General features: G+C 37.0%; 3 protein-coding genes across 5 annotated transcripts; all 3 read right to left on the reverse strand.

Moving 5' to 3' along the window:
• Positions 1 to 19668: 19668 nt before the first annotated feature.
• LOC141518979 (membrane-spanning 4-domains subfamily A member 4A-like) lies at positions 19669 to 34882 on the reverse strand. 2 transcript variants are annotated; one of them, XM_074231402.1, is made up of 7 exons: positions 34729 to 34882; positions 31095 to 31266; positions 27986 to 28114; positions 24007 to 24063; positions 23402 to 23479; positions 21784 to 21885; positions 19669 to 20790 (listed from the first exon to the last, which is right to left on the reverse strand). In XM_074231402.1, the coding sequence occupies exons 2-7, from the start codon at positions 31248 to 31250 to the stop codon at positions 20677 to 20679; spliced, it is 636 nt and encodes a 211-aa protein (XP_074087503.1). In that variant the 5' UTR covers positions 31251 to 31266; positions 34729 to 34882; the 3' UTR covers positions 19669 to 20676. The 2 variants fall into 2 exon arrangements, with proteins under 2 accessions (XP_074087503.1, XP_074087502.1); XM_074231401.1 differs by having other exon boundaries at positions 19670 to 20790; positions 23321 to 23479; positions 34729 to 34881.
• Positions 34883 to 63657: 28775 nt separating this feature from the next.
• On the reverse strand, positions 63658 to 75133 carry LOC141518980 (membrane-spanning 4-domains subfamily A member 4A-like). 2 transcript variants are annotated; one of them, XM_074231404.1, is made up of 7 exons: positions 74997 to 75133; positions 72022 to 72193; positions 69368 to 69496; positions 66576 to 66632; positions 65910 to 66062; positions 64548 to 64649; positions 63658 to 64031 (listed from the first exon to the last, which is right to left on the reverse strand). In XM_074231404.1, exons 2-7 carry the CDS (start codon positions 72175 to 72177, stop codon positions 63891 to 63893), a joined length of 738 nt encoding a protein of 245 aa, XP_074087505.1. In that variant the 5' UTR covers positions 72178 to 72193; positions 74997 to 75133; the 3' UTR covers positions 63658 to 63890. The 2 variants fall into 2 exon arrangements, with proteins under 2 accessions (XP_074087505.1, XP_074087504.1); XM_074231403.1 differs by having other exon boundaries at positions 74974 to 75132.
• A 4000-nt stretch (positions 75134 to 79133) lies between these two features.
• Positions 79134 to 92077, reverse strand: MS4A3 (membrane spanning 4-domains A3). Its single transcript, XM_074231405.1, has 7 exons — positions 91910 to 92077; positions 90290 to 90445; positions 88676 to 88813; positions 86759 to 86815; positions 83787 to 83942; positions 82433 to 82534; positions 79134 to 80259 (listed from the first exon to the last, which is right to left on the reverse strand). The coding sequence occupies exons 2-7, from the start codon at positions 90440 to 90442 to the stop codon at positions 80143 to 80145; spliced, it is 723 nt and encodes a 240-aa protein (XP_074087506.1). The 5' UTR covers positions 90443 to 90445; positions 91910 to 92077; the 3' UTR covers positions 79134 to 80142.
• Between the last annotated feature and the right edge of the window lie 52102 nt (positions 92078 to 144179).

A 144179-nucleotide genomic window follows, 5' to 3' on the forward strand; every position in this document is an offset into this window, starting at 1 on the left:
AGGAAACTAAGTTAAGCCTGGTTTCAAGATCACACAACTAGCAACTATATGAGATTGGATTTGAATTCATGGAAATGATAGGTAGGCAATAATATAAATACATACATATGTGTGTGAGTGAGTGTGAGTGTGTAATAGGAACTGCTAACACTCCACAAAACTCTATTCCCATCCCACGAAAAATGCTTAGAGTCACCATTTCTTATGACAGGAATCACAAACTTGAGGAAAATTGCTTAAGATAAGTTTTAGCTAATCTTAAGATCTTCTCCCCTCCAAAGAAGGAGAGTATAATAAAATAGGGCACAATGTACAATCTGAACCTGCCATAGGACTGATAATTATTCTTATGCAAAAGGAATGTGACATACAGAATACTCACAAGAATACTCACTCACACACGCGCGCACACACACACACACACACACACACACACACACACATACCAAATAAATAAACAATAGGATTCAGAAATTTAACATAACTTAAAAATGTTTAATTTTTAAAAACCATTATACTATGCAATGAGGACATCCTGTTCATATATCTAACATTTTTTCTAGTGGTACCTTAACTCTCAAAAACTCCTACTACTGCCCTCAAATGCAATAACAATAAGAAGTCTAAAAAGGCAATATTATGAATAAAATATAGAGAAAATGAATCCTTAATATCTTCACTCAACATTCACTTCATCAAAGTATACAATCCAGCCCATATGCTTAAGTGCAGAAATCTATTCAGTCATCTTGCTGCTGCTGGTTTCCACTAGTTCCTCCTTTCACACTAAAATTTTGTAGCAAAAACAACAAACCTCAAAGCTCATAATAACCTGCTTTTGAAAAAGGAAGAGCTACAGAAAGGCAAGAGTGCCCTCTGCCTGAGAAAGTAGATATTAAACTTCCTAAAAGAACATATTAAAAAAAACCTCAACACCATAATGCAACAAATTACACAGAACTACTTCCAGCCAAGATAGTGGAGAGAAGACAGGCACTGTGCTAAGGTCTCCTGGCTTTCCCTCAGAGCTAATATCAATCAAGCCTCTGAACAGAAATTCGATTGACAATCGATCAACAAAATCCAGAAAAAGAAGCTAGGAGCAGAACATCTACCAACAAGGTCTGTCCCAGAGGACCATGGGTGAGCTGGGGGAAGAGAGCAGAGAGCCAATGGGGTGGGGTGAGAGCTGGACTAACCTAGGATCAGTCACGAAGGTTTTGACTATGGGAGTCACAGTCGGAAAGCCAACTAAGCTGTGAAAGCTTTGACTGTGGGAGTAGTGGTCTGGTGAGCTCCAGTGGAGCTGGAGGGCGAGTTCTGGCACAGAGAGTTGTAGAGTGAGGCTGGACATCGATCTGCTGGGCTCAGCTGGTCTGGAAGACCACGGGCTCCATACATTCTTTTCAGTGGAGTTCTCTTCACAGAACAAACACAGCAACACCCCAACACCCCTCACCCCACCCCCAGGCTCAGGTTTGGGCTGCCGAAGCCCCCTCAGCTGAATAAAGAGATTAACTACCTTGACCCAGGGCTCAGCCCATATTGTTCAAAGATAACAGTGTCCATAGCTCCCCTCCTCCCCACAGACATTCCAGAGAAAGCAGCCAGCATCCCCTACTGGCTGGACCACTTGGAGTGACTAAGCCAAGTGAACAAAGCTTCTGGGGACCTCAAAACCAAAGGTTTGGGAACTAGCCCCTTCCCCAACAAAAGATCTTAGGAAAATGAAGAAAAGTCAGTGGAAAGGGGGTCCATAGAAAATTACTTTGGAAGCAAAGACCCGAACTCAGAGAGATCTAAAATTTCTGAGGAGAATATGATTTGGTCTCCAACCCAAAAAGACTTCCTTGAAAAAAATCAGGAAGGAATTTAAAAATCAATTGGAAAATTTGGGAAAAGAAGCCCAAGAGAAAATTAACACCTTGCAACAAGAAAACAAATCTTTGGAAAATGCAATTGGACAAATGCAAAAAGAAAATAATTCTCTGAAAACCTCAAATGGTCAAAGGCAAAAAGAAAAGAATTCTCTCAAAATTTCAATTGGACAAATGTAAAACTCCTTCAAAAATAGAACTGACCAATTGGAAAAGGAAGTGCAAAAGGTAAATGAAGAAAATTCTTCTCTAAAAAAAAGAATGGAATCTATGGAAACTAATGACTTCGTGAAACAGCAATAATCTGTTAAACAAAACTAAAAAATCAAAAAAAAAATAGAGGAAAATGTAAAACACCTCATTGGCAAAACCACTGAACTCAAGAACAGACCTAAAAAAAAAAAAAGAATGCATTGATCCCCTCCAGAGAGGGATCCTAAAATGAAAATGTCAAGGAATATTGTGGCCAAATTCCAGAACCATCAGCGAAAAAAAAAAAAAAAAAGAAAATCTTGCAAGTAGCCAGAAAAGAAACAATTTAGAGTAAGGATTACATAGGACTAGGCTGCATCAAAATCAAGGGATTGAAGGGGCTAGAATGTGATATTCCAAAGAGCAAGGGAGCTTAGAATGCAGCCAAGAATTCACTATCTGGCAAAACCAAGCCTTCTCTTCCCAGGGAAAAGATGGACATTTAATGAAATAGGAGACTTCCAACTTTTCCTGATGAAAAGACCAGAGCTAAATAGAAAATTTGGATTTCAAATAGGAGACCCAAGAGATACATGAAAGGGTAAAAACGTGGAGGTGTAAAGGGAAAAAACCTGCTATCCAATAAGATGAAACTGGTTATATTCCCCACCTGGGAGAAAGACTCTCCTAACTCTTGAGAATTATAACTCTATTAGAGAAATAACCATATAGCCAGAAATAACCAAATAGCCAGAAGTAACGGGCACTCATGACTTACCTGCAACTCTGACAGAATGATTTAAAAACAATATCTCCTTAAAAATGGGGACAGTAAAGAGATGGGAGGATGGAGGAGATTGAAAGGGATAAATTACATTACATGAAAAGGTACAAAGGACCTATTACAATAGAGAAGAATAAAGGATGAGGTGAGAGCCACCTGAATCTTATTCTCATCAGATTTGGCTTAAAGTTAACATAAACATATTCAGTTAAGAGACTTATCTTACCTTTCAAGTATTAAAAGGGAAACAGGGTAGGAGGGAGGAAAAGAGGAATTAACAGAAGGAAGGGAAGGAAGAAGGGGCAAAGGGAAAGGGGAAAGATAAGGGAGGGGTGGATATAAGAGGACAAACACACTGAAGAATCTGGTATTCAGAAATAAAATACTGGGGAATATGGATAAAGTGAAAAAAGGAGGGAAATAAAAACAGCGAAAATAGTATGGAGTGCAATAAAGAGTAAGTGATTATAACTGAATGTGAATGAGATGACCTCTCCCATAGAATGTAAACAAATAGCAGAGTGGTTTTAAAACCACAATCCTACAATATGCTGCTTACAAGAAACTCATTTGAAGCAGAGATATACATACAGAGTAAAGGTAAAAAAAGGGGTGGACCAAAATATATTTTGCTTCAGCTGAAGTGAAAAAGTTAGGCGTAGCAATCCTTTTCTCCCATAAAATAGCTGTTAAATAGATATCATTAAAAGAGATAAGTTAGGAAATTGTATTCTCTTTAAAGGTACCTTAGACAATGAAGCAATTTCAATACTAAATATGTATGCAGGAAACTCATTTGAAGCAGTGAGATACATACATACATATATATATATATATATATATATATATATATATATGGTAAAAGGCTGGAGCAAAATATATTTTTCTTCAGCTAAAGTGAATAAAGCAGGGATAGCAATCTTTATCTCAGACAAAGTGGCTGCAAAAATAGATCTCATTAAAAGACATAAGGAAGGAAACTGTATCTTCCTAAAAGGTACCATAGACAATGAAGCAATTTCAATACTAAATATGTATGTACCAAGTAGCATAGCATCCAAATTCTTAGAGGAGAAGATGAATGAGTTACAGAAAGACATAGACAGCAAAATTCTACTGGTGGGAGACCTCAGATACAGATAAATCTAACCATAAAATAAACAAGAAGGAAATTAAGGAAGTAAAGAGATTGTTAGAAAACCTAGGAATGATAGACCTTTGGAGAAAATTGGAAGGGGATAGAAAGGATTATATTTTTTTCCTGCAGTTCATGGCAATTATAAAAACAACTGACCATGAAGTATGGGATAAAAACCTGATAATCAAATGCTGAAAGGCAGAAATAGAGAAATAGTAAAAGTTGCACAGAACTTCTGAAGATTGAAACAAAAATAACTACCGAAATAATCTAGACTGTCTCCAGGAAAAAACAATTCACAAGAAAACACTCCCATGACCAAAAAAAAAAAAAAAAAAAATATATATATATATATATATATATATATATATATATATATACACATATACATATATATATACATATATATATATGTTTTACAATGATTAAAATAACCAACCAAAGACAAAACTCATGTTCAATAAATACCTTTAAAGTAAATAAAATAAATAAATAAAATAAATGGGGGCAATGAGGTGACACAGTGAACAGAGCACTGGCCCTGGAATAAGGAGGATGTGAGTTCAAATCCGACCTTAGACACTTAATAATGACCTAGATGTGTGTGGCCTTGGGCAAGCCACTTAACCCTGTTTGCCTTGCAAAAACCTAAAAAAACAAACAAACAAACAAACAAAAACAATTAAGTGTTATACATCTATGACTATATGGGTATTATTGATCCTTACACATAATAAAGTACTTGATACATGTTTCTAAGAAATAACTTCATTTTTTCTCTGCTTAATAATTATAATAGTTAACTTTTCCTGACCATGGCTTCCTTATTTGTATAATTAAATATTTGATCTTAGTGACCTCTAAACCCTTTCTAGTTTTCAATTTAAGATTCTATAAATATATCCATTTCCATTTTGATGAGATCAAAAGATACCTCCTATTTAAGCATCACAACGGGCTTCCCAAGAGAAATGACTTGACTCTTTCTTTAGTTTTATAATTTTACTTTATTTTTAATACTTTTTTATCTTCATTCTAGTTTGTTGTTTTTTAAAAAAATCAAATATAAATTTATTTTTCTCTATCCCTCTATCCCTTACCCATTGAAATGTGGTCTCCAAGGTATGATACCCAACAAGTAGTCATGCAAAATAAATTTCTATATTAGCCATGCAGCAAAATATTAAAAACCTAGGAAAAAATAAGAAAAGTTTAAAAATATGTTTCAGTCTGCATCCAGAGTTCATCAGTTCTCTTTCTGGGGTGAATAGCCATTTTCATCATAAAGTTCTTTGGAATATTCTAATGATAATCAACTGTGAAAAACTTAGCTTCTTACTTACTTTACACCAATTCATCATTGAAGTTTTCCCATGTTTTCTTGAAATCATCTCTGCATTATTTCTTATAGCATAATGAAAATCCATTACAATCATACACTACAAATTGTTCACTCATTTTTCAGTTGGCATGCATTCCCTCAATTTCCAATTCTTTCCCATCACAGATAGAGTCATAACCATATATATATATGTGTGTGTGTGTGTGTGTGTGTGTATACATACATACATGTGTGTGCATGTATGTTTGTATGTATATGTATATTTTAATTCTCTGTTGGAATGGAAAAGGAACCTGTGATGATGTACTGGGAGGGCAAGAAGGGAACATTTCAGAGCTTGATTTTCTGTATTCTGTTCTCTTCACCTTCCTTTTACTCAATCAGAATCTAAACCAATAAGATATTATGACCAAAGATCCAATATTATGTGTACATAAATGTATTTCTCTCTGTGTGTATATATATATAATATAGGTCCTTTTCCTTTGTCTTTGATCTCTTTGAGATATAGACCTAAGAGTGATATGATTGGGATAAAAAGGCATGCACAATTTGATAGCTTTTTGAGTATAGTTCAAATTGTTCTCCAGAATGATCGAACCATTTCACTGCTTCATACAGAGGATCTATTTTTTTCTTCAGCTTTAACTTTTTTCTATAATATTAGACAATCTGAAAGGTGTGAGGTGCCTCAGCATTGTTTTAATTTTTATTTCTCTAATTAATGGTGCTTTAGGGCAATTTTCATGTAACCACTGATCATTTCTGTTTACTCTTATAAAAACTACTTGCTTTTGATCACTTGTATCTAAAAATTGCTCTTATTTTCTATAAATTTGATGCAGTTTACTCTTTAATTTGATAAAATAGACCTTTATTGGAAAAAAATGTTATATTTTTTCAATTTCTTTCTTTCCTTCTAATTTTGTGTGCATTGGTTTTTGTTTGTGCAAAACCTTTTTAATTTAATGTAATCAAAATTGTCCATTTTACTTCTTGTTATCTTTTGGATCTCTTGTTTGGTCATAAACTCTTCCTTTACCTATAAATATGAAAGATATTTTTTCATTGTTCCCCTAATTTTCTTGTATCACCCTTTATATCTAAGTAACTTACCCATTTGAACTCGTCTTGGTATATGATGTGAGATGTTGTTTTATGTCTAATTGTTACCATACTGCTTTCCCGTTTCCTCAGAAGTTTTTGTCAAATAGTGAGTTCTTCCCCCAATAGATTGGATCTTTGGATTTATTGCATAGTAAGTTCCTGTGGATATTTTTTTCTTTATTTAGGGTATTTAATCTGTTTCATTGATCAAACCACTTTATTTCTTATTCATTATCAAATTTTATTACCGTTTTGCAGTATAGTTTGAGATATGGTTCTAAAAATGGTTGACTCGATATGATCAGGCATATTGGGAAAAATCATCCTTTGAGCTCTATTATACACAAATAAAGAATTGTTCCTTCTCAAAGAATCCATCCACCCAAGCTTCTGAGACAGCCACTTTTCTTGAAACAATTGTAGACACTTAGACTAAATCAAGAGACGTCAGTTTGCATAAAAAGAATACTATAGAGAAAAATAACAAAGACTCATCTATCTGGAAACTCAACAAATTGGAGAAAATCCTTGTATATGTTTTCAAAAAGTTTGGGAAATAAAGAAAATTAGAAAGAGATCAGTTTGACCTAGTATTCATCATTGAGATTTAGTGGGATGAGATTCATTCAATTCAAACCACAGTGATAAATATTAATAAAGTGCCTGTCATATACCAGTTATGTAGGTGAGTTAGAGTTAAGAAGTAAAGAATGATATTGAGATATCCTTGCTCTCAAGAATCTTATGTTACCCTGGAATGAAAAAAACTACAATGGGGAAAGGAAATATTATATATACAGATAATTTTGCCTTTTCTTCCCTGAAGAATCTTGGAAAAGTCACATTAAACTCTGTGGGCCTCAGTTTTTCTAATCTACAAAATAAGATAATTCTTCTAGGTAACTATCCTGAGTCCTTAAATTATAATGACATGGGGTGGCTAGGTGGCACAGTGGATAGAGCACCGGCCCCGGATTCAGAAAGACCTGAGTTCAAATCTGACCTTAGACATTTAATAATTACCTAGCCATGTGGCCTTGGGCTTAACCCCATTGCCTTGCAAAAAAAAACCTAAAAAAATATAATTACAAAGATAGGATTCAAATAAACTTCAATTTAATTCAATAAGAATCCATTAAATACTTACGAGAACCTTAACCTTCAATAAGTTTAAAACATATAGTTAAGTAATTACTAGATATTTGAAGTTGGGAGAGAACATTGTCAGCAAGGGGTAACATGAGGTTGAGGAGAGAGGTCATTTTTAGCAAGAGGAATATTGCTTGGAGGGAGAGACATGGGAAAGAACCCATGTAAATTCAATAAAAAGTAGTGCTTTGATTTGGGTATGATACAGAATACATAAAAGATAATAATGTGACATAAAAGGTAAGTTTCTGATAAGAAATATTTGCATTGATTCAAAATTCAGAGTCATATGGCAAATAGGTGGTATAGTGGATAGAGCACTGGCCTTAGAGTTGGGAGGATGGGGCTTGGATTCAGCCTCAGACATTTGACATGTACTAGCTGTGTGACCTTAGCAATCACTTCACCCTGATTTCCTTGAAACTAAGGCCATCTCCAGTTATTCTGATCCATATCTGGTCACTGGACTCAGATGGTTCTGGGGGAGAAACTGAGGTGTGATTTAGTACAGACTCCAATTCATGTGTTTGTCATGGTATCAGCTCCATGATATCATGGTCCTCTTCAAGAATGAAAGACAAGGTGGGTGGCTAGGTGGCGTAGTGGATAAAGCACCGGCTTTGGAGTCAGGAGTACCTGGGTTCAAATCCAGCCTCAGACACTTAATAATTACCTAGTTGTGTAGCCTTGGGCAAGCCACTTAACCCCATTTGCCTTGCAAAAACCTAAATAAAAAAGAATGAAGGACAAGCTTCATCATCATATGAACAATTCTTCTCCACCCTTTGACAAAAAATATATACAAAAAGCTTGCAAGGTCAAGTTCAGGAAATCTGAAGAAAAAACCATGAGTCATTTTTTCCAGCTCATACCAGTAAAGAAGTATAGACCCATAGGCACTGAAGATGAGTTCTAATCAGGAATGGTCCCATGGATAATTCTAATTAGGAATTGAAAGAGGAGACTGTACTAGACGCCCAAATTATACAAAAGATTCAAACTTTTGAGCAGGATGAAAGAACAGGAATGAACTGAACAACTATACATCTCACTACTCATTTTCTGGATCCAGGGCAGATTGAAGAAGGGACTTGAACATGAAATAAAGGACTACAACAAGGCTTTGTGGTAGCGACTTATAAGAGGGGCAATGAATTAAAGTAGGGAACCAAAGATTAATTTGCCATTCTGTCTTGATGAAACTACAAAATGTTCCAAATGGCTGAGAGTTGCTGAATCCAGCATCCATCCAAACAGGGATAAGCTCACAGCTTGACTGAAGAACTCAGACCAAAAGGTGAGTGTTCAGACTTAATGCTGGATGAGGATTCTGAAAGTTTGAAAATCCCCAACTTAAGTTGTCCTTAAAATTCAAGTCTAATATACTCAGTAACCTGAGAAAACAACAGTAGAACCCAAGAAGATATAAAGTAAGACCAAGCATAATGATATACTATCACCAGGATGGCAATGGTCTTATACTTAATGTAAAGTAAGATTGCCAGAAAATGAGAATGAATGAATGAGCAAAAAAAGAATCTCATTATGAGCTACTGCAAAATGAACTGGAAAGAAAATTGACAGGAAACAAATTCCTAATATTAGAATGGACTAAATGAAAGTTAATGACTCTGTGAGACAAGATATATTCAAATAAAATCAAAATATGGAAAAAAAGTTTTAAAAGTAAGGTATTTCCTATCCAAAAAAACTACTTGGGAAAATTGATTGAGGAGAGATAATTTAAGAATCAATTTGCTATATGAAAGTCAAGACAAAAAGAGAAAGGGAGAAAGAGAAACAGAGAGAGATCTTTGTAATTGGAACAATACATTTGACAGTCACTATAGCCCACTAAAAAGTACTGGACTATTACATTCCAAAATTGAAAAAATATATAAGCTTGCAACCAAGAACTTACCTAGAAAACTGCTTTTTAATAATTCAGGAATAAAAAGAAATGCAAAACAAAAAATGGCTTATATGAGCAAAAATAATTATAGCAGCTCTTTTCCAGTGGCAAGGAATAGGAAATTGAGGGGATGCTCATCAGTTGGGGAATGACTGAACAAATTATGGTATGTGATTATGATGGAATGTTATTCTGCTATAAGAAATGATGCATTGGATTCAGCCTCAGACATTTGACATGTACTAGTTGTGTGACCTTGGCAATCACTTCACCCTGATTACCTTGCAACTAAGGCCATCTCCAGTTGTTCTGATCCATGTCTGATCACTGATCTGATCAGAAAAATCTGGAAAGACCTACATGAGCTGAAACAAAGTGAAATGTACAACAAAACTGTAATATGATTAGTTATGAATGACTTAGCTTTTTTTGGCAATAGTGTGGACCAAGACAATTCTGAAGGTCTTACGATAATGAATACCATCAATCCCCAGGAAAAAAAAATTAGCGAATGATAAAAAGTGCCCAGATTTCCTTTTCTCACCCACTAGACTCGGAGCCACACCATGGAAAACTGAAAGGGTATATAGATGCTAATTCCAGTGTATAGAATCAATTTCTTTTTACAACATACATTTCACAGCATTACAGAAAAAAAAAACTTTATGAAATGGAAGGGGGAAACCAAAAGCCCCTTTATTTAAGAATATCCAACTCCTAATAGTCCGAGATTATTTTTCATTTGTTGTTCTAGTGGGCATGTTACAAAACCAAATTCAAATAATACATATTGCTTTTTTGCTCTTCTGCAGCAGGATTTGGTTCACTAAATAAACCTCTAAAATTAAAAAAAATAATGCAGTATTTCTAAAAATTTGATCATTAATGAAAAAAGACAACTTTTAACATTGCTGATGAAAAGACCATACAGTCTTTTGAGTGCAAAATTTGAAATGCAAATTAAGAGTCAAAAGAAATAAAAAATGATTAGCATGAAAGAGTAATCATAAGAAATGTAAGAAGGTTGAATTTTTTAACATTCTAACAAGAAGAAATTATTCACATATCCCCTCAGAACCCTAATATCATCAGCTACCCTATGGGAAGAATCATATTCAATAAAGTACCACTGAAGAATGAATTAGAATAAATTGGAAACAAAATATTTTAATCCTAAATAATAGTAAAACAAAGAGAAAATTATAGAAATAATAATGAATTTCATTATATGTATATATGTATATATATATATATATATATGTATACTGATATCAATAAGGCAATGTGTCATATTTTAGGAGATGTAGCCAAAGAAAGTTTAACAGTAAAATTTATATCTCTGAATACTTTCATTAATAAAAGAGAAAAATAAAATAAGCTAGAAAGTTAAAAACTCTGTTAAACACCAAAATAGAAATCCTAAACATCAAAGAAACAATTAACAAAATGTAAAAGAAAAAAGTTTTTAAGCAATAAAGTGTTTGATATTAAAATAAAGAAAAATATCAAAAAAGTAAAAATAATAAATTCACAGTAAAGAAGTGAGCTTATTGGAAACTATTTTGCCCCAAAATTTGATAATAAAACTACTTGTCTAAATAAAATGGATTAATATTCATAAATATATAATATCCATATAAATAAAACAAGAAATAAAGAATTTAAATTAACATAACACTTAGGGGAAATAAATTGAAAGTAGGATATCACTATCCTGCAAATGGGAAAAAATAAAAATTTAGATTCACAAGCAAATTCTATGAAATATTTAAAGAAAACTATGATTCCAGTATAACATAAACTGTAAGAAATAAATCTGCCCCATTAAATTGTTCCTATGATATAAATATTAATGTAAAACAACATTCAGGGAGAATTAAAACAAATTATAAACCAGTTCCCCTAATGAATATTTGATGAAAGAATTTCAATGCCATCTAAGCAAGGAAACTATAACTGCAAATTACCAAGAATATACTCTTTAACCAGGTTGCATTAATAACAAAAATGCTATAAATTGATTGAAAATTAGAAAAGCTATCAAATCCTGCCACCACAGCACTAGGTTAAAGGTCATGCTAATTTGTACCTGAGAGCAAATGATCATTGTTTAATCAATTAATCAATATTAAATAACTAACCTTAATTTGGAGCATGCCAGACTTCAGCTCCATTCCTCTAGGAAACATCGACTGTTTCCTACAATCTAACCAATCCAATTGATACTACAGATTTGTTTATTTTTTACAGTATTGGCATTGTTAAGGATTGTGAAGACTTTTGGATGAAAACCTGAAAAAGTAACTTCCTCTGATTGCCTCTTTGCACCCAAGTCCTCATAAAGGCACTTACTCTTTTTTTTTGTGGCTCATTTCCTCTCCACCTGCTTTCATAATAGCAAGCAAGGATTTCACCTGAGAAGAGATGCTGTCACAAATGACCGCTTTAAATTTCTACAGTAACTCTTGTGGCTAAAAATTTCTAGTAACAGTGCAACAGTGTGCAGATGAGCTTCCACCAGTGGACAAAAGAGTTACTAAAATTCAATTGAATTTAACTAAAACATGCATTCAAAATTCAAAGCCAACATGTAATCCTTATGTGACATTCCACCTAATGCCATTGATACCACTTTCCCATGAAAGCTTATAGTGTTCCCACAGAAAGTATGTACACACTTCAAATTGCAGGGAATAAGATACACATGAAAGGACTAGATAAGGCCAGGGTAGGTTACAATAATAGGAATTGTATGTAGACTTCAATATCCTATTTCTGCTTCGAGAACTGTTCATTTTTCTCTTTTTTTAATTGTTCATTTTTCAAAAGGGGTGGAGAATCCTTCATGAGAATCCTTCTGAGTTCAAGAAATTGTCCCATTATTCATTTGAACTTATGGATATTGCACTAGACAAAAACAGTAGCAAGCATGGTAGATTCAACAAGCTGCTTCTGTGATAATCCATTTTTTGAAAGCAGCATCTCTCCTAAACTGGATTTGCTTCTCAACAACAGTTATATCTGTCACTTCTGGTTTCAGACTGGCAGATGCCTTCCACTGAAGAAAGTTTATATTCTTTTTAGGGAAAAAATCAGTGATCCTTTCCCAAGACTGACATGTCAACCTAACTTTTTTGCAAGATTCAATTTCTTTTTCTCCACTTGTCAGCAATAACAGGTACTAAAGCAAAGATGCTTTCCTGTTTCCTCCTGGTTTTTCTGTCCTTTTGTATCCAGTTCTTTTTCCTTTTCTCTCTATTCTTCTCTTCTTTTTCTTCTCAGTAACAGATAGCCATGGAAAACAAAATATATTTCTCCATCACTTCTTCTTGGAAAACTACTAAAAGAGAAGAGCATTGAATTGAATTCAATAAACATTTATTAAATACTTTTATTATCATTATCATTATTATTATTTTATGAGGATAAAATGTAAGGGGGATGCATTGAGGACGAGCAACCATTTACTTGCAAAAAGGGAGGAAGAACTATTCTGTGCCTAGGTCTGGCTTTTGAGGTCACTATGATAGTCATTAACAAACCATCTCAGAGTATTTCTCTCATAGGTGGATTCCTGGTCTAGGGCCCTATAAAAATAACCAAGTCTGGTATTCCTTATAGCCAGGGAAGGGACATTTGGACATTATTAAAATTCATCAGTATCTAGGAGTAGTTTTATTACATCGAATCCAAGCTTAGCCTCACAGCCAATGCTGAGAATGGCTAGTTAAGAAAACAAACACAATAAATAACAAAATGTCCCATTGCCTAGTCCAAGATTTCTGCTGCTTTAGCCAGAGGATCCCTCCTCCCTCCTTTTCCTTCCTCTTTCAAGGTGCAGGAAATGTATAGTAAATGCCTTCCTCTTTTTTTGAATTTCAGAGAAAAAAAACTGTCATTTGCTCAGCACTTTGTACTTCTGTTCTCTGCTCCAGTGGAAAGGGATTTCAATAGAGATAGAAGAAGAAACAAAAGAAGTTCTTGGACTCAAACATCCTGTTCTCTTCATCCTTCCCATTACCAAACCCTTCTTGCAAATTCTTGGTTTATTCAATGTTAGTAGGAAAACTCCTATGCCTCTGGTTATTGTTACTGTTGTCATTGCTGTGCTATTTCAGTCATACGTTTCTGTTTATGGCCCCATTTGGGGGGGGTTATGGGCAAAAATACTAAAATGGTTTGCTATTTCTTTATCCAATTTATTTTAAAAATGAGATGGCTAAGACAAAAAGCATTAAGTGACTTGCCCAGAATCACACTTGGGCTTTTCTGGTTCCAGGTTTTTTCTGGTACTCTGGTACACTGTGCCTCCTCGCAGCTACCTCTGTGAATTTGGGCAATAATTCCCATGAAAAGTTTCACTTGGGAAGAAATGAGAATGATTTCAAAGCAAAGAATTCTGCCTCTGAAATTAAACTGAGAAAGAAGGGATATTTTGTCGGGGCCCAGTTGGATTTCCTCTTCCTCTGACTCTTATTAAGGCTAGTTATTTGACCCAGGTAGAGCAATAGGAATACTCTAAGTTAAAACATGGAAGTTTTCATGGAAATGAGGCACTGAAATCTCATGTATTCATAATCTTCAGTATAAACTGAATGGTAAATTCAATTGATAAATAAATAACCAACTGAGTTTCAGGATTGGAGATCCATACCTACTTGGATCAATATGAAGGGCAAGGATGTTAGTAAATGCTTCTTTCCACAGCTTTGAGAAAAACTTAGGTCAAAGATACTATCATTTATTTAGAGTATTTGATCCAAATGGTGGATAAGCTAAGAGGCTGGGAATGTCTCCCTACTCACCTTTATTTGGTCTTGGGATGTCATCTCCCAGGGTTAGTACATCTCCCAGGGCTGGTACTGTCCAAGGTCAAGGTGATTAGGGCAAAAGGAAAGGTGAGTAGCTGCCAAGATGGCAAAAATTCAACTCTTCTCTCTATATCTATGGAAAACTTTATAAAGTCAGGGTCTGGACCTTGCTCCTCACTTGATTTCACTGGCCTGGAAAATCATGATCTGAACAAAGGAATGATCCAGGTAAGATAGGCTAATGATTTTAGCTTTAGATTTAACAAATCATCACTCACTTGCTCTTCCAAGGAAATCAGGTATTGGGGGAGAAGGTAGATTTCTCCTCAGAGATGGAATCTTCAGTCACTTACTCTGAACCCTCTTCATATTGCCTTGAAATTTTTTTTAAACAGTAACAAAAACTTTTTATTTCCCTCCATCCTGTCTTCCCCCATTTGTACTTTTTTTTGCCTTTCTCTTTATCCCTCTTCACCATTACCTTTTCCCTTTTCTCTTCTACTTCCCTGTATGATAGGATAAATTTCTAAACCCAATTGAGAAGGTCTATAGTATTCCCTCTTTGAGTCAAATCTGTTGAGGATAAGATTTACTCAGTATTTACATCCGTCATCTTTCCCTCTACTATAATAGGACCGCAATCATATCTATCCTCTAATGCCCCATCCCTTTATCCTACTGTAATCTTTTTAATGACTCATTTTATACCTCATCCTCCCACTCTCTGTCAAAGTATATTCCTTTCAACTATCCTAATCGAAGAACAATTCTCAAGTCATAAGTATTATCACCATCATGATGGATTTGTCCCTATACCCTCTGATTAAGTATACTCCTTCAACTTTCCCAATAGAAATATAACCCCTATGAACTAAAGTAGCATCACTTCAGGATCAGCTTATACCCATGCTGTCTAATTATGTTCATTTCAACTGCTCTAAAAGAAATATAGTCTTTAAGAGTTACACATACTTAGTCTTATTGACTAACATTTTCTTTCTGTTTACCTTTTTACATATCTCTTAAGTCTTGTATTTGAAGATCAAATTTTCCATTCTGTCCTGGTCTTTTTAGCAGAAAAATTTTGAAATTCCTCTATTTCAATGAAAACCCATCTTTTTGGGGTGGCTAGGTGGTGCAGTGGATAGAGCACCGGCCCTGGATTCAGGAGTACCTGAGTTCAAATTTGGCCTCAGACACTTAATAATTACCTAGATGTGTGGCCTTGGGCAAGCCACTTAACCCCATTTGCCTTGCAAAAACTAAAAAAAAAAATCCATCTTTTCAATTGGTGGAGTGAAGGCAAGAAATCCAGGCAGTTTTCCCCCCAAATCTTCCTGAATACCTTTAAATAACAACTCTAACCAAATTCTAAAGTGACAGAACCCACAAAATGATAGCATGAAACAAGTTTTCAACCCAATACAATCTGGAAGATTCACAGAAAAGGTCTGTTACACCAGGGTTAGTAAGGACTGCACCGGCCTCCAGAACAAATCAGCTTTAGTTATCTAGAGACAGCCTGAGGAGTGCCTGGGTCCATGGCAGCAGGGGCAGTTTCCAGACCTTTCAGTCCAGGGGTTGTCAAAGACAACTTACAAGATCAGCCAGAAAACTCTGCAGCAACAGAGAAGGCATGTAGACCAGAGAAATGCAGTCTTCAGCACAGGGAACCAGGAGCTGGTCTAGGAAGCCACCCAGCAACTGCTTCCAGATGCTCAGTCCACAGAGGGTAAGGAGGATTGGGGGGAGACTGCAGAGGTTTTTTTGCTTTTGCTGAGGCAGAACTCTATTGCTTTGCCCATACTCAAATGCAGGATGCAGTCTGAGCCCCAGTCTCAGGAAAAGGAACTTTACTACCATAGTGAAGCAGTGGTCCTCCTCATAATTCCAGGGCAGAGGGATGAGTACTGATGGCCATCCACAGACAAGAGCACAGGCCAGGAGAACAGTTAGAGTCTCTCATAAGACCTTGAAGGAACTGAGGGCCTTGGCGGGGGGTGCCTGAAAACAGTTGCAAGAACCCTCAAAAGCTTGGGAAAGTGCATCCTCCACCTTGGAAGCAGAACTTCACCTTAACAAAGAGCTTACCAAGTCATAGACTGGAGAAATAAGCATACAATGGAAGAAAAAAATTCAACCATAGACAATTACTTTGGTCTCATAGAGAATCAAAATAAATACTCAGATAACAATAAGTCAAAGCTTCTGTATTCAAAACTTCCAAGAAAATTTTGAATTGGTCTCAGACTATGGAAGAGCTCAAAAAAAGATTTTGAAATTCAAGTAAGGGAAGCAAAGGAAAAATTGGGAAGAGAAATGAGAGTGATGGAATTACCAAAAAAATCCTAAAGAAAATAACATCTTAAAAAATTTTAGGTCAAATGGAAAAAAGCAGTCCAAAAGGCTAATAAGAAAAAGAATGCCTTAAAAAACAGAATTGTCCAGAAGGAAAAGGAGATACAAAAGCTCTTTGAAGAAAATAATTCCTTAAAATTTGGAATGGAGCTAAAAGAAGTTGATAACTATGAGAAATCAAGCAACAATAAAACAAAACCAAAAGAATGAAAAACTAGAAAAAAATGAAAAATATTTCATTGGAAAAAATAAATGACCTAGAAAACAGAGCCAGCAGAGATAATTTAAAAATTATTGGGCCAACTGAAAGTCAAGAAATACTCCAGGAAAATTTCCCTGATATCCTAGAAGTATAGGGTAAAATATAAAATAAAGAAAACCACCAATCACCTCCTGAAAGAGATCCAAAATAAAAATGCCCAGAAATATTGTAGCCAAATTCCAGAACTACCAAATAAAGGAGAAAATATTACAAGTAGCCAGAAAGAAACAATTCAAATATCATGAAGCTATAGTCAGGATAACACAAGATTTAGCAGAGCCTACACTAAGGGTTTAGAATATGATATTCCAGAAGGCAAAAAGCTTGGAGTACCACTGAACATCCTCTTTTGGGGAAAAACATGGACATCCAATGATATAGGAGACTCTCAAACTTTCTTGTTGAAACAAACAGAACTGAACAGAAAGTTTAATCTTCAAATACAGGACTCAGGTGTAGCATAGAGAGAGGGTGGATGGGAAGGGTAAATTATGAGGGATTTAATAATGTTGAACTGTTTGTATTCCTCCATGGGAAGATGATATTTATAAAACTCATATGAACCTTCTCATTAGTTATGACAGCATAGGAGGGAACTGAATATGAAGGTATAATATAAAAATGGAGTTAATGAGTGAGAAAGTAACATACTGGAAGAAAGAAAAAAGAAGTAGAATGAGCTCCTATTTTACACAAGAAAGGCTAGAGAAAGCTTTTACAATGGAGAAGAAGGGAGGGAAGGTGAAAGGGGAATAAGTGAATCTTCTCACTCATCAGAAGTGGTGCAGAGAGAATAAAAATACACTCAATTAGGTATAGAAATCTCTTTTATCCTAGAGGAAAAGAGGAGAGGAAAGGTATGGGAGAAAGGGGACAGGGGAGGGGAGGGGAACTGTAGGTGATAGAAGAGAGTAAAGATTGAGGGAGAGATTAGTCAGATACAACACTTTTGAGGAGGGACAGGGTGAACAGAGATAGAGAGAGAAAATAGAATAAATGGGGGTGGGGGATAGGATGGAGGGAAATACAGCTAGTAATAGCAACTGTGGAAAAAAATATTGAATCAATTCCTCTGATGGACTTATGATAAAGAATGCTATCCGTCCCCCTCCAAAAGAAAAGAAAGAAAATCTATCTTTTTCACTAAAAAAAATGCTGAATTTTGTAGAGTAGTTGATTCTTAGTTGTAATCCAGAATTTTATATTCCAGACTCTCCAGTCTTTTAATGGTGAAGCTTATAAGTCTTGTGTAATCCTTCTGTGGCTCCCTGATATTTAAATTGCTTGTTTTTGACTGCATGCTATATTTTCTCCTTTAGTTGAGAAATCTAAAATTTGACTATAATATTCCTTGGAGTTTTTATTTTGGGATTTCTTCCTGGGGGTGGGGGGATGATAGATGAATTCTTTCAAGAATTGTATTACCTTCTTTTTTCTAGAATTTTAGGGCAATTTCCATGATAATTCCTTGCATGCTATTTTCCAGGTTCTTTTTTCTGCTTGTGGCTTTCTTGTAGACCAATAATTCATAAGTTACCTCTCTCTAATCTATTTTCCAGGTTCATCATTTTTCCTAAGAAGCACTTCTAATTTTCTTTTATTTTTTCAGTATTTTAGATTGATGGATTCTTGGAGTCTCATAGAGTCACTAGTTTCCATTTCCCAAATTCTAATTTTTAGTGTTTTGCTTCCTTTAATTAATTTTTGTCTCTTTTTCCAGTTAGTTAATTTCACTTTTAGAGGAATTGATTTCTTTTTCCATTTGGTCAATTTTATATTTAAAGTGATTCAGTCCGTTTTTCATAATACTCATTCATAATACTCCTTCCATTTTTTTTCTTCTTTCTCTCTTCTTTGGTTTTTAAAGTCATTTTGGAGCTATTCCAAGAATTTTTTTTTTAATATGAGGCCAATTCAAAAATTTCTTTGAGACTTCACAAGGAAGCATTTTGTTTTCCACTTTTGAGAGGCTGTTTTTATCATCCCTATCAGAACACTAACTTTCTACTGCTAATGATTTTTTTGGGGGGGGAGCTCATTTTGATAGTTAAGCAAAAGGGTTCCTGAGGCAAAGGAGGCACCATCCCAGGTGTTTTTGCTAGTTCCTGACTTACTGATTATCTATGTAGTCTCAAGTGCTACTGATTTGTTGTTCCTGCATTTGGGTGCTGCCTAGTATTCCAGTGTTCCCAATGTTCAAACTTTGTCTTCTGAGCTGGGTTAGGACCCTCACTGTACCATGGGCTTCCTGAGCCTGGACCTGAGCTGTGTTGAGTCCTGCTTGCTTTCCAGCTCCTCTGCCTATACTGGACTATACCTTCCCTTTTATCCACATGAAACAGACCTTTATTGAAGTTCCTCCATGAAATCTAGAGCTGAGAATTTGTTTCACTCTTTTTTGTGGGTTTCTGTTGTTTTAGGGTCTATTTAAAGTTGTTTTGGAAAAGTTTTGGGAGCTTCTTAACTTTATGCCACCATCTTGGCTCTCCCCCCCACCCCAGAATTCCCAGCCTTGAAGTTGTAATGCCTTTCTCATCTTTATAATTGGAGGTCTCCATGCACTATTCCTTACAAATTCCTGTGACTCAAAGTGTTTTCTGCTTTGGCAAGGGAAAAAACCTTTTCATGATCTGTCCTTCACACACTCTCATCTCTACCCAACTCAGTCCTCTCCATGTAGAGTTCTAATTCTTTTTCCCCCTCCCTTCTCACTGTGACCTTCTAGAACTCTCTGTTCACCACACCCCCTCCTTTCTAGAGCTCTTGTTCTCACACTGCTTCCACCTTCTAGTTTTCTCTGAGATTTGACTTTCTCTTAAAGAGAAAGCCCCCTCCTCAAAGCTGGTTGTTCTGCTCACTAACACGTCCCCCTACCTCCACAGTGCCAGGAACAGAAGTCAACATGCTTGTTTCCATTGCCTTTTTCAGACCTCCCTGGGCTCCCATCAATTGACTTCTATTTCTCATCCTCTTCAGGACTTACCACTATAGGGAAAGGAGGATTCTTCTGTTTACTCAATAAGTAATATTTAATGGAATAGGATAAGGACTTGAAATAATTGATTGATGAAAAAAAGTCATTTTATTAACAAATGAGAAAATATTCCTGAATTGTGCCAAGGCTTGACATAATGATATGAAATGTGAATAAACATATAAAAGGAGACCCAGAAGAGATTGCTGGTCAACCCTATAATTATTGCCAGGTATTCATTTTCCCTGACCTGCAATTTCAGCAGGGGATTCACTTGAAAGATCAGGGTACTAGAGGAACGACTCTTGAAGAACTAAGATGATGGACTTAGATCACTGAGGAGAAGGGGTAGAATCATAACATATCCTCAGGTGAAAAAAAGCAGAAGATTCTAAAGTTTGAAAATTCTCATTCATTGGGATAGCATGACATCCAATTTTGTGCTACTATCTCCATCTCTTCTTGCTCCCTTGTTTTATCTTCTGGGGACCTGGTCTTTCAGCATCCTCACCATCCTAATACATTTAAAGGCTAGACAGAGAAAAATCCAATTCATAGACATTTTTTCCAATACTATTACAAGTAAACACTGAGATTATTAGAAGACTGTTGTGGGAGATGGGAAAGGGGAAATTGGAAGTCTGTAAACCAATGTTGGAAGTGACTATTAACAAAAATACTAGGAAAATATAGTTGATTTGTTCGATCTTTCAGTATAGTCAAGAAAGGAATAGAAAGCAAGTTTTCCATAAGAAATGATCAGGATGACTTTATGGCATGGCAGCTATGTTAGCATCTGGGCTCTGAAATACGGTCCCTCCTTTGGAGACTTCAGCAGCAGAGTTCTCTGGCCCATAGGTATGGGGAGGCATGAAGATGGTAACCTGCAAAGTCAATAAAAACCCCATGCATGAGTCACTTAAGGGTGTAGAAATAGAACTGCAGAGAATTTGGGGGTCAGAAAAATTCTAGTGACATCACCTTCTGTGGAAGACTGGGCCTGGTTAAAGAGGCCAAGAAGGATGCCATTATGAGGACCTAGGTATATACACTTATTCTCATAAACACTCATTTTTCCAATTCACTTTCAACTTCTCCTCACTGACTTCTTTTCTTCCCATCACCTTTCTGTTTTCTGGCAACCTTGCTCTTAGGTTGTCTCAATCTTTCTCTAGATTCATTCTTAGCTATACTATTCTCTGAAATTTGTCCAGAAGGGTTAAAATATTTTTAAAAGGCTAATCCTATAATTACCTCTTTCACTTAGGCTAAACATAATGGTATCACTATAACACAGGGAAATCCAAGTCATCCCCAATTAATGAGACTTAAGGAAATACCCTCAGCTTAAATGGGATATATATTTTGTCATGCCCCAGTTGGTACCCTCGCCCCATGTAGTCCTTTTAAATGGGTTGTCAATGGATGTGTCCCCTCACACTTTCTAGAAAGACGCAATGTCACAGTTAGAGTCCTATAGCATGTCTCTATTCTGTCTCTATCCCTCCCTTTTAAAAGCCAAAACACAACAGACAAGATGTATCCCTTACTTTTCTACTTCTAGTAGAGTCTCCATATTTGTGATATGAATCAGAAGAATCTTGGTGGTTCCGGAGAGTGAAAGGATTTGCACATAGACTTGTGCCTCTTTGGGCCTGGGACTTCCTCGTATATCCTCACTGATAACCTCAGGGCCTGACATTAGATACGAGGCTTGAGTATGAAGACAAGGACACACAAGTCTTTAGGTGTCCTCTCTAAAAATTTCTTGTCCTCTCATTAGACTCTGATTTGAGCAACTTACTGATCCTCCCAGGAGAAATCCTGTGGCACAGTCTCACCAAAGTGACAGTCACAACAAAGTATCATCTACTCACCCCATTCTGTACACAGCAGATTGTCTTGCAGCTGAAGCCTGAGATCACATTGGAGATGGCAAGTTCTAAAATAGTTAGTATCAACAGGAATATATTGGATCCCTGGAAAGAAGAATCAAACAGTGAATGGCGAGAGATGAACACAAGGCCCCACTTCTAATAACTCAGGAAGAAATGAGGTGAAGAAGAGCTCTGAGTGGGGCAAGACTTGAGATGAAGGACTGTCCTAAGACAAAACATGAAACTCATTAATGCACCTGTCAACAACTAAAGTCATATGTGAATGTTAACTGCTATTAGTAATACTAAGACACAATTCAACAACATTTTAAGATCAACAAGCATTTCCCTTACAATAATTCTATGCAAAGGATATGCAAAAATGACTGTTCCCATTTTGCCCATTAGGAAATGAAGGCTAAAAAATACAAGCTGGCCTTTCACTTTCTTGTACTCCACTCCTACATGAGCCATCCCATCATTCATCTGATCCTATATCATAAATACTCAATACAGATCTGTTTCATAAAAAAGACCACAAGTTCTCTAGAAGAAGACAGAATTATGTCTCCTCTTAAAGACAATAAATGTTTATGAATTGATTGATTGATTGACTGACTTATTTGGTGACTTCTGATTTGTTCAATCACCTGCTACTCCTTGAGGCCCCACATCCCCCAAATGCACCCACAGCCACCAATCCAAAGTTCCAATCCTGGGTGTGCCCTTAAAAGTTGATATTCCAGGGAAATAAGGGAACTCATTTGTTAGAGGAGCTCATACCTGCCAGCCTGTTGTTGATCTCAAAATACAACTTTTATGATCCTCTGATCTCTGTCTTTTGCTTTGGCCATTCCTCTATTCTACTCTTCAACTAAGGGAGCCTTAGACAATCTGTCCTCCCAACATTTTCTTGCTCTCTCCTTTTTCAGTGATCACACCAATGAAAGATGAGCTAGCCTCACCTTTACTTTTTTTTCCTCACCTTTACTTTTGAAGTTCATCTCTTCCTCTAAGGTCCATCTTCATTGACATCTTAAATATTTTCTTGACTCATCACCCTCACTACTAGTTAAAAATGGAATCATTTTCCTCAATATTTCCTGAAACTCTCCTTGACATTTACCTTACCCTTTTGTATCAGAGACCTTTATCCCCCTCCTTGTTCTTTCCCCCTCACTCCCCCGCACCTCAAAAAACACATCAGTCAAGTTCCTTTACAAGAGCATCCATAGTGCATAGTATATCATTTCACATATAGTGATAACTGCAGCATGGGGTACTGGGTTTTTAATTGAATTAAATGAAAATGAACTTAACTGAATGAAAATATCAACTATTTTTTTCATCCTTCCAGATTTCTCAGAAGTCACATTTCTGACTCAGACCACAGGAAGAAGACCAGAAATATTATGGAACATGCTTCTTTTCAAAGAGATCAGACTTCTTCAGGACACTGGGGTGTCTCTGGCCTAGCCAAAATCTGCTCATTCCAGTTAGCCATTATCTTAACTGTCCCCACCATGGATGTACTTACCCATAGTATAGATTCAGCAAAATTACAAGTACTGCCAACATTTTCTTTATGACAAAAATAAATGAATGGATGAAATGTTACCATGTTGATTGAGTAAAAGATGATTCCCAGCCCAGCCACCACTGAACTGATAATATTCATTATCAGGCTGCTTAGGATCTGAAAGCAAATGAGAATCCATAAAACTGTCACCACCTTGAGACATGGTTATGGAGCTGCCATCATGCGTCCAGTCTGGTTCAAGACCCAGGGATGAATCTAACACCTACTACATGAACTACAATATTCAAGATACTGGAAGGACGAGGACCAAGTGAAAAACGACTCAGTTCTTAAACATTCTACTAAACATTGCAACATGTGAATGATGATCATTTCTTTGCCTAAAGATAATTGAGATTGAGGGAACTAAAAAGTAGAGAGAGAATTATTTTTATTTCTCCAAGTATGGCTGCAGGATTTACCTGGTAACAATTTTATTAATAGGCAAGCAGTCAATGACTCCAACCTCTTTGATTCAGGCTACAAGCTCAGTCATTTAGCATTGTCCAGTCTAGCCTTCTACAACCCTGTCTGGGATTGCTGAGACTGTCTCTTCAGGATCCTTCCATTTCTGCCTTCCCAATCCAAGAAATTGAAAACTATCTTTCTCCTGGGTTGCAGAGAAAGAGAAAAATGCCACTTACCAGAGAACGTGTGGTTCTGTTTGCAGCAGCAATAGAGAGGGAGCCGGACACAATGAACTGTGGACAAACATCAGTACCTTAAAACCTTCATTTCTTTTCCGGATGTGTTCACCTTTGCCCATCAGACACTGAAACCTGTTTCTCCCATTTCTAACAGCTGGATATCTTTGATGGATCTATCATATCCTCCAGGAGCCTTTTAAACATTTGGACAAAGAGTAAGTGGACAGGCCTGCCTTCTTCAATAATGAAAATTAGGCCAAATCACCCTGAGATCAAGTAACCCTGCTCCAAAAGATCACAAGGCTAGTCTCCAATGGTTTTTGTGATTTTACTAGGTAAAGCCACTGATTTATAATTTGAAGACCCTATTGTCTTCCTTTTTTTGATGAGCAAGATAAAAGCCATCCTTCAGTTCTAAAGCACTTCTCTTCTCCATCAGGATTACTAATAATAGGCCCATAATAAATTCTGCATATTCTTTCATGGATTTTTCAGATGGAACTTGAGCTGGGCCCAATAATGTGAAATGACCTAACTTTAATGGTCTCGTTATCTCATTACTTTTCTTGGGCAACACTTCTCATTTACCCGCTGCAATTCAAAGATTATTCTCTGGCAAAAAAAGAATAGTAACAATAGCAATAACAGTCTCCACAACGTCCAGTATAATATTCACGCCTCCACCTTGAAATGAGCCATTTCACTTTTTTGATTTTCCTATTCATAAATATCTCTTTTTTTTTGTATTTTCCACCTACCTCAGCTCATTCTGAGCTTCAGTGTTCCTGACTACTCATATTGGATTCTTCCAATAGTTTATTTTTTTTTTGACTTCAACCTTCATTATCTAGTCCTATATTCACTTGTTTGCTGCTTGTATTAAAAAATCGAAAAATTCCCAGATACCCAGTTCTTTGTACAACTTTTTCTTTTCCTTTTCTTTAGAATTCATTCTTTTTATTTCATAACGGAATTCTTTAATTTTTTTTATTCCTCCTAGTTTTAATATGGAATGTTAGGCCATAAGATATTGAATAATCCTAGGTTCCATGATTTCTTTCAAGATTTACCCTGAGACACCAATGCACTATTTTTCAGGTTGTGAGCTATAAAACATTTGATTTAGCACTATCTCACTACTAGGTCTGAATGCCAAAGAGATCATATACAAGAGAAAAGGACCAACATATACAAAAATATTTGTTGCAGCTCTTTTAGTGAGAGTAAAGAATCAGAAGTTGGGTGAAAGCTCATCAATTGGGGAATGGCTGGACAAGTTATGGTATATGAATATAATGGAATTCTATTATTCTATAAGAAATCATGAGGAAAGGATCTCAGAAAAAACTGGAAAGAATTCCATGAGCTGATGCTAAATGAAGTGAGTAGAATTAGAACAGTGTACACAATGATAACAACAACATTGTGCATTGATGAACTATAGTGGATTTAGCTTTTCTTAGCAATATGGTGATCAAAGACAATTCTGAAAAACTTGTGATGGAAAATTCCATCCAAATCCAGAGAAAGAACTATAGAGTTTGAATGCAGACCAAAGCACATCATTTTCACTTTTTCTTATTTGATTTTTGTTATTTTTTATGTGCTTTTCCTTAATTCTGATTCTTCTTTCACAGCATGAATAGTATGGAAATAAATTTAACATGATTGTAATGCTTGCTACCTTAGAAAAACATAAGGGAAGTGAGGGAGGGAGAAAATTTTACGAAAATGAATATTGAAAACTATCTCTTCGTGAAATTGGAAAAAATACTGTTGATAAAAAAAATTATTTACCCTAAGAAGTAGAGTGAATAACTACATGAAACTTTTCCTATGTCAACCAGATAGACTTGATCCCTGAAACTGCAGTGTCTTGACTATGTATCTATTATGTATTTTTTTTTTGTTCAAGGGGATGCGTACTGGTTTATTCTCTTCTTATTGTTTTAATGGAGGTGAATGAACTACGGTAAAAATTTAAAATTGCTCACTGATTGGATGAATGATGGCTTGAACTCCCCCAAATCTAGGCACCATGATAGTTATGAATATGTATATATGAAAATATATATATTTACAAGTTCCTTTTCTACTGTTTCTAGAAATCAAAATAAAGGAATAATAATACCTCACATATTCAGCAAAAATGAGACCCTTAAGGGAGTCTTCTGGTCCTTCATAGTTTTATACTTGTGAATACTATTGAATATAATACTATTGAAAATAATATATATATATATATATATACTTAATTTAAAAGATAACATAATTCAGATTTTTACTCATTTTTTCCTGAATCTTTCTCACTCTTACATAAATATGAGGGACAAAAAGACTAAATTACTTCTACTGTAGGAAGGGCACAAGGGTGGGTACATCACAGATAGATAAGAGATAGATAAATAGATAGATAGATAGATAGACAGACAGACAGATGGTTTGCCCTTTCATCCTCTAGCTTGTTTAAAAGATGAGGAACTGAAGTAGACAGGGTTAAGTGACTTTCCCAGGGCCACCCAACTAGAAAATATCTGAGGTCACTTTTGAATTCACAAAGAACATACTCTTATCAATTGTTTATAAGCATATATGTATGCTGCATACAAGTATGTATTTGTATCATGTAGATACATTTGTATAAATACATATGTGTGTAAATATTCTTAACACATTCTCAAACTATTCTGAGGTACAGAGAGAACTTCCCTCGCAGATAAATGTATGAAGAGCACTTGTTGAGAAAGATAACACAGTGCTGCATTGCAGTCTATCCATTCCATGATATGATCTGTTTTCCTTTTGAAAAATATGACCACCAAACTGGATTTGAGAATATGGAAAGATAATACAACAATTGCTGGGGAATATACCTAGCAAATGTGATTTTTTTTTTAAGTTTCACATGAAAAAAGGTAAAGTTAAGACACTAAAACCAAAAAAAAAAACCCATATTGAGGCATTAGAGCCATAGGAGAGAGGAAATGAGAAGCAAAAGCTCAACACAGGTGAAACAGATGAATAACAAAGGACAGAAGAAAGCAAATCCAATACACTGATGATAGACCATTCCCTGCCATTTTAAGATAGAACCAGAAGAAAAACTATTTCAGACATAGTCAGCTTGAAGAGCTAAGTCTACTGGGAGCTCACTGGGGGGAAAAAAGGATTGTTTTGCTGAGAGATGATTGGATCCTCTGAATCCTCTCCAATAGGTTTTTCTATTCATTAAATTGATATTTTTTCTTTTAAAAATGTATAAGAGCTTCTCATTCTTTTACCAAGGATGGCTGCAGCACAGCTGTGGTCCAAGATGAGTGAAGAAGCCAATTTGCCTAGCAGGAGAGCTATGGGGTTGAGCAGGGACACAGAGAGCAGAGTTCTTTGCCCACCAAGTACAAAATAGGCTTTCCCTGTTTGTGTGAGTATACACATACACACACACATACACACACACACACACACACACACACACACACACACACACACACACAAACGTTTAAGATTTTATATATATATATATATATATATATATATATATATATATATATATATGTCTCTATCATATATATAGCCAACCCTCAACTCTTGCAGTGGTAATATTCCTAGAAAATAGCATGAAAGTCAAAAAATGAATGTTGATTGAAACTATGGGAAATGGGGCATAAGACTCCTAGGATCACTAAAAACTAATCTTTCATTAGATGCTAAAAATACAGTTTTTTGCATAAAATTCCTCACAACAAAACATTAATTCAGATAATATACTCTTTTCCTAGTACACGCATGTATGAATGTTTGTTCCCCATACAAATGTGTGTTTGAGTGTATAACAAGCCACCCCTACATTCCCCGACTGGGAAGTGGAAAAAGGAAATTCAAGGAGACACAGATAGTCAAGGCCAGGTTCCCTCCTGTGTCCCAGAGAAAAAGAGGAAGAATACATTTAAGAAATAACTTCAATAAGTCTACTCACAAATGCTGATCCCCAGAATATGTAGCCAGTGTACCACAGAAAGAAATTAAATCTATAAGAATTCCAAGGCGTGAAACTGATAATCATTCCTAATCCCAGGTTAATCAGGGCGATCATGATCTGGACAGTCTAGAAGGAAAAGAAATTCACATATGAAAATAGGGGGAAAGACTATTCATTTCTCTTCTCTCCAGAGATGAAGTCAAAGATCCATGGAGTCTTCCCCAAGTGTTTAACTTTCCAGAATGTCTCTGAACTTGGGAAAGAACCCATAAGACCTAGAATGTAGTAGGGACTTATATATTTTATTAGTAGGTTAATTGAATGATTGCTTGGTATTTCAAGTCAGAGTAATAAGGATTAACACTCATCCTCCCCACCCCCCACCCCCAGTTCTACTCCTTATAACCTCTAAAACTTTGGGCAAGTCCCTTTGTCACTGTGGGCTCAATTTCTTCATCTGTCAAATGAAAGGACAGGACTAGAAGATCTCCAGGTTCTCTTACAGTTCTAAAATCCTCCAATCATACAAGTGTATGAGAGCCAGAGGCAATGTGATGGGATAGGTGGATAGCAATCTGAATAAAGGTTCCGGAAGGACTGATTTCAAAGTCCACTTCTTACATATACTGACTGGGTGGTGCCAGACTTAGGATTTTACTTCTGAATGTGCCTGGTAACTTTTTAAGATTTCAACTGATAAAGTTGGTGTACCTATATTTATAATAGAAAGAGTAAATTATTCACCAGAAGTTCCCTACCACAATGAAATCATAGTCCAGATGAGAAAAATCAATCAAATAATTGAAATTTTATAAACTTTATTATATTACTCAAAGCAATGCCCAAAGAATAATTAGCAAATTTTGAAGCTTTTATGAAGTGATTACTCTTAATAAGGATAAGATCAGAGGCAAAGTTATATTGTCAAAAAATAGTTGTTTAGGAGGGATAGTGATTAAAGATCTGCCTCTCACAGACATCTTGAACAAATCACTTTTCTCATCTATAAAAGGAGAGCATTGGCCTTCATTATTTCAAAGTCACTTCCACTTTTACATCCATCATCGAATAATCCTATGATTCCATCTTTTTCATATATTGGTAGTGTGACGCTAGGCGACTCATTTTATCTCATAGAACCTCCCTCCCAACCTCCTAAATTCCTCTGGAACACTATGTGACAGAACACATTCTAATTTTTCTTGATAAAGCAAATATTCTCTTTGAGAACACCTTACACCAATTAAATCATAGGTTCTATCCAAAAACCAAAGAAAAGAAATCCCCTTGGGCACTCCTGGGGCTTTCTTGGTGCATTTAGGAAATGAATGCTGCCTGAAAAACTGGTGTATCTACAAATGCTTGGGAAAGCCATCATCTATGGTCCACGGGCTATTGGCACATCCCTGAAGCCAGTTTGCCCCATTCTTCCATGTAAAGTAGGGATGGGGAGTTTTTTTTCTTCCAGGCCCCATTTGGATTTTCATAACATCATTCTCCAGTCATACAAAATTATCAACTTAAAAGTTAGACAATTCCCATGAATTTGGTCAAAGAGTTAATTCATCCCTATAAAGTTCTTAGATTTATTTAATTTTCAGTCCCACCTGTGGCTGTCTTGGCAGTACCAGACCAAATGATTTCTCAGACCTTTCAGCTAGATGTTCCCTATCCCTGTTGAAGAAGATAACTGGAAACTATACTTACTATGCTTTAAAGGGATAGTCATTTCCATTATAGCCATAGATTGATTTAAATTAATATTTTGATCTTGTGGAATTCCACATATCCACCTATTTGATGACTGCTGAAGCGAACTCTAGATGACTAATAAGTCAAGCATTAAAATTTTGGTATGTGTATTTACACTTAGGAAATTGGAACAGCTAGAAAAAACTTGACATTCTTTTTTTGATTATCTAGATTTCAAAAACTGATGGATAAAATGTTAATTATGCATATTAAATGTCTATCATGCTGATTTTTTCAACAGAAAACCATTTCTAAAATATTTTCCAGAACACTCTTACCCATGATCCAAGAAAGACGATCAAGACAAACCTATGACCTCAAAAATTATATCCATGTATGCCTCAGGCACATCAAGAAAGTATTCACCTTATTGAGATTTTGAGGGCTGAAATATTCTCTCTCTTTCTCTTCCTTTCTCCCCAAGTGCCTCTTTTCTTTATTTGCTTCCCTCTCCATCGACTCTGATGCCAACAAAGAAGAGAGAAAGGCAGCTATCTTATAGGGAAATCCTGCTCTACCCTCAGTCCCCAGAAGAAGGAGGATGATAGAAGCTTCAAGATATCATGCTGCTTCCCTTCTTCCTCACATCCATGACCAAACTGAGAATTTCACTCACCTCCTTCCCTCACCCCTGCTCTGGCTACCCCAACCAAGCTAAAAGGTGCCTAAACATGAGCCATGAGATAGTACCCTGACTCTTCCTTAGCTTCAGCTTCAGCAGTGAGTTAGAGTAGGTCATTTAGGGAACCAATGTAAGCCTCCCTCTGACAAAATAGATATTTCCTAGATACCTAATTCAGTTCTATCCATCAAGAAAGCTGCTGAGTCCTTAGGAGAACACATAGCTGAGGAAGTCTATATCTAGAATGGAAACAGTACGAAAATTTGAAATCAGAATCATGTATTGAAATTCTGAACATTGTTCCTTAAGACCTATGTCCCACCAAGTTATTAAACAGCTTTAGCTGATTCATCTGCCAAATGAGGATTTTATTTGAGTTACAGTCAATTTACTTTGCTTCAAATTGAAGATTTTCTACATCCTTGGCTAAGCTGCTAAACCCATCAGGACTTCAGTTTCTTCAGTTATATAATAAGCAAGGGTGGACTAGATGACCTTTATGGTTCATTCAATTTTCACCATATCATACTATAACTTGATGATTTTTAAGGTCAGTTAATTAGTAAATAAATATTTGTTATTCATATATTTTGCCAAAATCTATAAAGTTCTACCCATACAAAAATAAAAGCAAAACCAGTTTCTTCTGTCTCTCTCAAAGCTATAATTCTGTTAGTCACTTTCAGTTAAAAACGTGAATCTGCTCTCCCAAGGATGTTGGATCCAACTCACCCCTAGTGCTTTGGGCTCTCCTTTCAAGAATTTCTCCAGGGATGGTTTCCATTGATAAGGTTGTATAGGTATGACTGTTGAGCCCTGTGGGATGGAAATGGGGCCTGTCTGAGGAAACGATGGAAATGTTTCCCTTACAGCAATCGGGGACTGCATGAGGTCAGTTATGATACTGTAAGAAGAAAAGAGAAGTCAAATAAAACAGGGTCTCAGGGATTCCTCTCATTCAACACTTCCCCCACACACACACCCCAGAAAAATGTTGTCAAAATGGTTTTCAAAAGAAGATAATGCAATCTGAAACCACACCAAGAGAAGTATGGTGTCTGGAAGAAGTGGAGTTGAGATTGGCATAGTCCTCTTTCCTGATCAGATCACAAGTGTATGTTGTATTCATGGGAACGTATCATAGGACCGGCACTGATAAATAAGAGAAAGGTATTCCCATGCTGAATGGCTAAGAGGTCAAGCCATATGAGGATTAACTGGGAATACTTATAATGGAGGTTTAGATTATTCAAAGGATAAGTTGAAAGACCTTGAAAAATACTGAAAATCAAAGATAAAGTGCCATATCCCTAACAGGGAAAGAGAACAATACTGAGCATTTATTTTTAAAATTGTGAAAATGGATCCAAGCATCCTTTCTATTCCAGTCCTGGATGTAACCAAAGGCACAAAAGCTGGGTTGTGGTCATAAATCAAACCCTCTGTGCCATTGGAGACTGATTGGAGTTACAGGAATATCTATCCCAAAAAGAAAGGCCCACTCTGATTCAGTTCTATAGTCCCCCAAAGACCTTGAACTCCATTCTCAAGGTCAAGGAAAATGTGGGTAAGAAGTTAATCTACTCAAATTTGGCAACTCCCACCCCTTAGTTGAAGATGTGAAATGAAAGGTGAGTGAATCCTCACATCATGCCCTTGTTTCTAGATGATCCAGATGTCTAGGGCATGATACATCTTGTCCAGAAATCTACCATCTTGTCACATACAAGACACCTCATGCATACCCTCCCCATTCTCTCTCTTTCCTTATTTTCAGGGAACAATAATCAAATTGGTCCTGAAAAGAACTCAGCAACCTCTAACCCCACAACTACACTCAAAGACCCTGTGACTCCTAGACTAAAGGACTCTTCCCTTGCCTCTGCTAGATTATACATTTTGGACCTTATAGTAAAACTGAGACAGTCTCATTTTTGTATTTGCTTATTCACTTAGGATATCTAGAAAGTGGCCAAGAACCTATCAAGTATTTAATGAATTCTTATTAATTGGTATATCATTTGAGGGGTAACTTAATGAATGAACCAAACAATGGATCTTGATCTTACTTAAGAGTAAGAAGTAAGAAATCAGTTTTTACAAATATGACCATGAAATTGATCCAGTTTATAATTTAACTTCTCCTTATGCCAGAGGCAAAGATACCACAGTTTTTGAACTGTCTCCCCAAGGAGAGAGAAGACAGACTTCTCCCAGTCTGGCATGAGCTACTACAGGGACTGATTGGGTCTGGAATAGGGGAAACAAATATGGAAAAACAGGGTTTTTTCTGGAAACTCATTCCAGAAGCTCATTCTGTTATGATTACTCTACTCCCCAAACCTGTTCTGAGTTTAATAAGTATCCAGGTCAACTGAGTTATGCCATGAGAAAAGGGGAAAGAAGACAAGCCTCTCATCTCTTCAGTTTCCATCAGTAACTCATTGTCTGAAGTCTCATCACCATAGAGTTTGATCCAGTTTTGATTCATATTGATCCAGTTTTGAAACTCAACATTTTTTCAGCACCCTCAGTTGCCTCTCTCCTCTGATTGGAGTTAAGGCAAGTAAAGCAATAAACTCCTCCCAAATCCTTCCTGATATTTATAGAGTCCAGAACTTTCCAGGTAAACTCTCTATTTTCCATCAGTTGTTCTATTATGTTTTTGACTCCATGTATAACATGCCCTTTCACCAGGTACCCTCTGCAGCCTCCCCTTTTCCTCTTTTCAACTTCCTTCTGTATATTATCTTTTCCTATTAGGTTGCAAGCTTCTTGTAGACAGGGGCCATCTTTATTTTCATTAATGGTATCCCCAGAACTTAGCATACAGATGGAACACTATTGTTCTATTAGAAACCAGGAGAGATGGGAAGGATTTGCATGAACTGATGTGGAGCAAGATGAGCAGAACCAGAAGAATATTGCACACCCTTACAGCAACATAGGGGTGATGACCAACCTTGATGGACTTGCTTATTCCCTCAGTGCAACAATCAGACACAATTTTGGAATATCTGTGATGGAGAATACCATCTGTTATTCAGAGAAAGAATTGTGGAGTTTGACCAAAGACCAAAGACTATTACCTTTAATTTAAAAAAAAAGTTATCTTATTATGTAATCTTGCTATCTCTTATACTTTATCTTTTTCCTTAAGGATGTGATTTCTCCCTCATTGCATTCAACTTAGATCCATGAATACCATGGAAACAATGTAAAGCATATTGGAGAAAGATATTTTGTACCAGTACAGTGATCATATGGGTCTTGGAGGTGGTGGTAGATTGACTTGTGTGGGGGTTGGAAAGAGGGAAGAGAGATTCGGGGAAAAATTATAAAATTCAAAATAAATAAATTTTTGAAAAAGAACAGCACACAGTAAGAACTTGATGTATGTTTCTGACTGTAACTATTTCCCTCAACTTATCTGGCATGGGGGAAATAGATGCACCAACAAAGAAAACCATAAGAGAAAGTAATACTAAACTATCTCTGAAGAGGTCTAGAGGAAGGGACTGTTCTAGAAGGTCAGAAAAGAGACTTTTTCAGGCTATACTCACTGACAGCGAGACCAGAATTCGTGAAGGTAGAATAACTTGAGATGCACTTTAAAGGGTAATGAAATCATGATAGAGGACAGTAGAACATGAGTTTCTGTAAGCTTAGGCTACCAGTGTACCCTCCCCCTCTCTCTTCTGTCCATCATTCATGCTCTTGAATATTAGAAGGCTCTCATGATCTACTCTACAGTACAGAAGCTAGAATCCTAAATTTGTGTCAAAAGAGAGTCAAGGTTCTGTTGCAGGGTGAAAATGACTGTCATCAAAGAAAAGGAGAGATTCTACCACCACCTCCATGACCCATATGATCAGTGCACTGGTACAAAATATCTTTCTCCAAGTTAAGAGGTCCTGATTACCTGAGAGCCAAGCAATGAATTTGGTGCTGAGAAAGTCAGGGCAGAAGCCCCAGGAAGGTACCAATTCATTCCTTTTCTCCCCCAATAGACAGAACAGAATTGGAGACTCCTAGATGTCACTGAGGTAAAAGTATTTCTGAGGCACCGGGGGCTATTTACTGTAAGAAGATCTCAGCCTGGATCAGACCAGGTAAAAGCTTTCCAAAAAAACTACAATGCCCCAATGTCTCTGCCCACTTGCGAAAAGATCCTTTATTCTTATTAATAGTCCCTGAGACTAAACTTGCTCTGTCCTTTGATCCCAGGAAGGAGAGCTATCTGAAAAGTTCCCTCAAACACAAAACCAAAGTTCCCAGATGACTCCCCTTGGGTCCTTCCCAACCTCATCTTCTTTAAGTTTCAGTTTTGCTAGAACCAGTTATGGAAAATACCTATGATGCTTACCTGTCCTCTTCACCAGTTCTCCTAGGGTCTCATGGACTTCAAGTCTTCCTCCTTATACTTTCCAAAGATAGGAGATCAATGCACTAAAGTGGAGTCCCCCCCTGGGTTACACCCTATCCTGTCTTCCTGCTTCCCCCTGACATGGTTTCCATCTCACTGTGGTTTCCTCTGCTTTAAAGAATTTACACATGATAAAACCAAAAGGAGAATTTCTCAACAAAGTGGATTGTTACATGAAAAAATGAAGTAACCAATGCTTCATTTTTATTGCAAAAAAGTCTTTTTCATTTTTTAAAAATATTGACTATAAATTCAACAGTCATAAGCCATAAGGCATATTTCAAGTAATAAAGAGAAAAAGACTATAGGAAACTGAATGGCTAGTTCACATATTGTTTTGTTATTATTATTTTTAAAGAAATCTATATATGAATTGCCCTATTCAGAAACAAATGTGTTTATGAGTGTGTGTAATAAAAAATACACTAAAGAAAATTCAGAGACTGGGTCTAGGAAAAAGAAAGTTTTTATTTACGAGAGAGAGAGGGCCCACTAAAGTCAGAGAGCCGCACTGAAAACACATATTTGGTTTATAGAATTTCTAACTTCAGTTCCTACCCCCTTCTCCCTAACCCTCCTCTTCTTTAACTTATTGGCTGGGCTTTTGGGGGTAAATCTATTCACTGAAATTTACCCTACTCATTTAATCAAAGAAAAGATGAAATGTTTTCATTATATTTTTAGGACTTTCATAATTATCTCAGCTAAAAAATGTCTATGGTCAGAATGTTCTTCCTGTCAATAAAAATAGTCTTCTCATAAAACAGGTGGCTCTGAGCCTCCTTTGGAATACAAGATTGGTTTTTTTTGACAAAAACATTTCTTAACCCTAATTCTTGTCCATTTGGGACTTATCTTCTCAGCACACCCTGACCAAACAACTCATACCCACACACATAGATGCAAGATGGACAAAGATGAACTGATCCAATCTCTCTCCTTTTCTCCTGGAAACATTCAATTGCTTTCTGTGTCTTCAGAGTCCATTCCAAAGTTCTCTAGTTCAGGTGACTTATTGAGATCTTCTCTTCTGATAAAGGAATTTCTTAACACAATATCTTATACTTAGACTCATGTTTCATCATTAGACGATAAAATTCTAGAGCTATTATGGTTTACATTTTTACTTACTCACTGTCATATTAATATATCTACTTCACTCTAACAAACATAAAACTTCCATAATTGTTCACTGCAAAAGTGAATTTGCTGAAAATTACCAGATGAATTTGAACTTCTAACATACACATCAGATGATCATCTTAATACAAACAATGTTCAGCAAGTGGCATACAGTCTCAACCTCTTGTTAAAATAATAATTTAAGCATTCTTAACTAAAATGAATTTCTCTTCTCAAAATACTTCTAATTATATTATGGGTGATTCTTCTCCTGATATATTCAACTGACTTACATTTCCTTCCTAAAGTAAAACTTGAAACTATTAATGCACAGAATTGTATCTTCAGATGAACACTTCTTAATTTTAACTAAGAAGTTAATCACTCAAAAATCCCACAACTTAATTAGAATATCCCCTGCTCCCTCTTCAGCTAGAGTAAACCAAATAACTTCTTTTTGAGGGGAAAATCCTAAATCTTTTCTGGGGGTTCTTCTGTTCTTAAATTGTCCTGTTATTTTCTGTAATAACTAATATTATCAGAATCTGTATTAATAAACTCATGAGGCTATAATGGTACTATTGAGTAAACTTGGATTCCTTCTGTTAAATGATCTCATGCTTCAGTTTCCCTTTTTCTGGAATTTCTATATAATCAAATTATATGCTTTAAAATGGGCAAAGACTAGACTCGCTTTTCTCCTGGAATTTATTTCCTCAAAGCTTTCTCAATGTAAAATAACATTTCTTTTTATGATTTCTTTATTTAGTATACCTGGTAATACCACCTCTCACTTTCCCTTTCTAACACTTGTTTTACTAAGTCTTCATGAAACAATTCCCCCTGCCTTTTTATTAATTAATCTTTTTCCTTAATCCCTCTTTTTTACTATCTTCAAGGTCAAGAGATAAAAGCCAGGACTGCAAGCAAACAAGAGGCAGGGGGGAGGGAGGGGGGGAAGCATTCTGGCAGCACAGAATCACAGCAAAGAAGCAAGTCAACAGTTTTTAATCATTTTCTGCACTTTTCTTTGATACTTCAGAACTTCATCCCAATTACTCAGTGTGGATAGATGCTAGAGCTCTCAGTCAGCACTTCAAGGCACAACGATAGTGCCTTGTCTCTTAACTGTGAATATGACCCTCTCATCTCTCCCAAGATGTCCTCTGGATCCCCTGCGGACAAACTGTTTGGAGGTTGTCTCTGGACCCCCTCCACGGACTTTAGAGGGTTCCCCTGCCTCTATCTTCACACACTCAAGCTGCTTGGAAGAAAGGCAGAGCTGTCAGGTCACCTAGGAGCCCATTGAATCTTGTTCAAGTCCTACACTCACAGGTCTAGCTTGCCCGGGTTTGTGTGCACAAACTTACATGACCTGATGATAGCATTTCCTAGAGTCAACTCCTCCAGCTGGGCTGGTCTCCCTTGTTGTTTCTGCCTCCAGAGGCCTTTCCTCAAACTGAGTCTCTCCTCTGGATTCCTTCCCACTCCTCCAGAGGTCTACCCAGGCACTAAATCAGAAGCTACTGAAACATTCAGCTGGTACCTGCTTGTATATCAGTGTCCAAGAGAGTCTTAAAGAGGGGATTCTTCCAGGTCATTGCACCAAAACAGTGTGTGATTAAAAAAATACCCTAAAGAAAATTTTCAGAGATTGGATCTGAGCAAAAGAAAGTTTTTATTTACTTTAGAGAGAGGGCACACTCAAGTTAGAGAGCCAGATTGAAAGCACAACAAATTTGATTTATATAACTTCAAACTGCAGTTTCCTCCCTTCTCCCTAACCCTCCTTCCCTTTAGCCCATTGGCTGGGCTTTTGAGGTAAATCTATTCATGAAAATTTACCCCAGCAATAGACACACTCAAAAAAAGATGAAATGTTTTCATATTTTTCCCACAAGATGTGAGGTGATTTAGGACTTTTGCAATTATGTCAACTAAAATGAAGTAATATCTATAGTCAGAATGTCCTCCCAGTTTGCAAAAATAGTCTTATCATAAAGCAGGTGGCTCTGAATCTCCTTTGGAATGCAAGGTTTTCTTGACAAAAACATTTCTGAACCCTGAGAGGACTTCACCAGGAGCTTTCCCACACATGAGTCAAAAGTTATTCTGAATGGGAGAGACACTATGTGTCATGATTTGAAGTTAAATTGAAGATAATCTGAGAGGGTGCAGTGACACTTATTTGTCTGGTGGTGGAAGGAAGGTGCCTGGAAAAAGAGAGAAAGGATCAGAAAAAATCCTTTTGCAGAAGGTGGGATTTGAGCTAAGTCTTGAAGAAAGACAAGGAATCCCAGTGGTAGAGGAGAAAAGAGATGACGTACAGTATAAAGGGAATAGCAAGTAGAATGATGTGGCAGGATCATAGACTTCTTAGAGTGAAGCAAAATGTAAGGGACTGACAAGGTTGGACGAGGCCAAACTGTGAAGCTCTTTAATTAACTGAAAGTTTTGCATTTGATCTTGAAGGTAATAGATAGTTCAATAAAGTTTATGAGTTGGGGACAGATTGAGTTTTACTAATTTCATTTTGTCAATGGAGTTTATGGCAGAGTGGAGTCAAGAGCAGCTTGGAGCAAGAACAGCCAGAAAGCTGCTATTTCAGTAGTCTATGAGAAAAATGAAAATTGCCTTTCCTAGGGTTGTGACTGTGTGAATGGAGAGATGTGGAGAGATGTATGCATGTATGTATGTATGTATATACATATACAGAGATATATGTATGTATGTATGTATGCTAGATATTGGGAGATTAGAAACAACATTGATGACAGATTATATATGTATGATTCAGGCAAATTGGGATTCTTTTTTCCTTCTTATTTTCCATTATCATTTACTTTCTTTTGTTGCTAGTTTTCTTAGGGCCTGGACCTCACACCTGTCAAAACTCTCCTTCCAGGCTGGACATTTATTTCGCTCCCTGTCCCACATACTTTCTGGGAGAACACTAAGGGACCTTGTTGCATGCCAGCCTATTTCCCTCTGGTTTAGAAGAGTACCACGATTGCCACATGCACCCTACCCTTGGTCCCTCTGTTCCTCATTTCTCTGATGTAGCATAGGGCATTGCCCACCTTGAGCATTCATTTGCCTTTTGCTTTTGCAATATTTTTATCCTTTGGGAGGAGGAAAGAAGGGAAACTGGGTGTTGATTGCATAAAAGGAATTAAGGCTTAGCCTTCTCTATTGCTAGTTCATTATGATTTTGCCTTATTTTGATTTTTGCCACCCTAGATTATAGAGGAAGTTGAAATTGATTTTATGTCTTATACAAAACTCCTATCCTGGAGAGGTTTGAGAGGTCATAATGATTTAAATATCTTGTACTCCATCATGTTGATCAAATGATGGGAAAGGGGTAAGTGAAGAATCAAAGAAGTGGCAGTTGCTATTGTGATAATCTTGGAGAAAGATGATGAGGGCCTAGCTGAGGGTGATATTTGTGTGACTGGAGAGAGGGGTACAGAGAGGAGAGATGTGAAGTTAGAAATAACAAGGTTTGAGGACGGAATGGATATAGAGGGTAAATTACATAATAAAAGTAGCCAGCATGGGAGCTTAGAAGGATGATGATACTCTCAACAGTAATAGAGAAGTTTGGAAGAGAAGAGAAAATTGGAGGGAGAGAAAATAAATGTGTAAATAACCTTAACAGTTTGGTAACAGCTTGATCTATTTATATCTCCTTCATTATGTCCCTTCTTTTCCTTGTTTGAAGCTTTTAAAATGCTTTATTGATTTTTTTCCCTTGAATATCACAACATATTATCCACCTCCCACATCCCTACTTGGAACACATCTCCCCTTATTGCTTTATGAGTTTCAGTAATGTCAGATTTTCTTCAATAAAAAGCAACTAAATGGCACAGAGGAGAGAACACTAGACCTGGAATCAGGAAGACCTGAGTTCAGATTCAGTCTCAGGTGCTAGCTATGGACTCTGAGCAAATAAATCCTGTCTGCCTCAGTTTCCTCACCCATAAAAATGGAGATAATATTATCACCTACTTTCTAAGACTATTGTGATGCTCAAGTAAAATAATAATAATATTAGCACATAGTAGGTGCTTAATAAATGATTGCTCCATTCTTTTTCCCCTGAAGACTCCCTTCAAACCCCATTTATTATATGGGAATTGGCCCAGTCAACATTATAATAATAGAGTCTTGCAACAAAAGCCTTCCCCCTGTTCCCCAAGATAGGATAAATAGAGAAAGAAGCGCAGAACCTTTAGATTAGAATCTATGACATGGTATGCTGCCTAGCTTGAAGGATGAAGGACTACAAAATGAAAGGCAGAAATGTTTGTCAATGAAGAGGTCCTCCTTAGGGAAAAAATAATGTGCCCATCAAGTAAGTGACTGGGAATCAAACCTTATCAACACATAAAGTTGGGTTTATACCTAAAAACATGAAAATCAATAAAAGACAGAAAGGTGGGCTGCTATTCCAAAAGAATACAAGAAAGAAGGATTCCTGAGAGGGCATAGGCACCAATCATTGCTTCTGACCTCTGAGAAGTCAAGGATGCCATTGTCCACAAGAGTTGACAAAGCTTGTTACTCAAACTGTAATCTGATGGCATCTTTGTTTTGTTATCTTTGCTTCTATTCTATGTTGACTTGCCCAGAATCAGGATTAAAGAGTGTCTTCTAGTGTTCTGACATTTTCCTGACTCCATAAAACCTGAATTGAAAAAAGGTAGAAAACTGAAAAATAGTATGAGACTTCCAGGGAGTGTAAGAGCTCTGTACTTAGTATCATAGATCCAAGGCTTGACCTTTACTTCTCCCAATGTGGGTTGACCTGGGCAAGGAACTTGGGTTTTCTTTCTTCTCCCTTTGCTCTTCAACATTATGTAAACACCTGTAATGCAGGACATCTGAACCACAGTAAGGGTAAGGACAGTGAGGACAACAAATTTCATGAACTAACCAAATCCCCTCCTGCTTTGTCTCCCCAACCTATCTCATCCCCACAAAAAAAATCATGACTTCTTCCTTGGGCAAGGCAAAGACAACCAGAGTCTATTGGTGGCTTCTCTAGAATTCAAATTTGTGCCTTTGACTGTTTTTTTAAAAAAAAATGTCAATGATGCACACAAATATGTAGAAACGTGAACCAGGAAGGAGGGAAAGAAGGAAGGAAGGACATAAAGATAAGGAAAACATTGGGGCAACTCAGTGGCACAATGGATAGAGCACTCACCCTGGAGTCAGGAGGATTTGAGTTCAAATCTGGCCTCAGGCACTTGATACTTACTAAATGTATGACCTTGGACAGATCACTTAACCCCATTGCCTCAAAAAAGGGGGGGGGGACATAAAACCTCCTTGGAGGCCAGTCTATTAGATTGCACAGTTGCTCATTCTTATACAATGATATCTAAAGGAGGTCATGTAATTATCTTCTTTCCTAGATTAAAGTCTAAGGAAAGCAGGACAAGTTTTCAAGCTTTCTAATCATTTGTCTTCCTGAGATTATAATTAATATATGGAGAGATAACATTTCAGTCCTTACAATAGTAAAAAAAAAGTCAGGAATATAGGTTTGAAAATATTCAATTTTGACAACCCTCCCAATAAACTTTGAGAACAATTATATTATAATCCCCATTTTACAGCTGAAGAAATAGAGGTTGAATAGGTTTGAGAACTTATTAATCAACATTCATAACAACCTTGTAGAACAGTTATATTATATTCTCCATTTTACAGGAGAAAAAAGAGGATTGGGAGGCAGCATGAATTGCCTGGGGTTCACATAGCTAGTGAGTGTCTAAAAGCTCAATTTGAACACAAGTCTTCCAGACTCCAGGTACACCACTCTGTCCACTACACTGCTTAGCTGCCTCTACGTAAAAAAGATGAACTAAAACTAAAGTTTTGTTTTATACTCATTTCACCAGTAAAGATTTACTTCCTCAGACTTACAATGTCAGAAAACCATACTTCCTCTCCTTCTTAATTTCTTTCGATGGAAGAAGAAAAGATAACTATCCTTTGCTCAAAACAAATTTATCATTAATATCTTTACATGCATATATCTGGATGGCAGATTTATTCACAAGTACTCTTCTCGCAATGACATGATATCACTGACAAAAATTGAGTTTTAAAAGGCAATGGTCTGAGGGAGGTCAAGTATTACTTTCTTCTTTATTTGAATCAGTGGGTGTCTCTCATCCTCTGTGATATCAAATTTACAAATATGAGTAAGAGATTCCACTTTCTCATCTAAAAAATTTATTTCTTTAGAGATTGCTTCTTTTTGGAAGACCTTACCAGAAATATTCATTCCTTCTCCCAAGATTATTAAATGTATACTCTCAATATAGCCAGGTTGATGTTGAGTCCAACTCCTAATCCCTAGGGCTTACTCATCAATATATCTTCTATATTTTTTGAGGATTCTTTCTGATACTCACAATCCTAATACATTGCAGTCCCCTCTGGGGGCTCTGACTAGTGACTCACACTCTTCTATCTTATGGCTGAAATTCTACACATTTGAATCAGTCAGGTCACCTAGCAAAAATCATGAATACACACTTCTGTCCTGAGCTCTTCTGGTTCCCAATCTAGAGTTCTTTCTCCTACACTGAACCAGGAATTCCTTAAAGGAAACTTTAGGGGAAGGGGAAGCTGTGAAGGAGCTTATGAATCAACTGTGAAATAAGAAAAAGAAAGAAGAAATTTTGAGAACAAGGCAATTTCTCTACAAATGTGTCACTCACAGGGAAAACAAAGTAGAAAGGACAGATTTATTTCAAGGGCAAGAGTTACAGAAAAGCAATCAGAATAATATAAACAAAGATAATAGAAGGGGTGGCTAGGTGGCACAGTGGATAAAGCACCAGCCCTGGGGTCAGGAGTGTGGCCTTGGGCAAGCCACTTAATCCCATTTGCCTTGCAAAAACCTAAAAAAAAAAAAAAAACCACAAAGATAATAGAACTCAGACAACTGGAGGTGGAATGGGAGTCTATCCTCAGGTAAAAGTAGCAGAAAATTCCAAAGCCTGAGAATACTCATTCACTGGGGAAGGAAGGAGATCAAGCATTGTCCCACCTTCTCAATCTCTTCCTTTTCCCTTATCTTCTTTGAATTCTGCTTCCCATTAGCTATAAGAAGTCTGAAACAGACTGGGCTTATGAGTTATCAAAGAAAAACATGATTCATCCACATTTTTAAATCTGAAATTATTTGGGGACTTATTTGGAGACTAAGAAAGGGAAAAGGAGGAGTGCATGGCCAAGGTTGAAGGTGACTATTATCAAAGAATTACAGGAAAATATAGTCAATATGTTCTGAATTTTAGTGAGCAATGGCCAGATAGGGAACAAGCCTTTTCTAGGAATAGGGAAGTATATGATCTATGTGAAACTATCAGGATGGTTTCTTTACAAAGCAGTTGTATCAGCAGCTGGCTTGGGAAGTACATTTCTCCTTTCCAGGCTTTAATGGTTGGGTTTTCTGGAATATAGGGAAGAACAGACATGAAGGTGCCCTAAAATGGCAATAGAAACCCCACACATAAGTCAGGAAGAGAGGTGAAGAGACATCACCTGTATGCTAAGGCCTTGGTGAAATGAGACAGGAAGAGTGATATTATGAGTGTACTGACTGGCTAACTTCTCATGTCCTCTCAGTGTTTCTTTGTACTCTCAGACTCTCTGTTCACTTCCTCTCTTCTCTTCCATTCTCTTTTCTTCTCTTATTTTTACTCCAAGGTCACTTTTAGCTGTTGCTTTCTGAACTTACCCAAAAGAGATTTAGAGAGAAGACTGGCACTGCAACTGTCTCATTTGGTCAGTCTGAACAAAAGATGTGACCCCCCCCCCAGAAAGCTCCAGATAAGCAAACCATCCGCAATAAATGAGACACAAATGTACCTTTGGCAATCCCTAGCTTTGGGGGCCAAGGTGGCGAAAACAGGTTGAATCCCTGGCTTTTCTATTCTTTATCGAGGATACAGTGACAATCTAGTTGTGGGATGAATAGTAAAATCCAGGAAGGGTTGCAGGGGAGGAAAAAGAAGGAAATATTTGGATAGAAAGCTATGCCCTGAGGCCTTGGAATCTCATTGGTGACCCAGGAGTTGAAAATTATACTTAGACCTTTTAATAATAATAATAATGCTTGTCCTTCATTTTAGAAGAAGACCGTGACATCAGGGAGTTGTTGCCATGACAGGCACATGAACTGGATTTGAGTGAGGGGGTGTTGTGCTAAGTCATCCACCTCACTTTCTCCTCTGCAACCATCTGGGTCCAGTGGCCAGATATGAATCAGGATGACTGGAGATGACCCTGGAGGTGAGGCAGTTAGGGTGAAGTGACTTGCCCAAGGTCTCACAGCTAATAAGTGACAAGTGTCTGAGACCAAATTCGAACTCCCATCCTTCTGAATCCAAGGCTATTGCTCCCTTACTTAGAAGTATGGAGCCCAGAGATGCAGTTCCTTGGTTCTTCACCCCCCAAGAAAGCTTGCCTTCTCTATAGTCCTTAAAAGAATCCATTTGTTGATTCTCCCAAAACTGTGATATATTCACATCAGAGTGAAAATGCTACCATTTGATATCAGTTATTTCCTCTATCCTGTCTACAGAAGATTGCCTTATAGATGATGTCCAAGACCATCAGGAAAATGGCAAGTTCTAAACAGCTAAGAACAAAATCTTCCTCTTTTCTGCTTTCTATCCAGGTTAGCCTTAGACATTCTGTCACCCAGCCTTGCTCTGATCTCTCCCCTTAAAAACAGAGACCAGAAATAAACTCGAGTGCATGCTGGGTTTATCTGCTAAAGTCCTGTTCCTTGAAAGTCCATTCCAGTTGTTCATTCATTCTTTATTCTTATGACTTTCTTGACTGGCCACCCTACCTCCATCAGTTAAAACTATCTTCTCTCTTCTCAAACATTTCCTGAAGCCATCCTTCACAAATACCTTGCCCTCTTGAATCACAGATCTCTTTTGTTCCATACTTGTTCTCCCTCAAAGAATAAATGAGATAGTAAATTTTTTGATAAACTGCAGCATTTATTTTTCTCTTTGTATTCCCAATACAGAGCATGTCACCCTTTCACATAGTGATAAATGCATAACTAAATATTTACTTGTTGAGTTGAATTCAATAGCATGAAGTGAATTGAATGGAAGTATCAATTGCTTTTGACCCTATGGAGTTCTCAAAATTCACATTTTTACCAAGAATAGTAGCAGAAATATTGAGCAATTTCCTCTAATTTCCTAATCCAATCAACCTGCTTCTTCCCAACAGTTCAAACTTCTGGAGAACTATTGATATCTCTTCTCTGGCCTGTAGATTGTCCAATCTCAAGGCCCATGGTTATAATAGGTTCCAGCCAGTTACTCCCAAAAATAGACATAATGTAGCTGTCATGGACAATGTCAAGGCTAATAGTAAGAGTGGAACTGAGCAACCATTCCCAAGCTGACCAAGTAAAAGATCATCCCTAGACCTGCCACCACTGAGCTGATTGTGTTCATTACCAGGCTGCTTTGGACCTAAAAGCAAGTAAGAATTCATTAAAAAGCCAATCCATTAACCCAAGATTATGGACTGGATAGTCCTATTTAAGGCACAGAGATGACTCCAATAGTAAAAAGAGTAAGATTCACTTATTTTGAATTTTTCAACTTCGTTTTATGTGTTGCCTTCCTCCATTAGATTTTAAGCTTCATGTGGACATGAAATAAGTCCTACAAGGTAGTGACAGAAAGTAAACATTTATTTCCCTGGAACTTAGAGTGTAAATGAGTTATTTAATCAAAATCCAGTTTTATAGATATGAAAAATGAGATCTAGAGATGTTAAGTAATTTGTCAATGTTCCTACAATTATTAAAAAAAGAGATCCTACTCTTTTCTAGGTCCTATGATATATCAGCTTGATTCCAAAGACAATACTCTTTCCAGGGAAAAAACTGTTCAAATCACACCTCAGATACTTACTTCCTAGCTGCATGACTCTGGTTAAGTCATTTAACTAGTTTCCCCTCTACAACTCAGAGTTTATGTGAGGAAAAAATGAAAAAGCACTTATAAAATATTTTCCAAACCAAAAAAGTAGATGGTAGTTATTATTGCTTCTAGGTGTCATCATTGTGGTGATTATTAAAATAGATATAAAATCTACTTAAAATAATATTTGAATAGGAACTCCAGCTCCGAGTTGGAGCAAAGGAAATCTTTGGAACTAATTTACTCTGTTTCCAAAATTTTGTCAGAGCCAGGGACCAAACACCTAAGTCTACATTATGATGAGAGGGAACATGTAGCTCATTAAGATTTACAAAACACTTTAGAACCATTTCATCTGATCCCCAAAAAGACCCTGTGAGGTACTGTCTTCATTTTACAGATGATAAAATTGAGGCTGAGAATGATTAAGTGACTTGACCAAAGTCACCCAGCTGGTAAGAGTCTGAAGTCAGATGAAGATTCAGGTCTTCCTAAATTCACTTACCAAGCTACAAACAGCTCAGCCTTGCTAATGCATACTTACTTGGCTCTCCCAGGTTTACAAAACCTTTGTCCAATTGTATGCTCACAACAATCCTGTGATAGGCTCAGCTTTCCCTAATCTACTGGAAAGGGACCTGAGATTCATGAAAGGTAAAACCAAAGTTTCATCAGAGACAGGATTCGCATCCCCATCTCTTCTGACTTCCAATCCAAAGGTCTTTTTTGTTTTTTTTGCTTGTTTTTATTTTTATAGCATATTGAACCAGGAAACTTTAAAAGGCAATTTTAGTGGTAGAGAGGAGGGACTGTTCTGAAGCAAGTTCCACCTTGGGGAACAACTGTGAGGTCAGAAAAGAATAAAAAAATCATTGAGATCAAAGTAAGTTCCTCTTAAATGCCTCACTGACAGAAAAGGAAGGTAGAGAGGAACCATTTTCTTCAATGGCCAGGATGCTTGAGGAGCAATCACAGAAGTCAAAAAGCAAAGATGATGGAGACCAGACCAATGGTGATAGAATCACATATATCATCAGGCAAAAGCAGCAAAAAATTCCAAAGATCAAGAATCTTCATTCATGGAGGATGGGAGTGGATCCAGTTCTGCATTGTCATTTCCATTTCTTCTTCATCCTTTATCCTATCTTCTAGTGACCCTATTTCCCAGTTTCCATAGGCTTAGACAGACTAGCCAAAGAAAAATATGATCCACTGCCATTTTTGCTGATACTGTTGTGAGCAAATACTTAGTTAATCAGAGTTGTTGTAGGAAATGACAAAGCACATATGATTAGTCCATGACCAAGTCTGAATTCACAAAAAAATTCCAGGAAAATAGAGTCAATTTGTTCTACATTTCACTGAGAAACAGTCAACAGAAGCAGCTTTCCCTGGGAATGGAGAAGCATGTGTTTTATCTGAAACTTTCAGAATGACTTTGAGGCAGTGCATTGAGGTCAGAAACTGTACTTTGAAATCTCATCTCTCTTCAAGAGGCATCAACATGGGTTCTCTGGTACATGGGATGAAGGAGAAATGAGAAAGGTACCCTGTAAGGCAAACAGAATCCATGAGTCATCCAAAGGTGCAGAGAGGTGAAGATATTGCCAGGGCAAAAAAATTTCAAGGTATATCACATTTCTGCCACAGGTTGGCCCTGGCTAAAAGCAACCAGAAGGATGGCATTGTCATGGCACTGGGTGACCTACTTCCCAGGTACTCTAATTCATCTTATTCACTTTCAATACTGTTCTCCTATCTTCTGGCATCACCTTCCTGATGCCATGATCTTCTTGGAGAACCAAGAACAAACATCATTATCTGACTTATGGCATTTTCCCCCCTCAAGCCCTCGTGCTCTGTCTCGAACGTCACTTGAATAGGCTACTCTGAATTCTCCAAAAGAGAAAGAGAGAATGACCTGTTATTGCCTCCTTTATTTATACTGAATACAAAAAATATAACAATAAGACTACAATCCCAAGATAACCAAACCAACTAATGTGACCCTCAGTCTATGTAGAACATCTCTGGACATGCTCTAGTAGGTACATCTTAAACAGGTTGTCACCGGATGCGCCTCAGACCCTTTTAAGGTAGATGTACAATAGAAGGGTGAAATCTCTGTTTTCTCTCCCAAGTCAAGGTAGGGAAAACAAAACATTTGCTACTCTTATCTTCTTAACTGGGATACAATACTTGCCTAGTTTGGGGGTGAACGGTGAACTCTAGATTTTGTAATGTGGTAAGGGAGAGAGGGTAGAAAGATTTGCAGGCATTTTGTCTCTTAGTGCCTAAGAATTCTTGATATATGCACTGGTGCCCCCAGGGAATGATTTTGCTTCCACATACTTAGGAATATGGAAGCAAAATCATAAAACTATCCTCTCTGAAGATAGGTTGTCCTCACTAGATCTTGAAAGGGCCCACTTGCTGATCTTGCCAGGAGAAATCCTATAGCACAAGCCCAGCAAAGTAATAGAGTCACCCCATGATAAGAGCTACTCACCGAACTCTGAACAGAGCAGATGGCTTTGAAGCCAAAGACTGAAACTGCAGTGGAGATGTCAAATTCGAAAACAATTAGGATTAGCAGAATCACATTGATCGCCTGGAAAGATAGATCAAAGAGAAAATGAGGGGTGGACAAGAAGCCCTGCTTCTACCAACTCAGGAAGAAAAAAAAAGGGCAGTAAAAGTAAAAGCAAAAAAGAAAATATAAAAAGAAAAGCAAAACGAAAAAGTAAAAGTGTAAAAAGAAAAAAATTAAAAGTTAAAAAAGTAAAAAATTGGGGGCGGCTAGGTGGCGCAGTGGATAAAGTACCGGCCCTGGAGTCAGGAGTACCTGGGTTCAAATCCAGTCTCAGACACTTAATAATTACCTAGCTGTGTGACCTTGGGCAAGTCACTTAACCCCATTTGCCTTGCAAAAACCTAAAAAAAAGTAAAAAATTAAAGGTTTCAAGAAAGAAGGAAGAAGATTGGAAAGAAAACCTAAGATATGTATTAAAAGCTCTTCACAAACCTTAAAACACAATGTGAAAGCTATTGCTACTTTTGGCAACAACAATATCACATTGAAACACACTTAAGACCCACAAGACACTTCCCTCACAATAATCCCGTTATTTTTTGTTCAAGGATGATCATATATATACATACATATCACCAAACTTGGAAATGCAAATGTACCTGCCTATGGTCACACAGGTGATCTATCCCATATGCAAGAGAGGTTTTCAGGAATCTGGATATATCATGGATTTTTTACAAAAGAAAACCTAAACCCTCTAGAAAGAGACAGAGTTCTGGACAGGACTCAGTTTCTAGGTCTGTTTTCTTAGAAGATTTAATGGTTCCAAGTGTTCAGTCAATCACATCCTACAATGATACCTACAGGGTCCAATCAGAAACCCAATCCTGGGTATATATTTAAAAATGTATAACTCATTAAGAGGAAAGGAGAAGAGGGGCAGAGAAAAAAGACATCTGTTAGAGGAGAGCTTTCTTGCTAAGCATCTTCCTCACTTGTAGTTCTTGCTTTGATCATTCATTGATCTTTATCTCTTACTATCTTTATTATTTTTCTCTATTTTTCCTCTAATCTCCATCCAGGCTCACTTTTGACATTCTCTAATCACCATTCTTGTCCTGTTCTCTCCCCACCCCCATAATTTCTCTTGCCCCATACTGACTACAAGCCAAAAATAAGCTGTTCATCAGCTGGTTCTTCTGTTTCTTCAAAATTCTTCTCAGTTAGCATTCTTAAGTCCTTAAAGACTTTCTTTACACTACTTCCTCCTTCAGTTAAAAATGAGTTCCCTCTTCCAAACAATTCCTGAAGCTTTCCTTCACATTTACCTTGCCCTCTTCTATCACAGATCTCTTTTTCCTTTACTTTTCCTTCCCCAAAGAACAAACAAAACAGTAGGTTCTTTGACAGCAAGAACCGTGGCATTTAAAAAATTATTTTTGTATTACCTGTGCAGAGCAGACCATTTCACAAGTGCTGAAAACTACATTCCCAGTTTCTTACTGATTGAGTTGGATTGAGTGAGAATGAACCTGACCAAATAAAAGTTCTAATTGGTTCTTAACTTTTGAGAGTTCTCAGAATTCACATTTATAACTCAGAATGAAGGAATGACCAGAAATATTAAGGAATTTCCTCTTGATTCCCAACTGCCCTGGTTTATAAAATTGTTCATTACAAAGATCCATGGTCAGAACTGGCCCCAGCTTGAAAATACTCACCCACAATAAAATGAAAGCCAAGTAATAGGAACTCTGAAAAGCTTCCCATGAATGAAAATTATAGAGTGACTCTATCTTTGACAAGTTGATTGAGAAAATGATGATTCCCAACCCTGCTACTACAGCACTTACAATGTTCATTGCCAGGCTGCTTTGGACCTGAAAGCAGGTAAGAGTCCATTAATCATTCAACTCATTAAACATGGATATGGAACTATGACCACATGTCTAGTCCTGTTTGAGATACAAATGTGCAAACAATTGCAAGAGAAAAATACACCTACTGAACAACAGCTGTGAGTGTAATCGTATACAAGCCTCTTCAAATACAAGAACCAATTGAAAAACTGCTTAGTTTCCAAAATCTTTATAATTTAGTCTATGCAGCAATTTTTATTATTCGGTCATCTCAGTCAGGTCGGATTTTGGTGACCCTACTTCGGGTTTTATTGGCAAAGATACTTGTCAAAGATTCTTTTCCAGTTCATGTAACTGATGAGGTATTAAGACAAAGAGGCTTATAGTAACTTATAGAAATGAAGACGTAAATCTCATCCTTTCTGTTCTTTTTCTTCCTCTCTTGAAATACATAGAACTCTATGTGAAACACAACTAGTAAGTGTTTGAACTCAAGATGAGTCTTCCTCTTATTCACTTTGCCACCAAGCTGCCCCTATAGGTATTTTACATAATACAAGATAATTGAAGAGGTCAAAGGAATTGAAAAGTAAAAAGAATTATTTTTATTCCTGCTTGTATGGCTGTAGGTTTTACCAGGTAGCAATCTGAACAATGGGGGAGCAGCCAGAAGTGTTGCATACCCTCTGTGAGCCTGGTCACAAGCCCAGAAATATGGCATTGGTCAGCCAAGCCTCCTACCACCCAGCCTGGGGTTGCTAAGACTGGCTATCAATTCCCTTCCTATTTATCCCTTTCCTTTCCAGAGGGCAGTAAAGATATCAAAAATGTCTTCTTCTTGAGCCTCAGAAAAAGGCAATAGCACTCACCATAGTATCTGTGCTTCTTATCTCTGCAACAATGGAGAGAGAGCCAGAGATGACAAACTGTGGACAGAAGATGTGATCCCTGAATGCCTTAAAACCACTTTTTCAGCCCCCATTATGCTCACCCTTGCCCAGTCAGTCACCAAGATTTGCCTCTCCTATCTCTAACAACTTGATGTCCCTGATGTTTCTATTAGATGCTTCAGCTATTTCATATTTCATAAACATTTGAACAAGGAGCAACTGTCAGGTCTGCCTTCTTCCATAATAGGAATTAACGCAAGTTACTCTGAATTCAAGTAACTGTGCCAAAAGTGAAAACAAGGCTAGTTTTCTATGGTTTATACTTCATGAAAGTTTGAGAAGAAGCAAGTCTCCTCAGACACATATTTTAATTATCTATCTACCCAATCCTCCCATCTAGCTATCTACTTAACTATTAATACATCTATGTCTTCAAGTGTATTTGCTTCTGTATATTTTTTCCATATGTATAGGAATAATAATATTCCCAAATCATTATGAGGACCTGAGAAAAAACTTTTCTTTTTTAATTAATTGTTTGGAAGTGCCACATTGCCTGAGATCATGGTGTTTTGATTCACTGTGTTCCATTAGTACCTTTACATATAGCTGGTTTCAATATCAAAATAATGCCTGATAAACTGGTTTGGGAAATATTGAAAGATTATATAAGAGTTACTCCAATCAAACTGAGAAAGGTAAATTTTTATATGTTTCACATCATATAGTAGTAAGGAGTTACAAAATGCAAAGTGACTCTAATTTGATGCATTGGAAGCTATAGAAGAGAGGAGACAAGAAGAAAAATCATGTTCCTGTGGTGGATACCTTTCCCCCTGCCTCCAGTTTTCACCTTCATGTTATATTATGTCTTCTCGCATTAGATTATTAGCTACATAGGATCAGGTACTGTCTTTTCCCTCTGTTTCCCCAGTACTCAGTAAAGTAACTGGAAGAGTAGACCTTTATCAAATATTTGTTTGCTATCTCAGAAAGTTAGAATACACGGTTCAAGTGGGGTAAGCTGAGCTAATCAAAGGCAAAAATATTCTATAGATGTTCATTGGAAAAGAGACATAGCTTTAAGGAAAGATAATCCACAAGCCTCTCCTGTTGGAAGCCTATTGTCATCTAGTGCCATCCTATCTCTTAAATGAGGGGAAACATTTCATGATTTTTTGTGTTTCTCTATAGAATTCTACAGATCTCAAGAGAAGAAGAAAAATAGGAAGGATGAGATTTGCGTCATTACCATAAGCCTTAGTGATATATTTTTCTTTTTAAAAAGTAACAGTTTCTCATCCTCTTAATAAGAATAGTCTTATGAGAAAAGAGCTTGGTAATGTTTCGATGGCCCAAAAGTCAGAGAGAGCTAGTTTTGCATAGCAGAAGAGCTGTGTGAGGATGAGGAAGGGATCTAGGAGTGTAGTTCTTTTGCACAGTAGGTGATGCATGGTACAATTTGTTTCTTGAAGAGAATTAAAACATCTTTGGTGATAATATGGAGCTGAGCTGTCTTACATGTAACTTTCTGCTAGGTTTCCATAGCGATATGCTCAGTGTCTCCGGTAGATGGCACATATTTATGGGTAGGATGCTCTGTTTTGACTACTTTTTTTAATTGAGAAAATACTTTCATTCTTGCTACTCAATTTCAATTTATTAAATACTACGATTATTCCTGCTTTTGTTTTCCTATTTGATAAAGAGTAACAGTGAGTGATTTTACATAAACACAGAGCAATTCAATGAGAACTTAAGAGTTCCAATGGCAAATGATAAGGGTGAATCAAACCCTGAACCTGCATTTATGCCTATGATGCTGAATGACTTTGTATGACGCCCATAAGATCGCTTTTCTGGGAATTTCTGATCTTAGAGCATGGTGAGAAATTGGGCTTATAAGTTAGCCCAGTAGGACAGGGAAGATCAATCCCCTGGTCATGCTACAAAAAAAAGGTTTTGTTTATTTTTTTAAAAGAATTCAAAAATTTCATTTTTTAAAGAGAAATAAGCTGCTGATGGGTTGCTCTGCTGTAGACTTGATTGTCTTAGCATTATCATAGAATTAAAACTGCGTCACAATCTTGACTCTTTCAAAATAATTACTTGACTCTAGGGAAGCCCATCAACAACTAAATTTCAGTTTCTCCATTTGTAAAATGGGAGTGATACTACCTGTGTTATGTGCCTTAGAGGGTTTCTGTGATTGGATGGTTCTGAAATCTGTAAACCAGTAACATCATTGTGAGCCATTGTTATCATTAATCTACAGAGGGTGAAAAGTTCATTTCTCTCCAGTTCTGGGACCTTCGGTGAGTCACTTCAGGATTCTGATCTCGTAAAATGAGGGGAGATGGACTATAATATAATATAGTCCATCTCTACATCTCTGATCCTATTGGACTTTCAATTGTTGGCAAAAAAAATGACTGGGTTTCCTTATCATGGGCTTTGATTCTGTCTATCTGTCTCTCTATCTTTCTACCTATTATGCCAATATACTGTATAGAATATATATATATATATATATATTTGTAATGTATATAATTATACCATATAATGGTATTTAATGTCACCTATTATATATGCTATGTACTATAAAATATATTTCAATATACAATAACATATATTACAATACTGTAAATGAGAAACCTTGAGTGTAAAGAACATATGGCAGACAGATTCCCTCCTGTCTCCAAGAAACAAAGGAAAAAACTCCATATTTCAATATTCATTTCATTAATTCTACTCACAAATGCAGAACCCCAGATAAAATAGCCGCTGTGATGCAGAAATTTCTCATCATAAAAAATTGTCCACAGGAGCCACAGTGAGAACCATCCCTAGAATGAAGATCATCAGGGCAATCAGGATCTGGACAAGCTAAACGGGAGAGAGACTTTAATGAGCACACAGAGGACTTAGTCACTTCTCTCTCGAAATGGATTCAAAGTTCTTTTGCCCTTCCCAAATGCTTTTCTATAGACCCTTATTGGGCATAAGCAAGAAATCAGAACAACTGGAATATAGTAGAACCTTAATAAAATTTTATCATTGCTTATCATCTGATTGTGTGAGATTTCAAGACTGAGAAAAAAAGGATCAGCCCCCAGCCCTACTCCTTAAAACTTTAGAACTTTGGACAAGTTTTTTCCTCTGTTGTTGTTCAGTGTTTTTGCAGTCATACCCATAAGACACTATGTGGAGTTTTCTTGGCAGAGATATTGGAATGGTTTGTCCTTTCCATCTCTGGATCATTTTATAGTGGAGGAAATTGAGGTAAATGTGATTGAGTGACTTGGCCAGCTAGTCAGTTTTTAACTCTTGAAGATGAATCTCCCTGATTTCAAGTGTTTTATTCACTATACCATGTAACTGTCCTACCTAAACCTGCTTCTTCATCTGTAAAATAAAATAGTTAGACTAAAACGTCACTAAGGTCTTATCTGACTCCAAAATTCTAGAATCAAAAAAAAAGCAAGAGAGAGAGGGAGAGAGAGAGAGACTATTGCTGAAGACTGACTGTGATTTCAGACACATCACTTAACTTCTTACTGACTCCTAGCAAATTTATAAGATAATATATGGCCCATATGTCAGGCTATATTGAGAGAATAATTTTTTTTTAGGTTTTTTGCAAGGCAAACGGGGTTAAGTGGTTTGCCCAAGGCCACACAGCTAGGTAATTAGAAAGTTTCTAAGGTCAGATTTGAACCCAGGTACTCCTGACTCCAGGGCCGGTGCTTTATCCACTACGCCACCTAGCCGCCCCTGAGAGAAGAAATTCTTATAAGTTCCTCCCAACTAGAAACAAGAATCTATTTTCCCAGAAATGGGGTCTGCTACTCACCCCCAGCAACTTGGGTTCTGCTCTCAGGAATTTCTGCAAGTCTATTTTAGATAGATGAAGTTGCACAGGGGTCCCTGTTGTACCCTGTTGGAAGGAAATGGGACTTGACTGGTGAAAAGTTGGAAACATCCCTGTTAAAGTTGCCTGGAAGTCCATGAGACCACTGGTGATGCTGTAAAAAGAGAACAGTAACCACATGAAACATAGGGTCAGTATGCCTTCCCTTTAAAAAAGAAAAAAAAGAATGGTGGAATGGTAGCCAAAAGAAGCTAACACAATCTTAGACTACAAGAAGATAGGTATCCGGAACAAGAGAACTGATAAAGCCACACAGTCTTTTGGCCTGGTCATACAACAGTTTGGGGTACCATAGTTTAGGAAGAGCATAGATAAGCTGGAGAGTTTGCGAAAATAGTCCCAGATATTATACATTTTATTTATTTATTTACGGCAATGGGATTAAGTGACTTGCCCAAGGTCACATAGCTAGGCAATTATTAAGTGTCTGAGGTCAGATTTGAACTCAGGCCCTCCTGAGTCCAGGGCCAGTACTCTATTCACTGCACCACCTAGCTGCCCCTAGATATTATACTTCATGAGAACTGATTGGAAAAAACTAAGATTGGTTAGCTTGGAGAAAATAAAATTTAAGTTATTGAAAGAATAAAATGAAACAATGAACAAAAAAGATCTTGAAAGTTAACCATTAAGATTTAAAATCCAAGGGGCAGCTAGGTGGTGCAGTGGATAGAGCACCGGCCCTGGAGTCAGGAGCACCTGAGTTCAAATCTAGCCTCAGACATGATAATTACCTAGCTGTGTGGCCTTGGGCAAGCCATTTAGCCCCATTGCCTTGCAAAAACTAAAAGATTTGAAGTCCTTTATATTCATATGTGTCATTACAAGACACATACTTTTAACATTTTTTCCAGATATGAGCATGAGTTAGTATGAATTGAAATATCCTCTCCAGATACATCTTATAAGTGACCAAGGTACCTATACATCTAAGCTAGGTTCTAGTCATAGAGCAGAGAATAGTGAGCTGATTATCATGAGCTGTGAAATTGAGTGATATGCATGTTTGTCCCAAACTAAAAATGCACAACTGTCACTTTGATTCAGATCCAAGCTCCTCCAGAGACCTTGAATTTTGCCCCCTAAGTTAAGGAAAGTGAAGGTGAAGATGCCTGAACTAAAACATAAGTGGGTAAGTAAATCTTTGATCCATCCCTCTTCTTCCCAGCTGTCCCACATACTTAGACTATGCTAAATCCTATAAAAATATATACAAGGTACCAGGACCTAGACAGCAAGGATATCTTGCAATTTATGAGACATCTTATACAAACACTCCCAATCCCTTCTCTTCACTTATACTCAGGGAACACTAAGTAAATCAGCCCTAAAAAAGCTCAGCAACTATGGCCCTATAGTTTCACATGGAAGTAACTTCCATGACTGCCTAGACAAAAGCACTCACCTCCTGCTACCACTTGGTTTTATGTCTTATATTTTCTAGGAGAATTGGAACTGTCTCAATTTTGAATTTGTATCCCCATGAAACACATGTAGAATAGTACTATATTAGATGCAAAGTGTTCATTTAATAATGTTCTGATTGGTTGCTATATTGATCAGTTCATTGATAGGGAATTGATTGAATGAGCCAAATAAATGGAATTAAAGGTTTTACTTCTAGGTGACTATGAGAAATAAGTTTTTTACAAAACAACCTATTCTGACTATAAAAAGGATCCATTCAATAATATCACCCTTGCTCTGTGCCAGGGGTAGACAGGCCATGATCCCACAGGTCCCTATTTCCCCAAGGTAGGGCATGGACAGACTTCTCTCAACAACCCCCTCATTCTATCACAATACTCTGTGGCAGTTTTGAGGAACTGTTTTTTTTTTTTCCTGCAAAGGACCATGTAAATATTTATAACATCATTTACAGGTCATACAAAATTATCATCTTAAAAATTAACTTGCTATGTAGCTCCTAGATTTACTGAATTTCATGTCCCTCCTGTGGTTGCTGTGGCAATACCAGACCAAACGATTTAATAGGCCTTATTCAGTCTACAGGTCAGATGTTACTTGCCCCTGTTCTGTGGAGACTGGGGAGGTCTAGGATGGGGGAGAAGAAATAGGAAGAAATGAATTTAAGCAGGTCCCAGGAGCCCATTCCATTTTTATTCCTTGACTCCATGAGGTTTTGAGGGCTTAGTATGAGTCTAGACCTGGGATCAGCAATGCCATGAGGAAAGGGACAAAAGAAAACAACCCCTCATTTTCCAAAGCTTGCCTCTGTCTAGAGAGAATGGAAAGAGAAGCGGAAAAAGAAAGCAATCTAAGAGCTATCTCTGAAAAGATCTAGGGGAGAGAAGTGTTTTGTAAGTTCAAAAGAAATACGAATAACTGTGGGATGCCCCCACATGCCAAGAAGTTAGGCTTAATGGTTACTGTGCATTTTTGAACTGGACTTTGAAGACTATATCATGAAACATGTAAGGGTAAAAGTAGAGTGCTGGGTGTGAATCTGGGGGGACTCTTGACTACTAATATCCCTTTTCTCCCATCCCTCACCCTCTCAGAGCTTAGAAAGGGCTTAGAGTCTACACTTCAGGAATGGAGTTAACGTGAATATAGGTCTGAAATTTGTACAAATGGCATCTACATGTCTATTCCAGGAGTATCATTGTCAAAAGACAACTCTCCTTTTCCTAGTCTTAATCTCATCGGCACAACAAAATGTGGAGATGACTGTCACCAAAAGAAGGCGCCTTGTCAGTATACTGGTGCAAATTTTTTTTCCCTAGCTTAAGAGATCCTGACTGCATCTGAAAACTAGATAATGTAGTCTAGATTAAGGAATTCATGCAAAAGGATCTTTTTTTTAACTTTTTTTGTAAGGTAGTGGGGTTAAGTGGCTTGCCCAAGGCCACACAGCTAAGTGTCTGAGGTCGGATTTGAACTCAGGTCCTCCTGACTCCAGGGCCAGTGCTCTATCTACTGTACCACCTAGCCGCCCCAGGAATTTCAAAAGAGAAACAAACTTTTTCTCTCATCCACAATCAATAGGGTAGACTTCTTCTGACTGCCTCTGAGTTGGAAATCTTTGTGAATACTTAAGGGTTGACCAGTGAAAGTCCTTTCCTTCAAAAAATTCCCAACCTGGGCAAGACCAGGAAGGAGCTTTTTGGATATACAGAAGGTTTCTGCTCACAGTCAAAAGATCTTTTATCTTTATCCTTCTGTGAGTAAAACCTAATCTGTCCCTATCTGTCCTGGAAGAGAACTGACTGAAAAGGTCCCTCAATCAAAGTCTTGAATACTCCTACCCCCTCAGAACCCTCTTATATTCCCTCCAAACTCATCTTCTCTGGGTTCTAGATTGTCCTAGAATCAGGAAAAGGAACTACCCAGAGAGCTTAGTGTCCTCTCCACCAGCTCACCTAGGGTTTCCTGGCCTTCAAGTCTTCCTCTTCACAGTCTTCTGAGACAAGGGATGGAGTTGAATTGAGTTGAAGATCCTCCACTGGGGTTCTGACCTCTCTTGTCTTCCTTCTTCCCCCTAACATTATGCTCATCCCACTGCTTTTCTCTTACTTATGTGCTGATACTGACTACCCCAAGCACTTTCCAAAAGCCATAAACTGATAGTTTTCAACACAGGAAATGATTAATGATAAGTTCTTGCCACATTTTTTTTCATGGATTATGAGAGGATATGGACTAGAGACAGAAAAAAATAGGAAGGCATGGATTACTTGCAATCTGCATTGGAGGAGATCATGTGTCCATTGGATTTATTCTAGTCTTAGACAAAGGCCAATGTTATTACCTTCTCTCCAAAGAACTCCTCAAGAGGATAGACTATTTGGTATTGAACAACAGAATACCCAAAATTAATAGTGAATGTAATAAAAATGAACTTGCTTTAAAAAAAACTATATTTTGTCTGATCCTGTTCATATATGTTTGTAAGAGCAAACAGTCAACAAACATGTACTAAGAGTTTACTAACATTCTAGGCACTGGGCTTGTCAATACAATACAATACAATACAATACAATACAATACAATACAAAGAAAAGTCAGCACACAGTCCCAGATCTGAAACAACTCAAATCTTACTGGGGTGGAGAAAGAAATCTCTGATGCTTGTGATGCAGGAAGGGGAAGTTGAAGGAAGGACAGGAAAAGACTTGAAGAAGGTAGAATCTGAGCTGAGACTTGAGAAAAGCAGATGTCCTATGAATGGTGAAGTTGAGAGATCAAGTTTGCTATTCCAGAAACAGCAAGATCCATGACTAATAAAAACCAATACATTAAGATTAAAAGAAAAACAGAAAGCTGGGAAACAATTTTCATAGGTAATTTTTTCTGATAAAGGACTCATTTCTAAAACAAAAAGAACTGAATCAAATTTATAAGGTTACAAGTCATTCCCCAATCGATATGAACAGGTAATTTTCTGGTGAAGAAATTAAAGTTATACATATCCACACACACACACACACACACACACACACACACACACACACACACACACACACACACACACATATAGTCATATGAAAAAATCCTCCAAACCATTATTTATTAGAGAAATACTCATTAAAATAAGTATGAGGAATCATTTTAAATGTTTAAATGTAAGGTAATAAAATTGAGAAATTAATGCAGGGCAGCTAGGTGGCACAGTGGATAGAGCACCGGCCCTGGAGTCAGGAGGACCTGAGTTCAAATTCAGTCTCAGACACTTAAAATTACCTATGTGATCTTAGGCAAGTCACTTAACCTCATTGCCTTGCAAAAAACAAAAAAGGAAGAAAGAAATTAATGTGCTGATGGTGGAGTTGTGAACTGATCCAGCCATTCTGGAGAGCAATCTGGAACTATGCCCAAAGCACAATCATTCCCTTTGAACCAGTAAAACCATACTAGGTCTATATCCAAAAGAAATCTTAAAAAATGGGGAAAGTCTCACAAATTCAAACATATTTATAATAACTCTTTTTGTTATGAAAAAGATTTGGAAATTGAGGGGAAGCCCATCAATTGGGGAATGACTGGACAAGTTATGGTAAATGAATGTTATGGAGCAATATTGTTATATAAGAAATGATGAGAAATCAGACTTTAGAGTGGCAAGGAGAGAATTACATGAACTTTTGTTGAGTGAAAGAAGCAGAAAGTAGAGAACACTAGACACATTAGCTACACTGTGAGATGAGCAACTAAAATGGATGCAGCTTCTCTCACCTGTTCAGAGATCAAGGACGACCCTGAAAAACCTACTATGGATTATGCCATCCACATCCAGAGGGAAAAAATATCCATAGAATCTGAATACACACTAAATTCATTTTTTAAAAACTTCTCATGTTTTTCCTTCCTAATTCATGGTTCTCTTTCTCTCTCTCTTACACACAATGATTAATATGTAAATATGTGAAACACAAATATACATATACAACTTCAACCAGACTGGGGAGGGGAGAGGGAAGGGAAGATGATAGAAAAATATGTAACATAAATTTGCAAATGGATGAATGCAGGGGTCCGGCCTCTGCGGGGTCCTTGGAACCTGACAGGAGGGATAGAGTAGGTGAAATGAATTGAGTCAACAAGTGGGTAAAGGCAAGAGCAGGTTGACTGAATGTCAGCTGCTTGGATTTATTTTTATAGTTTCAGAATCATGTATGTTTCAAGCAAGCTGAGATCATTTCCTTGGTTACAAAAGTGTACAATTTTCATCATCAATCATATAGTTCATATGGTTACAAGTTTTAATCATGTGATTACAAGTTTAAGTAATAATCATGTAGTCAATTGATTTCTTATCCCTACTCAGACCATGATGACCTTAACCTGTCTGTTACCATTTGTATTACTACATTGTATAATTGTTAATTCATTTAAAGTTATTAATTAAGCAATTCTTTTAATGGAAAGTTTTTTATATTTTTATATTTTCCGTGTAAGTAATGTATTTTTGATACACTTCCTTAACAGTCTATAGTGAGGGTCTTTATGTTTGTCCACCCATCCGTTAACTCTTACAATAACCAATTTTTCTTTCAGGCCTTGTTGGTAGAATCCACAGTTTCTGTGATTTTTTTTATTCTTTCCCATGAAGCTAAGGCTGCTGGAGTTCACATATCGGTCACCTGTACTAACTATTTTCTCACCATCTTTTTCATATATTTCTGTGTATGGTAAGGGGGGCAAAACTATTAATTTCCCTGGAATTCTATCTGACCCATCTTATATCTGTTTTCCCTGTATATATTCTAACATCTCCTTGGAATTCCCAGTGTTGGGTTTTCCAGAGATTTCATAATGTTGAAGCCTTTTGTATGCCTCAAAGAGAGGCAGTCCTGTTAAATTTAGACAGAGTTTACAATCTGTTTTATTCAAGCAATTTTTCGGGAATCCTTCCTTTATAGTCATTCCAGTATTAGGGTGAGTAAATATTGCAATCAATAATAAACCTATAAATATTGGTATGCATGAAATCCCTATATATATTGAAGAAGGAAATGTTGTTCCATCAGGTGGTGTGACCGCCTTGAGTCTTCTTGCTGTGACTGTGTCAAACAGCTTAGAGACCCTGGCTCCCAACAGATGAATGTTGAAAAATTGCCATAGTATGCAACTGGAAAAACAAAATAAATTTTCAATAAAGAAAAAAATAGTATGCAAACTCCTCTAGGACAGGAAAAATGTAATTGAGAAAAATTAACAAAATAAATAAAGATACAATAAAAAAGGATAGTGAGAATAGATGGGGAGTAACATCAGAAGAAATGGAAAAGGCAAGACATGACCAACTTGTGAAGGACTTTAAACCCTATATCAATAATTTTATATAGGATCCTTCAGATAAATGGGAGTCAAGAGAACTCATTGATTACTGTGGCAACTGAATGGAGGATGAACTGAAGTGAGACTGATTTGAAGTAGACTAACCAGGAGCTTATTATTTCAGTGACCAAGGAGAGAGATGATAAAGTCCTAAACTACATTTGTGGATGTGCCTGAGGAGGCTAAAGTACATAAAGGATAGATGTTGTGAAATTAGGAACCAAGTTTAGTGAAGATCAGATCTGCAAGGTATGTGACAATGAGAAGTCAAGGAAAACATAGAGATTGCAATCTTGGTAGCCTAGAAGGAAAAATTGTATCCTCAATAGTAACAGGGAAGTTTGAAAGAAGGGAGAGCTTGGAAAGAGTGATAAGATAATTAATATGTATAGAAATTGAATAGGTTGATAAAAACAATTTGCCCTATTGATATGCCCTTCAGTATGTCCTTTCCTTTCTTTCTGTGAACCCTTTAAGATGCTTTATTGATTTTTTTTCCATGTCCATCATCGCTCACTACCAAAGCTCCTATATCCAGATAGGTTCCCTCATATCTAGCGGATCTCTGAGATCCCTAGTTTCCTTCATATTCCCCTCAATCACCACCTTCTATGTGGGATCTTTCTTGTAATCCAACATTTAGCGTGGTAACTTTCTGTTTTATATTGTGTATGAATATGCATGTATGTATATATTGTTCTATGAATATAGATATAAATGAAATAGGGAGAGAGATTGGGGAGAGAGAAAAGAGAGAGGGGGAGAGAGAGAGAGAGAGAGAGAGAGAGAGAGAGAGAGAGAGAGAGAGAGAGAGAATACTTTCTCATTAGAATGGAAGCTCCTTGAAGACAATGGATATTTTTAATCTTGCTGTTGTTGCTGAGTCATGTACAGCTTTTCATAACCCCATTTGGGATTTTCTTGGCAAAGATACTGGAGGCAAAAGAGATAGCAAAATTCAGTCTTAAGAGCCCTTGGCTGGATGAAAAAAGACCACTTGGAAAGATCACTATAGGACTTACTTAGACGTTGTAGAGCTATAGCAAAGTTGTTAGTCCTCTCTTGGTCTCTGTATAGAATATTTTCTCCATTTTCATGAGAGAAACCAAGGGAAGGGAAATGAGTTATTTTCTCTCTGTAAAATAGGAAGATATTTGGTACAGTGGCGACAATAGCCTAAGTTTGAATCCAAGTTTTGAGAAAACTACTATATGAACCAGGTAAAGTCACTTCACTTCACTAGGTCTCATTTTCTTGCTTTGCAAAATAAAACTGTTAAATTAAATGATATCTAAGCAAGTATCAGAGGTATGATCTGCATCCATGGCTCTTCTGATTCCCAACATAGAGTTCCTTCTCCTATACCACACTGAATCAGGACGTTCTAAAAGGGAGACTTTGGTAGCAGGAGAAGAGGAAGTTGCAAAGTTGCTTACAATCTTGTAGGCAACTGTAGATCAGAAAAGGAAGGAGAAATGTTGAGATCAGGACAAGTTCCTGTACAAATGATTCACGGACAGGAAAGTAAGGAAGAAAGGAGAGACCAGAGACTAGAGGAACCTTCAGGGAGGTCAAAGATCAAAGATAATAAACTCCCAAAGCACTGGAGGTAATCTCACTGTATCCTCAGGTGGAAGCAGCAGAACATTGCAGAAATTTGGGATCCTCATTTGTGAAGGACAGCAAGAACTCCAGTTTTGTGCCACCATGCCCATCTCTTATAAGGATCCATAAGGTGGATGAGACAAGCAGGACCTGGTGGCTAACCACATTAAAACACGGTTCACTGTCATTTTTATTGATACTGTTATGAACAAACATGGGCATGATTAGGGAACAGTTATGTGAGGAAAGAAAGGGGAAGTGAGGAATCCATTGCCAAAGTTGAAGAGGACTATCAACAAAGAAATTCAGGAAACCATAATTAATTTGTTTTATTTGTCATTGAGAAACAGCCAGAACAGGGAAGTGTGCATTCTATATTAAAATGGCGGGAGAGCTTCCTGGCAATGCAGTCGTGTCAGCAGCTGGCTTCTGCAGTGCTTCTGACCCTTCTTTGCAAGCTTCAGCGGCTGGGTTTTCTGCCACATAGGGTGGGGGAGGCATGAAGACAGTGACCTACAAGGCCAACAGAAACCCCACAGGTATGTCACCCAAAGATGCAGGAATAGAATTGAAGGGATTGTAAGGGCAGAAGACTTCTAGGGACCCTGGAAGAATGGAATCCTGAGGACACTGAATGACCAATTTCTCATGTGCTCTCATTCTTTCTTTCCCTTCTTTCTCATTCTTCTCTTTACTCTCAATCCCCTGCCCTCTTCTCTTCCCTCACTTTTTTCTAGCTTATGGCCATCTTTCTTTCAATTCTTCTTATTTTCTCCAAGTTCACTCTTAGCTGGGTTGATTTTTGAACCTGACTAAAATAAGGAAGGAGAGGTAAAAGGCTGACCCTGTCATTTTCTCCTTTCCATAGGCTGAATACAAAGATCTGACAGTTAACTAAGGAATTCCACAATAAACAAAATATCCCTCTCTTGTGCCTGAAAAGACCCACCTACTGATCCTTCAAGCAGAAATCTCATTGCACAGGCCCATCAAAGTGACCAAAGTCACCACATGGCTTCAGATACTCACCCCACTCTGGGCACAGCAGCTTGTCTTGCAGCCAAAGCCGGAAACCACAAGGGAAAGAATGAATTCCAGAATAGTTAGGATCAGAAGAATCAAATTGATTCCCTGGAAAGAGGAACCCAACAGAGAATGATCAGAGGTGAACTCAAGACTCTATTTCTAACAACTCAGAAAGAAATAAACTAAAGGAAAGTGTTGAGTAGGGCCAGACTGTAGGTAAGAGATTGTCCTAAAACAAAATTTAAATCATGCATCAGTCTCTTTGCACATCTTAATGGATATTATTTATATTATTTAGTAGTAGTAGTAATAAATCATATTTCAATAGCATTTGAAGATCCATATAGCAATTTCCTCACAAGAATCCTGTGATATATTCTCCAAGGATAACCACTCCCTTTTGTACATCAGCAAGCTGAGGCTCAAAAATGCAAACTGACCTATGATTACAGAAATATTCTTCCATACACAAACTAAACTGCTATTCATCTGAACGTGTCACAGATGCTCAGCACAAATTTATTGATAAAGGAAATCTAAACCTCCTAGAAGGAAATAGAGTTCTAATCAGGGTTCACTTTCTGCAATAGTGTTATATATATATATATATATATATATATATATATATATATATATATATATATTTGATGGTGCCTGCAGCCTCCACTCAGAGACCTGACCCTAACTTAAAAGTTTATCATCCACTAAGGAAAGGGGAAGTGAGCAAAGGCATTGACTCCCAAATAATCTATAATACCAAGCTTCATTAAATTCTGATCTTTATCTTTTTCTGCATTCATTGCTCTTTCCTGATCTTTTTCCAACCTAGCTTTAGAACAGACACTCTGTATCCCCAAATCTTTCTCTGCTCTCCCCCTTTTCATTGACCTTCCCTGCACCAACCACCGGTCAGAAATAGATTCTAGTATAAAAATTTTATCTACTGAAGCCCTGTTCTTTCAAGATCCATCTCAGTTGACATTAACTCCACAAAGACTCTCTTAAAATTTCTTAAGTTAAAAATGGGTTTTCTCTCCTCCTACACTTCCTGGCCTTCTTGTACCACATACCCAGGGCAGAGTTATCACCTCACATATGATGATAACTGCTTATTACTACTACTATTATTGTTATTTTATTATTATTTTAGCAATTTGATGGAAATGAACTAAATTGAATAGAAATGCTAATTGCTTTTAGTTCTCAGAATTCGTGGGTAAAAAGACCAGAAATATTAAGGAATCTCCTCTTGCTGTCCTCAACGTTCAGACCTCTATAAAACCTTTAATGTCTCTGCGCTGCCTTGTAAAGATTTTCAGTTCCAAAGATTCAAGATCATAATTAACCCTAGTTTGAAATACTCACCTTTAACAGAAAGTGAGAAAAAAGACAGTCATCATAGATATCTTCATGATAACAGTAGAAGTAAATTAAATCAAATAAGTTGATTACAAAAAAGATGATTCCAAGTCCAGCCACCACTGAACTAACAATGTTCATTGCCAAACTGCTTTGGATCTGAAAGCACACAAGAACGGTCAACCCATTAACATGCAGTATAGGGTTGCTGTCCCCTATTCAGTCTTATTCAAGAAACACAGTGCATCCAATAGCAACAAGAGAAAGATTCACTAGTTACTGTGTGTAAGACAATATTTCAGACACTGGGATAAGAAAAATTGCCCAGTTCTCCAACTCCTTATATGTTACAATAGATTCATGAGAATCACTTCTCTCCATAAAGATAACTGAGAAGGTCAAGGAAACTGAAAAGTCAAGAGACTTTCTTTTGCTGCCAATGCCTGTAGTTTACCAGGTAGCAATCAAAATAATGGGATAATATCCTCTATGTCCCTCGGTTATAAGTTCAGTCATGTAGCCTTGGCCAGGCAAGTCTACTGTAGCCCAGTCAAGGGTTTCTAAGGTCATCTTTCAATAATCCTTCTATTTTCCCCTTCCCTTTCAGAGGGCACCAAAAAAAGCAGAAGTTTCTTTCTCTTGCACTTCAAAGAAAGAGAGAATACCACTCACCAGAGTATTTGTGGTTCTGTTCTCTGCAACAATGGAAAGAGAACCAGAGATGATGAACTGTGGACAGAATAGGGAACAAATCAATGCCCTAGAAGCTTTGTTTCTGTCCCTACTGTCTCACCCTTGCAGATCAGTCACTAACACCTGTCTCTTCCATCCTTGAGAACTTGATGCCTCTGAGAGTTACAGTATACATATTCCAGGGCCCTCCTAAACATTTGAACAAAAAGTGACTAGACAGATCTGCCTTCTTTCATAATACAGATTATCACAAATCATTTGAGGTCAAGGAACCCTGAAAGGAAGTCTCCTATGGTGTGGACTTGGTTAAAGTGTAAGGAGAGAGAGAGAGAGAGAGAGAGAGAGAGAGAGAGAGAGAGAGAGAGAGAGATGAGTGTATTTGTATATAGATATACATAAATATAAAATATATGTATGCAACTAGATGTACATGTACTTATATTTTTCTGTGCATCTATTTGTGTATGAGAAGATTCATAAAACATTTGTAAAACTACTGTCATATATATGTATATATGTATGAATATCTGTATGATGGATGATGTATTATGCAGATGGATGGATGGATGGATGGAAGGATGGATGGAAGGAAGGAAGGAAGGAAGGAAGGAAGGAAGGAAGGAAGGAAGGAAGGAAGGAAGGAAGGATAGATACATAAATGCATGGATGCATGAGTGCATGGATAGATACTCAAAGGACTTCTTTGAAAGCAGAACACTAACTGAAATCACAGAGTTGTGGTAAATTGTGGTTCAGCAGTTCCTTTACATTTGGCTGTTTGGGGTTCTGAATAGAATCATTCCTGGCAGTAGACTTTTTGAGTTGTACATCATAAGGGAAAGAGGAAGTGCTACACACAAAAACCTTGATTTGAGGCAACAGAAGCTAGCTAAGAGAGAAGACAAGAAGAAAAAGTTAGACAGAGCTAAGCACAGAAAATTAGAAGGCAGAAGAAAGGGTGGACATAGCAGCTGCTGAAGGAGAGTAATAGTCAGGGTTGTTCCTGCTGTTTTTAAGAAGGATTAAAGAGAATCAGAAGAGCAGCTATTTCAGGTGGAATCCCCTGAGAGAGTTACAGTTCCTGGGAGCTCCCTGGAAAAGAGGCATTTTTGACTGAAAGATGATTGAACGAATCAGAAACTTCTCCTGTTTGAAAAATTTTCTGAATTTATTGCCATCTAGTGCTATCTGCCTCCTGAAAGAAGCAACCTTTCAGGGCAAAAAGCATCAAGTTCCAGAGCCAGAGTCAGGAAGACCTCGGTTTAACCCAGTCTCAGACACTGACTAGTTATGTGACCCTAGACAAGTCATTTAACCCTGTTGATCTCAGTTTCCTCATCTGTAAAATGAGCTAGAGAAGGAAATGGCAAACCATTCCAGTATCTTTGTCAAGAAAACCCAAAATTTTTTTTAAAAAAAGCCAAATAGAGTCACATAAAGTCAGACATGACTGAACTGCAACAATCTCCTGACAGGGGAGAAACTTTTCAGAGTTACCTGTATTACCCTACACTGTTCTAGGTATAGCAAAGTACCTAAGTGGCACAATGGGGAGAGTACTAGACCTGGGCTCAGAAGACATGAATTCAAACCAAGCCTCAGACACTTCCTATCTGGGTGACTTTAGGTAAGTTCTTCAACTTCTGTTTGCCTCAGATCTCCCATCTATAAAATGTGGATAATAACAGACCCTACCTCCCAGGACTGTGGCAAGGATTAAATTATTGCAAGACCCTTACCATATCAAAAGTATTATATAAACGACAATTCTTATTATCTCAAAAATAGAAAGAAAAAGAAAGATGAGATTTGTCTTTGATTTCCTATAAACGCCTACTGATGTTTTTATTTTCTAAAAAATATGACAGTTGCTAAAGATAACTGTGTGATAAAAGAGCATGAGATTTCTTCCCTTGTCCAAGAGTAACTGCGAAGTATGTTTACATAGCCAAAGAGCTGAGAGGATGAGGAGGAGAACTGAGAATATAGTTCCTTTGCCCAGCAGGTGATACATGATATAAACTATTTCTTAAAGAGGATAACAGCATCCATGGTGATAGTTCACAGGTGAGTTGTTTTATGGAGATGGATTTTCCTTCTCATGTAACTTCCAGTTGGTTTCCATTGATACTCACTCTCCCTAATGGATAATGATATGTTCATGGATGTAATGTTACATTTTTATTTTTTCTGCTTTTGCCCTCTGTTACTTAAATCTTATGACTATTGTTGCTTTTGCTTTCTTTTTTCATAAATGGTTCATATTTAATAATCAAAGGAAGAGCACCTTAATAGGTCTCAGGAATTCAAGGGGCAAATCTAACCCTGAACTTGCCTTATGATGAGAAATCTGAATGATTTTGCATGATAACCATATGGCCACTCCTCTGGAAAATTCTAACCTTACAGGATAATAGTAGATTGGGTATGTGAGGCAGCCCAGAGTTGTGGGAAGTCCATGCCTCTCAGGCTATAATTAAGTAAATACAATTTTTGTATTTATTATGTCATTTTCAAAGGAAAATGAGATGCTGATTGAGCTTTCAAATATTCAAAATTCACCAGTATAACAAAATAAACAGGAATGTGAAATCTAAATATAGATATATATATGTATATATATATTTGTATATGTCAGTATTTGTATCAAACCTTCCCCAAACGCAACACTGGAAGGAGCAAGAGGGAAACCTTGGGGAAGAATGGCACTTGTCTTCCAAGTATAAAGGGAAAAATTACATTTCAGAATTAGTGTCATAGACTTTACTCACAAATGCTGATCCCCAGAATATATAGCCAGTGTATAACAGAAAAGAATCACGCATATAGGAATCCCTGGGAACAAACATGATAATCATTCCTAAGCTGAAGTTCATCAGGGCAATCATGATCTGGATAGTCTGGAAAGAAAAGAGATTCTCATGAGCACACAGAGGACTAATTCACTTCTCCCTAGAAAGGGAGGCAAGGTTCTTTTGCCTTCCTCAAATGCCTTCCTTTCTAGAGTCTCACTGAGCATTGACAAGAACCTGCATTATTAAGATTTATGGAATTTTATATTATATTATATATATATATGTAGAATTCTATAACTTATTAATTGATTAATTGCTTTGGATTTCAAGTCAGAAAAACTAGGAGCAATCCTGGATCGCCTACTGAAATCCCTAGAAATTGGGACACATTCCTTCCTCTCTCTAAATCTCAATTCTCTCATCTGTAAGGAGAGGTTAAATTAGAAGACCTCTAAGGTCTTGTTCATCTCTATACAAATAATTGCAAAAGAGGCAGCAATACACAATGGATAGAGAGCTCTCTGAAGAGTCTGGAAAAACTGGGCTTTGAGAGCATTTTACATCAATGAGATCGCAGGTTCACTCCAAAACCAAGAAAAAGAGCATCCTCTAAAATAATTCTTTGTTGGAGGGTTTGAAAGCAAACCCTCTCTGAAAACAAGAATGCATTTTATATTTGATGCTCTGCCTAGTTTCCTCTCTATGGAACAAGATGCCCCTAACAGCAGTATCATTTCTAGTCTCTTCACCATGTTGCTAACTCAAGTCTTGATTGACCACCAACTCCTCCCCAAGTTTTCTCTCCTCTCTGTTGGGAGGGATACAGGGTAGAGTACCAAATTCTGCCCAGTCCCACCTTTTTAGAGGTCAGATATTGGGCACTCAGAACACTCACTCCACTTTGCATCACTACCCTACCTTGTTTCTCCATGGAACAAGAAGCCCTTTGCCCTGAGATGGGTACCCTCTGATGGTCCCAACCAACCCTCCTGTGCTTTCCTGCCTCCTATTGTGTTTCATCTCTTTCTTTAGATTGTGATCTTTGTATGCAGGGATTGTCTTTCTTTGTACTAATTGTATCCCTAGTAATTAATATAGTCTGGCACACAGTAAACACATGTCTATTGGACGGAAGTAAACTGAAAATAATCATTCTTTCTAGTTTATGAACTATTGATTGCTATACCTCTCTACCTCCAAATCAGACTGTCAATCAATAAACATTCATTAGGCACTTGGTGAATAATTTAATAAATTTGACTTAATAATTTACTTTCCAGGAAGGAGATAAACAGCCACAGAACTTAATTAAATAGTTCTAAAGGATTCGTGTAATTTCCTTTATACTCTCAAATGTTTCAAATTATTGCTTTTTCTGGTCCAACAAACCAACTCATTCCAGATACAAGGATGTGCTAGAGAAGCTCCTCTTGAGAAAGCCAATGGCTAAACTGTCGTTGTGAATATTTATCCTTCATAAATTGACAACCCCTCCAAATCAGGGATTGATTTAATGTTTTGTTAATTGTCTAGGTTTAATTTGCATAGCAATTAATGTTAATGCAGATTAAACTTTAAAATGTGCCCTGCATCCATTTTTCCAGAGAAACTATTATCCAACATTTTCACCTCAGACCCTGAACCAAGAAAAGATGAGGGGAGATAAACAGAAAGTCAAAGAAATTACATCAAACGGATTTTAAAACTGTGCCGATCTATATGGTCTATATGATTTAGGAGTCCAATGCTGAGAAGCATCCTGATCCTTTCCCCCCGGTTCCCAAGTGCCTCTTATTTTCCTACCTTCCTCCCTGCTCATCCTTCTTATATGAAATGCTAAAGCACCAATTTACAGACATCCATCCTGCCTCACCTCCACAGCCAAATGGGTACATCTCTCTCAGATAAGATGCACCACTACCCTGACTAAATTAAAAGGTTTCTAGACTGGGGTCATACAAAGTTGGTACAAATTCTAGGTCTAACCTGAGTATTTCTTAGAGTAGGCAATTCAGAAAGCGTGCTAATATCCAATTCTAAGACTAAATAAATATGTCCCATGTGTACGGTGACATTCTGACCTAACCTGAAGTATACTAAGTTCTGACAAGGTCATAGGAAGCCTATAGATTGGAGATAAATTCAAATTCTTGAGTATTATTCCTTAATAACTACCTAACAGGAAATCTTTGAATCTCTCTAGTTTGCTCATCTCTAAAGTGGGAGATTTTCCTGAGACACAAATACTTCAAAGAGTTTTGGGATTGCAATCATTTAGTTGAGGTAATATGTTGGATCTGTTATGTGCTACCTCTATGACCTTGGATATGACTTTAGTCCTGCAAGAGTCTCAGTTTATTCAACTACAAAATAATGGGGGATGTGTGGACTAAATTATTTTCAAAGTTCATTTTAGATTTCATGGTCTCAAAATATATCTGAATAATTTTAAGGTAATCATCCCACAGATGTTTATTAAACTTCTTTTCTTTGTCAGAATCTGTGCTAAGTTCTGAAGATGCAAAGACAAAAGCTATTTCTTCTGGTTCCTAAATCTACAAGTCTATAAGTACCTCCCAGCTAGAAACATATGAATCTGTTCTCACAAAGGTTTGGGAACTCTAACTCACCCCCAGCACCTTGGGCTCCCCTCTCAGGAATTTCTGCAGGGGTGCTTTCAACTTATAAATTTGCACAGGTGTCCCCGTTGGACCCTGTGGGAAGGAAATGAAACCTGGCTGAGGATAAGATGGGACCATTTCTTTTGGAGTTGCCTGAGAATCCATGAGGTCACTGGTGATGCTGTAAGAAGAGAACAGAAGTCATGTGAAACACAGGCTCGGTGTGCCTAACCCCCTCTCCCCCCCAAAAAAGTTAATGCAATCTTGGGCTACACTAAGAGGGGAAGACCTGGAATAATGATATTCTTACTTCCACATTCTTCTACTCAGATGAGATCACAATTATCATTGTAGATTATCGTGTTTAGTTTGTGGTTCTATATTTTAGGAAGGCTCTGATAAGTTAGAGAGCTTGCAATAGAAGACATTCAGAACAGCTGAGAGCTTAGTCAAGGATTACAGTTGGTTAGAGGAAAATGGGAATAGTTAGACTGGAACGTAGATTTAGGTTGTTGAAAAGATAAAATGAGGAAGATAATGAGATCTAAAGCCAAGGGGTCAGGGGCAGCTGGGTGGCACAGTGGATAGAGCACCAGCCTGGGAGTCAGGACGACCTGAGGTCAAATCCGACCTCAGACATTTAATAATTGTCTAGCTTAATAATTGCCTTAAATAAAAAAAATTAAAGCCAAGGGGTCATGTCTTTTGCAGAAGAAGTTAGCACTCCTGAATCACCATTGTAGGACATATACTATGAATTTTTTTTTCCAATTGTAGGTTTGAATTTATATGGATTCATACATCCTCTCTAGGCTCAGCCTGGATATGATCAAAGATATATCAAAAAAATGGCCTAGGTTCTGTTCAAAGATCAAAATAAAGTGAAAGACCCCAATTGGGATTTGAGACTGATTGGTACTATGTGTCTCAAGCTAGAAAAGCTCAGTTATCACTCTTACTCAGGTCCAGAGTCTTACAGAGACTTTGAGTATTTCCCCAAAAGGTCTTCAAGGGGAAATGAGAATAAAAAAGTTGCTCAACATTGGGAACTCCCTTCCCTTGCAAGAAGATGCCTGGATTGAAAGGAAGAAGGGTAAATGAATCTTCATTTCATCCCTCTCTTTCTAACAGACCCAGATCTTCAATATGATGCATGCTATCTAGCTATCTACCAGGACACAAGCTTGGGTTGTTGTAGTAAAGACATTTTGCCTACCCTCCCAATTCCATCTCTTCACTTATGCTAGGGAAGAATAATCAAATCAGAGTTACCATTCACTGACCTTGAAAAAGGTCATAAACTCCGCTCATAAACTCTATGACTGTTGAATCCTAACAATTCTTTCCCTGCCACCACTTGTCTCAATGTCTGGCATCTCCCAGGGCTATCAGAAATGTCTTGATATTTTTAAAATCTTTTCCTTCTATATAACCCAACCTAGAATAGTAACTGATCACCTAGAAGTCAATTGAGAGGGAATTGATTAAAGTAAACATTTGGGATTATTAATTTTAATTAAAGGTAGCTGGAAAAAAAACAGATTTTACAAATCATCCTATTCTGATCAAGAAAGTAATCCAGTGGGGCAGCTAGGTGGCGCAGTGGACAAAGCACCAGCCCCGGAGTCAGGAGTCCCTGAGTTCGAATCCGGTCTCAGACACTTAATAATTACCTAGCTGTGTGGCCTTGGGCAAGCCACTTAACCCCATTTGCCTTGCAAAAAAAAAAAAAAAAAACCTAAAGAAAATAATCCAGTCACTAATCTCCAATATCCCAGGAATTGCTTAAGCATGGAACCCACAGATTAGACCTGTCACTCCAAGGGAGAAGCAGAACAGACTTCCCAATAACCCTCTTTTAAGTGAAAAGACTATGAAGAAAGGGGGAAGACATAAAAGGATGAAGATAAATAGGAAGAAATAGGTTTGACTAGCTCCCAGGAGTCCATAGTGCTCTAATGCCTTGACTTCTGAAGCCTTTACCATGGACCCAGTCTGAATCCAGACCAGGGTTTATCTGTGCTTTGGGAAAAGGGACAAAAGAAGACAAGCCCCTCACTATCCAAAACTTGTCTCTGTCTGGGAAAAAAAACAGATGGACTAAGCAAAAGAATTTATAAAAGGAGAAGCCTAAAACCTGCCTCTGGAAAATTCTATGAGAAGGGAATCCTTCCTCCAAAAAAAGAGAGATTTCCTGAGTGATCAGGATGGTTGTAGATCCTGAATTGAGGTCTAAATTATTTAAATCATAAGAATAGAAAGGTGGAAAGGGAAAATTTGGGTAGGAATTTCTATGGTCTCTGACCATTAATGTCCCCTCCCTTCCATTTCTTTGAGAAATCATAAAGGGCTGGTGATTTGTAGGCAGTTTTGGTCCTTAAGTGAGAGTCACTCTGACATTAATTAGAGGGAACTTAATGTACCAGGAAAAACATCCCTTAAAATATCCCTTCATTCCCCAGCATTAACACCAACTGCACAATGAAATGTGGGGTTGGCTGCCACCAAAAGAAAGGGGAGACATTTCACCACCACCATGACCCAATGTACCATTACAAAGAGTTTGTCCCTAGGTTATACCAAAAGGCCAGGCGATGAGTACTGGGCTGAGAAATTCAAGGCAAAAGGAATCCCAAGAAGGCACTGAACAGAGCTTCTTGTTCCCAATATCCAGAGCAGATGTGGAGATTTCTGACGATCCCTGAGATAGAAAGTGTTTGGGAGGCACCAGAGCTGCCCATTACCTTCTGAGGATCTCAGCCTGGACAAAATCTAGAAGCATTCTGAAAGAACCATAAGACCCAAAGGGTCTCTGCTTACAACCCCATCTTCATGCTTGTACAAATCTGCTATTTTGTTAGCCCTGAGAGATAGCTGAAACCCAAAGACTTAAATATTCCTTCCCTCTCAAGGGCCCCTTGGATCCCTCCCATGCCCATCTTCCCCTGGTCTTAACTTCACCTAGAATCAAAGATGAGAACCACCTAGCTTTTCCAGCGTCTCCTAGTCTTCAGGTCTCCCTCCTCACACACTGCTTAGTCAGTGGATGGAGCTTCACAGAATAGATCCTCACTGAAGTTCCACTCTGCTGTCTGCCTATTTCTTGCTGACACATTTCCCTTCCCTTGCAGTTTTCTGGGTATACTGATGATGACCACAGAAAACAGAATCAGATCCTAGTCAATTGTTTCATTTCCAAGAACGGAAGTAACTAACAATTCCTCATTTTTCTTTTATAAAAAAAAAAAAAATACCTTTTTATTTTTCAACTTTGATCATGAATTTAACAATTTAAACCATAACAAACATTTTTATGATAAGAAGAAAAATAGGGGGAAGAACTGTATGGAAACTCGAACTAGCCATCACAATGGATTGTTTTATTCATCTTTTAAGAACTATATATGATCCTGTCATAAGCGTGTGTGAGACGAGAGCCAACAAACACGGAGATAACAAAGAAAATTAAACACACAATCCTATTTCTGAAAGAGGTTATGTTCTAGTGAGGAAAATAACAAGCAACTGACTAGAAACATCCAAGAGAGATAAAGTGGAAATGCAAAGTAATCTTTGCTGTCGAGGTGCTTTGTGGAGGAGAAGACAACAAAAAGTTTCTGGTATAATTCAGAATGCAAGCAGAGAAACCAGGAAGAGGAGATAAGAAAGGTCAGCATTCTTGGTGTGAGTCAAGATATGGACTTTGGTATTCCAGGAATAGCAAAATAGACAATCCAACTGGAACTCTGAATGCTCCGAGTGGCACAAAGTATTAGGAAATGTAAAAGAGAGAATGGAGCCAAGTTGTGAAGGACTTTAAATACCTAATAGTTTTATCTTTGTTACTATAGGTAATAAGAAGCCAATGCAATTTATTGAGTTGGAGTTAGATTTGTGCTTTATTTAGGTCACAGTGGTAGCTGAGCAGAGGATGGACCAGAAACATTGATTTGAAGCAAAGAGACCAATGAAGAGGTGATTATTGTAATAGTTAAGGAGAAAGATCAATGCTTAGACTAGGGTTGTGTGGTTATTCAAGTGGAGCAATTACATAAAGGATCTGATACATAAAGGTTTGATGAGAGATTGATATGTGGAGCGACAGTGTCTCATTCATAAATTAACTACAATGGTATTCACACTATTTATATCACTGGACTGCAGAGAGTATCCCATGAAGATAAAAGTATATGTTTCAGAAGTGCTGTGGCTGGGGAGGAATATTGCACTAATTCCTCCTTATATTATATGAAATGTAGGTCATTTGATTTTTCTGGCTCCTAGATTTTCTCTCTTTCAAGAGCTTCTGGATCATGGTAGAAGAAATCTGGAAAAGGTTAAGGACCTTATTGAGCCTAACTGGCACCCGGTTTCAAGCATTGGCCTTTAGATTATGTACATGGAAAAATTTATATTCTACTTTCCCTCTGAGTACTCTATGTTATATTCATTGATCCCCATTCCCCATTGCAGATGCAATGAGGCACTCCATTCCATGACTAATAATAACCACATGAACTTGGATATCTCATATGAGGTCTTGCCAGTTATCTTGATATAATCAGAATCCATTCTTCAGCAATTTCTTTACATGGTTATTACTGTTACCCTTCCTTCAATCAGGAAAAGCTTCTGACTACTTACTATATCCTGAAATCAGAAAGCTTAGCTTCCAATTCCTCTGATATGAGCTACATGCATGATCTCGGGCAAGTCACTTCCTATCCCTTAGACTCAGTTTTTCTCATCTACAAAATGTGATTGATAGATACGACTCTGAGATTCCCTCTAGATACAAATCTATCCTTCTATGATCCCATCATTAGAACCATCTTTGGACTTCTCCATCATGACTTCCTTCCACTGAAAAGTCATCACTGGGAAATTTTATTAGGTTGCAAGATCAAATCTGTTCTGTATTCACATTTCATCAATTTTATACCCCTCTGAATACATTCTGTGACTTGGTCTCTATTTCAAGACAATATTAAGCACAGATTTTCTTCCCATTCCCAGACAAACACATTACTTTTGGCCCCTGAAAATGGTACTTTTCCCTCAAATTTCAGCTTCCTTTTTGTTTGTTGTCTTCCCCCATTAAATCATAAAATGTTGAGAATAGGGGCTGTCTCCTTTTTTGCTTATATTCTGAGTACTTAGTATAATGTCTGGTACATTTATATAATAATGTTTGATTGGCTGACTAATTCTTTGAAAAAATTCCAATAATCCTTGTTCCCTATGTGAATATATATTCTTAGTCATGTGCTGAAGCTAGGTGACAAGGTAGGTAGAGAATTAGCCCTGGACTCAGGTAGAAGAGTTCAAATTTGGCCTCAAACACTTTCTAGCTATGTGGCCTTGGGTAAGTCACTTAACCCTGACTGTCTCATATTCAGGGCCATTTCCAGTCATCCTGATCCAGCTCCAGAAGAGAAAGTGAGGTTGATGACTTAGCACAGCCCCACACTCAAATCCAATTCACATTGCACGTCATGGCATCACCTCCCTGATGTCATGATTGTGTCTTTGAGAAAGAAGAATAAGAATCATCATATTTTCTACTCATAGACCAACATTGTTATAGAAAAGTTTCCTTCTCTGATAGTACTACTATTCTTCCATGAGCAGATACTTCGTAGTTGCACCTCAACAGATAACAGCAGAGAACACCCCAAGACCATAAGAACATACAAGGATGAGAACTAGAAGAGTACAACTTAGTCCAGAATTACAGAAGCCAGTAAAACATGCTGAGGCACAGGCATCTGCAGAGAGATCAGAATGGCAGAGGAAGATCCTCTCAGTGGAGAAAGGAGCTCACCTGACGGCAACTGGTGATGTATCTGCTAACCCTGGAACGATGGAAGGAAGAGTTGACCCCAGTAGGAGTTATTCAGTCCTTTCAGTCATATCTGACTTTGTGACCCCATTTGGGTTTTCTTGGAAAAAATACTGGAGTGGTTTGCCATTTGCTTCTCCAGCTCATTTTATAAATGAGGAAACTGAGGCAAACAGGGTGAAGTGAATTGCCTAGGCTCACACAACTAGTAAATGTTGAAGCCAAATTTGTTCTCGAACTCTTTTGAACACCCTAGTCCATTTAAAATGTTTACAAATGATTTAGTTGAAGGAATCCAGGAACTCATTGTCAGATCTTCTCCCACACTGAAGTTCACCTGTGAGTTATTTGCAGGTTTGACATAACATGTCATCTAAAACACATTCCCAGAATTATACACAAGTGAGTGAATTTTAAGAATATCAACAAATTAAGATTAAAAGCACATTTCTGACATTCTTCTGCTTTTTAAAAAAAAGCATCATTGCTTTGAGGAGAAAATCAAGGATTTTTACAGATCTTTCATAATAAATTCAAATTTACCTCATTATTCTCCTTCATATACTCCCTGTTGGAACAAAACTTAGCAACTTCCTGCTCTCCACAACATAACCATTGGAGGTTTTAGTCCACTTGGTAGGGATAATGTAAAAGGGATCCTTGTGGAGGGATAAATAAGATGGTATTTCCACTGAAATTCTATGAAACCAACCTATCACTAATCCAGGTAGAAATGAGAGGCATAGTGGATAAAGAGTGAGCCTCAGAGCCAGGAAGATTTGGGTTCAAGTCCAAATTACATTGCAAATTGACATTTCGGATTGCTCAGTGCTCTAGTCAATTCTCTAGGTCTATAAGTTACAGAGAAGGCACAAATTTGAATTGTTAGAAATTCCCTCAACCAGGTGTTTTCATATACCAATGATATCACAATAAAGTCTATCTCCTATCCCAAACTTTTTTAAAAATAAAACTTTGTTGGCTATACATAATATTGATTTCTATTGTTTGTAGTCTTCTAAAACTATAACTGGATTTACCTGATTCTTTAAGATTCTCTATAAGAGACTCTACTAGTCTTGAAAGGTTAAAGTAACAACTCTCATCATGAACCTTCCATTCAGTTCCTTTTTCCATGTGCGTAAGGTTCTTCAGGAGAGCTGGACACAGCTTCCTGACATGGAAGGTGGAACCACCACTAAGATGTGGGAATATTTTTCTTTCAATGTCAACCTATTCTTTGAGACTGATTTCTCTCCTCAGACTTTAATTCATAGAAGGAGACTCTTACCACTCCCAAGGAATTTGAATTATGAATTTTTATAATTTGCTTTCTGTAAAGCAGAGAGAGTCAATCACTTGTCCCAGAATAGTTTTCATGGTAAGGATCCATCAAAGATAACTGACTTAGCAATAGAGACTCATCTATCCTATCCCAAATTTATCTAATATGTTCAGCGCAGAGTCCAGAATTACAGCCAGTTTGGGAAATTTCTAGATAGAAGGAAAAATACCCCAATACATACTTTAATTGTACTGGTCAAAGTGAATGCATTCTTCCATGACTCATAGAAAGGAAATATTTAATACATTTATCACAAAGATTGCATGATTTATTGAAAATAGTTTCAACTCAAAAAACTATCTTGGGAGACACAGGGTATTTAATTCAAGGTCAAAGGGAAATTTGTGTGACTAGACAGGGGGACTCTGATTTTTTTCTCACCAAAGATCAAGAATGGGTGGTCAACTGCCTTCCTTATTTCTATCTCTATTGTTTTAATTGGGGAAAATGTGTCTATGATGAAAGCATCAACAATTCAAATCATTTTTAATTGACAGTCTTCAAAGTTTCTCTGTCTTGAACTAAATGTCTCTGCCTACATGATGTAAATCAAGCATATTCTTTCATTCTCTAAATCTGTGCTCTCTTTCTTCTAGACAGCTTAGAGGGGAATGAACATTCATCTTTGGGATCTTCCATGATAGCAAACAGAATCTCAATGACACCAAAAACGTGTGCAATGGGTGAGGAGAAAGTGAAAAAGGCACAAAAGAAGCCTGTAAGGAACCCAGAAGTCACATTATGTTGAAACAATTGGTTTCTGAAACCCAACATCCTCAAAATATCTCTCTTCTGAACTTCTCTAGAACTTTTAAAAGTGACATCATCCTCCCAGTCATCAAAGGACACCATCATTTCAGTAGGTTACATCATCTGGTAGGATCCCATAGGATAAAGGTTTAACTGATAGCTCTGAAGAGTATTTCTGGAGACATCTCTAGGACTATTTGCTTAATATCTCTGTATCATTCATGGGGATTGAGGCTTCCATGCCTTCAGAATTTAGTTCAGCAGGAGGCATCTCAGCCACCACAGAAGAATCAGGAAGAGATAAAACCACCTGTAATACAAATCCAAACAAAAAAGAAAAGAAAGCTGTTCATTGTCTTTCATTCTCATTTTTCATGTTCTTCTTCCATCTCATCATCATCTTTAAACACTAATCAGAAAGTATTTTCAAAACACTTATTAGAAGCTAAGCATTGAACCATCTGGTTATACAAAAATAACTAAATATAAAAGTCAAGGAGCTTCATTCAAATGGGGAAAAGAACATGCATACCAAAGGAATATGCAGAGAAGATGGAAAGCAACATTAGAAAATACTGGGAAGGCTGGACTTCAGACTGGGAAGACGCATAGAGCAAGGGGAGCCAGAACAGAGCCTTGAAACTATGGATTCTAAGAGGTGGAAGTGACGAGGGAAATCATTCTGGGAATGGAGGAACAGCCAGTCAAAGGCACAGAGACAGGTGATAAAACAAATGTGTAGGATAGGACTGAAGGGTTATATCCTAGTGTGAGTAGAGGAGACTAAAGTATAAAATGATTGGAAAGCTGAAAGGGGACCACCATATTGTGAAGATTTCCAAATGTCAAAATTGAGCTTATATTTGGTACTACAGCCAATGAGAACTATCAGACTTGCTTGAATTGAGGAGGAGGGATGGCTTACTATGGTCAATTTAAGAACTATAATTTACAGATTTAATAACTACAACTGGGGGCAGCTAGGTAGCACAGTGGATAGAGCACCGGCCCTGGAATCAGGAGTACCTGAGTTCAAATCCAGCCTCAGACACCTAGCTGTGACCCCATTTGCCTTGCAAAAAAAAAAAAACCTAAAAAAATAACTACAACTACAATTTAAGAAAATTGCTTTGGTAGTGGATTGGAAAATAGATCGGAGTAGAGAGAGATGAGTAGGGAGACAAATTGGAAGGTGGTATAATAGGCCAGGTGAGAAGTGATGAGGCATACAATAAAAATTAGCTATAACAAGAAAGAAGTGGATGTATACAAATATATATATATACATATAATATATGGTGGATAGAGATATATTCACACATCCAAATATATAGATTATCTATAGGTCTATAGATCCATAGATGGAACTGATTTTATAGTGCTCTAGATATACCTATATCTATAGAAATGTATAGAGATATATATTACATAAATCATATATTTACAAAATCATATATATGAGAATATCTTTCCACTATATGAGGAAATACTCCATATTTTATATGTAGACATATATGTGTATTGTATGTGTGTTGAATGTGTAGGTAAAATATGATGGTTGGGAGGATGATGGCAGCTTTAATGGTTCCAGAGAAGCTAAGAGGAGGGAAGAGGATTTGAGATGCCAACTATCTGTTTCAATATATCTGATAGGGGGAGGCTAGGTGGAGCAGTGGATAAAGCACCGGCCCTGGAGTCAGGAGTACCTGGGTTCAAATCTGGTCTCAGACACTTAATAATTACTTAACTGTGTGGCCTTGGGCAAGCCACTTAACCCCATTTGCCTTGCAAAAAAAACTAAAAAGAACCCCAAAATATCTGATAGGCAATTGGGGACTAAGTACATATAGATCTGAGAATCTGTATGGAGAAATTGAACCCATATGAGCTGATAAGATCAGCAATTGATAGTGTAGACAGAAAATCATAGAGACCCCAGGAAAGAGTTGAGAAGGTTCTAGAATCAGCTCTCTAGAGACATTGTTAAAATTTCAGTGGAGGCACTTGCACCTCAAAAATCTACAAGCACTACAAATCAGAACCTGATGTATTGTTTTCTTGATTGTCTATACTTATGGTAGAGAAAATACTAATAATGATGAAATTTAAAATGGCATAAAGTGTTCATGTTTTGTAAAGAATTGTTCAACATTTACCAGGAAAACACTGGGATATACCTGCTTTAGTGGGCATGGAATAGATGAACATTTAGTACAGCAGACTTAAAAGGAATAGTCAAAGAAGAGGATGTTAATGAAAATCAAGAAAGAGAAAACATCCAACAGGAATTGTCCACCAATGTCAAAAGGTATAGAGAAGTCAAGAAAGATAGTTTGATTTTTTTAAAAAAAAAAAGGCATTGCTAAATTTGGAGGGTCATTGCAGTTGAATGATGAGATTGGAAAACAGTTCATAGGAAACTGAAAAGAGATATAGTGAAGGCTTGTAGTACTGATCACATGTGATCCACAACCCATACTCACCTCATTAGACTCACAACAGTTTGCTTTACACCCCAGGATTGTGAGGGCAATGGTAATGCAGAATTCTAGCATAGTGAGTATCAGTATCAAAGACAGGATCCCCTGTGGAAATTGGTGTAAGAATCAGGGCAATCAGCAAATCAAAAAGGATGGTTTTCTAATCCTGATTTAAGCCTGGTTTTTAATTTTTTTAATTTTAATTAAATTCTTAATTGTACCTATCCAGCCCCACACAGTTCTGGATTGGTTGAAGGCTGAAAACTGAGGTACTATCCTAGCCTAAAACTTAAGTCTTGGACTGATCAGGACAGTCATTCTCTGACAATAATTGCAGTTAGAATCTCTTATGTAAGAAACGGTCACCTCAGATGCAAAGTTTAATAATATCTGTTCCTGTCTCATCTCTTTTTTTGTCTCTATATTTCTTGTACTATGTATGGTTTTTTTCCTTTCTTTTTTTGAGGGTCAGAATGGGGGGACCAAATCTGTGATTTGAATGGTAGAGGAACTCAAAATTAGAAATTCCACATCACAGTAATAGTCATAATTTATATTTTAGAAGAGAGTTGCATAAGAGATGAAGTGACTTACTCTGGAATACAAAGGAAAAAGGTAGACCGTGAACCTAAGTATTCCTAACTCCAAGAATGGCTCTCTATCCATGATGCCATGCCATTTTGGGAATAGCAGGTGTTCAGATAAATGGTAGTGTAAAAAATAGTGGACTTGAAGTTAACAGAGACCAGGATTAAAATCCTGCCATTGCCATTTCCATCTATGTGATTTCTAAATAAATCATTTCAATTCCTTTTTGATAACTTGGTATATCAGTTATAAAACTAAGGAGGTATAATTAATTTCCTCAATAGGACTCTCTAGCAACAAATATTAAATAAAGACTTGGTCCTTGAATGTTTACACTCCTATTGTACAATTCAAAGTAGTAAATACACAATATATGCAAAGCATTTTGTAGACATTAAAGACGGGTAGAAACTTTGGTTAGCAGTTATTTTGAAGGCCCTTTTGCTTTGTGCATCATTCTAACTGATATTCTGACAGATTACCATGCTTGGACCCATTTTTTCGGTCTCTCCCTCTAGCTCTTTCAGATGTCCTGATTTCTGAATATTTGCCCAACCTCAATTATTTATTCTCTCTTGTCTTCTGTCTTTCATGTATTTTTCAAATCTACATTGCCCCATTTACTAACTCTACCTCCTCCAGTCTTTATGCATTCCTATCCTTGACTTCAACTCTTCTGATCCCAGTTCCTGCACCCCAATCTCTCTGGCTATACCCACAGTTTGCCATCACACAATCCCTGCAGATTATGCACTCACAAAAGACTTACGGTTGATGTGGAACTAGTCAAAGTACACACATTAGGAGATGGTGATGGACATTCACTGACTTTCCAATAATTTAGCACAAAATTGATCGAGAGAAAAATGAATCCAACTACAGAGATTGTTGCACTGGCAATGTTCATCCCAAAACTGCTTTGTACCTAAAGATGATGAAAAGAACATGGTCACAGAACAAACCTATTTTTCTAGGTAACACAGAACCTATTATCAGATAATAATAATAATAATAATAATAATATAGAATTAGAGCTACCTTTAGGAGACCTAGTCTTAACTCTCTCATTTCACAAATGAGACTAGGAGAGGGAACATGTACTGTCTAAAGTCACACAATAAGTAGTGGACCTCAGATTTGATCTGAGTTCTTCTAATTCCAAATTTATTCTTTTGGCATGCCTGGATAGGGCAGCTAGGTGGCACTGCAATGGATAAAGTGGCTGGCCTGGAGTCAAGAAGACACAAATTCATGAGTTCAAATCTGACTTCAGACCCTTACTAGCTATATGACCCTGGGCAGAGCTCCTAATGCTGTTTTACCCCAGGTAATCATCTATCAAATGAACTAGAAAAGGAAATGGCCAAGTATTACATACATTCCTTGGGAAATGTATATGAACAAGAAGGGAGTGAGGTCTGTTTTGTTTATTCTACCTGGTTATCTTTCAAGAATATCTGGTTTTCCAGAGAGCACAATGATCAAAGTCAGAAGGGATGTGGAAAATCTGGGTCACTAATGCATTGTTGGTAGAACTGTGAACTAACTCATCCAACCTTTCTGGAGAACAATCTGAAATTATGCCTAAAGGGCAATAAAAATGTGCATACCCTCTGATCCAGCAATACCACTACTGGGTCTATGCCCTGAAGAGATCATGAAAAAGGGTTAAAAACATCACTTGTACAAAAATATTCGTAGCAGACCTGTTTGTGGTGGCAAAGAATTGGAAATTGAGTGAATGTCCTTCAATTGAGGAATGGCTGAACAAATTGTGGTATATGTGCACTATGGAACACTATTGTTGTATGAAAAACCAGGATGGATAGGAATTCAGGAAAGCCTGGAAAGAATTGTATGAACTGATGCTGAGGGAGATGAGTAGAACCAGAAGAACGTTGTACACCATAAAAACAACATGATGAAATGATCAACCTTAACAGCCTTGTTCATTCCATCAGTACAATAATCAGGGACAATTTTAGGGTATCTGTGATGGAGAATACCATCTGTATCCAAAGAAAGCATTGTGGAGTTTAAACAAAGACCGAAGACTATTACCTTCAATTTTTTAAGAAAAAAGATGTCTTATGTACTACATAATTTTGTTATCTATAATATTTTATTTTTCCTCACAGATATGATTTTTTTCTCAACACATTCAATTTTGATCAATGCATAGCATGGAAACAATGTAAAGATTATAAGATTGACTTCTGTGGAGGGGAGGGGAGAGGAGGGAAGGGAGGTTGGGGGGGGGGGAGTGTAAAATTCAAAACCTTACCAAAAAATGATAAGTGGAAACTACTATTGTATATAATTGGGAAACAAATAAAATATTTATATAATGTTTAAAAACACTAGTAAAATAAAGAATATCTAGTTTGCTGTCCAAAAGTCTAGGTCTCTAGTCTTGGATTCAAAAAAACAGGAATTTTAATCTGGCCTCAGAGACCTGACTCTTACTAGTTATGTAACCTTGAGCAAGTCAGTTAACCTTAATTGCCTTGCATTCAGGATCATTTCCAGTGGTCCTAATTCATATCTGGCCACTGGACACAAATGGCTCCCGAAGAGAAAGTGAGCCTGGTGACTTAGAACAGCCCCCTCCCCCATTCAAATCCAAGTCATGTGTTTGTCATGGCATCACCTCCTTGATGCCCTGATCTTCTTCAAAAATGAAAGGCAAACATTACTTCTTAGTCTCGAGAGAGAAAAAAGGGCACTGGGAGATGGGGGGAGGAGTTGCTGCTAGTCCCTGTCACCAATTTTCCAACCAATCCTGCTGCCCTCAATCCCATGATGTCATCTGTCTTATTCTGTTCTTTGTTCTCTATGCCCCAAAACTTACAAAAAGGATACTGTTCTTTTGCTTGGGGTCTTTGGCATAATTAAGGCAAACCACTGATCCATTTATTGGCAGGTAGTATGCCCCTCTTAATGTTATCTCAGTTTCCCTTTTTGTTAAAATTCAATAGAAAATCGATTACATTTTGTATTTAATTTATTAAATGTAAAAATCTTTTGGTGTTCAAAGCCCTTCATAACCTAGCTCCCTCCATTTCATGTCTTCTTATAGTTCATTCCCATTGATGTCCTCTTCCATTTAATGACAGTGTTCTCCTTGCTGTTCTATGAACAGGACACTCCAGCTCTCAGGTCTTGGAAAGTTCTCTGTCTCCCATAACTGGAATAATCTCCCTGATAATCTCTCCTGTCTGGCTTCCTTTAAGTCCAAACTAAAAATCCTATCTTCCTATCTTCCAGAGGAAGTCTTTTTGAATCCTTCTTGATTCTAGTGCCTTCCCTCTAGAGCCTTTATTCTGTATATAGTTTGTCTATTTGCTGTCTCCTAGATTGTAAACACCTCAAGGGTAAGGATCCTTTTGTTCTCCAACACATAACACAATGACTGACACATAGTAAGCATTTATTAAATATATGCTGACTAACCAAACTAACCTCAGAAAATATTTCCAAACTGGTCATTTGCCCATCATCAGGAAGACTTGGAGTCTCCTGTTCCCAGTGCTCATCACACTGGTGCCAGACTAGTACCCAACCAGCTGCAACTCAGAAATCCTGAATTCAAGTGACCTACAGTCTCAAGCTACTCAATAAAATGAACTACAGGCATGAACCACCAGGAATGATAAAAAAAAAAAAAATTCTCTTAGAAGGGAAAAAAAGAGTGGAACCTTTCTGACTCTTGGAGAAAAAAACAGGAATGTCATCACTTACCAAATTCATTGTGGGTTTTCCTTCAGCAATAATGGAAAGGGATCCTGAAATGATGAACTGGTTATAAAATAAGAAACATCAGAAAGAAATGTTAAGTTTCAATCATATTGCCCCCTTCTTCCCAACGTGGCTTAACCTACCCTACTATCCAACTAATAGGCAAAGCACAATCCCAGACACCCCTCCCCTCCTCTCCTCCCTCATCTGTATTTACAGAGCTACAGTACTTGCAATAGTAGACAAGACCTGACTTTGAATCCTGCTTCTGATAGTTACAAGAGTATAAATCTTAGAAAGCCACTGAAACGCTATGAAACTCGGGTTTTCTACCTATAAAATAGATACAATAATAATACAACACTCATAAGGTTCTTGTGAGGTTCAGATGTTTGTCAAGTGATTCACAACTTTGAAGCCCTCTCTACACATGAGTTATTTTTATACTTAAATATTATATATTTATAGTTATCATTCCCCTAACCACTGCTATCTCTCCTTGAGTTGCCATCCATTGTGGTTTTGTCCATTTCTTTTCCTAAGTTTTCTTCCACAGGAAGAGCATACTCAGAAAGTCAGAGGAGGTCCTTGGTTCTTCTAACATTCCAAAGATTTTTGATGCAGCCCTCAAGCTGTTGTTCATACACTTATACTAAGACTCTCTATTATATCTATCTCCCTCTATGTTAAAATGTAACATTAGGATGCATTTTATTTTATTTTTTCCTAGACTTGGTTAGGAAAAATAAAAGAAAGGACAAGACTTGGTTGTTGTCCTTTATTCTCAAAAAGGACCAAAAACATCACTATGTTGGGGTCAAGGTCCAGTGTGTTCACCTATGGCTGATTAGATCGACACAAGCTTGGAAGTCTCTACCGAAAGTCAGGCACAATGTAGACTAAAATAATATCAGAATTAGGAGGATCTTATAGGTTATCAAATATGCCCTGAATTCATTAAAAAAAAGAGAAATTGAGGCCCAGAAATGGGGAATCAAAAGCTTACAGACAAGCTCAGTGGTATAGGAGATTAGTGTACCTGGAAATGGGAAGATTTGAGTTGATATCTAGCCTTATTCATTATCTGTATGATCCTGGACAAATCACTTAATCTTTCTCAGCCCCAATTCACTCATCTGTAAAAGTGATTAATAATAAACCATCTCCCTCCCCAAGTCAAAACACAATACCTTAAAGCAGTATATACAGGCTGCCTATTACTATCATGAATAATTATTATCTTTATTAAGATTACCAATAAATGCTAGGCAAGACTATTACATATTATATTTCTATTAATAATACTAGATCACAAATTTATAGTGTTTTAAGTAATAGTGATGTCATTTTAGTCTTCTTCAATAACAAAAGACAAAAACCAACCGGTACTTCATTTTATTTTCCTAACAACCCTGGAAGCTGGATGCTTCTAATGCTGATGATAATGATGCAATTGCTATTATAGAAGGAATCAGAAGGTTCCTTCTGATGTGAGGAAGGTTCAGAGACTACAGATTCCAACCCCAGAACTCTTTGCATTACATCATTATGCAAATTACTCTCCTTTTCTCAGCACTTTATCAGGTTCTCACCTTATTGCAGTGACCACAGAAACCATATATCCTTTTTCTGTAAAATCTCTGTGATGTATAGGTGAGCATTACCAAAGTTGTTGACTCCCAGATTGTGAGGAGTCTTGTCAAGGAACCAAAAAATTACTATAAGTGTGAATTTTTGTTAATAGTAGCATGTATTCATTTGACAAGTATTCACTCAATGTTAGACGTTGTTCTATGGACTCATAATACCGACACACATGTTGTGGTCCCTATCTTCAAGGAACTTAAATTCTAGTGGAGAGAAAATCAACATGATCAGAGAAAAAAGAAATCCAAAATGTTAGTAGTCAGGAATACTCACAAATGCAGCTCCCCAGAAAGGGTAGCCTGAGTAGAAGATCATGAAAAAGTGAGTGATGAAGATATCAGAAGTATGTGAGAATAAGCCTAAAAATACCCCTAAAGCAAAGATCACTCCCCCATTCAGGACCTGGAGAGCCTATAAGGAAAAAAAGAACAAAATAAAGACTTTTTTTAATTTGAGAAGATGATTAAATTTAAGGAACCACAGTGAATTACACAAGATTTCCTCTTCCTACCCCTTTTACTCCTTGCTCCATGAGGAAATTAATCTGACTACATCTCACCTATCCATTGAGCAAACTGTGATTATTGACATCATATGAGTACCTCCTCACTGACTCTCAAATGAGTCTGAAAGAGGATATCTGGAATAGGAGTTAGAAGTAAGTCAAAGAACCATTACAGAGTGCTCAGTTGAGGGATGCAAAGCAAAGGAAAAGGCTTCTAAGATCTGGAGCTAGGAGGGACCTTGGGAATCATCTAGGCCAGCCCTCTCATTTAACAAATGAGCAAAAGGGCTAGATGGAAGAAGTGACTTGCTTGAAGTGGGAGCTTCAGGGTTCAAAACCAGTTCCCTTAACTCTGAATCCAGTTTCTTCTTTATAACATAGACTGGATTTAGACACAGGGTTCTTAACTTTTAAGTCATATTATTTAAAGCCCCCCCCATATAAAATTACAAGATTAACATCTTAAAAAGAACAACATGGTAAAAGCTTTGACTTATGCTATTATTGACACAAAGTTGATGATTACCAATTCCTAAAGCATCATTTTGGCAAAAAATGAATATTTTTAAACAGTGTATTCTGAGAATAATGTTTTTTTTAATGCAGAAAGTCTTAAAATATCAAGTAAGTCAATTACATTGAAATAGTTAAAGAAATTCCCTTAAAATTTTAGGAATCCCTGGCTTAGGCACTCAGAAGCTCCAAACTGAAGTAGTCTATACAGCAGTGTGTGACAATGAGCTCTGAAGTCTAACCCTTTTTCTGGAATTAATGTGAAGAGCAAACTGAGGGGGACAGCTGGAAATATCTCCTAATGTTTAGAAAAATAAGATCACTGATTTAAAATTTGAAATGACTTTTTAAATCAAGCCTAAGACTCTCATTTTATAGATAAGAAGACAGAAGCCCAGAGAAATGAAATTACTTATCCAAGGTCATATAAAGATAGTAAAGAAAAGAGCTTGGATTCAAACCAAAGACTTCTGATCCTAAAGCTTTTTCACTATCCCAAACTATTATGGATTCTTTTCCTTTAATCATGGATTCTTGACCTGGGGTCTGAGAATTTGGGGTTTTTTCCCTTCTTTAAATTTTGATTGTTTTTCTTTTTAATCCTTTGAATTTTAGTTTATACATTCCAAAAACACTATTCTGAGCAGAGTTACATAGTTTCCACATATGGACAAAGGAGTCCAGGAAGCAAAAATGCTTTAAAAGTCTTACCCTAGGTTACATGAGCACTCTGCCTTTTTTTTTTTAATTTGCTAAGCCCAGACTGAGCAAAGCCACCAAGATGGAGGATTAAAGTTAGTAATGTTTACATCCCCACTCCTATCTGGTTATTCTTTCTCAACTGTCACTGAAAGCAAAAGTTGACATACCCCAAGGACCTTTGGATCTCCCTTGACCATCTTCATAGATTCATCCAAAGGCCCATAGGTGGATTTATCTGCTGCATACTGTCCCATTTGCCTGTTGTGTGCATGACTGATGATGCTCACACATTGTGAATTCTCTTCAATCTGCTGTGCCATTGTCTGGAAGAAAAAATTATAGGGAACTTTCCCTTCCCATTCCTCTCTCTCTCAGCTGGAGGACAGTGATTGCCCTGATTCTATGCACTCAAGGGAATCATTTTTTCAGATGGAGGACTGAACATTAGAGAAGTTTTCCTAGTAATAAACTCAATTTGAATCCCAAAAATCTCTTTTATAATAAAATTGTTCCACTCTAGAGTAGGTGTTCAGTCCTAATGAACTGAAATGAGCAAACCATTTGCCTAAATAGTAAGAAAATTGAACTCGCTCTTGTGAGCATGCTCTTTCTCTCTCTTTCATCCTTCCCTCCTATATATGTGTGTGTATGAATGTATGTATAAAAACATTTACATTCTTATAGACACATATAAGGGGTTATGAGCATCAATACAATATAATAAATAGGCACAATTTTCCCATCATTGAATTAAAATATAACAGCCAAATCTATATAGAGATATCTATGGATAGAGATATGTAGATATGGAAACGGGGAGGGGGGAGGTGAATTTCTATTCTGAAAGGTGATCTCCTATGCTGGGAACTAGCTTTTCATCAAGCCAGAGCAGCTACCATCCCAAAGCAGGTCTTATTTAATAATGAGAATTTCTCATTTCATAAAGAGAAAAATAGAAATGGAATGATTATACAAGCTAACAATTAGACATCCCGAATGCCATGAAAGGTCAAATATCTTTAAGGAACCTATTGAAGCATTAGGTCATTCCTCTCCAGAATAGGACAAAAATTCCCCAAACTAAGCACACCTAAATGGATTGTGGTCTGGACTTATGGAGAACATTCCCATACTTTGGAGATTCTAAATCACAGATTCTCAAGTCTAACACCCTCATTTTATAAATTAGGAAACTGAGGCCCTTCTGAAGAGCTTTCTGAGCTTAAATGACTTGATCGGATTCACTAGTGAGAAACTGAGATAAGATTTGAATCCAGACCTTCCTGACTCCAAGTCCAACACTGTGCTGCAAATGAACCAATATTTATACAGTGATTACTTAACACAGTGCCTGGCTATAGTATGGTAGATGCTATAGAAATGTTTTTCATGGATACCTAACTAAAGTATTTATATGTTATGGGGTCAATCTGTTATATTGTTAGACATTTATATTAACATTGCATCTTAGATTGGTTACTAGAAGGGATCTTAGAGACCATCTAATCTAATCACCTAACTTTACAGATAAGGAAATTACATTTCAGAGAAGCAGAATGCCTTGCCCCAGGTCATCTAATTAGACATCAGGACCAGGACTTGAATCTAGAATCTCTGCTTTGAAATCCAACATTCCTTTCCATTATCTAAATAACCTCACCTCATATGCATCTCTTTTAGAGCACATAACTCTTTCCTTCCCAAGGATGCTACATGCAGTCTACCAATAGAAGCTTTATTAGCAAGGTAGGCAAACGCCAAAAAAGAAGGATTTGCATGATAACTACCTGCAGGTGATCTCGGCAGAATCCAGTTGAGTTCCACCCCTGTTTCTGCTGGATGTCTCTTATTACGGAGGTGGAAGAAAATTGCCCCTACAGTGAATATCTCAGGCAAAACATTGCCTCTTCACCTTCTTGAAGCAGTTACCCAATATTTGGTTTGGGCAATAAAGATGCTTTGTTCTCAAACTTGTCCAAGTAGTTTGTTTTCCCTTTTAGTCAAAATCACCCCACCCATCATGCAGGAAGTGGTGTGAAAAAATTATGAAACTAAAGAATACATTCAATTTGGGGTTTGCAAGGTCAGCGCCACACACTAAGTGGGTCAAACAAAGATTCACTTAAAAAGTCCCCTCTTGGGCTCTCCTTTTCTATTCCCAACAATTGACTGGAACCTCCTCCAAAAAGGAGGATTAGTATCTTTGGGGGAGGAGGAGAGAAAGAAAAATCTTCAACAAACACTTCAGTGCTATGTCCCAGACACAGTACTAAGTATTAAGAGTACAAATACAGAGGCAGCAAGGTGGCACAGAGGATAAAGCACTGGCCCTGGAATCAGGAGAATCTGAGTTCAAATCCAGCCTCAGATACATAATTAGCTAGCTGTGTGATCTTGGGCAAGTCACTTAACCCCACTGCCTTGCAAAAACTAAAGAGAAAAAGAATACAAATACAAGCAGAAAAATAATCACTCCCTCAAGAAGCCACTGCTCTAATTACAGAAGAAAACTCTATATAGCAGGACATAGTTATCTCTGTTCAAACAAGGTACCTAGAAATGAGTTCACTTTTATTATAAAGGGAATCTGTATGGTTCACAAAGCCTTCTCTTCACAATCAGGTTATGGGCTAGATTTTAAGTAAAAGATTTATTCTTTCTATTTCCAATAACAGAAATGGAGGAGAGAGAGGAATTTTCTTTTGTTGCACAGGCTCATTTGAATAAGGAGTCTTAATTAAGACCTAGAAACAAAAGACATCTGCTTTAATAATAAAGAATTACATGAGAAAGAAACTCCTGAAGGAAAAGAGTCTAGATTGGCTTATAAGGATGTCAGTGTTCTTGACTCAAGGTGACAAAGGAAGATAGAGGTGGAGATGAGGAAGACAGTGAAAGTGGTTGTAGTCAAGAGATAGAACGAACGTTACATTCAAGTAACAGCAAGGAAGGCAGAAGGAAGGCAGTGTTCCTGGATCACAGAGTCCTTGGGGTGGTGAAATATGGAGGTATAAGATAGGAAAAGTGGGAAAGGAAATTAGGAAGCGCTTTGAGGCAGCTCCTAGAGCAGTAGACAGGATGTTGGACCTGGAGGGAGGAAGATTTGTGTATCATCTAAGCTCAGATACAAGTTGGGTGATCATGAGCAAGTCACTTAACTTCTGCTTTCCTCAGTTTCCTCAACTGCAAAATGGAAGCAAAAATAGCACCCACCTCAAAGGTAGGTTCTTGTGAAGATCAAATGAGAATGCATATGTGTATATATAATATATATGTATTGTGTTATATATGATATGCATATATTATATATAATATATACTTCTTAGCACACTTTTACCTTATTTTTTTTATTGAAAATATTTTACATGATTACAGAGTTACAACCTGTGTCAGATTACTTACTATCTCAGGGAGAGGGAGGAAGGGAGAGAGTAACAGAATTTAGAATTTAAAACTTTAAAAATATGTTTAAAATTGCTTCAATATGAATATATATTATTTAAAAAGGAATCTACCTCTTAGCACAGTAGCTAGAACTATATAAATGCTTCTTCCTTCACCCTTCTTTGAATATCAAACAGAGGATTTCATATGATCCTAAAAGTGATAGGCAATCAGGAGACTTTCTTGAGTAAAGTGGCACTTTAGGAAGAGCACTTTGGCGTTTGAGTGGAGGATGGCCAGAAATGGGGAAAGATTTATAGCAGGCAGGTCAACCATCAGGCTGCTACAATAATTTAGATTTAAGGGAAAGATGTGTGCCTCCACTACAGTGGTGGTAATTTCAGACAAGAGACAGACACTGGCAACAATTGGATATATGATATATCATATATATATATATATATATATATATATATATATATATATATATCAGATAGGTAGATAGATAGATAGATGATAGATAGATAGATTACCTGTTACACATAAATGACCAGGAGCCAGGCTTCTGAGTTCTGTTTTTCTGTAAACTTTATTAATTTATCATTATTATTTTTATTTGTTTGTTTGTTTCCTGTAAACTTTATTAATTCAGTAAACGTTACCTGGTGTCAATCTTGGAATGTCTGGTCATTTGATTAGAGCTGGGAAGAGTCTAGAACATCATTAAAGGCAGATTCTAGGAGGACAATACCTAGGGGAAAGGAGAGAAAGCATGTGCGAAATGATCATTGCAATTTGATCAATTCAGCAACTCTGGGAAGTAAGTGCTATTACACTTGATGAGACTGAAGCAAACAGATGTTAAATTGGTTACCCCAGACCACAAGTTAATGTTTAAGATCAAATTTGAACTCGGGTCTCCCTGACTCCAGACCCAGTACTCTCTCCATTGTGCCATCTAAGCTGCCTCTCCACTTGGCTTATGAATCTAGGCAATGAGATAGCAGTTTTAGTGGTTTGGAAAGGGAAGATTTGGTGTAAAAGATAATAATTTCAGTTTTGGACATGTCAAAATTTCAAATGTTAAAATGTCCACAGAACATTTAGTATAAGCAGTTGCAAGGTGAGAGAGGTTAAGGCAGGACAGGTAGATTTGAAAATCAGTACAGATTTCCCAACCATTTTTGTCAAATAGCAAGTTATCCCAGAAGTTAATGTCTTTGGGTTTGTCAGACAGTAGAATAATTTGGTCATTTATTATGATTTCTTTTGAATTTATCCTAATCCACTGATCCATTGCTCTATTTCCTACTCAGGCTTGGGGGGAAAAAGAGGGCGTAGATCCTTTGTCTAGATTGCCCAGGGCTAGGATCTCAGAATAAAAATAAGGTAATAAAAGTCATATCCCCCAATCCCTACTTAGAATAAATCCACTTCATTATAATATTCATTCTCTCCATAATTGTTAATTAGAGCACCTTTGGGTTATACTCACTTTTCTAAGGACATATAAGCATTGAGAGGCCTCTGGTTCATTTCTGGTTTACAAGAGACAGCCAAATTCCGTCCTTTTATTAATTATTCCTAGCCATAATTTTAAAAAATGAATTACACAGAAACTAAGTCTCTCAAACTTTTCATTTGTCACACCCTGGATTTCCCACCTCTACAAAGGTCGGGGTGGGGTGTCTTCCCCTCTTTTTTAGAATCTTTTTTTTTTTAAATTTTTCAAGGCAGTGGGGTTAAGTGGCTTGCCCAAGGCCACACAGCTAGGTAATTAAGTGTCTGAGGACAAAGTTGAAGTCAGGTCCTCCTGACTCCAAGGTTGGTGGTGCTCTAGCCACTGCGCCACCTAGCTGCCCCACAGAATCATTTTTGTTAAGTTTTGCCCTTATATCTTCCATTTACATTATTGCTGTCATGCATGTTGCTTGTTTGACTCAGTTTATCTTTACTGTGTAGCATTAGTTCTTTAAATCTTTTCATGTTTCTCTGTTTTCACCAAATTCATTATTTTTATGCACATATGGACCACAGTTCATCAAATTGTTCCCCAGGTGATGGGCATTCACTTCATTTTCAATTCATTGCTATCACAAAAAGTCATGCTTTAAATATTTTATCATCAATTCAGACTTGTTTTTTTAAAAATGTTCTCCTTGATTCTAGAAGTGGAATCTGTGTCAAAATAAATGGCCTCTTTGGCCACTTTATTTGCACAGTTTCAAATTAATTTAAAAATGGCTGTATACATACATACATACATATATATATATAGATATAGATATAGATATAGATATAGATATATATTCATAGCTCCACCAAAAATATATTCTTGTACCTGTACAGAAGACAAGTTGTTTTCATTGACTTTTCTCTACTATTTGGGGTATGTTTTCACATGATTGTTGAGAGTTTGCAATTCTTCTCTTGTAAATTATTCATATCCTTTGACCAATTATCTGCTGGGAATCAGCTATTTACATATGTACGCACATATAAATAAAACTAATACTCATTAACGATGTGTACTCTATTCTTTTTCTCTTTATCCTTCTCTGATCTGGATATTAGGATTATATTTGTCTCAAAGCAACTCATCATACTCTTTCTTATTTCCCAGATAAGTGCATGTTATTCATAATACATGGACACCTAAGACACAAACAAAATGAGCCCCTCTACAGAACAATTTGATAGAGGTCATTTGTTTAGAAAAATCTTGAGAAAGTCATCATAACATTTTTAGAAACATGATCCTTTGCAAACATCCCTTCTTAAGAAAGCTGAGAAAGAAAAGATTAAACACACCCTAGTGACCCTGGGAAATTCACTTAAACCTTTTTTTGCCTCAGTTTCCTCATCTTTAAAATGAGCTGGAGAAGGAAATGGTCAACTACTCTAGTGGTTTCCAAGAAAACCCCAAATGGAATCACAAAGAGTTAGATATGACTAAAATAACCGAATAACAACAGCATAGCAAATCTGGCCCCAAAGATCAGCAAAAAAATAGAGTAGTGTTAGAGATGGGAATAATAAAGCAAGGGATAAGAAATATTTCATATACAAGAAATCTTTGTTGATGTCACAAGATCATAGGCTTTAGGATATAACATCTATGCCGGAGTAAGTCAACATCTCAGTATCATAGAGCTAGTAAATGTCTCACTTGGAGTTTGGATCTAGGTCTTCCTGACTCCAAATTTTATACATTAGACCACAGTGCACTAATTCCAGCTTTATATTTCTTTAATCTTTATTATATGACAGGTGTGTCCAATCTGTAGACCCCCCTAAAGACTGATTCATGGGGCCTGGCTTGAGCTGCTTTAGTTATAGTGTTCCTTGGTCGTATAGGTTGTACAGTATTCATAAATGGGTATTGAATTCTGTATTTGGCCTTCAACAGTTTTGTAGGGCTGCCCAGAAGACCTAAAAGATGGGACATCCCAGTTATTATATGAGATGACTCTCTGAGAAATGGAATACATTAAGGATATATTTAGAAGTGGAAAAGACATAAAAACCAAGTCAATCAATACAAAGTTTTAAAAAGACTAAAAATGACTAAATTTTAAAAAAAGACTAAATGGTCACTATCAATTCCCACCAAACCTAAGGCTAAATTAAACTACTCATTAGTTACCTCTATGGTCTCAAGAAAAGACATTGAAGGCCAGCTCCTCAAATCTTCTTAGGAAAAAAGCTTGGAAAGCTATAAGATAAGGAAGAGGATCAATTAGTCCAGAAAGCCCCTAGGAACCTTTGCAATAACTCTTTAATGGAAGACATTGTCCATTGGTTTTCTGAGAGAGAACACAACTATGTACATGTGCATATTTCATAGTAAGTAAACTCCTGTGATTAGTCAAGGCAAGGACCACTGAGACTCTTTTCTGTAAAGCTCGGGATATTAATTGAAGAAGACGGTGATTTGACTGAACCCCCCACACACAAGAAGATAACGTTGTGGCTCAGCATTGTCTACTTGTTCCCTCCCGAATTCCATTAAGAACAAGCAGACTCACCCAACACACCTGCCTGTCTGATTATTTCCTTCTTCTTTTCAATATAAGTTCCAAAGTGATGTCTTCTTGATGTGTCCCTGAAAGAGGCGATATAATAAAAAAGGCAAGTTTGGTGAATATTTTGATTATTGTCAGTTATCTATTTCATATCTTCATTATGAAGTGGGTGATGTGATACTGGAGGTCAGAAGACTGGTTGGAACTGAGAATCATCTGTAAATATGACAACTGAATTGTATGGCCTGATAGAGGAGGAAATCGGGATCAAAGATAGAACTTAGGGTACATCCATGATTATCTGGAATGAACCAGATAAATATTCCACAAAGGAGAATGAGTTTTCAGATACATAGGAGTACAACCAGGAAAGAGCAGTGTCTAAAAGAGAAAAAGACATAATTGGTGGTGTTAACATGACTTTGAAAAGAGGACTTTGTAATGAGTGATGACACCAGAAAATAGATTGGAAAGATTTAAGAAGAAATTGGGAGCAAAAGAAAGTAAAAACGCTGAATGTAAAGGACTATGGGGTCAAGAGCCTGAATCATAAGGCTAGGTCTGATAAAGGAAAAATACTCAGAAAGATTGTTAAAAGTAAATAATAGCCATGAGCTCATATTTATTCATGTAGAGCTTTCCAATTAAAGTGTTTTCTAGACAACATCTCCTAAGGAGATGATGACAATTCTGTAAAACTTCCCTGTGTGTGACTGATCTTCAACCAAGCTTTTTTTGGCAAGGATAGCTTCGATTCAGGAACACCATACTTTGTAATTTATCTCATAAGATCTGAGTTGACAATCATAGGCAAGTCCAGAAAGATACTGCTTTCCTTTGAGACACTTCATATAGCTGGAGGTTCTATGGTTGTCTGAATATATTATTGAAGCTGATTGAAGTTAGTGATGAATTGTACTGTAGCTGAAATCTCAGGTCTCCAGGAAAACTTTCCTCAGTCTAGCCTGAGAAAGAGAAGAACTATCCAGGGTGAGGGACCTGTCTTTTTTTGACCATGGACAACCACCCTGAGTCCTGGAGCAATAGATGTAGGAGATTTTACTGATGATGGTACCACTCATCCTTTGTCCCCTCACATACTATCCCCCTGGACTTGTACTAACATTGGCTCAGGGGAAACTCAATTTACTTTTCTGTCTAGGCAATATTCTCTGAGTCAAGATATAGTTCTGGTTGATTAGTCATTCAATTAGTTTAATTAGTTAATTAGTAATTCAATAGTTTGGCTATAGCAGTCACCTCACTTAACCTTTGTTTCAATCCCACACTGTCTTAGAGAGTACTGAAACTCAAAATGATTAACCAGCTCATTATTTACTAGACAGTCATCTCCCAATGTCAAGTCAATAGATTTCACCAATATGCCATCATTAAACAGATGTCTCTTCACTAATACTTCAAGACAGAAAGGTCACATTTTCTTTTCACTGCAGAAAGGGCAAAAATTAATTCATATAGTCTAAATATAAGAAGTGACCCACATGAATGAAGACTACAAAATAATTTTTCATTTTGCACAATAAAGAAAAATGCAGCTAAATACCGATCCATAAAAACAAAAACTGGTATGAGCTCACATTTTGGTCATATTTTCATGAAAACCAAAACTAGTATGAGCTCACATTTTGGTCGTATTTTCATATTTCTAAAGTCTCTTTATCTATGATATTCTATTTGACAACAACAAATCTATAAGGAAGATGAGGCTATCATCTATGTTTAACATGTTTTCAAGTTTGTTTCCAAAGGTTGGAGAGAAAAATTGCATCAGGTTTAAAGGCAGGAGAGCAAAGACTAAGGATATGTACCCTTCTGCATAATCAGACTTTAATAAAATATAGATTGTAAGGTCTGTCATAATTTTACAGATAAGGAGAGAACTGAAGCATTTAACTCAGGAATCTAGGTCTTCCTAACTCTAAATTCTAAATCCTAGGCATCATACCACACTGTCTCAATTTCAGTTTTAATTTTCTTTTAATCTCCATTATATGGAAGAGTTTCTGAAGAATAGAAATATCCAAGACTCAAGATTAATATCAATTTCTACTTGTATGTAAATTTATATAGCATCATCTGCCTTTTCAAAAACTACCAACTGTCAAGAAAAAGAATGAATTCTAATCCCATCCTTAAAACAGGGAAATATTGAGATCTCAGGCCCACTTACTGATGATTAATCTTTAAGATTTTCATTCTCCCCAATAGTGGGGACTACAAATACACACCACCACACCCAGATAGAATAGATTATTTTTGGAAAACTTCATTAGTTTCCACAATAGCATAGTGATGACGATCAAAAAAACAAAACAATATTCCTGGCAAAGGTCTAGTACAAAGGAAACAATAATCAAAAGTCACTTCCTCCCTTTCAACAGCATAACACAGAGTTCAGCAGAACTATCAACGCAGACATGGAAGAACGTAAATGACTTTGTATCTGCTTCTTTGCAGTTTTCTACACAGAAGCTTAAATTTTTTCCTAAGAGACATGTATGGGATCTGACTTGAAACTTTTAAATTCATTGTCTTCAATTTCTGAAGGACTGAAGCATTTTGCATTCATAGTCAAAGATCTTACAAAATAATCTTACAAAAATGCAACAAAGATTCAAAGGAAGTCGAAAGATTTTTGCTTTGGATAGATACAGCAATCATAGAGATAATAAATGTATAGCAAAACTTTTCTTGGAGTATCTGAATTTTTACTGCATCAAAGTGGCCAAAGAAAGAACTTTAGAGGAAGTCAAAATTATCTAAGTACAAGTAGACTTCCGTTTGTATCTTTGATTTTCACAAAATGAAATTTTCAGCACAAAAAAACTGACTACCAAAAAAATTAGATACCAGAATGAGGTTTCTGAATTCATGGATATGGTAACAAATTAGCCATAAGGATTAATAAGGTTATTGTATTTTTATATAGACCCAATTTTTATATACCCAATTCTTCAAAAAGTATCAGAGAAAATTATAAAAAGATCTTCCCAGTAGCGGGAAGACTCAGCATTTTGAAAAGTGTTCAAATCTCATCAATAACAGTCATATCTCACACATTAAGGCTCCGAAAATGATTGTAATCTATACATTTTAAGGGAGCTGGGTAGTGCAATGGATACAACAATGAGCCTACAGTCAAAAATATGAGAGTTCAAATCTGACCTGATACTTACTTAGCTGTGTGATTCTGGGCATGTCACTTCACCCTGTTTACTTCAATTCCTAATCTGTAAAATGAGCTGAAGAAGTAAATAGCAAACTACTCCATTAGTTTTGTCGTGAAAATCGCAAATGGAGTTCTGAAGTCAGACAAAACTAATGGACTAAACAACAATTATACATTTCTTCCAAATTGGCCTTCAGATGGGTGCAGAATAAAACATTGCTGGTCTTTATAAAGTATGACTGTAAATTAATATGACACTTTTTGACAGACATCAATACTTTACTCTGAATATTCATTTATAATAATAATAACAAACAATCAGAGACTTTTATGCTTTACACAGAGTCCATTGATGGAACCTATTGCTCAACACAGTTTTGGAATTTGGATTTGAAGTAATGACACATTTAATTAAAATATATTCTCGACAGAAGAAAGCTTTTATTCTTAAAATGGTTGAGTTCTTTTTTTCTCTTAAAATGCTCAAATTATTAATCTCTGATGAATAAAAGTTGGTTGAGTGGAGAATTGGACTAACCATTAGTTACCATTTATGGGTCCCAGGAAAAGAAATTGAAGTCAAGCTTCTCAAGTCTCCTTAAAAGAAAATCTTTGAAAACCAAAGGAAATGGGATGGAATTTTCAAGAAGAATTTCTCTGTGGCCTCTCCACTTCTGTTCTTTTGTGAAAGTCATTTTCCAAAGGCTTGCCCAGAGAGGACACTGCCAATTCTGGGCTCAAGTCTCACAATCAGTAAACTATTCTATGCAACCAAGGTAAGGGTGGAAGAACACACTGTGGCCTTTATCTAAAAAGTAAAAGATACTAATTAAGGAAAAGAATGATTTGACATTGATCCCACAAGGAAACATGTCTTTGCAGCTCAGTCTTTGTTTATTCCCCTGCTAAACACCATTCTTCAAAGGACAAACCCAACATACCTCCCTTCATTATCACTTCTGAACTAATAACTTCCATGTGTGTTTCTGATTTTTTTGAAATCAAACATTATACCAATTGTAGTTATTTCCTCCCCTAATCTATAACATCCTAAACTGACTTCTCCCATTTATGAGTTCCTATTGGTGCTTTTCCTTTTAGAGATGTGTCCAGGGGCGGCTAGGTGGCACAGTGGATAAAGCACTGGCCCTGGAGTCAGGAGTACCTGGGTTCAAATCCGGTCTCAGACACTTAATAATTACCTAGCTGTGTGGCCTTGGGCAAGCCACTTAACCCCATTACCTTGCAAAAACCTAAAAAATAAATACATTCATAAATAAAATAGAGACATGTCCAAAATAATCATATTTCAATACCCTCCCTCAACTCAAGTGAAACGTCTACAAGTGACCTTCTTTGGTACTTCCCTAATTGTAATTCGTCTAGATCCCCAACAAAAATAGCAAATAAGCATATCTTTCTATGATAAAATATAAGATCTTTGGTTACAAAATGTTTTTGCTTGTTTTTTTAACCTTGAGATCTGACATATGGTAGATAATTAATAAAAGATTAGGGATTGATTGAATAACATCTTTCTATATTCTAGACAATAGGGAATACCTACAATAAACTCGATTGACCCAGTCACTATAGTGTACAATGAAGAGCAACAGTACTGCTGTCACCGAATATATCATTGGATTGAAATGTTAAGACATTAAAAATATGCATAAAAATGGTAACACCATGAAAGTTAAGTATAGGGTATGGTGTAAAGTAGATGATTCTTATCTAAGGAGTCAAAAAGTGTTGTAAAGTAAGAAAAGAGCAAAATAAGTAAACTTATTCATTGAAACATTAGGTTGGGGTATTGCATAGCTATCACTCTAAAAATCAGTTAGAAAGATTGATTAGAAGCAGAAATTAGATTAAAAAGGTCAATTAAAAGTAACCGAAGTAAACTATGTGCAAAAATGTTAGTAACTAGTAAACTACGATGGTGAAAATGAATGTGATTAACAAAGTAAAGGAGTTGGCTGGAGATAAAATAAGAAATGAGTCACTGAGGAATCTAAGGCTTTTTACACTGGAAAAGATAAGATCAAAGAAAGTGAGCTAGTTAGGAAGGGAAAAGAGTTTGGAAGCAGAAGAGAGAAAACTGCAGAGCTTGATTTCAGATGAGTGAGCATTTGATAGGACAGCCAAGAGGAAACAACTCATTGCCAATTGGACACAATTGAACCTGGATTCAGAGGTAACAGCTAGAAATGTAAAAAATGGAGTCAACCAATTTGAAACAAGAAAGAAAGGGGAAGCTAGGTGGCATAGTGGATAAAGCACCAGCCCTGGAGTCAGGAGTACCTGGGTTCAAATCCAGTCTCAGACACTTAATAATTACCTAGCTGTGTGGCCTTGGGCAAGCCACTTAACTCAGTTTGCCTTACAAAAAAAAAAAAAGGAATAACAAAGCAATAACAAATAAGCAATTTTCACAAGGGCAAAGTTGAAGGTTAATCATTAAGAATTAAATGATTCAACACTAGGGAGGGAGAGAGAAGCAAAGAAACAAGGGTCAATCTCTGAGCAATATCGGGGAGGGGCACATAGAGGAAAAGAAAAGAACCTATACATTCTAAAATGTATACAACAGCTCTCTTTGTAATGTAATGTAACAACTAGAAATTGCAGTCCGGAAATGGCTGAAAAGTTGTGGTATATGATTGTGATGGAATACTATCATACTATAAGAAATGAGTTCCATAATCTTAGAAAAACATGGAAATATTATCATGAACTATTGAAGAATAAAATTAGTCGAACCAAGAAAACATTGTATACAATGATAACATTGTTTTAAGAATGGCTTTGAGCAAATAAGTCATTGTGACTTTTATAAATATCCAAATTAACTATAAAGGAGAGATGAAGAAAGACACTATCTGCATCCAGAGAAAGAACTCATAATTAGATGTATAGACTAACACACACACACACGCATTATATTTTTGCCTATTTGTGAATAAGAGTCATTTCTAAGATGTGGAGGAGGGAAGAAAAATTATATGATAATATTTTTATTTGAAAGGAATAACATAGATTTGCAGTTTCAGTGAAATCATATTCTTATCGCATTTGGTTTGGGAAATACTTGTTTTATTCCATAAATAATAAGAAAAAAAGCAGCACCAAAAGATATTCTCTATTTAACATGTGAAATGATGAGTTTGACTTTAGACAAATAACATGGGGAAGGGCAGAAAGAGTTTAGGGAAGCTAATGTCTCAAATAGTCAATTTTCCCACAAAAACTACAATGTCCAGAAATTATTTATATATATGTATACATATATATATATATATGTATACATATATATATATATATTTACCTATTCACAGTTCAACTTGGGAATTGTTTATCAAAATGGAAACATAATATGAAGATTACACATTCTCCCATTTATACCTGGATAGCCTTGGGTCCAAGTGTGAAAAACTAAAATGCACAAAAGTGTTAATCTCAGAAAAGCTTGCATGTAGTTGACCTTTAAGCAAGGAAAATATCTTCAACAGAGAACAGGAAGATATGCAGAATTCAATTCTTTCAACTACTTTTGTAGAAGATACCTCTCTCAGGTGACTCCAATATTCTACTCTTTCTGGTATTTTCCCTACTTTTATCTCATTTTTTGCTACTCCTACATCATTGTTGACAGCTTTTTCTCTATCAACTCTTTATCAAATCCTTAATCAAGAGTCCAAGGTATTTTATCTCTGAAAATTGTTTTCTTTTTTGCTTATCTTTCTGTTGGATTTGTCACAGGCTGAAGAGAAAAATTAAAATCACCAGATAATTATTGTGTATTATGGGTCAGGGATACAAAGAAAGGAAAATAAGCCCTGCCTTCAATGAGCTTACAATCTAATAGGAGAAACAACATGAAAAATGCTACGCACGTAAAGCATACTGAAGAAACATTGGAGACAAACTCGGCCAGAAGATAGTCTGGCATTCTGGGGGATAGGGAAAGGCTTCTCACAGAAGGCTGGATTTTAGCATCAACTTGAAGGAAGCCAGGAAAGCTAAGAGCAAGAGATGATGAAGGAAAGTATTTGAGGCATGAGGGAAATCTATAGAAAATGCATTAAATCAGAATATTGGGTAAACTATACAAGGAATAGCAAGGAAGCATGAGGAAAAAGTCAAAATTTGAGGTTGATCCCTAGGCTGCTAACCTAGGTGTCCTTGAGAGTAATGGGAAAATCAAGAAGGAGGGAGGTGTAGGAGTAAGATAGTAAATTCTGAATGTATTGAGTTTAAGAAGTTTATAGGACATCATCCAGTATGGGATACCAGTTAGAGATAGAATATAAATACATTAAAACATACCAAATTATATTTAAATATAATAAATTAAAATATAAATAGATCTGTGGATCATATGAATGTAGGTGGTAATTGAATCCCTTTGAATTAAGGAAGTCACAAAGGAAAAGATGAAGAGTAAAAAATCTAGGAGAGAACTGAGGGATGAGAGGTAGGAGGCACCCAAAGGTTGTAGGTGTGACCTGGATGAAAATCCAACAGCAGACACTGAGACTAACTACAGACAGGAAGGACAAGCAGGAAATAACAGCTTAGTGGGGAAAATTAGAAGAGGGGAATGAGGAACAGAGTGTGGTTTATATTTTAAAGGCTGAAAAGAGATCAAAAAGTTTGTGAATGAAGAAAAAGCCATTCAAATTGACAGAGCAGTTTGAATTGAATGATAAAAACGAGAAACCATACTGGAGAAAATTAATAAGAGAGTAGGAAAAATTGGAAGTTGAGACACCAGCCTTCTTTGGAAGTGTAAATGTGAAACAGAGGATAGAAGTTGACACAAACAGGTAAAACTGGATCAAATAAAGATGTTTGGAGGATAGGTAAGCTATGTACATGGAAGTAGTCAGTAGAGAGGGAGATAACGAGATGGGAGAGAGAATGGGGATTAAAAGAGGAGCAATCTTCTAGAGAATAAGAGACAGAGTGGGATCATTTGTGTTTTAGAGATGTTAGTCCTTTACAAATAAAGAGGACATTTTTTCATTAGAGTCAGGGTTGGAGTAGTAAATAATGAAGAAAGGTATATGAGAAATGAGAAGGGATCTAATTTTTCTTCAGTAGTCGATGGGGCAATATTCTCAAATAAAAGGTTATTGAGAGAGGTAGAAAGGGAGGGAAAGCATGGCACATTTGAAGAAAGATAAAAATTATTTGAAAATCTATGGTGAGTGGAATAGCGAATAAATTAGGGAGTGAGCGTCCAATTGAAATTATTTAATGTAAATTTGCAATGGACCCAGGTATCACAGTTTTCTTTCCAGGTCATTCAGCAGCATGTGAATAGTACTGAAGGAGGAAGATAATAAATACAATCCGAGCTCTGGTTTGGTAGGATAAGGAGCTGGAAAGAAGAGGACAGTGTAGTGCTATACTGGGTCTACCAAGTGATTCAAGGTGGTGTGGTAACAGTAGCAGCCTGGGAGAGAACTGAGAGGTAGAGTAATTTGAGGTCAAAAAATGGGCAATTTTGAAAAGACTATTAAGCAGAAGCACCGTAAGGACAACAGGAGTAGCTTTTCATGGATCTGAATTGTGCCTAATATAGATGAATATAGATGAAAACATGCAACACAAATCTGAGTATATGACAGTCTATGTTCCCCACCTGGGGCAAGAAGGGATGATGATGATGTTTTTCATATGAGCTAAAAATCTCTGCTTTGCTTTTCAAATAAATTTTATTTATTAATCTTGAAGTTTTTCATTTATTTTATTTCATTTATTAATATTAATATTAATATTTCCTTCTGTATCTTTCTCCTTTCCAGGAAACTATCAGAATACAATATGCACTACTACACAATTTCCAAGAAATTCATTCCTTCTAATGAAGATTATATATTTTTATATTATATTATATTATATTATATTATATATTTTTTAAAATCTAGAAAAAAGAAAAGATATATAAAAGTAATAAATATATATTTTTAAAAACAATGTGACATCATATGCAATGTTCCATAGGCATAAACCCAGCTATCTCTGCAAATGGTTTGGGGGAGGTATCTTTTGAAATCTTTTCATTGCAGTCAACCTGCTTTTGTATGCTATTTCTAACAAGTTTTGATATTGTTTTGTGAATGAGTTGGTTTTTCTATTTACATTGTTGCAATCATTGAGTATACTGAAATTATTTTATTTATATCTTTGCTGATTCACTAAGATTTTCTAAGTAAATCATCATCACATTAACAAGTAGGAGGGAAGCAGTTAGCTCCTTTTTTCTGTTGTTTCTGTTAACACTATTAATTTCTTTCCCTTATTGTTAATCCTAGTAGCCTTAGAATTATTATCAAATCATAACAGAATGAATATTGTTTTGTTCCTCTGCTTATTGGGAATGCTTTTGGTGTATCTTCTTTGCATATAATTAGTTTTAGATATTCCTATTATTCTTTTTTTTTTTTTAGGTTTTTGCAAGGCAAACGGGGTTAAGTGGCTTGCCCAAGGCCACACAGCTAGGTAATTATTAAGTGTCTGAGACCGGATTTGAACCCAGGTACTCCTGACTCCAGGACCGGTGCTTTATCAACTATGCCGCCTAGCCGCCCCTATTCTTATTATTCTTGGCACAGGTCTTCTATCCCTATAATTTGTTGTGCTAGTTTTGTTAGAGGGAAGGGGTTTGATATAATTGAATATACTTAATCAAAATCTTTGTGTGTATTGATAATTCTGTTTTGTTTTTATCTTTTTGATAAACTTTTTATAATTTTGTTTTAATGTAATTTTGATTGGTTCCCTAATATGGAATTATGCTTTCTATACACTCAAAATGGTCATCAAGAATGGTTTAGAGGATGAATTTCTCTATTCTTACAGAATTTTCTTTAAACTATTTGAATAGATGTTCATTTATCATATTTATCTATTTTCTGTCTTCCTCTTTGCCTTTTCCTGGAAATTTATAGACAATATTTATATTATGACTTTTTTGTCTCAGAAGAACCTGGTAAGGTGCTTCTTCCTTCACTTGTTGAGAATAAATTGTGTGGTAGTGCATATTGTATTCTGATAGTTTCTTTCATTCCTTCTATAATAACAAAACAATTTGTTATTTGACCTTGTCCATTTAACATTCTGTTGATTTTATTTACTTGCCTTTTTTATTTAAGCAAATTGTCAAAGGTATATTAATTTTTTTATTTTCTCAAAGAAAGTTTTAGTTTTTTAAATATTATTTTGGTTTCTAATTCATATAATTTTTCTTCAACTTTCAACATTTCTTCTTTCATCTTCATTTTTGTTGTTTTTAGGAGATATTCCCTTTATTAATCCTGGCCTTTTCCAGTTCATCAATAAATTATTTTAGAGATATATATTTCCCTCTAAGTAATAATTTAGCTGCATTTCATAATATTTGGTATGTTGTTTCATCATTAATCATTGTTTATAACATTTTTTATTTAACCCTCTCATGCTTCAGGATTTCATTCTTAAATCTCCTTTTCTTGGAGATTTTTTGCACTTCTCTATAGTACTCCAGGAACCTCTTGATCCTGAATTATCACATCAGCCCTGTTACCTGATACTTCATCAGTCCTTTCCTTCTATAACCTTTCTTAAAGGAAAGAACCCAGGCCATTTCCTCTCTGTCTGTTTTCCCCACAAGAGATATTCCAGGGGCAGCTAGGTGGCGTAATGGATAAAGCACCAACCTTGGAGTCAGGAGTACCTGGGTTCAAATCTGGTTTCAGACACTTAATAATTACCTAGCTGTGTGGCCTTGGGCAAGCCTCTTAACCCCATTGCCTTGCAAAAAATCCTAAAGGAAAAAAAAGATATTCCATCCTCACAATCATCACTTTTCATATTCCTTTTGTATTGTTATCTTTTCCCATTAGAGTGTGAACTCAGTGATGGTTGGAACTGTCTTTCTTTTTCATATTTGTATCTCTACCACTCGCCATAGTGCTAAGAATATAGATGTTTAATAAATATTTATTGAATTACTAATTAGATCTGAGTATTGCATTTGTGCTACCTGAACTAAACTCCCTGATTGACATTTTATTTTGATATGATTTAAAAAGAATGACTTTACTATTTAATTTTCCCATTTATAATATCTCTTTGTGTTAAGATACTGCCAATGTCTATAAGTTCCATGTGATGCTAAAACTCTACTTTTTAGAGTAGTCACATTTAAATGCTGTCATAGGTATTTTATCTCTGAAAATTGTTTTTTGCTTATCTTTCTGTTGGATTTGCCACAGGCTGAAGAGAAAAATTAAAAGCTGTTATGATTGTATTAATGTTTTGTCATTTATTCTTATAATTCAATTAATTTTACCTTTATGAATTAAGATACTAAAGCATTTGAAGCACCACCTTCCATGTAAACACATTGTTTCCCCCAGTTGCTAGTGTTCTTTCCCCCTACCTTGTATAATATAACATATATGTACATACATTTTTGTATACTTATGTGTGTGAATGCTTATACACACATATACTTACAGGACAGGGACTTTTTGGTCTTTCCCAATACCTAGAATAGTGAATGATACTTAATGTTTGTTGATAGATTCAATCCCTATATGCAAGACTCATTCCCTACTGCCTATGAACTTAATCAGATTGTTTCTATCCTAAAAAATGAAATTAAAAAGCTTCATCCAACCTTGTCCTTACCTAAGGTTTTTGTTCTTGGTTTATGCTCACTTTTACATTCCTACAAAGGGCTGTTTATACTTTTTGCCCTTACCTTCCTACCTTTTACTGATTCCCAGTCAATGACTTGTAGTCTATCTTCTGCCTCAAAAGATCAATTGAAACTGTTCTTACCAACTGAAACTGTTCTAAATCATTGCTAAATTCAATGACATTCTTTGAATGTTTCTTGATTTCTCTGCAAAGTTATATACTCTCAGATGATTCATTTTTCTGGATGTCCTTCCCTTTGAGTTTTTTGGACACTGACAAGAGCACTCAGAATTGGAGACAGAGGACTTTGGTTCAGATTCAGTTTCTCTTCTTTACTATCTATATGAACGCAATAATTTCATTTATCTCCAGAACTCAATTGTGTCATCTGTAATTTGAGGTAGTTACTCTGGATGTTTTCTGAGGCCTGGTGCATTGGATTTTGAAGGATACTGTGTATTTACTGATGTGCTGACTGTATGGGGAGTGTGGACTGTTATATTGATCTATTAAAATCAATTAAAACTCATTTATTAAGTTCCCAACTATGTGCAAGCCACAGGCAGAATAAAACACAAAGGTGAAATCAACCTTATCCTCAAGGAGCTTACATTCTAGCAGGAGAAATGGAACTAAAGAAAAACTTGAAAGAAAACAACATTGGGGCGGCTAGGTGGCATAGTGGATAAAGCACCGGCCCTGGAGTCAGGAGTACCTGGGTTCAAATCCGGTCTCAGACACTTAATAATTACCTAGCTGTGTGGCCTTGGGCAAGCCACTTAACCCCATTGCCTTGCAAAAACTAAAAAAAAAAAAAAAAAAAAAAAATCTTCAGGAAGAAGATGATGTTTGAGCTGAGCCTTGAAGGAACCCAGAAATTCTAAGAAGTGGGGGGGGGGGGTTGATCATTGATTCTGTGGGAAATAATTAGTATAATGTAAAAAATCTGGGAGATGTAATTCTCCGGGTGAGGTCAGCAAGAATGATTAAACTACAAAGCAGAGAAGAAAGTATATGAAGTAGAATATAACAATTCTGGAAAAGTAAGTAAGAATCAGAATGCAAAGAATGTTAAAGGTCACCAGATGTAACATTATTTAAGGTAGATTCATATTCTGTATGTGCTTTCCATAGTTGCTACATTTGTTTAGTTATTTCATTTTGATTGTCTAGGGTTATTTCCAAAGGAAATTATTTTTTCAAGTCTTAGATGCACACTATCCCATTCCCCTTCTACAGTTTATAGTCATATTAGTCATGTAGTCATATAGTCAAATTTCCTTTTCTTTGAATTTGAAGGTTGTTTTCCTATTTTAGTATTATTTTTTTACTGAGCTCCAAATTCTCTCCCTCCCTTTAATAACTCCCCCACCCAGAAGGCAAGCAACAAAATACTCAAATTTGAGAACATACAATACATATTTCTATGTTAGTCATTTTTTTTAAATGCAAGAAAAAACAAGATAAAGAAATTATGGTTCAATCTGTATTTGAAGTTTATCTGTTCCCTCTGTGGAGGTGGGTAAAATTTTATATCATGAGTCCTTTGAAATTATCTTTGATCATTGCATGGGTCAGAGAAGCTAACCCTTGCATAGTTGATCATCTTTAAACTATTTCTGTTACTGTGCACAATATTCTTCTGGTTCTGCTCCTTTTGTTTTGCATTAAGTTCACATAAATCTTCCCAGTTTTTTCTGAGACCATCCCCTTGTCATTACAATAGCCATTGTCTCACAATCATATACCATAACTTATTCAACTATTCCCAATTGATGGACGTCCCCCCAAATTCCAAGTCTTTTCTACTACCAAAAATTTCTATAAATATTTTGAAGACTTATGTCCTGTTCCTTTTCCTTTGATCTCTCAGATACAAACCTAGTTGTGATTTTGCTATCAAGGGGCAAGCACAGTTTTCAGATCCTTTGGGCATAGATACAAATTGCTGTCCAAAATGACTAGACCAGTTCATATTTCTACCAACAGTACATTATCTTTATTTTTCTACATCCCCAACACCATTTACCATTTTCCTTTTTTGTAGGTTTGCACAGTGGATAGAGTACCAAGCTTGGAGTCATGAAGACTCATTTTCCTGAGTTCAAATATCAAATCAGAGACTTTGCTTTAGTTTCCTCATTTGTAAAATGAGCTGGAAGAGGAAATGCAAACCACTCCAGTGTCTTTGTCAAAAAAAACCCTAAATGGGATCACAATGAGATGCAACTAAAAAATGACCGAATAATAAGAAAAATAAGAATACAAATGCAAAAGATCTTACAATTGAATAAAAGAATACAAAAGAAACTGGAAAAGGAGAAGAAAAAATGGTTAGGGATATGGAGAATTACAGAGTAATGAAAACAAGTATGAAATGAAGAGATGTCTCTATCATTAAGTGGAAGTTCTGGGAGGAGCTCCCCACCTTCCAATCAGAGAGATAAATCCCAGGGGAAGTGGAAAGTTCCAGGGCAAAAGTGACCTTGCAGGATGAAGAATGCCAGAGAAGGATAATCTTCTCTGCTGTTAGTTTATTGAGTTTTCACCTTCTTTGGGTTCTTGGTATCTAAATTGTGGAGATAGCTAGTTGCTTTGTCTCTCCTAGCTAATTCCATTTTCATTTGATAGCTCTTGGAAAAAATAGCTAGTTTTCCATCATGTTGGTCATATGACCCAGAAGTCTATAAATTATTTTTTCTGAACTTCCTTCAGAATTTCCTTCCCTTTTCTTCTGTTTATTTTTGAAAATCTTTTAATGGTCTTCTTCTGAAAGAGAAGAAGCTATTGCTAACAAACCTATCATAATAACAGATGAGGGAAAAACTCTTCTAGCAAAGATTAGTTAAGCAAAACAAACATTTACTGTGCACATTTACAGACACATATGCTCTGGACTTGGTGTCACCTTTCTCAGGATATAGGTAATGTGCTTTTCATTAAATGCTCAATAGTCATTTTTGATCATTGCTCTGCTCAGTATTCTTATGTCTAAGTTGTTTTTTCTTTACAATTTCAATATTTATTATTTATATTGTTCTGTTCTCTTCACTTTGGATGAGTTCATAAAAAGAATCTCAAAAAGAATCTTATTATTAGGGGGGAGGAGCCAAGATGGCAACATGAAGGGATCAAGTCTTAGGAGCTCTCTGATAAAACTCATAAGCTAAGGACTCTAACTAAACTTTCGAGAGACAGAACCCACAAAGGGACCCAGTGAGGCAGTTCTCCTACTCAAGGTAACCTGGAAAAGAGCAGAAAGGCTCTGCTCCCGGGGATCAGAGAGGTGGACAGCCAGAGGGGTGGCCCACCAGAGCGAAAGAACTTCAGCCTCCTGGAAGCAGCCTCAGGGCACTGGGAGCCGTGGCTCACAGCAGCAGGGGAGTCTCCTGAGCTGCACCCTGAGGAGCACCGGGCACAAAGTGGGGGAACAGCGGGGGACCTCTGCCAGAGCGAGCACGGGGAGCCCAGCCCTCAGGGCACACAGAGAGCAGCTAGGTCTTTCCTCAGCCCAGATCCAGGAACAGAAGCAGGAGGATCTGGTAAGCAGAAGTCCCCAGGGCATGAGCCCATTGAGCTGAGGGAGGGGAATGAAGAGAGACTGCAGAGCTCTGTCTTCTGCCTCTGGAACAGGACTCTGGGGCTCTGACCACATTCAGATCCTGATCCCAGTCTAGGCCCCCCCATAGAACAACAGCTTAGGTCAAATGGATGAAACAGTTCAAAAAGTTATTGAGGAGAAGAATGCTTTAAAAAGCAAAATTGGCCAGATGGAAAAAGAGATAAGAAAACTCTCTGAGGAGAACAAATCCTTCAGACAAAGAATAGAATTCAGGGAGATTGATGAATTTACCAGAAATCAGGAATCAATACTTCAAAAAAATGAAAAATTAGAAGAAAATGTGAAATATCTCATTGAAAAAACAACTGATATGAAAAACAGACTTAGGAAAGATAATTTAAAAATTATTGGAATACCTGAAAGTCATGATCAGGAAAAGGCCTTGACATCATTTTCAAAGAATTACTACAGGAAAATTGCCCTGATATTCTAGAAGCAGACGGCAAAATAGAAATGGAGAGAATCCACCGATCCCCCCAAGAAAGAGATCCCAAAAAACCAAGCCCCAGGAACATTATAGCCAAGTTCCAGAACTCCCAAGTCAAAGAGAAAATATTACAAGCAGCCAGAAGCACACAGTTCAAATATCATGGAGCTGCAGTCAGGAACACACAGGACTTAGCAGCAACTACATTGGAAGCTCGTAGGGCTTGGAATGTAATATACCAGAAGGCAAAAGAGCTTAGAATGCAGCCAAGAATGAACTACCCAGCAAGGCTGAATGTCCTCTTCCAGGGAAAAAGATGGACTTTCAGTGAACCAGGGGAATTTCAAATGTGCCTTTTGGAATGGCCAGAGCTGAACAGAAGGTTTGATCTTCAGATACAGGACTCAGGTGAAGCATGGAGATTGGAGGAGAGGAGGGAAATATGAGGGACTTAATGAGGATGAACTGTATGTATTCCTGCATAGAAAAATGACACTGATAATGTTCATATGAACCTTCTCAGTTAATGGAGCAGGTAGAGGGAGCTTTTATAGTTGAAGCACAGGAGAAAGCTGAATTCAAAGATAAAATATGGTGTAAAAATGGAGTCAATAGAAAAAAGGGAAATGGAATGGGAGAAAGAAAAAGGAGAGGGGTAATAATACAAGATATTTCACATAATAAGATTTTTTATTACAATGAGCTATTGCAATGATATGGAAGGGGGGGAGGCAAGGGGGAATGAGGGAACCTTTGCTCTCATCAGAGATGGCTAGGAGAGGAAACAGCATATATACTCAATGGGGTATAGACATTTGGAGTAAGAAGGAGGGGGGGAGCAGGGGGGAAGGGGTGGGGATGTGAATAAAGGAGGAGAGGATGGACCATGGGGGAGAGAGTGGTCAGATATAACACATTTTCTTTTACTTCTTGCAAGGGGCTGGGATTGGAAGGCCTGCCCAGGACCAGAGGGCCAGGTGGATTCTGGGCCTAAGGGGTGGTATAGGGGCTCAGGGCCTCTTGGCCCCAGGACCAAGGATCTGTCTGCTGCGCCACTTAGCGACCCTACAACAGAGTCAGAAAGGAGAGAGAAAATATAGTACATGATAGTGGAGAAATAAGAAAGGAGGGAGTTGCGATCAGCAATGGCAACGTTGGAAAAATATGGAAGTAACTTTTGTGATGGACTTATCATAAAGAATGTGATCCAACCGTGACAGAGTTGTTGGTGTTGGAACAAAGACTGAAGCATATTTTTTGTTATTATTTGGGGGAGGGTGCAGGGCAAGTGGGGCTGGGTGGCCTGCCTGGGGCCACATAGCAGGGTGATCTTTGGGTGTCTGGGGCCGGATTTGGACCCAAGTGCTCCTGGCTCAAGGGCCAATGCTCTGTCTGCCACCCAGCCACCTCTACTATTATTACTATTTTATTTTGGGTCTTTTTTTTCTTCTTTTTGGTTTTTGCAGGGCAGTGGGGATCAGGTGGCTTGCATGTCACATGGCTGAGTGATTGTTGGGTCTACAGGGCTGGATGTGGGCTCGGGTGCTCGTGGCTCCAGGGCTGGTGCTTCATCCATTGCGCCACCTGGCTATACCTACAATTATTACTATTATTTTTATTAATTTTAATTTTTTTCTCTCCCCTTTACTTTTTTCACCCAAGCAAGTCTATCTATATTCATGGGGGAGGGGTATTTTGTTTACTTGTAAACAAGAATATTTTATTAATGTAAAAAAACATTTGTACAAAATGAGAATAAAAAATAAATTTAAAAAAAGAATCTTATCATTTCTTTTGATTCAATAATACTCCAAACCATTATAAAGTATCCAGTCTACTGGGGAGGGGAGGAGGGAGGGAACATGAATGATGCTCCCACTGGTCTCCAAGCCCTAATAGAATTGCTAGAAAGCTAGTAGTCTTTTCATCCTTCTAGTGAAAAGTCCAAAGTCATGAAACTTCTCCAACAGAAGTCCAGGACACAGAGGAAGTATATAATTATGCCCTCTATCTCTAGCTTGGGTCACCTGTTGACATGGGTGAGTGCTTGAAGAATATTAGAGAAAGTCAAAGCCAAACTAGCCCCTCACAGGAAGGTATAGATATGCACAGTCTCTTTATGAATCAATGCTTTATGAAGCACCAGGGCTCATAAAGCATTGGAAACCTACACAGAGGACAGGATATAGATTCAATCCTTAAGGGGATGGGAGCCCTACTTCAAGGTCATGTTTTTATTCTGTAGTCACGGAAGTGGACTATACCCTCAACTTCAAAAAAAAATTAGTTACTACAACTCAGTATCATTAATTACTTTCTTTTCTTAAAAATACAGCAAATCCATTGATTCCAAACACTAGGTATACCAGCTCCCATGCACATATCTCACGTCTGTGCATTTTAAGACCATGACCAAAACATGGAGAAGCCATTCGTTCATTCCACCCTTCAACTTCCTTTTACTTAGAGAAGTTTTATTATATGAAACCTTTCTGGCCCTACTCCTATACTGCAAGCAGAGGAGACAAAGAAGCTAAGCCTATCATCACACAGGAAGCTGACAGTGATAGTTTCTATTTACAAAGCATTTTCAAAACAAGGAAGAAGTTGGGATAGCATGCCAGCTGTCACCTTCTAGGTTAGGAATCACACAAATTGGCTCCTATTTCCTTCTCCTGGTATACCTAGAAATAATGACCTGTAGTATCAGCACTGAGATTTGTCCAGTTCTTTCCATGTATTCTTCATTTGATAATTACTTTAACATTCAATCTCAAATTGAAGATACAAATTCTCTCTCTCTCTCTCTCTCTCTCTCTCTCACACACACACACACACACACACACACACACACACACACACACAGGATTTGTTTAAAACCTTTGAAATCCCCTCTCTTTGGCGATTATAAAAAAAAAGGTAGCAAGGGGTGTGTTTATTTAAAAATGCATTTTAAAAATAGCTTCAAACATTTCCCAGGGCACACATAGGCAATTCTGACTTCTTGTAGGTCTCCACTGAGTTGGGAGGCTCACATGCCTTCTCTAGGTGTCTTAGCTTCTTGCTAAGGAAATATCTCAGGATACAACCAGTCCAATATCTCCATACCAGAAAAGGTAATGACATATAGAGCTCAGAATCAAGGCATAAAAGAACTCATACCCTAAGGGATAAGAAAAATAAGATTAGGAATCAGACCTTGTAATATTCTGGAAAATAGTTATTTCCTTACTCCAACCCAAAAGCAGAGAGGTCTTAGGAGGGCCTGAGTTCGAATCTGTCCTCAGACACTTAATAATTGCCTAACTATGTGACATTGGGCAAGTCATTTAGCCCCATTGCCTTAAATAAATTTTTTTTAAAAAGGCAGAGGAGTCTTTTCCTACCTGTTACCATGGTCTTGATATGATCCTCCTCCAATCTCTAGGGTGTTTGGGTCTTCCCCAAGGTGATATTAGTCTCCTTTGATGTACCTGCCTAGTCTTAGGGATTGGAACTTGATCTGAAATTCCACTGATATAAAGAATACTGAGATACAAATTCCCTTTTCCAAGAAAAATAAGTATCTTTATATGTAATTAGACTTAGAGTTGTCTAGGGTCCTAGGGGTTAGGTTATATGATTTGCCAAAAGGTCTCAGAGGTTTGAAGACTTGACTTGAAGTCAGGTCTTCCTAGCCTATACTGCAAACTGTTTCATGTATTCCCTCTCCTAAATAAGTTTGACTGCCTCCCCAAGGAAGATGACCTAATGCTCCATAGCTGTCTGTCATGTGCCTCATCTCCTGGCTCTCCTCCCCAAATTTCATATTTGCTTTTCTCTAGGTACTGACCTAGAGATGGAATCCAACAGAAGAGTCCATTAATACCATACTGCAAAATGGAAGCACTATTTTCTTGGTCAGTCAAAGGAGGTAGAAAGGAATTAAGACCAACCAAATCCAATGAATATGGTGCCCTGCAGGTAAGGAAAAATATTTTGAAATCTTATCAGACAAACAAGTAAATATGTACTAAGTGCTCAGCACAGCAATACTCTGGGGAGATATAAAGGGCAAAAAAATCAAAACTTTCTGCACTAAAGTAGCAAATGTTCTCTATGGCAATATAATAGATATGTAAGGTAACACTAGGGAGAGAGTAACCAGGGAAGCGCAGTATCCACAAAGAGTTCTAATAAATAAATATGCTTTAGCATTATACAGGTAGATGAATACAAATAGAGATAGGCATGGCAATGGGCAATAAAGTATTTTTAGATCAGCAAAATTAATAATAATAATAAATAATTATTTTAAATTAAATAATAAACAATTATAATAATCTATTTTGATTGGACCATGGAATGAAGTCAGCCAGTCAGTCATCTATTATTGATTAGGTGTCTACTATGTGCCAGTTACTGTGCTATTCACTAAGGATACAAGCCCAAAAAAGTGGGAGGAGGTCAAAAACTTGAGAAATTTCAGTAATTTTTCAGAAAAATGCTAAGTTTTCATCTGTAAGCAAAGAAGTTCAAGAAGTTACTTGGGACACTGAGAGGTAGGAGTGAGTATAGACATATATGGTCAGTATCAGCTATAGAAAGTCTAGTGCCTTAGTGGCCATTCATGTATCACAAATAAGAACCAGAAATTATCTCTCAAATATCCTTAGGAAGAAAGCTTGGCTAATATAATGTCTGAGGCTAGAGGATGTGGAATTGAAAAGCAAGGGAAAGGATATTTCCACCAATATCCTTCAACAGAAATCACTGACAAGAGACTTGCCTACAGAAGATACTCATATTTCCCAGTTAATCAATAACTATGCAGAGCAAAGGCTGAAAACTGAAGGAAGCCCTCAGGTTCCGTCTCAAGTATCTTAATTCTTAGCTAGGGATTAGGGAACCTAAATGCTCATTGCCAAGTAATGAATGAGTCCAACTCAGCCGTCTCCGTTTTGTTTTCCCATGCTAAGCTTTAACTTCCACAGGCAGTCATCCACCCAATCTATCTTACTCTTCCTCATGCTGTTTTCCTTCCCAACTATGCCCAATCTAGTCAATTGGCCAGTATGAAGGGAATAGCTATAATGAGACCAGCACAGGGAACTGAAGAGGGGAGCAATGCATAAGAATAAAACTTTGGATTTCAGACATTCCACTATCAACTTGGGAAGACAGGACAAACACTCAATAAGTTTAGCATCTTTTGAAAATAGAATGATCAAGGCAAAATCTGGATCAATCAGCCTCTTACCTATTAAATCTCATCAATTAAATTGAAGTAGATTTAAAAAATCAAGAATATGATAAAGAAGTCACACATATGGACATCATTCAATGGGCAATTAAGAGCTGCCCAAAATGGACAGGCTAAAAATTTCAAGAATAAGTAGTGTTGGGGACAGCTAGGTGGCACAGTGAACAGAGCACTGGTTGGAGTCAGGAGGACCTGACTCAGACTTGAGACTTACTATCTGGGTGTCACTTAATTCCATTGTCCCACAAAAAAATAAAAAGGAAAAAAGAGGGAAGGGAGAAAGGGAAGAGGGAAGACAGAGGACAAAAGCAGTGTTTTGTGAGATGGTTGGATTGAAAAAAGAGGGGAAGGGAAGGTAGGAAGACCAATGAGGAAGATTTGGAAGTAATGTTACAATAATTAAGCAAATGACAGTAGGAAGGAAAGGGAAGGAGAAATTAAAGCAGTCTTAAGAAGTTTAAGTGACTGCTAGGCATCATCAGAAAGAAAGGGTAAGAGAAGAAATCTAATTAAAATCTAACTGAATAACACTTTTTCTTTTTTCCAGTTTACCTTTTTATGTATCTCTGGTATCTTCCGTATGAAGATCAAATTTTCTATCCACCTCTGGTTTTTTCATTAAGAAAGTTTGAAAGTCACCTATTTTGTTACATATTCATATTTTTCCCTGAAAGAATATGATCAGTTTTTTTCTGGGTAGTTGATTCTTGGTTGTAATCCAATTTCCTTGGCTCTCTGGAATATTACATTCCAGGCCCTTTGGTCCTTTATTGTTGATGCTGCCACATCCTGCAAAATCCTGACTCTGGCTCAGATCCTAACGCTAACCCTAATCCTTCCACTTAACCCAAATCATCAGATTCTTACACTAGAAGTTTTTGCCTCCTAGAGGGGTCCCACTGAGACTAACAACAAACACTATCATTAACCCAAACAGTAATCCTAACTCTAATTTTCCCATTCTAAACCTAACCAATCATCAGATTCTTACCCTAGAAAACTCTGGTTCCTTTTAAAACCCAACCCTAAGTAGCTGAGTCTAACCATAGGCTTAATGTTTTGGACAATAACCTTAACACTAACACTAACTAATAGGAAGACTATTCCTACTCTAACCTGGAAACCCTAATCCAAAAGTAAATCTTATCTTTCCATTCTAAACCAACTCTTCACAGGCTTGATCTTGAAGCAAGTCCCTCACAATTCAAATCCAATCATAAACAGCTATCACTAGTCAAAGCCTAAGTAATGTGGAAAGAAAATATAATCCTAACCCCTAAATGCATCCACATCTGCCTCCACCTCCAAGTGCACAGTCCCACATAAACCAAAGAAAAGAATGGGGCAGTGAGGAAGAAGGAAAAGAAGAGAAGGAATGAGGAGGGAGGGAGGAGAAGGAAGGGGGAAGGGAGGAGGGAGAAGGAAAAAAGAAAAGGGAAGGAGGAGCGAGGAGAAAAGCAGTGTTTTGTAAGATGGTAAAAGAGGGGAAGGGAAGGCAGGAAGATCAATTTAGGAAGATTCGGAAATAATGGCATAATAATTAAACAAATGACAGTAAAGGAAAGGAAGGAGAAACCAAAACAAAGTCTTATGAGATTCAAGTGACTATCTAGGCATCAAAAAGAAAGGGTGAGATAACGAATCAAAGTCTTCAAAGAAGGAAAAGTGATGGGGTTATTGAGGAAGCTGTATTTTTCAGAAAAGGAACCCATTTTGAGGGATGGAGAAATATTGAAATGTAAATATTATGATTTCAAACATCTCAAAGAAAGATGAGAGCCAAAGATAAGGATCTGAGCAACTCCTGGAAACAAAGAACTCATCCTTGAATGAGAGGGCCCCCTGGAAGATGACTTTGATACCATCCCAGATCAGCCTTCTCACCTTAGATGATTCCTCCAGTTCAACTTGTCCCAGGACCTCCATTTTAAGGAGATGTGCATACAAAGGACAGTTCATACCTTCATTCCTCTCTGGGCTTTAATCCCAACTATCCAGAGTTCTTTTGCCATGATGCCTCTATATAGGTACCTTCTCCCTCTTCATGCTTTGTAGTTTCATTTAATGTATTGTCTTGTCACATTAGAATGTAAGCTTTGGGGTGAGAGACCATTTTTCTTTTGCTTAACATAGTGCCTAACACAGTAATAATATTAAAAAATAAATAGTTAATAGATACCTGTTTTTTTATTTGTTTGTTTGTTTTAGTTTTTGCAAGGCAATGGAGTTAAGTGGCTTGCCAAAGGCCACACGGCTAGGTAGTTATTAAGTGTCTGAGGCCGGATTTGAACTCAGGTACTCCTGACTGCAGGGCCGGTGCTCTATCCAATGTGCCACCTAGCCACCCCAATACCTGTTTCTTTAAAAAAAAAACAGAAGACATTATCCAGTATAAAAAAATAAGACATCCCCATTGTCCTAATACCAATAAGAATAGAAGTGTGGGCTCATAAAAGATAATTTCACAAACTGTCAGTTTATAATCTAACTTCAATACAGAGAGATCTGGTTAAGTCTTTATAGCTCTACCAGGAGCCAAACATTCAAAATGGAGACAGAAAATGAAGATATAATATTCACCCATTTACCTAATTCTTCCTGGGCTCAAGTCAGACAGACTAAAATTCTCAGAAGGGAATTTGTGACCACAGACCCAGGGCAAGATTGCTGATCTAAATATGAAATAGTAATCAGTGAAGAGTGCCATCAAACTCAGGTAAATTAGAACCTGATGTTCTACTCAGGTATCTTCAAAGTTGTAATCCCTCTGATAACCCTGGGGGAAAAAAGCCTTTCCCATGTTATGAAGACTAAGATCTTTTCTACCAACTTAGGTGATCTGAATCAAAGGACCTAATAAGAAGAAAATATGCCACTTGCATGTGTCTATTGAACTAAAGCCTCAAGAAGGTCCAGACAGTAGCTTTACTGTGACTCTTACAGTATCTAATATGGGGTTATGCATGTAGGAACATTTAATAGAGATTCAAGTTAATTACAATCTATGTACTCTATCTGGGGCAAGAGTGATAGTAATGACAAAGAGACAAATGAAGACGAGAAAAATAACCACAATATTCAAAACAAAGTCCACAAATAAAACAGAGCTTAGCTATAAGAATTACTAGAGAAAATGAAAATTTGTTTTAAAATATTACTGATGAATGATAGCACAGAGGGGTGGCTAGGTGGTACAATGAATAGAGCACAGCCTTGGAGTCAGGAGTACCTGGGTTCAAATCCAACCTCAGACACTTGATAATTACCTAGCTGTGTGGCCTTGGGCAAGCCACTTAACCCCATTGCCTTGAAAAAATCTTTAAAAAAAAGAAAAAGAAATGATAGCACGGTGGGGAAAGAATTACACAAAGAATTAGAGGAAGAATTAATAGCTTAACATGAGCTACAAATCTTATTTAAGAAACCAGAGAAGATAAAGTAGATAGAGTATAGTACAGTTCCCTCTGCAACCACTCCAGAAAGAACAGCAGAGAGAGTTGGGACCAACAGATGCAAGAAAAAAATCATAAGAATTATGTATTTTCTAGACAAGGCTACTACAAAGAGGTCACACACAGAATTCGGAAGGCATAGTCAGAAAGATCAAGGAAACTGAGCTTTGCAGCACCAAGTCCAAAACAGAACATGTCCTCATGTAAAAAGATGTTCCAGATCCAGAAGGGATAATACTGAGGCTGTGATGGGGAATGGGGAGGGTGGGGGTGAGTGGGGAAGAACCAGTCACTCCTACACTAGTTCTAAACCAGAGATTCAATGAAAACCGAAGAAAAGTGTCAACCTATACAAGGTCCACCTAGACAAGGCTCAATTAATCACAAACCTAAAGCACTATCCTTGGGCATGAAGTAGAAATAGGAGTGAACAGATACCAAGTGACTCATAGTCTAGAACATAATGTTAGATTCAACCTCCCCCCCACCCAGCTCAGGTTGAAGACCCCAACTAAGAGAACTGAGATTAAGCAGGAGTTTGCAGATCCATTTTGCTGAAAAAAGATCCAGCAAGGTATGTGAGTGATTCTGAGTGATTCTATTCTCCTTTTGGGGAAGGGTTCAAATTTTGCCTTTCTTTGTTTCCTTTGAACTCAACACAATTCATATTACATAGCAATTAATAACTCTTTCCCGATTGGCATGACCCTCAGCCAGCAGTAATCTATTGGAGATCCAAGTCTAAAAGAATGTTGCCCAAAACCAAAGATCTAGAGAGTTCACAAAGTTCAAACCAGGAGGAAAGTGAGCAGATTTCTCCCTGTATCAGTCAGCTTTGAAGACTAAAGCTCTGTAGATGTCCTCTATGAGCTTCTGAGATCCTTATGGGGAAAAAAAAAGGCACAGTATGCCTAGAGGAAGCAGAAGCAAGACCCAAGAAACTATAAACATAACTAGGTATTCATTCTGGAAATGCCTAGAACCTGACCCAATACAAAATCCTAATTAGGAAAGTAGCATTGTAAGACTGCAAGCAGTCTTAATTGATCCTTTTCTAAGTGGACCTTGCATAGGTTGACACTTTTCTTCAGTTTTCATTGAGTGACTGGTTCTTCCCCCTCACAGAGCCATAATAAAAAGTTACTATGACATGATAAGAGGGACATCTACTAAATGAGCCCAAAAGAGAAAAATTATTTCAAAACATCTACAAAGAAAGATTCAAAGAGAAGCACAGTTTGAATCCAGGATTGTGTATCTTTGGTTCCAAAGTGGAATTCTTCCAGAATTCCTACAAGAAATGAATCAAGAGTTTTAATAAGAGTTAAATTGTATTTCCCAAAGGAAATGAAATTGCAGACTTCTTGAAAGTGACTATGAACCAAAAACGAAGCTAATTACTCCACAGGATCATTAAAAAAAACCTAGAACAAAGTCAAAAAATGAGGAAATAAAAGAAAATGTAGCATCAACATCTCATATTAAAACCTGATCTGGAAAGCAGGTTAAGAAAAGAAAACTTGAAATCACTAAACTGTCTGAATATCATAACCAAAATCAGAAACTGGGCATTTTATTTGAAGAAATAATGAAAGAAAATTGCCCAGATATATAAGATCCAGAGAGTAAATTGAAATTAAATAGATTCCCAGTCACTGGTCACCTATTTTTAAAAAAATCTCAAACTGAAAAAAAGCCTGGGAACATCATAACCAAAAACCAGAGCTCCAAAGTCAAGGGAAAAAAATATTGCAAGCAGCAAGATAAAAAGAATTCAAGTACTAAGGAGACAAAACTAAGGATAGATCAATATTTAACAGCCACCATCATAAAGGAGGAGAAAATATGAGTACAATAATACAAAAGGAAAAAGATATAGAGATATGATCAAGATCAATTTATTCCACAAAATTGACCATAATCCTCTAGGGTTAGGGGTAGTGAGGGGAGATTAGATCTTTCATGAAATAGTGGAAGAGATGGAAGATGGAAGTTAACAAAGATGTATTGGAAACCCTTCTTTGAAGGAAGGGCACAGGATAAACAGTATGGATTTGGACAGTTCATTCATTTTTACTTTCAGAAACCCTTTGTTTTGAGAAGTCTTCCTATAAGCCCTCTTCTGCTTTCCCAACTCCAAGCACAGGGATAAAAGACCCCAAGACTGATACAAGAAAGGTTGGCTGGATTAGGGGAAGATGCTAACATGATACGTCACTCTTGTCTTCTGTTGGACTGAGAAGCCAGGAAAATTGAGTTATGTTCCCTTCTCCTGGGCCATTCAATAACAGTGGCCCACATATCCAGGATGGAGGTTTGCCCAGTGTTTTCCTTATCTTTTCTTATTTTTTCCATTATTATGAACCTAAATTAGAGAAACTGAGCCATACACATAGGATTTCATAATAACTGTACAGATGCTTCTCTAAGAGAATATAAAAGGAACAGACAATATTGGATTTGCTTATTTAAAAGAAATGAATGTTTAAAACTAATTTAGGAGCTCCCCCAGTGTATGCACGGATAAGTGTAACTTCCCAAAGATCTCCACCTGAGGATCATAACTAGCCTTCAAGTTATTTTGAAACCCTGAAGCTGAAACGGGTTAAGAGAATGTCTCAAATAATATTCAATCCAATACCTTGCTTCCAGAGTATTGCAACAGAGATTAAATGGGAAATGAGAAGTAACCCCCTGCGGGAGGGAAAAAAAGAGAATTAGAATGTAGACCCTGCCATTACTGACTTGTGTTAAAAGACATAATCAAATTCAAATAAAAATGAGAATCACTAATCTGTGTGTAAGGATCCCTGCTGACTGAATGCTGACTTAGAAAATCATATATTAACATTATCTGTGCTCTATTGTGTTTTTAATCTGTTTTGAGAAATATTCTCAACTACATTTTAGTCTAGCTCTGGTAAAGAAATAGGATTAATTTCTCACCTCCAATGCTATGCAATGGAGTCTTGTACCTACTGCCATAGCTTTTGCATTTCCCTCTCTGCCCTCACCCTCACACACTCTCGCTCTTGCTCTTGCTCTCTCTCCCCTGAGGCGCTACTATTCTCCTTGGTATTCTCTATGCCCATGGGCACATTTTTAGGGATGAGAGTTAGACCTATGATGCTATTGCCATTGGAACCACTTTGGTAAAAAAAAATTCTCAATAAGAAAAATTAGCTCTTGCTCCAAAGTTTGATAGAATTAGAGTTCTGAAGGAAATAAGAGGTTCAGCTTCTTGTAAGAATAGAGGTATGACTTGATTGCCTATCTTCCCGGCTTCCAAGTCAATTTACCCACTTCTAGCAAATTGTTTCTTGCCTCCCATTCACTTAAGAAGCTTGGCAGAGTCCCCAAAGTAGGCAGTCCAAGAGCTACAGAGCTCTGTCACTTGGCCATTGGTCTAGGTCTCCTAGAGTAATTTTCACAATGGGTCCTCACTCACTTTGTTTCTTGAGATGGTTTCAGCTCCTGAAGCATGCTGTTTCCTTGTAGGTAATTTGAGTCTGGTTCCCAAACGGTGGGTCTGCTAATACTGAGTTCATTTCTTTTAATATCATCCTTTTGATTTGGCATGGAAGTTGAGATGGGAGCAGACAAAATAGAATTCTGGAAATTCCGTTTCCTGGAGATGAGAAAATCATTGCTCAAGTTCATTCAGTAAATCTATATTAAGTAAATTCTAAATATAAGACTTTGAAAATAAAATCAAAGGCAACAAAATGATGTTCCCTGCTATCAATTAACATATGCTCATTTATAGCTATTATGTTCTAACCGTGTTAACCACTGGTGGTACAAAATGAATCAAGAATGTCCCTGCCTTCAAGAAACTCACAGTGTAATGAGGGAGAAATATGCAAACGTGTAGAGGGAGAATAAATTGGAGGTACTCTGGGAGGAATTAAAAAGACTGAGGTTTCTTAAGAAAATGAGATTTCAACTGAGCCTTAAAAGATACTAACAGGCAGATATGAGGAGGAAAAGTTTTCCAGGCATAGGGAAATATCAGTGAAAATGCTCAAAGTAAGAAGAAGGGAGTATTGGGAGCCAAAAATAACAAGGGACCAGCATGGAGTATGTGGAAGGAAGAAATGTATAAGATTGTAGATGTAAGAGAGTACAAGTTAAAAAAAAAGTACTGAATGACTATTGGGGTCAGACCTGCATGGTAGGAAGACTAACCACAAAGTATTACCAGATTCCAAATATAAGATGATGATGAAATATATGAGGGTGGTATCAGTATCAGAGGATAGAAGGGATTTATACTGGAGATATTACAAAGGAAGAATCTACAGGACTAGACAACTAATTTGAAAAGTATATGTGGATGATAAAGGATGAGTTGAGGATGACATTCCTGGCTTGCAAGCATGGATAATCATATCCTTGAAAGTAATGAGAAAAATTCTAAAGAGGTGAAGTTTGGGAAGAAAAATACTGAGTTCAATTTGGAATATGTTGAAGTTTAGACACTGTAACATGGCTCCTCATTATCTTCTACCTGAAATATTGTAATAACCTGATAGGTTTTTCTCCCTAAAATTCCCTTTATGCTTTTGTCCCCTTCCTATCTGTCCAGTCTCTAGAATATTTATAGGGCATCCAGTTTGAGATCCTCAAGAAGCACTTGAAGATATGAGGCTAGAAGTCAAGAAAGAAGTTAACATTAGATAAATAGATTTGAGAATCATCAGCAAAACATGATAAGTGAATCCATGGAAAGTTTTGAGATCACTAAGCAAAGTATTAAACTGGGCAATGAAAAAAAGAGGTAAGATTAAACTTTGAGGATCACACATAGTTAATGGGAGTAAGCAGGATAAAGAATCAATAAAGGAGACTGAGGAATGGGGAGAGAGGGAGAAAGTCAAAATGTGCCATAAACACCCCAAAAGAAAAGAGCATCAATGAGAATTTGATGATCAAAAGCTATAAAAAGTCAATAAGAATGAGAATTGAAAAAATGCCATTAGATTTGACTATTAACAGAATATTGAATACTGTGGTGAACACTTTCAGTTGAATGATACAGTTAGAAGTCAGATTATAGGAAATTTTAAAGGAGTGAGAGAAGAGAAGTAGAGACGCAGAAATTACAGGCGACATTCTCAAAGAGTTTAGCCACAAAATAAAAGAAAGATAGGGGATAATAGTTAACAGTTCAAGTAAGAGTTTTATGAGTATGGAAGAATACCTGGGCGTATTTGTATGCAATAAGAAAACATCCGCAAATGGGGAAATAATGAAGATTAGTAGGAGAATAGGTATGGAAGAGAAGATAATCTAAAGAAAGAAGGAATTGAATCTCTTGTGCATGTAGAATAGTCGATCTCAGAAACAAGAAGAGGTACCTTTCCATTCGAGATGGGATGAAAAAAGAGATAGCTGAGGAAGGCATCAGAATGTTTAAGGTGAAGAGGAGTAAATGGCCTTACCTTATTCAATTAAAAGCAAAGGAAGACTCTCATCTAAGTGAGTGGGGATACCCACCATAGGAGGTTTGAGAAGAGATTAAAATGTTTGGAAAAGGCAAAATAGTGAGAAAGATAATGAATTTATTGGCAGATGTAAAAGAAATGTCTTGATATAGTGATATAACATAAATTTGTAAGTGGACCCATCAGCACAGTTTAAAAGATAAGAAATTCTTGAGAAGAAAACAGACGAGTTGAACTGGTTCACCCATAGGTCGAGAGGGAGAAGGGACAAGAGGATAGCCAGTGTCAAAATGAGGACCTGGGTATAGGTATAGGGATTATAGGTATAGGGATCATAGGTATAGGGATTATAGGTATAGGGATTATAGGTATAGGTTTATAGGTATAGGGATTATAGGTATAGGGATTATAGGTATAGGGATTATAGGTATAGGCTTATAGGTATAGGCTTATAGGTATAGGGATTAAAAATCATGAGAATGAAGAATAGGATTTGGGGTTGCAAGGCAGGAGATGTAGAATTACAATCAACTGTGGTCAAATAAGGGAATTTCAGAATTTATTATTTCAGAACTTATTAATATGAAATGTGCATATTTTAGAGTTATGGAGGTCAACATGGAAGTGAAATATTTGTAATTCCTCATGTACCATTGATACCTCATGTACCACTGGAGAATACAAGATGCATTTGGCAAATTTTACACAAACTAGAGAAAAATAATTATGATGATGTCGTACTTGGGGCTAGGATCTATTTAGAGAGGCATACGGTAGATGGAGATGTCTGCACCATTCTTTGAAAGAAATTAAAGAGTCTAAGAAGTGGGGGAGTGGAGTTGAACTGGACCATAGTATTCATGAAGAAAAATAATGTAAAATAGAGAGTATGGATTCTAATTGGAACCAGGTTGGAAAGATCTTTAAAATCTAAGAAACTATTACATTTTAAAGATATAGTCATGATCATTATTCCTAGAAGGAAATATTTGCCTCAAGTTCTTATTCCCATTTTGCCAGTCCTGCGGAAATTTCCATGGGCTTTTTAAACAGACATCTCAGGTAGATCAATCACTATTTCCAATTACTAAGTAGAAAACACTAATTTACAATTTGGGGAGTTCAACCAAACTTCAAAACATCTTGCGCTATAAATAAAACCCTTTAAGAATAGCTTAATAAAACTTTGCTGAATTGTTTCATTTTACATTGGGGAAGAAAAGACAAATAAAACAAATTATTTAATCACCCAAGTAACCCAACAGTATTATTTCAATCCTAGTTATACCAACTTCTGGATCTAAATCAAAGATTTATATCATATGTCTTCCCTTTCTGTTGACAATCCTAACTTTTGTTGAGGACTGATGGAAATAGGCAAGAGGAGAGCTATGACAAGACAACTTTTCATGAGCAGACTAATTTGATATTAACTGGTACAGAAACAGAAATACCTCCTGTACGGTACTTACCTGTACACTATACATGTCAATGGAAATTCAAGTGATGGACGATAAACACTTCTATTGAGTCGTTCATAGTAGAGACTACATTCAAACCTGGTGTATGTTTCAAAAACCTAAAGATCAGAGAGACTATTTAGAAGATGTTCAGTTTTATCCCTTGATTCATTTCATTCCTCTGCCCACTTGTCGACCCCAAAGTTTACTCCTTTATTCATACCCTTTCCCTTCTTTTACTTGTGATCTTCCTTTAATTAACTGGTTCCTTCTCCACTACCTGGTAATGTGCCACCATTCCCTCGAACTTTAAAAAGCCTTCACTCAATCCTAGCATTTTTTTCAAGATACAGTACTTTTTTAAATTTTTCATAGTCAACTTTAGAGAGTATCCCTTGCTCTACATTCCCATCTCCTCCTTCCTTCTTGATTTATTTCAATCTGACTTCTCCATCTACCACTCACATGAAACTAGTCTCTTCGAGGATACCAGTGATTTTTATTTACCAAGACCACAGACTGTCCTCCTCTCAATCATTCACTTGCCATGATTACATTTGACACTGTTGATCACTTTTTTCCTCGGAGATACTAATTTTTTCCTAAGCCCTCATGGCACTACCACTATATGGTCCTCCTCCTTAACTTAGGGAATATTGTTTATTAATCTTAATTTTGAGATCAGTCTTCTGTATCCTTCCCCACTCTCTTTTCTTCCCTCCATGCCAGTTTCCTTGAGTTCAAATTTCAACATATTAACTGATTCCACAAGTGAAAATTCACAAAGCTTCATGTTCCTCAATTCATCTAACCATCTCTTAGTCACCTCCACCTAAATGTGCCATCAAACTCAACAATTCCAAATTAGAGATCCTTATCTTCATCTTTGAAGCATACTTTCTGAACTTGTTCATTTTGTTAAGGGAATCATAATCATCCTGGTAGTTCAGGAAAACCACCTCAATTTTTCCTTCTTCATTTCCCAAAAAGAATGACTAGAACTATATTTATTAAATATAAGTCAAACTTTGGAGTAGGTCAGAGAGAAACTATCAGAAGTAATCAGTATCATACTTTAACTTCTTATAATAGAGGAACTTCAATGATAATAATTTTAAGATATCTCCGCAGGAGCTAAAAGCAACCTGGGAGAAGCTGCCCTCCATAACCAATCCTCTCCAATTTATTTGTCAAGTTCAGCACCAACATATTGGTTGGTTGACCCAAATCAATATCAATAGACTTTCTGATTTCCCTAGGATAGTCCTAAATATAGAGGGCAAGAGTTCAAACAGCCTTTCTATGAAACCTAGCACATAAGTGGAGAAGCTGAGATAAGTTCTAACTGAATTTTAAAAGTTGGAAAAAATATTGAGTTTGCCTCATCTGAGATGCTAATACCCAATGAAAACCACCTCATCTTAACATTATAAACCACTGAATTTATGGGTAAAAGTTATTCCTTCTGCTTTAGGAGATGGAATCACTCCTAAGAAGGGCAAAACACTAACTCTTCATCTCCTGCCTTGATTGCCATAATGCTTAGTAGGAAATTCAATTTATTTTCCACTTGAATATGTATTTTACCCTACAAGGGTAAGAGACCAAGAAAGGCATGAAGTGGAATCAATATTTAACAACTCACATGATCACCTCTTACCATTTTCTTGATCCCACAGTGTCTCACAAGGTACTGTAGTTCAAACTTATCTGGTAGTTCTCTAGTAACCGGACAGCCTATCCCAAGAGACAACTCTTGAGATTTCACAAGCACACCATCGCCAAACAGATCTTTCTTCACAAACACCCAGAGAACATAATGAGTACATGTTGTTGCCACTGTGAAAAAAACCGATGAACAATTTGAAGCTAGCTTTGAACACAATGAATGGTCCCCAGAGAAACTAAAGCCAGGGCAATACCATTTGCTTTTGCAGAGGAAAGAAAAATGAGGGTAAAATTAAAGCAGTAATAGACTTCCATGATAGTTTAAACCCAAAGGAGGGTCAGAGAGAGGGAGAGAAGAGAAAAGAAGGATTTATTAAGTGCTTACTATGGTATTAAGGGATTTGCAACCACCTCATTTGATCCTTCATGAATACATTTTACAGTTGGGGAAGCTGAGGCAGATAAAAGTGATTTGCCTAGGATCATATAGCAAGGACCATTTAAGGCTGGATTCAAACTCAGGTCTTTTTGATTCAGGTCTGTAGAATTATTAGTTGTGCCACCTTACTGACATTTTGTCCTTCATTATTGAAGAGAACCAAAGAGACATCACTAAGTTGGGGTCAAGGTGCAGAGGGTCCCATGTAGCCAATCAGACCAATATGAGCTCAAAAGACTCTACCACAGGTCAGGCGCAAATAATCAGCATGAATATTTTACTACCTTACTATTTCTGGGCAGGAAGAGAGTTGGTGTTGTGAGCGAGGATGCCAAGGATTTCCAGCAGATAGAATTATAAGATTATTGAAGAAACTGAGGCTAGTCAGGAAAGAGATTCATTGTAGCAGTAGGATAAGAGGCATCTAAGGGGCTTGATTTCTGTGATGTTTGATAGCATGAGACCAGTCATGGGAAAGAACCCTGCTGCCAGCTGCAAACAGAAAACTTGACGTTGAACAAGAAGACATTGAGACAGAAAGGATTCAGAAGATTCAGCCACTGTGGAGTAAAAATTGAAGCCATAGGAATGGGAAGAATTTTAGAAAAACCAGAGTGAAAAGCAGAACAAGAGATATTTGGGGAGGAAAACGGCTTCAGCGAAGAGGAAGAACCAAGAAGACAAACAAGGATGTCCTCTAATGAATGTAAGCCAAGAGTAATTAGTATCAATAACCAAAAACCAAGGAAAATAGAAGAGTCAATGCCACAGAAAGTCACCTGGTCACCTTGAGCTCTAGAAAGCTGAATATGAGCCAACAAATAGAATCTATCAGTATACCTTATTGTAATTCAAGACAATCATAATAGCTAACAGTTATAGAGCACTTTAAGGTTTGCAAAACACTTTAAATCTATGAACTCATATTTGGAAACAAATGAAAAAGATACCTGGTTTTTCCTGGACCCAAGCCAGGCAGAAAAGGAGGCACAGGACTCCTAAGGCCAGAAAGGTTTTCATTGTAACCAATCCCAGAGCAAGGCTCCTGACCTCAACACAAAACAAGGAAGTTGGGAGGAGACTCCAGGACTCAGGTGATTTTAAATAGGATGTCCTACTCAGGTGTTTGCAATGATCTGCTCCTTCTAGTTGCTCAAGAAAAATTTCAACTGGAATTCCATATCAGCAAGGTATTCTTTTAGTCTTCCCTAATCATTTTTTAAATCTCCTTCCCCACATATACTGTTCTAAACACTAGGTGACTAAATAAACAATTTCTGTATGAAATGTAGCATTGGTCAGCTTCTCTATTTCTTAATGAGGATCAAGTTGTTCTGATGGTTTTTGCTTTGTGGTGTGCTTTAATATCTGGTTCTGCCAGGCCCCCTTCCTTCCTTCTTTTTTTTAAAACTATATTCCCTGGAAACTATCGATCTTTTGTTCTTCTAACTGAATTTTGTTTCTATTTTTCTAACTCTATCAATAATTCCTTTGGAAATTAGATTGCTATGTCACTTAAAAAGCAATTAAATTAAATGACATTTTCCTTTGAGTTGTGCTGCTTCAACCTATCCATGAACAATTAATATTTATCTGAGCTTTTAGATGTGTCATTATTTCCATAAACATAATTTCATAGCTATATTTACCTAGCATCTGCACATGTCTTAGTGGGTAGACTGCCAAGTCTTTTTTCCTATTCTATAGTTATCTTAAATGGAATTCGTCTCTTTCTTCCTATGTTTTATATGCAAATACACTAGAATTCTAAAGACATGTTGATTTATTTTATATTCTGTATTTTTGCTGAGATTATTGTTTCAGTTTATTAAATTAGTTGACATTAGGATTTTCTAAATAAGTCATCATATCATATGCAAAACAGTATTAATTGTGTTTCCCCTGATTTTTTATTTTCTTTTCCTCGACTTATTTTTATAACTAACATTTCTCACAGGGCAGCTAGATAGTAGAAGTAGCTAAAGCACCATGCCAAGAATGAGCAAGACTCATCTTCCTGAATTTAAATCTTGTTTCAGACATTTACTAGCTGGGTGGTCCTGAGTTAGTCATTTAACTCTGTTTGCCTCAGTTTCCTCATCTACAAAATGAACTACAGAAAGAAATGGCAAACCATTCCAATATCTCTGCAAGAAAATTCCAAATGGGGTCCCAAAGAGACAGATACTTTTGAATAATGACTGATAAACATTTGTATCGCTATGTTAATTACTAATAGAAATAACAGACATTCTTGCTTTACTGTGTTATTATTGGAAAGGCTTCCAGTTTATCTTACTTATTTATGATACTGCTTTTGGTTGTAGATAGATAATAGCTATCACATTAAAGAAAGACCAATTTATTCCTTGGCTTCCTGGTGTTACATTTACGAGGAATGGGGATGCATCTTAAAAAGTTTTCTTTACTTGTATTTTCAAATATTAATTACATGATTCTTGATCTTGTTAATAATATAGTATATCATGCTAATCTTTTCTTAATATCAAACCAAGCCTGCATTCTCAGTGTAAATCCACTATCATTGGGGGTATAATTGTTTTAATATTTTTATCTCTTTGATTTTATTTAATCCAATTGTGTGTTTGTATCCATTCAGAATACTGGTCTATAGCTTCTCATTTTCTACACTGGATTAAATAATTTATTTCTTGTACAATTATTGTGGTTATTTCATATTTTTATAAACTTTTTTCAGTTACTTCAAGTTATTGGTTTTATTGTCATGTAATTTGGCACAAAATTTTTAATAATTTCTTTGCTTTTATTTTTTATTTTTAATTAGGTTTTCTGCTTTTGAAAAAAATTATTTGATGATATTTTTAAATCTAGTTTTATTTGTTAATTAAATGTTTGGGTTTTTTGGTTTGGTTAATCTATTTTCAGAATATGGGTGAATGAAGTTTAGAAACAGAATTAGGATCTACTCTGGTATTTAATTGGTGATTTTAATTTGTTGTTTTTTAATTAATTTTTTTTAAATTCCCCATTAATTGATCTGTTCTTTCTCCTTTTTGTAGATAAGTGTTTGGAGAAATGTTACCCTAATTACCCTAATAATTTATTTGATTGCATCCCCAAAGGTTGTTATACCATATCATTTTTGTTATTTTCATTAATAAAAGTATCAGTGGCTTATATGATTTGTTCTTTGACAGATCAACTTTGATAATTAACTTTTAATCTATTATTTTGTACTCCAATTCTTAGTGATCCTTACCATTTTTATTGCATTGTCATCAATAAAAGATGTGCTTTATATTTCTGTCCTTCAGCTTATATTTGTAAGATTTCGTCCATCCTCCTCTGATTTATGGGTAAATAATTCATTGATATTGACAATTAACTTTCTATTGCCCTGCATATTATTCTCTTAAACTTTTCCTTTTCTTTGTTCTCTCCCAATACTTTATAAAAAAGAGTATGTTGAACAACAGTATTCTATGCCTGAGTTATTAATGTTTCTTCACCATCACTGTCCTCTTTATCTACTCATTCACAGATTTTCATTCATTCTTTCTGTCCTTTTAAAATCTCTTTACAATTTTCTTTCTGAAACTGAAGTTCAGGATTCTCTTGCATTATTCTCATTTTTTCCCTCCCTGAATCTAGCTTCCTGGATTATCCTTCCCAACACCATAATTTTTGTTTCTCTTTTGAATTAAATACATTTCTGTACCCAAAAATGAGTGAAGGTGTATATTGTGCTGCTCAAGCCCTCAAAAATATCCAAGACAGTGTAGAAGGTCAGCCAAAAAAGTCTGTCTCACTGAGGTAAAATGGAAGTGTAGTCCAGTACTGGAAGTATCTAGGCAACCTAACAAAATGGACAGTAACCTGCACAGGTGAGCAGCACATTCTCACAACTCCAAAGCAGATAAGCAGCAAAACTAGGCAGCAATAGCAGGAAGGTCCCTGGTGCAGACCAGCAATGAAATCCAATACCCATAACAGATGCAAGTCAGCAGTGAGGCATCAGGTCCCACATACAGACCAACAATGAAAGTAGGCAGCAGGCTTAGGCCAACAGCAAGGTATCAAGTCCCCATTACAGACCAGCAACAAGGTCCTATTCACCAAAACCCTAAAAAAAACACACTCAAGGCCTTGGGCCCCCAACACAAGAAGCTTAGGACAGTAACCACTTACAAGTTAAGTACCACAACATAAGCTGGAAAATGAAAAACAAAAAGAACAAAAACAGAACCTGACCATAAAAAGATACTGCTATACAGAAATTAGAAGCAAATAAACATTGTCAAAATAGATATATACCAGGCATCAAAGAAAAATATGAACAGTCCCAGGTCCAAAAAGAATTCCTGGAAGGGCTCAAAAAAGCATTTTGAAAATCAAAGCCGAAAAAAAATAAGAGAAAAATTAGGGGAAATGAGATTAGTGCAAGAGAATCCTGAAAAATTCAGTCAACCAGTCAACCTCTTAATAAAGAAGGCACAAAAAATGGAAAAAAAATACAGAAAAATTCACCAATGAAAACAACTCCTTAAAAATCATATTTGGCCAAATGTAAAAGCTCATTGAAGAAAATTCCTTAAAAATTAGAATTGGTCATTTGGAAGCTATTGACTCCATGAGGCATCAAGAAACAATAAATAAAATTGAAAGATGGAAAAAATAGAAGAAAATGTATTGTATCTTACTGGAGGAAGCAATTGACTTGAAAAGTGGATCTAGGAAAGATAATTTAAAATTTATCGAACTGTGTATAACATATTTCAAGAAATTATCAAGAAAACTGCCCTGATATCCTAGGACCAAAGAGTAAAATAGAAATTGAAAGAATTCACCTATCACCTTCTAAAAGAGATTCCAAAAATGAAAACTCTTGGATACATTGGAGAAAATACCATAAATAGCCAGAAAGAAAGAATTCAAATATCATGGAACCACAATCAGAATTACACAAGAATTAGGTCTTGGAATATGATAAACCAGAAGACAAAGTAGCTATGATTACAACCAAGAATCACCAACCCAGAGAAATTGGGTATAATCCTTCAGGGGAGAAAATGAACCTTCAATGAAATAGAGGGCTGTCAAACATCCATGATGAAAAGACCAGAGCCAAACAGAAAATTTGATTTTCAGATGCAAGACTCAAGAGAAGCAAAAAAAAGTAAGAAAGGGAAAACAAAGGATTCAATAAGGTTAAACTGTTTAAATTATTACACAGGAACATGATAGTTGTAACTTTGAGAACTTTATCACTATTAGGCTATTTATATAAACTATCCGGGGGGGGGGGGTGGATATACCTTAATATAATGGGATGATGTCCAAAAAAAACAAAAAAAGTAAACAGATAAAATTATGGGGTAAGAAAAATAATTGCACTGGAAAAGAAGAGAAGGGAAAAGTAGAATGAGTTAAATTATCCCTCATGAAGAGGTGCAAAAAAAAAAGCAATTACAGTAGAAAGAAAGATGGAAGGGTAGACAATATTACTTTCATCAGAATTGACTCAAAGAAGGAATAACTTATACAATTGGGGTATAAAATCTATCTTACCTATAGACATATAGAAGAGTAGAGGAATGAGAAAAGGGGAGAGACTCATAGGAGAGTGGATTGGGGAAGGCAAAGGTCAGAAGCAAAATACTTGTGAGGAGAAGCAGAATGAAAGCAAAGAGAGACAGAGACAGACAAACTGAGAGACAGAGAATCGAAGTCAAAAAGAGACAAAGAAGGAAAATAAAGTGGATGGAAACAGTAATCATAACTGTAAATGTGTACAAGATTAACTCACCCAACAGAAACAGATAACAGAGTGAATCCAAAACCAGAATCGTACAAAACTTTCTTTTATATTTAAACAGAGAAACACAGAGTAAAAATAAGGGTCTAGAACAGAATCTATTATGGTTCAGTTGAAGTTAAAAAATAAAGTAGGAGGGGCAGTTAGGTGGCACAATGGATAGAATACTGGCCCTGGAATCAGGAGAACCTGAGTTCAAATCTGACCTCAGACACTTAATAATTACCTGTGTGACCTTGGGCAAGTCACTTAACCCCACTGCCTTAAATAAATAAAAAAAGTTTAAATAAATAAAAAATAAAGTAGGAATTGCAATTGTAATCTCAAAGCAAAAAGCATTAAAAATGTATATTTAATTAAAAGATACAAGGAAGGAAACTACATATTGCCCAAAAAAAAGTACCATAGATGATGCAGGAGTATTAATACTGTGTACCAAATGGTGTAACATCCAAATTGTTAAAGCCATGTGCACAGCACAACCCAGGATCACCAGGAACAGCTTGAAGGGCTGGTAAGAGAACTCTGCTGCACCAGAATGAATGCAGAGTGAGGAGCACTGCCCTGCAGTAAGACCCTGCAGCGGGAATCAGGGAAGCCAGCCTGCAGCCCACAGATGGTAAGGGGGTAGGGGAAGACTGCAGAAATCTCTCTGCTCTCCCTGGGCAGGACTCTGCTATTTGCCTACACTCAGATTCAGGTTATAATTTGGGCTTCCATACTAAGATAGCAGGGATCCTCCTCACAGCTTCAGGGCAGAGGGGATTGCCTGTGGTCATCTACATATCAAAGCACAGTCAAGAGAGTACAAGACCTTGAAGGAATAACAGTCCCAGTGGGGTGTCCCCCAAAGCCTTGGAAGTGAAGTAATTAGTCTTAGACTGAGTAAATGAGTTAACAAAAGAAAAAAAATGAATCTGACCATAGAAAATTACTTTGGTCCCATGGAAGATTCAGAAGACAACAAATTTGAAGCTTCTGTATACAAAGCCTCTAAGAGAAATAGAAAATGGGCTCAGGCTATGGATGAGCTCAAAAAAAAGACTTTGGAAAGCAATTAAGGGAGGTGAAGGGAAAACTGGGAGGGGAAATGAGAGTGATGCAGAAAAATCATAACAACCAAATCAGCAGCTTGGTGAAAGAAATACAAAAAAAATACTGAAGAAAATAATATGTTAAAAACCAGTTTAGGCCAAATGGAAAAAAAGCAAAACAAAAGGCAAATGAGGAGAAGAATGCCTTTAAAAAGCAGAATTGGGCAGCTGGAAAAGGAAATTTTAGAAAAGCTCTCTGAAGAAAATAACTCCTTCAAATGCAGAATGGAACTAAAGGAAGCTGATGGCTTTGCAAGGTCAGAAAGAAATGAGGGGGCAGAGCCAAGATGGCAACATGAAGGGATCCAGTCTTAGGAGCTCTCTGATAAAACTCATGGGCTAAGGACTCTAACTAAACTTTCAAGAGACAGAACCCACAAAGGGACCCAGAGTGGCAGTTCTCCTACTCAAGGTAACCTGGAAAAGAGCAGAAAGGCTCTGCTCCCAGGGTCAGAGGGGCGGCCAGGCAGAGGGGTGGCCCACCAGAGCTAAAGAACTCCAGCCTCCAGAGGCAGCCCCAAGGCACTGGGAGCCACGGCTCACAGCAGCGGGTGAGCTGCACCCCGGGGGAGCACCGGGCATAAAGTGGGAGAACAGCGAGGGACCTCTGCCAGAGCGAGCACGTGGAGCCCAGCCCTCAGGACACACAGTGAGCAGCTAGGTCTTTCGGCTGCCCAGACCCGGAAACAGAAGCAGGCAGAGCCCGTAAGCAGGAGTCCCCAGGGCATGAGCCCATTGAGCTGAGGGAGGGGAGTGAAGAGAGACTGCAGAGCTCTGTCCTCTGCCCCAGGAACAGGACTCTGGGGCTCTGACCACATTCAGATCCTGATCCCAGTCTAGGCCCCCCCATAGAACAGGGACCCCCCACCTTGGGCCCGTGGCGGGGGGGGGGGGTGCTTATGGTCATTCACAGACCAGGAGGTAGGACAGAGCCTCACACACTGACACCCTTTTGGGAGTGTCCCAAAAGCTCAGGAAGCACCCCAGAAAACCAGGCTCAGGCTGGGAAAATGAGCAAGCAGAGAAACAAAAGGAAGACTATTGAGAAATATTTTGCAAATGAGCCCAAGAAGGACCAAAATACTCAATCTGAAGATGAGGAAGCACAAGCTCCTGCATCTAAAGACTCCAAGAAAAACAGAAATTGGGCTTAGGCTATAACAGAGCTCAAAAAAGACTTTGAAAATCAAATGAGGGAGTTGGAAGAAAAACTGGGAAAAGAAAGGAGAGAGATGCAGGAAAAACATGAAAATGAAGTCAGCAGCTTAGTCAAAAAAATGCTGAAGAAAATAGCATGCTAAAAACCAGCTTAGGTCAAATGGATAAAACAGTTCAAAAATTATTGAGAAGAATGCTTTAAAAAGCAAAATTGGCCAGATGGAAAAAAGAGATAAGAAAACTCTCTGAGGAGAGCAAATCCTTCAGACAAAGAATAGAATTCAGGGAGATTGATGAATTTACCAGAAATCAGGAATCAATACTTCAAAACCAAAAAAAATGGAAAAATTAGAAGAAAATGTGAAATATCTCATTGAAAAAACAACTGATATGGAAAACAGACTTAGAAAAGATATTGGAATACCTGAAAGTCATGATCAGGAAAAGAGCCTTGACATCATTTTCAAAGAATTACTACAGGAAAATTGCCCTGATATTCTAGAAACAGAGTGCAAAATAGGAATGGAGAGAATCCACCGATCCCCCAGAGAAAGAGATCCCAAAAAACCAACCCCTAGGAATATTATAGCCAAGTTCCAGAACTCCCAAGTCAAAGAGAAAATATTACAAGCAGCCAGGACACAGTTCAAATATTGTGGAGCTGCAGTCAGGAACACACAGGACTTAGCAGGAACTACATTGGAAGCTCATAGGGCTTGGAATACAATATACTGGAAGGCAAAAGAGCTTAGAATGCAGCCAAGAATGAATTACCCAGCAAGGTTGAATGTCCTCTTCCAGGGAAAAAGATGGACTTTCAATGAACCAGGGGAATTTCAAATGTGCCTTTTGGAATGGCCAGAGCTGAACAGAAGGTTTGATCTTCAGATATAGGACTCAGGTGAAGCATGGAGATTAGATGAGAGGGGAGAAATATGAGGGACTTAATGAGGATGAACTGCATGTATAGAAAAATGATACTGATAATATTCATATGAACCTTCTCAGTTAATAGAGCAGGTAGAGGGAGCTTTTATAGTTGAAGCACAGGAGAAAGCTGAATTCAAAGATAAAATATGGTGCAAAAATGGAGTCAATAGAAAAAAAGGGAAATGGAATGGGAAAAAGAAAAAGGAGAGGGGGAATAATCCAAGATATTTCACATAATAAGATTTTTTTTTTATTACAATGAGCTATTGCAATGATATGGAAGGGGGAGGCAAGGGGGAATGAGGGAAACTTTGCTCTCATCAGAGATGGCTAGGAGAGGAAACAGCATATATACTCAATGGGGTATAGACATTTGGAGTAAGAAGGAGAGGGGGAGCAGGGGGGAGGGGTGGGGATGTGAATAAAGGAGGAGAGGATGGACCATGGGGGGAGAGTGGTCAGATATAATACATTTTCTTTTACTTCTTGCAAGGGGCTGGGATTGGAAGGCCTGCCCAGGACCAGAGGGCCAGGTGGATTCTGGGCCTAAGGGGTGGTATAGGGGCTCAGGGCTTCTTGGCCCCAGGACCAGGGATCTGTCTGCTGCGCCACTCAGCTACCCTACAGCAGAGTCAGAGTGAAAGGAGAGAGAAAATATAGTACATGGTAGTGGAGAAATAAGAAAGGAGGGAGTTGCAATCAGCAATGGCAATGTTGGAAAAATATGCAAGTAACTTTTGTGATGGACTTATCATAAAGAATGTGATCCACTCATGACAGAGTTGTTTGTGTTGGAACAAAGACTGAAGCACATTTTTTGTTATTATTATTTGGGGAAGGGTGCAGGGCAAGTGGGGCTGGGTGGCCTGCCTGGGGCCACATAGCAGGGTGATCTTTGGGTGTCTGGGGCCGGATTTGGACCCAGGTGCTCCTGGCTCAAGGGCCAATGCTCTGTCTGCCACCCAGCCACCCCTACTATTATTACTATTTTATTTTATTTTGGGTCTTTTCTTTCTTTCTTTTTTTTTTTTAGTTTTTGCAGGGCAGTGGGAATCGGGTGGCTTGCATGTCATATGGCTGGGTGATTGTTGGGTTTACAAGGCTGGATATGGACTCAGGTGCTCGTGGCTCCAGGGCTGGTGCTTTGTCCATTGCGCCACCTGGCCATACCTACAATTATTACTATTATTTTATTTTAATTTTTTTCTCTCCCCTTTACTTTTTTCGCCCAACCAAGTCTATCTATATTCATGGGGGGAGGGGTATTTTGTTTACTTGTAAACAAGAATATTTTATTAATGTAAAAAAACATTTGTACAAAATGAGAATAAAAAATAAATTTTAAAAAAAAGAAATAAAACGCTTCCAAAAAAGACAAAAATTAGAAGAAAATGTGAAATATCTCATCGGAAAATCAACTGACCTTAAAAACAGATCCAGGAGAAATAATTCAAAACTTGTTGGGCTACCTGAAAGTCACAACCAGGAAAAAAGCCTAGACTTCATTTTTCAAGAAATAATACAGCAAACTGTCTGAGATCCTAGAAGCAAAAGGTAAAATATAAATTGAAAGAATTCACTGGTCACTACCTGAAAGAGATCCCAAAAGAAAAACTTCCAGGAATATTATAGCCAAATTCCAAAACTCCCAAGTTAAAGAGAAAATACTAAAAGCTGCCAGAAACAAACAATTCAACTACCATGGCTCTATAGTCAGTATTACACAGGATCTGGCAGCATCTACATTAAGGAGTCATAGGACTTGGAATATGATATTCCAGAAGGCAAAAGATCTTGGTTTATAACTGAGAATCAACTACCTAGCAAAACTGAACATCCTCTTTCAGGGGAAAAGATGGACTTTCAAAGAAATAGGGGACTTTCAAACTTTCCTACTGAACAGAAAGAACAGAGCTGAGCAGAAAGTTTGATCTCCAAGTACAGGACTTAGGTGAACCATAGAGCGGGTGGACAAGAAGCACTAACTATGAGGAACTTAATGATGTTGAACTGTTTGTATTCCTGCATGGGAAGAAGATATTGATAATGCATATGAACTTTCTCAGTTATAAGAGCTGTTAGGAGCTTATATAGACAGGGCACAGGAAGGAGATAAATATAATGGTATAATGTACTTAAAAGATGGAGTCAATGGGTGATAAAGGAAAGTACAGGGAGGAAGAGAAAGGAGAGGAAGGGGCTAAGCTATTTCATATAAGAGTCAAGAAAAAGCTTTTTCAATGAAGTGGAATGGGGGAAGGTGAGAGGGATATGAGTGAGTTTTCATTCATATCAGAAATGGCTCAGAGAGGAAATAACATACACACTTAATAGGGTATAGAAATCTATCTTACCCTAGAGAAAAATGAGAAAAAAGGGATAGGATGAGGGAGAACTGGGGGAGGGAAGGGGGGAATAGGTTAGAAGATAGGGAAGATTGTACCAGAGGGTAATTGGGTACAACACACTTTTGGACAGGGACAGGATGAAAGGAGAGAGAGAGAATAGAATAAATGAAAGTAGGAAGGAATAGAGTAGAGGTAAATACAGCATGTAATAGCAACTATGGGAGAAATATTGAAGCAACTTCTCTGGTGGACTTATGATAAAAAAGGCAACTCACCCTAGAGACAGAGCCATTGGAATCTGAACACAGACTGAAGTACATTTTTTTCTCCCTCACTATTCTTGAAGTTTCTCAAGATTATTGTAATAATAATATAATAATAATAAATTTAAATTTTTTTTAAATTGGAAACAATAAATTAATTCTAAAGAATGAATAGGTCAAAGAACAACTCATAGAAACAATAACTTCATTGAAGAGAATGGCTACAATTAAATAACTACCAAAATTCATGGGATGCAGCCAAAGCAGTACCTAGAAAAAAAATTATATTTCTAAATATCAATAAAATAGAGAAAGAATGGATCATACAATTAAAAAGAAACCAGGTAAAGAACAAAACCAAACTCTCCAATTGAACGCCAAATTGGAAATCATAAAAATCAAAGGAGAGATAAAGTTGAAAGTAAAAAAAAAAAATTGACCTAATAAATTAAACATTATTTTACATAAACTGGTTTATTTAAAACTGGTTTCATAAAAAACAGTAAAATAAATAATTGGTTAATTTGATTAACAAAAGAAAGACCAAAATTGTCAATATTAAAAATGAAAATGGCTAAATACACTACTACTGAAAAGAAAGTTAAAGGAATTTTTAAGGAACTATTTTGCCCAGTTATATGCCAATGAATCTGACAATCTAAGTGAAATAGATATTTATGAAAATATAAATTGCCCAGATTAATGAAAAAGGAAATTGAATAAATAACCTCACCTTAGAAAAAAAGAACATCAAGGAAATTAATAATAACCCATATTAGAAAAAGAAATTGAATGTCATTAACGAACTTCCTAAGAAAAAATTCCCAGGGGTGGCTAGGTGGCGTAGTGGATAAAGCACCAGCCTTGGAGTTAGGAGTACCTGGGTTCAAATCCGGTCTCAGACACTTAATAATTACCTAGCTGTGTGTCCTTGGGCAAGCCACTTAACCCCATTTGCCTTGCAAAAATCTAAAAAAACAAAAAAATTCCCAGAATTCCAAGTGAATTCTATCAAACTTTTAAAGAACATTAAATTATAAATTATAATACTATGGAAACTGGGAAAATAAGCAAAGAAGAACTCATACCAAATACATGTTATGACACAAACAGGACCAATAACTAAACCAAAAAGAGCAAAATCAGAAAAAAGGAAACTATAATATCAATTTCCCTGATGAATATTGAGGCAAAAAATTTAAATAGAATCTTAGCAAGACAATTACAGCAATATATCACAAGAATCATACACTATGACCAGGTGGATTGTAAACCATTGTTGCAGGATTGATTCAATATTGGGGACTCTATCAGCATAATTGACCATACCAATAACAAAACTAACAAATAACATAACTATCTCAACAGTACAGGAAAACCTTTCAACAAAATACCTTATTGATTTCTATTTTTAAAT

This window comes from Macrotis lagotis, chromosome 3 (assembly GCF_037893015.1).
Source record: "Macrotis lagotis isolate mMagLag1 chromosome 3, bilby.v1.9.chrom.fasta, whole genome shotgun sequence".
In the NCBI taxonomy this organism is placed as follows: Eukaryota; Metazoa; Chordata; class Mammalia; order Peramelemorphia; family Peramelidae; genus Macrotis; species Macrotis lagotis.

What these genes read in the sequence shown, in the direction of transcription:
- LOC141518980 (XM_074231404.1), bottom strand. Translation starts at nt 72,177, where the DNA reads ATGGATTCTCAGGCAACTCCAAAAGAAATGGTCCCATCTTATCCTCAG. An exon ending in TTTCTCACTTTCTGTTAAAG is followed by an intron (nt 64,650 to 65,909) that starts GTGAGTATTTCA and finishes TCCTCTTTCCAG; the next exon opens with GGAATCAATTTGATTCTTCT. An exon ending in GCTGCTGTGCCCAGAGTGGG is followed by an intron (nt 64,032 to 64,547) that starts GTGAGTATCTGA and finishes TTGGCCTTGTAG; the next exon opens with GTCACTGTCTTCATGCCTCC.
- LOC141518979 (XM_074231401.1), bottom strand. Translation starts at nt 31,250, where the DNA reads ATGCAGTCCCCGATTGCTGTAAGGGAAACATTTCCATCGTTTCCTCAG. An exon ending in GAGAGCCCAAAGCACTAGGG is followed by an intron (nt 28,115 to 31,094) that starts GTGAGTTGGATC and finishes TTTTCCTTCTAG; the next exon opens with ACTGTCCAGATCATGATCGC. An exon ending in TCTGCTGTGTACAGAATGGG is followed by an intron (nt 20,791 to 21,783) that starts GTGAGTAGATGA and finishes TTGACTTTGCAG; the next exon opens with GTTACCATCTTCATGCCTCC.
- MS4A3 (XM_074231405.1), bottom strand. Translation starts at nt 90,442, where the DNA reads ATGGCACAGCAGATTGAAGAGAATTCACAATGTGTGAGCATCATCAGT. An exon ending in GAGATCCAAAGGTCCTTGGG is followed by an intron (nt 88,814 to 90,289) that starts GTATGTCAACTT and finishes TTTTCCTTATAG; the next exon opens with GCTCTCCAGGTCCTGAATGG. An exon ending in ACTGTTGTGAGTCTAATGAG is followed by an intron (nt 80,260 to 82,432) that starts GTGAGTATGGGT and finishes TTTGTATTACAG; the next exon opens with GTGGTTTTATCTCTTCCTGA.